The 144,179-nt window shown below is 45.7% G+C and overlaps 3 protein-coding genes and 1 pseudogene across 4 annotated transcripts; all 4 read right to left on the bottom strand.

Annotated features, from left to right (window-relative positions):
• Positions 1–6,536: 6,536 nt before the first annotated feature.
• Positions 6,537–20,343, bottom strand: LOC126537398 (acid-sensing ion channel 2-like). Its single transcript, XM_055074234.1, has 4 exons — positions 19,945–20,343; positions 18,373–18,527; positions 9,863–9,966; positions 6,537–6,634 (listed from the first exon to the last, which is right to left on the bottom strand). Exons 1-4 carry the CDS (start codon positions 20,341–20,343, stop codon positions 6,537–6,539), a joined length of 756 nt encoding a protein of 251 aa, XP_054930209.1.
• A 10,316-nt stretch (positions 20,344–30,659) lies between these two features.
• LOC126537472 (ubiquitin-like modifier-activating enzyme 1) lies at positions 30,660–77,106 on the bottom strand. Its single transcript, XM_055074288.1, has 24 exons — positions 76,916–77,106; positions 71,628–71,701; positions 70,881–71,049; positions 70,545–70,679; positions 69,958–70,064; positions 69,768–69,858; positions 67,688–67,820; positions 67,458–67,555; positions 66,914–67,060; positions 64,900–65,070; positions 64,514–64,618; positions 63,301–63,381; positions 61,472–61,624; positions 60,496–60,661; positions 50,011–50,207; positions 48,182–48,246; positions 46,556–46,607; positions 44,030–44,329; positions 41,113–41,311; positions 38,590–38,858; positions 34,840–34,944; positions 33,199–33,282; positions 32,203–32,297; positions 30,660–30,817 (listed from the first exon to the last, which is right to left on the bottom strand). Exons 1-24 carry the CDS (start codon positions 77,012–77,014, stop codon positions 30,679–30,681), a joined length of 3,234 nt encoding a protein of 1,077 aa, XP_054930263.1. The 5' UTR covers positions 77,015–77,106; the 3' UTR covers positions 30,660–30,678.
• A 7,297-nt stretch (positions 77,107–84,403) lies between these two features.
• On the bottom strand, positions 84,404–129,053 carry LOC126537486 (ubiquitin-like modifier-activating enzyme 1). 2 transcript variants are annotated; one of them, XM_055074287.2, is made up of 26 exons: positions 128,634–129,050; positions 127,157–127,230; positions 126,170–126,338; positions 121,913–122,047; positions 118,464–118,570; positions 118,266–118,356; positions 117,152–117,284; positions 116,939–117,036; positions 116,594–116,740; positions 114,698–114,868; positions 113,041–113,145; positions 112,813–112,893; positions 111,354–111,506; positions 108,918–109,083; positions 108,151–108,347; positions 105,179–105,243; positions 103,741–103,792; positions 101,244–101,390; positions 100,601–100,675; positions 100,181–100,391; positions 96,079–96,347; positions 93,346–93,450; positions 91,736–91,819; positions 90,189–90,283; positions 86,754–86,925; positions 84,404–84,598 (listed from the first exon to the last, which is right to left on the bottom strand). In XM_055074287.2, the coding sequence occupies exons 1-25, from the start codon at positions 128,745–128,747 to the stop codon at positions 86,757–86,759; spliced, it is 3,213 nt and encodes a 1,070-aa protein (XP_054930262.1). In that variant the 5' UTR covers positions 128,748–129,050; the 3' UTR covers positions 84,404–84,598; positions 86,754–86,756. The 2 variants fall into 2 exon arrangements, 1 of the variants encoding a protein (XP_054930262.1); XR_008613788.2 differs by lacking the exons at positions 84,404–84,598; positions 86,754–86,925 and adding an exon at positions 91,417–91,542 and having other exon boundaries at positions 90,195–90,283; positions 128,634–129,053.
• Positions 129,054–129,251: 198 nt separating this feature from the next.
• Positions 129,252–131,930, bottom strand: LOC126537397 (uncharacterized; annotated as a pseudogene).
• Positions 131,931–144,179: the final 12,249 nt, after the last annotated feature.

The raw sequence follows: 144,179 nt of genomic DNA, 5'->3' as shown, positions 1-144,179 counted from the left end.
AGGGAGGTAAGTGTGCCAAACAGAAAGATGAGAGAGAGAGAGAGAGAGAGAGAGTCAATCTGCTCTCTCGACGGTCAATAATTCATCATCTTCACTCCTTGATTTAGCACTTGTTAGCAGCTCACTTCAAGGCTGTACGGTTAGCGTTGAAGACGGCATATCTGACCATAAGTTGCTGGCTCTGTCATGTCCGGTTGCAGGAAGACGTTCTTTTACTAAGCCTGCTGATACTTTCGTCAGAGATTACACACACGCCGACGATATCGCTGTTTTAAGCTATTTGGAATCACGCTTGGCTAACTTCAAGAAAATCAGCGATGTTAATAAAATGCGGTCATACTTTAGAGAATCTCTTCTCTTTTGCGAGCAAGAATATGTACCGTTAAAAAAGAAACGCACAAATAGGGAATACCCGTGGTTCACGCAAGAAATGATTCATTTAAAACGTAAAATTAAGCGACGACGTAAACGCGGCAATACAAATGACCTTTCAAGCCTTATTTTTAACCTGCGGGAGCAAACAAGATCGGCGAAAGAACGTTTTTTTTCAGTCACTTTGCAGTCATTTATGAACAAAGAACCCCAGAAGTTCTGGCGCTATCTATCAAAGGATAAACGGTGTATATCAGAGATAAAAGTTTCAGGTGAAAGTATTGTTGACTCGAATGTCATTTCGAACAAATTTAATGCATTTTTCCAATCCGTGTTCACGCATACAGTTTCGCATGCACTGTTACCATCATATGGCTATGATAGTCCTATGCCCGAGGTAGAGATAACAGAGGACGGGGTTCTTGCCCTCTTGTATAGGCTAGATGTGAAGAAATCGCCTGGTCTTGACCAACTATCCAATACCTTCTTGAGTAGATATGCTGTATGGGTGGCCAAATATTTACATCATATTTTCGTTATATCTTTAAGCACTGCAGTCATTCCTGATGATTGGCGCTCGGCAAAAATCATTCCGGTGCATAAATCTGGCTCTCCTCTTGAAATTAACAACTACAGGCCCGTGTATTTAACTAGCACCTGTTGTAAAATGTTCGAACACATTATCTTTAAGGCCATTATTACTTAGTTAGAAAATAATGAATTGCTTTATCCGCAACAGTATGGCTTTAGATCTGGTTTATCTACTGTAACCCAACTTGCTGAAATACCTGATGAATTAATTGGTACACTCAATATAAAAGGCCAAACAGACGCTATTTTTTTTATTTTTCAAAGGCGTTTGATATTGTTCCTCATAAAGATTTATTAACAAAACTAAAGGGAATTTGCATTGAACAGAAAGTAGTGGCATGGATTGAATCTTACTTAAGAGATAGAAAGCAGTGTGTTGCCATAAATGGGAGTGTCTCCGAAGATTTGGATGCGTACTCGGGTGTTCCGCAGGGCTCGGTCCTCGGGCCTCTCCTTTTCTTAATGATATTCACCTTTGCGCCGAACCACCAATCCAGATTAGACTATTTGCAGACGACTGTGTTGTATACACAGCCATAAATAACCGAGACGACCAGATTAAATTGAACAATTCATTACGCTCCATTGATGCGTGGTGCGCAAGATGGGGCTTAAGAATAAACACTTCCAAAACAGCTTCCATTACGTTTAGCAACAAAAAGAAGCCCCTTGACTTTACTTACTGTTTAGGTAACGTTACCATCACAAGAACTGACAAAGTTAAATATTTAGGCATCACACTTACCAATAATTTCAATTGGGAACCGCATGTTGAAAATGTCTGTCGGGGTGCACTACAGAAATTGTCGTTATTGAAAAGGAAACTGCGAAATACGCCTCCTTCAGTAAAACTAAATGCATACAAAGCGCTAATACGACCAAAATTGGAGTATGCATCGGTTATTTGGAGCCCTTGCCAACAATACTTGATTAACAAGATCGAAAAAGTACAGAATTTAGCTTTGCGTTTTATTTATTCTGTTTACTCCCGTCTCTCTAGTGTCAGCAACTTGCGTAATAGGGCCAACCTAGAAAAACTTGAGCAGCGCAGGATAATACCTAGATTAACATTTATTTACCAACTGTATCACGAGAACTTCAAGCTATCACGGGAACGATATCTTCAGGATCCTTTCAAACGTTCAGAGAGAACGCACCACAGTAAATCTATTAGACAGCCAGTCAGCCACATCAATGCTCACAAGTTCTCTTTATTTCCTCGCGCAATTTATTATTGGAATACATTATCTGAGGAGGCAGTGAACTCCGCCTCGTTGGAATCATTTGTTCAATGCATTAGTAATATCAACTTTTGTTGAAATTCGAGTCCAAGTGGTGTACACTCTGAGTTGATAATATTGCCTTGTTCGAGTATTCATTTGTCATCTATGTCCAGTATATTGCCATGTTTTTTTTCACTTTTATATGTATTATATCTTTGCAATTATCTCAAGTAATTAGTTTAAGTTTACTTCTCTTGTTTGTATTCTTAGTATCCACTCCTGCATGGGCCCGAGGAGGGCCTGCAGTATCTGTAAATAAATAAATAAAAAAAAGACTCACTACTTCTCTGCACAGCACACGTCTCAGCGATATATGTAAAAGAGAGGCCGACGTTTACAGCCCACCTAAAAGAACAAAGTTCACTAATTAAGCAGGATCAAAGACGGGAATGCAGGGAGATGGGATGTGAGACAAGGATCACGCGTCCAGACGCGCGCAGCCCCATGCTTGCGAGCGCTGTGGTGGACCCGCCACACGCTTTCCGCCACTGTCTCCACCATAGCGCTTAAACGTGTGACGCATATGACTTGCCTGCGTCACACGTTATACGCCGCAGGACTAACTTTAGAACTAAAAAAAAAAGTAGGGGCGCGAGGGCAACCATGGCTGTGCGGGTGTGGCACGTAAACCTCGTCTCGTAGCCACCTCTCTGCCTCCCTGCGTATGACCCTATTGAATTTTGTTTTCTTAGGTGGGTTGTAAATGCCAACCGGAGCGGCAATAATGTAAACGTCTCGGTTAAAAAAAGAAAGAGACGCTGAGGATTCTAACCCTCAAGCCTAAAGCAAGCGTATCGGAAAAATTAGTCTGCGTTAGTTTGCCTCGCTCACCGAAACGAAAACAGCCTGTAGGAATGTACTATCGGCCATCGATATCTTTTCGCTCCACGATTTTCTAGTGAGAAGTAAAGGGTATATAATATCTAGCGTCAAGAGGCCCATACTTTTAAAATCTGCTGAACTTATCGCTTGCTCAAGTTAAGTGAAACTGCACGATTGTGAGCGAAGTCTGCCCTGCAGTCAGCCAATCGGAGCCCTCATGCGATGTCAAGCATAAGGGGGTTGAGATGACCGAGCATCGTTAAACACGACGAAGCAGACGATAAAGTGAATGAAGCTACAAGATCGAAAAGGACGCATTTTGAGCCAGGAGGTGCGGGATTACTACGTCCACGTGCTTACCTCTCGGGTGTAGGCGCCGTACATGCTGTCCATGTGGACCAACAGGGGATGGGGCCAAGAAGAGCGACAGGGGTTGGCGTACGGTTCCGGTAGCCCCGTTTGCGCCAGCTGCGACCGCGCAGGCCTCATTTGAGAAACAAACAGTTCTTAATGCAGTTTCTGCATTTGACGTTTCCCTAGTCAGGTGCTGACCAATAAGGCAGTGGAAAACAAGCGGTTAGTGGACGTCCCTCGGATGTATGAGAACGATGTCTGAACAATTTCTGAGGACGCCCCTCAGACATCGTTCTTTTATCTCGTTCGGATATTTTTGTCACCAAACTCACCTCCCTAACTTACTGCTTTGATTTGGGTCTGCGTAGCGTGTGAAAGTGAAAATTTGGATATTGTGATTAAAAAAAAAAAGAAAAGACCTGACTGCCACGGTGCGCGACGCCCACCAGCATACGAACACTCTTGCATGTGTGCTTACAACTCACCGCGAGACGGGCATTCACTGCAACGAGGGAAGAGTGGGACATTCATACGCCTGTAAGGCGCGTCGTAGTTAAATGGACAAATGGATCTCGGAGGCATTGAAGATGGCGTTTAATTGGCCGCCGACTCCGCTAGCGCAAAACACTTCCACAGAAAAAACAAATCCTACGGTAAAGAAATTGGCGCAAAGATATTTGCAAAGAAAAAACGGCATTGTTAAACGTAAGATGTTCTCCGGGCCTCCTAGATAAATGATGTGGCTTTGGATCTCTTCCCCTTCAGACGTGTCTTTAAATTGCTGGCAGCATAACAGCCAGGATGTATAGTTACGGTTGCTGCCCATGTGGCGCCTTTCTCACGGCGCTAAGAGTGACGCCAAACACGCTTTTCAATAATACTTTTCAATAATGTCATAACTCTGCTGGTTCATGAAGTGGAAGGTATTGAACAAGCGTGCCCGTACATAACCACTGCAACGTCCACTATTTCTCCTTAGCGTTCATGGGCGTAATATGTTATGTATCAGAAAATACCCTTCATGTTACACCGAGAGAAGTACTGTATGTCATCTACAAAGGAGTAAGAACATTACTTTTCTAGTAGCATCTAGCTTGAGCATCGCGCGTTAACAGTGTAGGTGCGTTTCTGCCGCACAACGTGTCAGCTGCGAGTTTTTTTCACCCGTCTTGTGCTGTGGCCGTCGGAGTTGAGGCGTCGTAACAAGAAGGCGACAGAACACACCACATCGATCTACGGATTCACTCCGCGTTCCACTAATGAATTAAGCGCTGCTTTCAGATACAGAGATTTGACGGAGCTCCAAGCTCCGGGTTCTAATCTTGTGTGCAGCAGCTTACGTGGTACGCGTGGGATGTCAAGCTTTTTCTTCTCTTAGTGCCCGTGGTGCGTGCTTCGTGCTTGTGGAACCAAGTAAGAATATTTTCCGCGACTTGCAAGCTAAGCGTAAAAGGAAACAAATGCGAGTTGTGGAGGCGACGTTACCAAATTGAGGCCGACGTACGTAGTGTAGCCCGGAGAAAGGTAGACGCCATCGCTGCACACTGAGAACCTGCATCAAGAGTGTTAAGTGCAGTGCATGCATCTGTGTCGATGCTCACTGGCCGTCAACTAAACTAGACTTATATCCTTAAGATTTGCACACAGTAGGCCGCATGCACGAACTGAAAAATTTATCCAAAAATATTTATTGTTCTGCGCTCTTCCCGTGGTCTAAGTTATCGCCTTCAGTATATTGTTCTGTACTATATAACCTTCGTGCTGTCAGCGCATTTTTTAAAACCGAAAGGCAGCATCTCTCAGTTTAATTTACTGCGCAAAAATAATATATGTTGTTTTGGCAAACAAAGTATGTTACGATACTGTGTTTTATAACAACAATAGAATAAGTTTAGTGCCTATTACCACAGAGCGGAAAGCATTAGGCCTGACGTTGCATATGCTTTGTGACGCTTCACCTCAGAGCGCGTGTTACTTGTGTGGAATAGAGGAGACATCTAAAAAAAAAAAAGAAGTGAAAATGAACCGCTGATAATAATCGGTGTTTAGGGATGTAGTAGGCGATATGGACAAATTCATACCAAAGACAACCATGACATATCGTTATCCCAACACTTCATGTTAAAGTACGCGGTCTGTTTCCAGTTCCTGAACGTTGTAGCTATTCTATTGGTTAGCCGACGAATACCGTGTTTATTTTTTTATTATTGCGATTATTTACATCAGTGCTTTCTCGTATACACGCCGTTTTGGCACTGAAAAAGCTCTCGAAATTTACAAGATTGAGTATTCGGTTCATCTTAGAATGCAAAGTTTGCCTTTCTGTACCGATAAACGATTAGCTAGGCCCGAGGGAGCGCAATCAAAATTCGCGACCTTATAAAGAGCTGGTAAGAGGGGTCCAAGCTGCTGACGCCATCCCTTTTTGGTAATGGTGGTGGTAACAACTTTATTGAAGATCCGGCTAATTCGTGGCCTGGGCCTAAGCCACCCCGAGGAGTACCGGAGATCCTGGCTCCTCGCCGCCTCACGGGCTTGCTGGATGGACCGTAGTTGATCTTGGAGGCTTGAGCTGCGCGGCGTGATCATCCACCATGCCGCAGCCTCATATGGGGAGACTGCATTTTCTCTGCATATAACCTCACATTCCCAGAGAGTGTGCCTAAGAGATGCGTGAGCCCTGCTGCATAGTTTGCAGTTACCGTCTGAATCGATGTCTGGACGACATGGACGGGGTTGGGGAAGGTCTTGGTTTGTAACTGCCTCCAGTCTACCGCCTGGGCCCTGCCGAGTTTGGGGTTAGGGGGTGGATAAACACGCCTGGAGTTTTGACAAAAATTTGTAATGTCACAGCACCTTGTCATTCTGTCTCTCTCTGTCTATGCCTCCGTTGGATTTCCAACCCCCAGAGAGGATCCTTCTACGCGAGCGCGGAATGTGAGACCTCGCGCTACGCGGTGGACCTCCTCGTTAAGTTAATAGTGTTCTTTTTTTTTGCTTAACAAATTTTCTCTCGCTACCTCTTACGCAGGCGTACTTTACTAATAGTTCCCATTTAAACTATGCGTAATCGGTGCTCCCACACTGACGCATTCGATGTCGCCCCCATCACGCTCATCTGGTGCCGTGTGCGTGGACCATAACGATGTAGCCCGCCTGGTAGGAAGTGGGCAGGTACTCATCCAGTTCCGGATTAAGCGTCAGCACTAACCCTGCGTGAAACCGGAAAGTGGCACTGTAAAAAAAAAAAAAAAAGAGGAATTTCATCGTGGCAGTAAGCCCCGTTAGCGCTGTAGTGACGAAAACGATTACATAATGGGCAACAAGATTTGAGACCGCGCTAGTCGGTGTGCAAAGTGGACTGCCAAGCCATTTGCTGTACATATGTTGGCAACATGCTCACGGTCTGGTCAGTTCACTTCGGGACAGCCTTCCTCCTCCTAGGTGAATGATTCCAAAGGGCGACGTTAAAACTATATCACCGCGCACATACGTTCAAAAGAACAGACTGGTGAGCTGGTTGGCACTGCATACCTTGAGGTAGAGCGCCAAAAGGGCTCGCAGAAGAACAGAGGAGACGAAGACACCGCGCTAATTTGCACATGGTCACTATATATATATATATATATATATATATATATATATATATATATATATATATATATGCCGTTGTACAACAGGAAGAAAATGAAGTTACCAAACCACGGTCGCAATATGGATTACTTTTTTCGCCATCATCATCACTCATAGGCTGCTATCGCGATAGGGACTAGATTTCTTTTCTCGACAGTGAAATTGATGGGCAGCATACAGAATTATTGCTTCAATTCATTTCGAACGCCTCGACAATCTCCCTAGTAACTTGAACCGTGTTTCTGGATATCACTTTCACGCTGTCAAATAAGCGCACACTGTGTGCGGCCAAATGGCCAGTCGTTGCCAGTTTGCTAACATTGTTAGAATGTTCCCGCAAGCGATCACTGAGGCATCTGCCCGTCTGTCCAATATACTCCATGCATGGCACAAGCTGTTCGTGGTGTTTTTTTTTTTCTATTGCAGCCACATGGCGCTGCTGTGCGTACTGTATTGTTTACTTTCGCGCACAAACCAGTAAGTTGCAAAGGGCCGGAGGAAACGACGTCAACGCCAGCTCATTTCGCAGTTTTCTCCAGATTACGTCTGGCCTGGTGCAAATACGACAAGACGATTACTTTTTTGCCTCTGCACGGGTGCGCAGCGGAATTGGTCAAACATTGTCCCGTTTTCTTAGCATGCTCTTAGCCGCAGCCGTGAACAACTGCAAGGGGTAGCCAGTTGCGCTAAGGCGTGAGAAGTGGCTTTCGAAGCTTCTGTGCACAAAATACTGACAGTACTTAACGAGAGTGTTATTAAAACAAAGCTTAATTATGCCTCACTTAACTAGTTTAGAATGGACTGATGCGAATGGTAGGCTGGACTTCTTTTCTTGGGAATCGTAGCACCAACACAGATGATTGTTTAAGAAATGAAGTGTGAGATCTAGAAACCTAATGAATTCGTCAACAGGCTTTTCGTATATCAAAATAAGTGGTTGGAGGCGCCCTCAAAAAAAAAAAAAAAAAAAGAAAGAGAAACTGCAGACGTGTCAGAAGCCAAGCATTCATTGTCATATTGTTGAGCCCCCAAATAATCATAAACATGTATATTTAAATAAATTCCGGACCATTGAGTCCTTCCAAGCGAGTGCGCATACACCTATCATAATGAGCGAAAGGGAGAGGTCGCTTACAAAACGTACGTGGCATGAAGCTGTGTTTTCGTCTCCTCAGTCGTCGTGCATGCCCCTTTGTTCTATACCTCAAGTCAAGCCTATGTTTAGTATATTTATATTAATTTGTCCATACTGTGCACCCTTCGCGGACTTTTAGAGGGCGGGGAATATCATCTCATAAGAAAATCATGAGTTGCGCATGAATAGTTATTCGTAAGTACAGTACAAGCAGTTTGTTAAGCAGTTAGTATAAGACGTATATTTACCGTAATATGCTCAGACTACACTTGCAATTTTCTTTCATAAGAATAAACAAGATCAGCAATTGCAAGCACCTCCGAATTAGGTTTGCTGCAGTCGACAATTGTTTTTAAGAAGAAAGAAAATGTTTAAAGGCACAACCAACCTGTGGAGGAATTAGGCGCAAAAGCGTAATTATTATCTATCCGGAGAGATAGATACCTTGCCAGGTCAAGTCAACGGCAGGACGAATTTCTCTCCCAGCGATCTACATTTCCCCTGTCTTGCGTTGACAGACTTCATTCAGGCGCTTCGTTATAGAGTAACATCCCGATTGAAGTATCACTCTCTCTCTCCTTCCTATACGTGCAAATGCCTCAATATTATTCAACTACTTAATCCCCTGCCCCGCTGAACAGCATTTGCCTTCCCTTGGCATAGAATTCCGTGCGTGTAATGAAATAAGCGCGTATCAGCGATTTAAAAAAAAATTATTATTGGTGACAATTAGTGACAGAATTCGTTTCTTTATTGCCAGCAACACATCTACAATGTAGTTTGCCAGCCCTCGCTATCTTTAGCGTCCCATAGACTTGCTTCACTCTATATGACTTGGCCTACGTCATTTCTGTAGAATAAAATAAAATATTAGCTACATCTGTTTGTTCACTGAAATGTGCTTCCATTCTCATGTCTCTTACATGCTAAGTCGTTCAGGAGGTTTCCTTTTGTTCTTGGGAGTTCATCGGGCTAGTAAACCATTACGTACTGGCACGATGCTCCTTTTGTGCATGGTCGGTGTGTATGCGCGTGTTCGATCGAAAATGTGGGCTCGATTACGAAAGAAAGTGTGACTATACAGATAAAGCTTGCCTCGGATGTACACAATGACGTTATCGCTTCGCACGGTCGGCTCTACCTGATTATGGAATGAGGTTGTTCTTCAGGGGGGCAGTGGCTGAACGATTCATCTGTTCCTATTTATCTTTTATTAATGACATAAAATTCGTGGTTTACTGCCGCCAACATAATTAAAGTGGGCTTTGTCAGCCCCCGCAGTTTATGATATCCCAAGAGGTATTCTCGTTTTGTCAGCCGCCGTAGTTTAGTATATCCCAAGCGGTGTTATAGCGCACCTCGTGCTCTGCATGGAGGATTCCCAGCTCCTCTTCACAGTAAAACTGATCCGTACACAGGAGGGTAGTATACCGGACAAACCTGAATTTACGTGGTCCCGTGTTACTCCTTTGATACGATTACCTTTAGCCAACAATCGGAACTAAGAGTTTTAAAAAATTTCCGTACAATTTAATTTTGCCTAAACTTGCAACAAGTGTAACCGCAGCTTAGGCGCCATTTGCGCGCCAAAACAGATATCGCGCCTGCAGTAAGTGCGAAACAGTGGCACCGGGCAACTGCCGGCTCTCTCTGGACGAACCCGTTTCATTACCGTCATAAGGTGACGACAGGGCGTTGTACTCTAACCGCTCAGCGTGGCCACAACGGAAGCAGAAGCAGTTGCCGTACCAGACGTTGCTGATGTTGCGGAAGAGCCTGCGAAACCCAAGCATCAGACACCACACGCCTCGATTTAGGCCCAGGTGTGCGCAAGATATACAATGTGTGTTCTTTTGACTTCTTAACACACACGCAAAACAGAGCCTGCAAAAGTTACTCGAGTTATGTCATGGATGAATTATCTGTCCGGGCACACATCATATGCAAAGAAAAAAAAAAAGGCAACCTATTTACTAATTGGACTAATTGCATTCCTTAGCTTACTATTTGCCAACTGGCTTTACGGCATATGTTTATGAAGGGAATAATCACAAAAGTCCAGTTCTCTGTTTTTACATTTCAATATGGCCGTGCAGATCGAAACAACTGGCGTCAAATGATTCGTTCAATTTAACTGTTTATGCAAGCGGCAGCGCCGGTACACTAAACCCTTTGTGTCACAAAAGCGTTGTGTTGCAAAAGCCGTGCGTTGCAGTTTCCTCTTGGCACAATCTTATCCGACTGGGGCTGTGTGCAACTCCCGATTGGATGCATTGCAACTTCAGCAGCAGGGCCGAGGCGAACCGCCTTACTGCGCGGTATAGCCAAGCTTCACTTTACGCCATATACTATACGTCACAGAAGGGTAATACTACGAACCGCGCTTCGCGTGGATGCGTGCGTAACCAGGTAAATTGAACGCAAAAGTTGAGGTCAGTTATTTCGATTTCCATGTACATTTAGAAATTTAAAGAACAAGGAGCCAGGGGCCCTATAACGTAAAACTATTCCAATCTGTTTCTATTCCAATCGCCTCACGTCAAATTTGCGTAACCGTTGAACGCAAGCATCGGGAGATGACCCGCAGCGTTGTTCGAACGGCCCAATCAAACGCTCTCCTCGTTTTAGGAGGTCATTTTTGCTTGCTTTCAAAGCTAATGGCATTGCCTACCTTGACTGTCTTTTCTTTTCTTATCTGTTTGCCAACCCATCTTGGAACAGGCGAAGTGGGTTGGCTCGAAAAATGTTTGTCCAATCGCGGAGAATTGATTGCAGAAATGAAATAGCAATAATTACGAATAGATTTAAGTTATAGCGTCCCAGATTGCTACGGCTATTTTCTTCAACTTCCCGTCATATATGTGTTCCGTAGGATGTGTTGCTAGGAAGTTGATCAATTCAATTAGTTTCATAATTGAATGAACTGAATTGTTCTTTATTTGGCCAATGATGTCCACCTGAGCATATAATTAATCTTTAGTGAAGTAATTCCAGTAATTTCTTGTGGACTTTTTTTTTAATTTTCGAAGTAAAAAAAAGAGGCACTGTATACGTGCGTTGCGACTTCATTATTTGCACTCGCCCCCCCCCCCCCCCCCCCCAAGAAAAACCAACAAAGAACTAGACAAAGACATTTATGAAGCCACAATGTGTGAATGCACACATTTTATCCAGACAGACTGTGTCGTTCAATGCCACAGGCTTATAAGAGGTACCTCAAACACAAAAGTGTGTAATGCTTATAGTGCGCGTAACAGTTTCTACCTCCTGGACATTCTGAAGATTCAGTATTCTGTATTTGGCGCGATATTGCTCTTCCTGCGTGTAGTTGTAGTTAACGTGTAGTTGTAGTGTAGTTAACGCCGTTCTAGTCCCAGAAATAGAATTGACCTCAACTTTGAGAAGTATTACGCCTCTGCTCCTGCTCCCGATAATAACATGAACACTATTTGAAGAACAAAGCCATAAAAATGCAAAGCACTCAAGAACGAGTTCCCGTGAATGCTTCACAAGTCGTGACAGAAAAACTACAAGTTCACAATTCAAGTTCGCAAGCTATAGCTCAAACCCAATAGAGACCAGGTGAGCAGGAAAGCAAGAAAAGAAAAAGCACAGACACCACTACAATATGCCGCACGCCATAATATAAGAACATACAATGAACAATTACGTATAGTGTCGCGTCTTTGGAATCTATGTCACCACAAGTGTAGCATACGCCGATGCGCATGTCTCAATAAGTGTACGTAAGAGTCATAAAACGTCCTACATCTTTCAAACTATTTTAAAATCTCAGCGCTGTTGTCTGTTCCTTTCTCACGTCCTGGTTAATTTTATAAAGTAATATCTCCAACAATTTTCCGTGATTCCCGTTTCCTCAATGAACACTTCAAATGCACGCACTACGCGTGCTTGAGGTGCTTCAAGTTGGCTATGCGCCCAAGTATTTCTCCAATGACAGTGGTCGTCTACCAAGAGTATGCAGTTTTATTGACCGATTTTTACGAGAGGCTTAGTAGCTGCTACAGCGTAATGTCCTATATATTCATCGGATTCTTCACGGGAACAAATTGAGATATTAGCCTTTCCCAAACTATATAAGAAGTACGTCATGTAGGCTGTGCCAGGTCGTATTTTATGTAATATTGATTCTATAGCGCGGCGGAATTGTGCGGTACAAGGAACTTCATAGGGGGGATCTTTGCTGAAAAACCTTGAACATTGAGCCCCATTACTAAACTATGTCTCTCTTCTAATTCGGGTGCGAATGTTGTTAACAGCGAAAGGAGCATTCCTCTTTCACGCAGAAAAGAAGCGAAATTTAATCTTTTTTACGCGCTCTGCATGCTAAGCATCTACAGCATAATAATTCCACTAGGACTTAGTGCCCACTGGTGTATAATGTTATACTGTTTCGCTTTTGCAATCGTGTATGCCATTTATTGAATTAGCAGTGAGAAAGGTGGAAACTCAGTATACTGATCTCATGGGCGACTTCAATGCAAAAGTAGAAGAAAAGCAGGCTAAGGAGCAAACATTTGGCAAATACGGCGTTGATTCTAGAAATATCAGAGAAGCGATGTTGGTAGAATTTGCGGAAAAGGAATAGACTCCGAATAGTGAATAACTTCATCAGGAAACGCAGTAACAAAAAGTGGACCTGGAAAAATCCTAATGGAGAAACAAGAAATGAAATAGATTGCATACTCTCTGCCATTACCAACATAGTGAAGGATGTAGAAGTGTTAGCTAGGGTAAAGAGTAAGGACCATCGGATAGTTAAGTCTAGCATGTCTCTCAACCTGAAGAGAGTAAGAGCAAAATTGGTCGAGAAGAAACTACAGGCCAATCTAGATGCAGTAAACATCAATGCAGACGAATTGAGGCTGGCGCTGACAAACAAATATGCAGCTTTAGAGCAGTAAGATGAAGATAACACAAAGGTAATGAATGAAACCGTAACTAGGCTGATTTCATAAGCAGCGATTGAAGTAGGAGGTAACGCACCGAGGCAACCAGTAGGTAAGCTTTCCCAAGTAACAAAGGACCTAATAAAGAAACGACAATGCATGAAAGAGTAACTCAAGAGGTCAGATAGAATTCGCTGAACGGTCAAAGCTGATAAACAAGAAGAAAATAAGCGATATTCGTAATTATAACGTCGGAACGATTGAGAAAGCAGTAAAAGATGACCGTAGCATGAAATCAGCGAGAAGAAAACTTGGCATAGAACAGGGCAAGATGTACGCAGTGAAAGATAATCAGGGTAATGTCATCGGCAATTTCGATGGTATAGTAAAAACAGCAGAGTAATTCTATACTGATCTCTACTGTATCCAGAGCAGCCACGCAACCTTCACTGGAAATAGTGACGAACAGCATACAGAGGCTCCTTCTATAACTATCTGTGAAGTTAGAAGGGCTTTGCAAGATATGAGCCGGGGAAAAGTGGCAGGAGAAGATGGAGTAACAGTCGATTTACTCAAACATGGAGGACGTATAATGCTTCAATAACTTGGAGCCCTTCATATACAACGCCTCACGACTTCAAGTATATCAGAGAGTTGGAGGAATGCCAACATTATACTAATTCATAAGAAGTAGGCATTAATGAATTGAAGACTAGTAGGCCCATTAGCTTGCTTTCAACAATGTACAAAATGTTCACCAAGAAAATTTCCAATAAGATCAGGGGAACACCATCAACCAATAGAAAAAAGCTGGCTTCAGGCAGGGATGTTGACATGTGGACTTGTTTATCAGTTTCGGGTGAGCGCTTTTCACCGTCTAACAAATGTTATTGCTCAACTTTCTGGAAGAGACGCGGGCACTACCAATTACCGTATAACCTTCGATGACTCGTGTATAAAAGCCGACGCGCTTGGCCATTCTCTATAGCTTGTTCGGCCGATCAAATTTTCGCCGATCGACGACTGTGTTCGTCGCTGTCGCCGTTCTTTGAGTGCAGCCTACAAGTTCGCCCAATAAAACGCTAGTTTCATCATTCCCAGCTTTGCTGCTTCACCATCACTGCTACGTGACAATATTCCACAATGGATCACGTCCATGTCATCAGTCAGGTAATCGAGGAATCTGCGGAGTACAATCAAACTCTTTATATGGCTTTCATAGATTATGAAAAAGCATTTGATTCAGTAGAGCTACCAGCAGTCACAGAGGAATTGCGTAATCAAAGATTACGGGAGGCATGCATGAATATCTGGGGAGACATCTTCAAAGATACCACAGCTACCTTGGTTCTCCACAAGAAATGTAGAAAATTACTTATCAAGAATGGGGTCAGGCAAGGAAGCACAATCTCTCCAATGATAGTGACTGCATGCTTAGAGGAAGTATTCAAGCTGTTAGACTGGGAAGGTTTAGGAGTGAGGATCAACGGCGAATATCTCAACAACCTTCGGTTTGCAGATGACATTGTCCTGTTCGGCAACAGTGGGAACGAATTACAACAAACGACTGAGAACCTAGTTAGAAAGTATAAGTCTGGGGTTGAGGATTGATATGCAGAAGACAAAGATAACGTTCAAGAGCCTCACAAGTGAAGAAGAATTCATGATTGCCCGTCAGCCCCCAGAGTCTGTACCGGAGTACGTTTATCTAGGTCAATTACTCACAGAAGACCCTGGTCACAGGACGGAAATTTACAGGATAAAAATTAGTTAGAGTGAATATGGCAGGCATTACCAAATCCTGACTGAGATTTTACGAGTTTCGTTGAAAAGAAAAGTGTACAATGATCGCAATCTACCTGTGCTAACATATGGGGCAGATACTTAAAGGCTAAAAAAAAAAAAAAAAAAAAAACAACAACTCGAGAATAAGTTAAGGACCGCGCAAAGAGCGATGGAGCGAAAATTGCTAAGCGTAACGTTAAGAGACAGGAAGAGAGCGGCGTCGATCAGAGAGCAAACGGGGATAGGCCGACATTATAGTTGACATTAAAGAAAAAAAAATGAAGCTGGGCGGGCCATTTATAGTGTATAGGGCAGAAAACCGGTGGACCATTAGAACTGCAACATTTGTGCCAAGGGAAAGGAAGCGCAGCCGAGCATAGCACAAAATTAAGTGCGGTGATGAAATGAGGAAATTTGCAGGCGCAAGTCGGAATTGGCTAGCGCTACACAGGGATAATATTAGATCTCTGGAAAAGACTTTCCTCCTAAGTGCACATAAAAATAGGTCGATGATGATGAAGCCTCTTATATTTCATGTACCAAAACATAATTAGCTGCACAAAAGTGGATGTCTCTTGTGAAGAGTAATGATGCTTGAGAACCAGCTAAATCTACTCATTGGCGGCGTTGTGCTGTGAACCCATAAATTTCATTGCAAGGAGGATTGCGTAAAGTTCTGCAGGGGTTCATGGAATACTGCGAAATAATTTGTACGTATGCTACTGTTCGCCGTAAGGTGGAATGAAAAACGCTGGGGTAGATTTTTGATAAATACATTGTCTGTCTGTGTATACCGAAAGGCGGTCTTGCTGCTCAGTGTAAACATGTGACGGTGTTAGATATCTCCCTTCTATTACCGGCAACTTGAATTTAAAAGCAATTCCTGGTACTGAAGAGAAAACATTTTGAATTTAGAGAACTCGAGGAGTACGCCAGAAGTGTACCTGCCGTTACTGCTGTGCGGGAATAACGTTTCTACATTCTGCTATAATTTCGTGCACCTTCGCCTCACCTTGGTTGTTAAGCGCGTCGTAATAGGGATTGGTTGGCGTGCTGAATGGTTATTTTACGAAAATATCGAAAGTACATCTGCGCAAAGTCAGTGCCTGGGAAGAAGGCTAGCGAAACTCAGCAACAACCACAGGATGGACGGATTTTGTAATCCGTAATCTAAATCCGCAATCCAAATACGTAATTGACGGACTTTGTAATCCGTAATGTAATCAGGAATTTTTCTGATAACTTAATCTTATTAAACGACTCTTTTAGTCAGATCGTTTCTTAAATTGACTCTGTAACTAACCTAAACAAAGATTTTGTCAGAAAAAATTTAGGGAGCTTTTAATGAGCTACTTCCTAAGTTACATAACTGAGATTATCCAGTTATATTTCCAGTGATGGTCGATATATCTTAGGTTACTAAACTTGTCGGCAAACTCTATTACCATTAACACTGACTTCTTGAACAGCACTTCCACCGACAATTGTATTACACCGACCAAATTTTTCAGCAGTCACTTACTGACGTTCTGTATAATCAATGGAAGGTTGGAAAGGTGGTAACCCTTCGCAAATCTCGTATAACAAAAATTTATCATCTAACTACTGCCTCATTTCGCTTCCAAGCACATATCGCAAACCGTTAGAACACATTGTATCCAAAAGCCTTGTCCATTTTCTTGAAGATAATTCATTTTTTCCGCTTGCACAACATGGCTTCAGGAAATCATACTCATGTGGCATTGAACACTTATCCTTTAATGATAACTTGCATCGCACTCTTGATAGTTCATCATGCAATGACTGTATTTTTTTAGGTTTCTTAAAAGCATTCGATAAAGTGTATCACATACTTTCAATTCACAAACTAAGCCAGTCTGATATTGACACCAACCTTTAAATTGAATCGAATGGTTCCGGAATAATCACTCGCAATACGTTACTGTTAACGGCTACAATTCCCCGATGTGCACTGTGGACTCAGGTGTGCCCCAAGGGTCAGTTCTGTACCCTTATGAGCGACCTTCTCTCACAAGTACCTTGTGTGAACATTAATCTATCTGCTGATGATTGTGTTATCCTAGGAGAAATTACTAGCCACTTTTGCACTAGTTGTCTTCAACCTAGACTAGATATGATATTTAAGTGGTGCAGCCTATGAATAATGGAATTAAATATTGACCAAATATAAAGTTATATGCGTATTTAGGACACCTAGCACCGCCCACGTGTACTATATCTAAACAACATTTCCCTTCAAACAGGTTAACTTGTACACGTACTTAGGAATTCATATCACAATCAGCGTTACCTGGGCAACCCACACTAACAATATAGCGAGTAATGCTAACCGCGCTCTTGGTCACATAAGGTAAAACTTTTTAATGCTCCAGACTCTTTAAAGCTGTTGCTTTATAAAACATTAGTACGCCCGAAATTAGAAAATGCTGCATCATGACTCTGCTCGTTTTGTTCTCACAAGTTATGACAGAAGTGCCAGCGTAACAGCTACGAAGCTGTTACGCTTTCTCTTCCATCCCTCGCCACTCATTGTAAAGTGACCCGTTTTAGCATGATTTCGTATACTTTTTCATCATGCTGCATTGCATGATGCATATTAGCTGCGAAAGACGACAGCAGACGACACAATCGTAGTGTCGCTTGTGTCGTGTGCTGTCTATAGTGTCGCTTTGCGCTTGTGTCGTATGTTGTTTCGTAGTCCCTGTTTAGTTGCGCAGCTAATATGAATCAATACCAACTCGACCAGCTGTCAGTAATACTGCGTGATGTAATTTTTGTAGTGCATGCTACGTATCCCAACGCAGCGATCACCCTTATAATGCTCATGTCCCTTCTCCCAGCAAAAATATACTTTACCAGCCAGTCATACCTCGGACGTCACTAGAGTGGGACCACCTTCCCGCAAACTTTGTTTCCAACAGCGATAATTACTCTTTTTGTGATGCCTTAGCCATCATTATTTACCTGAAAGTGGTTTCATGCATTGGTATATGTCATATTTTACGAGTACTTTCCTTTGTTCTTCTACCCATCGCGTTTCAGCCAAATTATTATGTATATCAACGGGCAGCCCTTATTTTGTATGTTTTTTTGTAATTTCTGTGATCTGCTCTGTAACCCACTCCCCACTGTAACATATTTAAGGAACCTGACGGTATGATATAATAAATAAGTAAATAAATAAATAAATAAATAAATAAATAAATAAATAAGTAAATTTGTAAGAGACGTAAACCTAAAGCTCGAGGAACAGAAGGGCCTCCTGGATCAAGCTCGGCAGGTCGCGGGAGCCACTGGAGTCTTGGAATAGGGACTCACCCTGCACCGCTCCCTTCGGCCATTTTTTCCCTCATCAATAAAATGTTCATTCCTACTCCTCCTCATAAAGCTATCGACAATGCGCAATGCATGCTATTGCAGTATTGTGGAATAGAAAGCCAGTCTTTTCTTTCCATGGTAGGCTCACGTCTCGTCTCTGCAGTCCTGGTCGTGGTAGGTGCAATCCATGAAGACGTCGCCAAACAGGTGACCGAGGGTCCTTAGCCACGTGCGGTTTGACGCCTTGCGCTGCGCAATCCAGTCCGATATGTAGTGCTGCAGCCGCAGGTCGTCTGCATTGGCCTGCACAGAGACGAAGGAAACATTGGTACGGTTCGCCTTTGCGATGCCCGTTCGAGCCGCCCGGCCGAAAACGGTGCCCAGTTGTTCAAGCTGTCGCTAGGATAACGATGACATTTGGGCCATCAGAGACGCCGAGAAGCCCAGCCAACGCAAAAGGTGAAATAGCTTGGCCGCTCGCATCGCCTCCGTTTGTGCCTCCCACATGCGACACCATCTCCCCATCTCTCGGGCTCACGCTGACGGCGCTAGGGGTGACGCGCCTGGCAAAGTCTACCAAGCACTGACAATCTATTCCCTCCCTCAAGAGTTTCTTTCCGGGGCTCCTCGCTAGGAGGCCCTGCCTTCGTTCTTCGTTACGAGCAGCTTGTCGAGCTGGCGGCTCATGACGTACAGCAGTGTAGTTAAACGCCTTGTTTGTTACGCCGCCTCATCTCTGCCTGGGCCCTCTCCGCTGTTCGACGTGGTCAAGCTCCCGATAGTTGAACCAGCGACACCCTTGGTGATTCGAGGTTCCGTTTGCAACAACATGCTACCTCGTAACTTACTTCTGGTTCGTGGCATCATGCTATCGTTCGGCAGCTTACCTCTTCCGAAGCGACATGCAGCCAAACCTCGATTTAAGGAAGCCAATCGGAGCCGTAAGTTATTTAGTTAAATAGAAAGCAGTACCTAAACTTAAAACATTTACGCGAATTGCGTTGTGTTTATTCAAGAGCGAGAAAATAAAAGTTATTATTGTCTGCGTAGCACTTATCGTAGACAGCGAGCGCCAGTTCAGCGCGTATTCTCGCAACAAACCTTCTTAGCAGGTCAATAGGGTCCCTCAGAAGAGCTGAAACTCAGCACACACACACACACACACACACACACACACACACACACACACACACACACACACACACACACACACACACACACACACACACACACACACACACACATATATATATATATATATATATATATATATATATATATATATATATATATATATATATATATATATATATATATATATATATATATATATATATATATATATATATATATATTGACGTGTCTATATTCCTCCCGGAACTTAGTTCGGGTGATACGTTGAGTTCACTTCGTTGCCTCCTCGAGGTTTTCAATGCACCAGACTTGATCAATATGTGTTAAGGAAAAGCAATTCGAGATATCTGGCTTTTAGAATCAAAATTTGACTGTATGCGTGACTTCCACTTTAAATACAAGCTAGTGCCCAATCGCTACCCTCTGGTGGTCTTCTGATGTTGCTGCATTGAAAATATTGGGTTTAGTTGGTTGGCTGGCTCAAAGTGATGTGGCGCAACCGACCTACCGACCAACCAACTGACCGATCGAGCAAGCAACGGTCCAAATAGTCAATCAACCAATTAGTTTGGTTTCTCATGCCTACTTCTTGAAAACTCTGTGTTTTGCCGCAGAGACGCTCCTCCAGCTCCGAGTTCATCCCTCGCTCCGTGGCATCGAGGGCGCACAGCTTGGACCTTCGCAGCGGGTTGACGTTGCACACGGTGACGTCGGGCATCTCGAAGGACTCGTTGGTGTTGTACTCGAAGGCGACGGCCACGCTGTACGTGAAGTACTCGCGCAGGATGGCGGACGTCTCGGTGGTGCTGTAGTACACCAGCGTCAGGAGCGCGACAGTCCAGAGCAGGCGGCGCACGCCTCCTCCCTCCACGAGCGCTTGTGAGCCGGGCAGGCCGGAGTCCAGCGCCAGCTGACCGTAGACTTGCCCGCACGTGCTCCACACGTTGTTGCGGCTGGCGTCACCACCGCGTGCAAGTGAGGTCATTTCGTCTGCAGTCAAGTGCAAAAGGCGCCGTGGCAAGTGACAGACGCACACCTACTGGCTCGTTATTCGCGAACTGCCTCCGAATGAGGGACTAGGGGGGGAGTGGCTGCTGTGGCAAAGACCCAAGTACGTTCCGGCATAAAACAGTGTGTTCAGCGCCTTAAACAATAAATCGACCGGGACGAAGAAACAACGAAGGCAACACGATGCCAACGTTTTCATTACTATCGTTGGTGTGCAGCTCTCTTGTTTTTCCGTATATTCATACCAGAACTATTACAGAGTATCTACCAACAGGGAAAACCGAGAATTCTCAGGGATATTGAATAGTCTGGAAATGCTCAGGGAAAACTCAGGAAATTTGTGCTTGTATCAGGAAAAATTAGCTGTAATTTTATTGAAAGGGAACGAAAGTCGCGCTAGTGCTGGCTCGAGTAACAGAGATAAGTCGTAGCCAATCGTATTTGAAGCCGTGTCGTTGGCTGGAGGAGTTGCCAGTGCACAGTCAACGACCTATTTTCCGGAAGCCGAATTTTTGGGACGTGCCCGATAATTCGGACGGCTTCGCTGCACTACCGCGATGCCGCGGCACACGCATATCCGCTGGCAGCTGTAGCCACCACCGCTGCAATGCTAGGCCTAGCTGCTTAAGCTTGTTGCCGTTCGGTGCCGTGTTTTTCATTGAAAGAATGCGCCGCTGTCAGCAATGGCACCCACTTTGTAATCCTCGCGATTGGCTTCGAGGCTCGGAAAGCACGCCGCGTTGCTTAATGCCTGTTTTCAACAGTCAGCTTCGCCTCAATACGCGATGTATCGCGGTGAAGCTTAGCAAATGCGGGAAGGGGCGATTTGTCACGGGAACCAGTATGCATTCCTTAAATGTACAAGCGTGCACCCGCCGTCTCCTGTTACAGTACGAGCACCGATATGCCTAATAAGTGTAGTGGCAGACCTACAGCGGTTTTTCGGACGTGCCTGTGGCAATTTCAGCCCTTAATAGCAGTAAAAGACATAAATTCTTTGTTCTCGGACTATCAGGTTTTTTGGACGTTTTCGCGGCCCCTAGGAAGTCCGAAAAATTGGACGTTGACTGTACAATTGACCAAGAGGATGCTTCAAATGATCCGCGGGGCGAACGCGCGATGGAAGGAGGACGAGAACAGAAACGACCGACGCATTGAGTAATGAACGGGAAAGTAAATGTGCCGCCGCTTGTTTGAAGGAGCTTAAGCTCAAAATACAAAGTGCTGGCTGACGCCGAGATGCCGGTGTCTCTCATCCAAACCAAAATAAACTACTGGAAGTAGTGAAACGCAACATTGAGGCGTTGTGCGCCGGCTTAGATTATGTCAGGACAGTTGAGGTTGACTTTACAGCTGCTGAGAGAGAATCCCACTCGTGACAAAGTTCGGGCGTCATGCCAATGCGCTTGCTATAAGTTGATAGAAATAGCTCATATTTGAAAACATTTGCTTCTGTAGTCATCTCTTTTTAGTGGTATGTTAAAACGTTCGACTCGATTTGCAATGGGCTTTACCATTTTTTTCGAAGATATTCGCGGTCTATTTAACTAACCCCTCCCTCCTGTATTATTTTTGAACAAAATAAACGCTACTCGATCCTCACTATTCAAACTGGATTAAGTCGTTTTTTTATTTTTCAACATGCTTACTAGAGAGTGACGGCATCGGGAGACATGGTGTCAGCCCGACTTGACATAAAACAAAGTGCTGTGTCTCTTAGGGAATTTTGCAAGGACACTCAGGGAAAGCCTGGAAAACTCAGAGAATTTGGAAATGTCAACTTGGTAGACACTCTGTATTAAACCGAGCTAGTCCGGGAGCTGTAATTTTCAAGGTGTCTCGTGCTTGAATTCTATTGCACCGAACAGCCCATCACGGCTAACCAAGGTGGGTGATGGGGAGATGACGACGGTACTTTGACGTATTTTGATGAACACAGCAAAAGTTAAACGGGTACATTTCCATGAAGCTCCCTGTCCATGTAAATCCAGGCGCGGTAACCACAAACGCACAGCAATGTTGCGGTGTGGGGATCAAAAGTACCTGGACCAATTAAATATAAGTACATGCACAGATCAAAGTTTCCCAATTGCAGGTTATCTTACTGCGTGTTCAGTGAAGGGGCAGCTGTAGGCGTTTGAAAGCAGAATTCAATCGTCGCTCTAGACACAAGTTGCATTGGATCGATACAACATGGCTCTAGAGAACGTAACAGACTAGAAAGAAATGAATATACACACCAACTCCTTGCTGGTGCTGGGCAATACAGACAGATGTTTGCAGTTGGGTACGAGATCACGCTTTGTGGGCAACGTCACGGCCGAAACAAACCTGCCAAAGCGTTAAAGGTGACCCCGGACACCAGAACACTGCCCGATACCGCGTAAAACTGCACGTAGAGAATAACTACATCGCGTAGGAAAAAATAAGCTGGCCTCAAAGCGTGCTAACACCTGTTTTTCGAAGTCTTTCGCATGCTTTCTTATTCTCTCGATAGCTATCACCGTGACGTCAAATATATCGACCTGTTCAAAGAGGCTTCGATTAACTGAATGGTTTCTGCAGACTTTTGTTCCCCGTGCAATCGACGACTCGCTTTGGTCTCAGTGTTCGCTGCAAATAACAAAAAGCGAGCAATATTGACCACGCGCGCTCTTTCCTGTCCGTGTCGGTGGCTTCGCAGCTGAATGCAGGAAGTGGCCCAATTTACTACCGGAACTTGTGAACGGATTCGAGGCCATGCAGTCCCTTCTATAAGCTGTCCTGGTCACGACCTCCTGCACTGGATATTAACGAGGGCTTTATAAATTGCTTTATTCTTTTTATTATTTTTGACGCGCTGTTTGCCGGCAACATTTGCCGTGCCAAGCTGCAGAACGGTCTTGATGCACGGTGAACGCCCACTATTGACCGCGAAACAATATGTAGCCCAGATTTGAACGGGAAGTCATTCAGCGAGGCACCAAGGGCGAGCGATATTCTTCCGGCGACCACTTCGTGACTGCCGAGAAGCATTTATGCCCACCACTAGCGTATAACGCGCTGTGTTCTTTAGGAGCCATCTAACGGCCCTGGCGACAGTAATTTCTTGCCTACTTTGCTTTTTAATTCTTTATGTTCTTTTCTATAGGAGAATGCGGAAATAAAAACCGTAAGAACGGCTTGGCATAAGGCCGCATTCCCTTCGTTTCGGCATACACAGCAGGTGACACCGAGCTTTAAGAGCAGCATGCAAGTCCTTGCTCCTTTCTTTTAGATTAAAAAATATATATTAAGAGCACATAGCGTATCAAAGTGTTCAGATAGCTTACTTGAAGAGGAGGGCATTACTTGAACGGCAAATCGCAATACTTGAACGGCAGCTAATCAAATATAGAATCAATAATGACGATTTCACACTTTGACGTCTTTCACACTTTGTACACGTGTTGTTATTGCAAAATCAAAGTCACGCAATGGAGAAGAAGTCATGTCTGCTGAACTAAAGTTCGACTAGCACCACTTTCGACATATCCATCCCTACAGCCTGCTGGAGTATGCATTGGCGTTCCAGTTAAGATCGCTTGGAAGCTATTAACTGTTAAACCAATACACATCGTAGCACATTTTAAGGACGCGTACCTAAACACAATTTGTGGTAATTTACGATTCCTGCTAAGGTAGCATGACTTCTGAGCGGGCACAACGCTTGAATTTCGCATGCAACATTCGATAGAGAGAGAGAGAGAGAATCAACTTTTACTGAGCCCTTAGTAAAGGTTGGTGCGCGCTGGCACCAGACGGGGTGGAACCTTCTTCTCAGGTCCCATATGCGTCCAGCAGTTCCTGGCCGCTAGCCGCCAGCGCGAGCTGGGTCGGTAGGTCGGGGCTGGACAACAAGGTCTCCCATCGCTCGGGGGGGAAGGGGATGGCTGGGGAGGGTGAGGGGTAGGGCTGGTGGGGGGTTCTCGAGCTTAGTGCACTCTGCAAGGATGTGTGCTAGAGTGCCTTCTGGTCGTCTGCAAAACGGGCATGAAGTGTCATGCTCTATTGGGAACATCTTGTGCAAGAGCACGGGATGCGCTAGCGAGCGCGCTTGCGTGCGTCGCAGGATCGTTTGCTGCCTTCGGCAGCAAAATGTACAGAAGCGGCAGATGTAGCCTGCAGCATTCGAAGGCAATTTAAGAAATATTCAGCGAATATGCATATTGATACTAGAGCGAAGCATCATTGATTTTTTCCAGCAGTAGATTGTTTGTCGTAGATACAGTGGCGTGTGGGCAACAAACAAACAAACAAACAAACAAACAAACAAACAAACAAACAAACAAACAAACAAACAAACAAATAAAACAAAGAAAGAACGCATAGTGAAATTTCGTTGCAGTTCTTCGGGGCTAAGTTAACGAAGTTTTCCGTTCGTAAGTGTGCTTTGCTATTGACCAGCACTTTTGATAATATTTCCAGTCATTATTGGATGGTATTTCCCCTTAAAGGGCCCCCTCACAAGGCCCCGTAGAAAATTTTGGTTACGCGCTGGAAGTTGTTACGTGCCCCCCAAGGAGCGTTCTACCGCAACAATTTTTAAAGTTTCTTCACTAATAGCAGAGATAAAAGTATTTGAAGTGGCGCGAACCCATGATTTCAGGAGGCGAGCGTCACCGCCAACATAGACACTCTCTCCACTTGCTCCGTCTAGCCGCCGCAAGCGAAATTCCTTCCCTACGTTCTCCTATGCCGGAGCCGGAGGATAGCACGAACAATACGTCAAGGGCTCCGCCTTCTCTCTCTCTCTCTTTGTCGCGCGCGCGTTTTTGCTGAGTAGCGCACTTCCGGTGGCGGTCTTGCGCGCGAGCTGTTGCGTTTTTCTCGTTTCGCACACCGGACGATTTTTCGCGATCTGCACGATAACACCTGATCAGTGCTACAATCCCGAGCAACGAGGCAGGTGGGAGAGGATGAAATAGCATGATCGCGGCGCCAGAACACGATAGAAAATGACATAGTTTCGTTTTCTGCGCGCGCACCTGTACGATGCGGGAACAAGCGGGCGAAACGGAAGTGCATCTTTCTCACTACGGTCCGAAGTATAACACGCAGACATTCAGTTCGTATGTTTTATTATTTCTTCTAAACTTTAATTCGTCTACTGCAGCAACAAATTAAACAAATAACTGTTGTTATTTGTTTCACGTGTCACTCACGGTCACGTGTCACTATGAGCGACGTCACAGCACTGCCATGTATGTATAGGCGCACTTGCTCGGTATACGTTGGCTCTCCGGCTTGGAGCGCGGCGTCCGCGAGGAGAGGAGCAAGTGGCGTCTGGTCTGAAATTTAAGCTCTTTTCGCGGCGTGTAGGGATGTAGTACTTAGCAAACACGATCGTTAGCGCGCATTGTATGCTCTGCGCTTGTCATATCGGCCAGACCTGGTGGGGGGCCCTTTAAGGACGTTTATATGGTAAGTTCTTTCTGGGAATATGGACCCCGTTCGTTTTTGTAGTTTGACGCAGTAATAGTACAAATGTCATTTTGCACAGCGTTTATGCGTCGTATGCGCCGTGCGCACCACGACCAGAGCCGTGTCACGTTTACACACTATAGAACCGCCAACGTTTAGGCCTAAGTCGCAACTACGAGGACGACAGAAAAGTCGCCTTAAAATAAAATGTACTGATTCACTTGACATTAGTATTTCGAACTACGAGAATTCAACATTTTTCACTCGCTATCGCTTCCGCCATTCATAGCCGTTTAGAGTAGTGTCGTACAACTTAAAATTAGCAAGAAACAACCGACCGAACGAGCGAGTGAGCATTCAAACATTCAATCACGAACGGCTTGGTTTCTCTGGGAAACATTACATGGTGTTGAATAAAGGGAAAATCAAACATCCACCCGTTCGTAGCAGTTGCTACAAAGGAAACCCATACGGGTTCCTCGAAAGAAAAGCCTCATAGTTGAAGAAAAATTCGTCCTGGTCCGGGACTAGAACCCGGGACCACCACCTTTCCGGGGCAGCCGCTCTACCATCTGGGCTAACCAGGCGGCTAGCAGATGGCAGGGCGAAGTCGAATTTGTCGACAACACGAAGCAAAGGCAAGGACGTAGTAGTTCTGCGGAAACCCGCAAGGTGGAGAGAAGTAAATGAATAAAGGGAAAATCAGACATCCACCCGTTCGTAGCAATTGCTACAAAGGAAACCCATACGGTTTCCTCGAAAGAAAAGCCTCATAGTTGAAGAAAAATTCGACATTCATTTACTTCTCTCCACCTTGCGGGTTTCCGCAGAACTACTACGTCATTACATGGTGTTGTGCCACACTGCGTGCCTACATCGAGGCAACGGGTGCTTCCCCCTCTCCACCTCGCTCTTCTGAAGTGGCTGCCCTTGGTGACAACCTGCAAAGTTCCAGGAAAGTTCCGAACCCTTTTCGTGGCTCGAACTGAGGACTCCGCGGGGACGAGTCCACTGGCCGCCATCAGAATTCCACAGAACTGGTGACCCCTGCCGAGGAGACCGGTTTTACGCAGCTTGAACTTATTTTTTGGCATGCTAGAAATGAGTTCACTCTCGATAGTTGATAGAACAGGCTCACGCACACAGTGGAGCATCAGGTGAATACGGCTGTGTCCCGTGGACGAGTGCCGTATGGGCAAGGCTGACGTGAAGACGGTTAGGTCACAATGTTTGATGGGTGGCGCAGGGCCAATAGACCTGTACCCCTGCTCCTACGCTATACTGCAACGGTGAACTAGCAAGTTCTAGCTCATTGTGTATAGCACTGGCAAATAAAGCGCATGAGTACGTTAATTTTCGTGCCAGACCGGCCGCTCGTGTGTATACGATTGTGACCATCTGAGCGACGCGCAACCGAGAGCGCCTGCTACGTCTTAGGAGGGTAGAAGCAAACACGAAAATAACATGGTCGAGGAAGTACGCTGGACGCACACATGAAGTGCACGGTCATCGTATTTTTGTGCTCGTTTTTACGGTCAGAATATGCACTAACTCACGACAGCGCTAAGACAACCCACGAAAACTCACAATAACAAACACGAAGATCGTATTACGTCACTCGAAAGTTTCGTTGCGGTCTCATAACACGTCGTTAGAATACCAAAAAGCGCCGCGGCTGCATATTGTCACGCGTCGTTTTTTTACCGGCATTCGTTTTCAACGAATTGGGCCTATTATTGTCGCTCGGCGCAAGATGCGCCTACACTATACGGAATTTGTGGAACAATGTCGCGAATTGTTAGAAAAGAAGGCGTGTCTGATCAGAGTGTGCGCGCGTCGCGAATAGTTCTACTATGTACGCGAGCACCAACAGTCATTTAGAAATGATAGACAAGTCACGTATATGCATAGATGTCCTGCTTGATCTGGAAATTCAGATTCGAAGACCCACGACTGCTTATGCTCGCCGCTATCGTTCTAATTAGATTGTTGCTTGTTTTTCTGGACATAAGTTGGTGCAAAAAGCAGTTAGGTTCTTAACTTAGTGTCTTGATTCCATTATCGTCACTGTATAACAAGAAAAATACGTGCCCTTTTGGCTTTATTATGGTTCACAGAACATAAAAAAATGTCTTTATTTCGCCGGGTCCACTTGCAGTCATGAGTCAGAAGCCAAAGCAAGCAGAGCTTTGCAGAATGCGAACTAAGCACACACAGAAAGCGGGGCACCAAACAACCTGCAGCGAAGAGATTCGGGCGTGAAAGGAAGAGAAAGCGCACCATTATCAAAAACCACCTGGTGTTGGATCGTGGTCGTCTGGCTTTGGCAAATACAGGAAGTATTCAAGCTGCGGCGCGAATGATAAGACATGGCCTAAGAGCTTCGAAAGGTAAAAGGCAGCTTCTGATGGCACAAAACACCAATATGAGATTGTTGCCGTCGTATCGGGAGCTGATAGGCCTATGTTTTGTGATATCAAAGACACTGTGCTAGTCTGGTGTTTGCTGGTAGTTTATTATGAAATGGAACACAAAGAAAATATCATACGCAGCTGTATGCTTGTAGATTAAACAATTGGAACAATTTGATAGCCCCTCGAGCTGAGATATCGTTAAAAGGTTCTAGCTTGTCAATTTCGCTCCAGAAATGCGGACACAAAATATTTTCTACAGCACTTTTTTGCTTTTTTTTGGTCGCTCTTTTTTGATTGGTCTTTTCCCCTAGTCTCACAGACAACTACGATGCATTGAAAGCTTTGAAAGCTGGTAGGAGAATGTGTAATTGATATTGAAATCATACTAAAGGTTTGGGCACGCCTTGCGAAGCGAACAGCAGACAGCCGGCGGATACAATAATCATGCGCATATTCGTAATTCTTATCCCTGACTCTTTTATCAGCATCATTCACGGCGACCGGAATGAACATGCAACACCCCTTGGATCCACTCTGGACCCAAACTATGTGATCTTAAGCAGAAGAAACTGACTATAGTACTACGTTTCATGTACTATTTTTATGTTTCTCATTTCACCGTGTCTGACCGTATGTACCCATTACGTAAATAGCTGGTTGAAGGCTATCGCTGTACAACATAGCTGAGCTTATTTTCCCTCAACGTATCCGAACTCGCATAAACTACAGCGTCCCAACACGAACTTCGTGGAAAAACATGAACACACGCATAAATATAGCTGGCATCACTTGTTGAACAGTGATCCAGTAAGCCTTAAGGTTTCACAGGTTTAAGTCGCATCAATTTAAACGAGAAGTTCCTAATCGAGAGGGAAATTGCTGGGCGCAGGCGTGAGATCGCAGGGGGCGTTGTCGCTGGCGCTGGCTACCATGCAGGCAGCGACACCAGCTGCGCAGTGATGAGACAGAAGCAGCCCGGCATGCCCTACAGCCTGGTTCTGAAAAACAAGGTGAGAACGCTTACAGCTTTAGTTGACACAAAGCAGCAGCAAGACATGCGTGCGACATTTCAAAATGTTACCCTAACTGACCCGCTTCAGTTTAGTAAGCGGCGAGGTAACTTATAAGGCGTCATTCACTTTGGAAGCGACTCTGGATTCTCGCTGCTCATTTCTCACACGAAATCAACCAAGTGCTGTGAGTAACGCACTTCTTCATGAGAGTTTTCAAGGTGCTTATTTTTTTCGCAATTCGAGTTGTTTCACTGAAGCCTATTTGTAGTTTATTTGCTCACGCATAGGGAGCAGGTCTGGCCCATTCACCGCTAATTACTGGTGCTGCTTATGACGCAAGTCAGGACAACCTGGAGGTTATTGGAGCGTAAGATTCAGATAGGCAGAAAGAGAAGGCTGCATTTCCCGAGACCCGTGTTTGCAACGCGGCACCTTTAGGAACTATGGGTCACGAGCAAAATTACGCAACGCAACGCTCTAAGGTACTGCCCGACGTTTTTTACGAAGAACGCTCGACCTTTGCGCCGGGCGAAGTGTCTGTAGTGCTTACCAAGCTCGGCCACCGTAGAGGTAGTTACGAAGGCATGCTATCGCTGTTAACTTGAAGCTTGAATTTCCCTGGTGCCTCCGAGATTTCCGGGAGGCCTCCGAGACGCTATACACTGCGCGTGTGAGCTACCGTTCACGCCTCGTCTGCGCATGCTCAGTGGCGTATCTCCCGTGCCGGTTACTTTACCGGTGCGGGAAACAGCCGGTCTGCTATAACTAATTCAGGGACATATATATTGCCTTTGGGCGGCGACGACGCTGCTGCTGGCATGTATATCTTGTACCTCCTTGCGCGACGCCAAAAATGAGCGCAAGTATTAGACGCGTGCCTTTTGAGTTAAGGCTATTTCTCATCGTCTCAAACATGAAATTCCCAATCACATCGTCACTTTCTTTTTATTATGTGAACGAAGAAAGAAGTGTGGGTGTGGCGATGAAAACAGGCTGTTTCTTTGGAAAGAAAAAGGAAACGCACAGAGAAATAAGAGCAAACATTGTCATCGATTGACCCGCCGTGGCGGCTTAAGCGGCTATGGTGTTGCGCTGCTACGCACAAGGTCGCGGGATCGAATCCCGGCCGCAGCGGCCACATGGGGACAAAATGCAAAAAACGCCCGTGTCTCGTGCATCGGGGGCACGTTAATCTAATCCGGACTACGGTGTGCTTCAAATAATCAAATCGTGGTTGCGGCACGTAAAACCACGGAATTCAATTATAATCAATGTTTATTGATTTCTTTTTCGGAGAAGCAGTAATAATTTATTCACTTTACTTGCTCACTCACTTTTTCATAGTATATGCACCCCTCCTGCAGTTCTATGTAGGACATTGATGTATTATATAGCGCTTGCTTAAAATAGAAGCATACCTTTCCGCACAAACGGCGGGGGCGGTCATCTGGGCAGCACGTATCGCACTCGTGGAAGCTCTACGTCCTGACCGTTCACGTTCTTGCACGTAAGCTCAAAAATCAGGGCGCGCTTGTCCGGGTCGATCTTTTGCTTGGACACCTCCTCAACCACTTCACTCATGCTGCGGATAGAAAACGGCAAGGGCTCAAAACAGTACGGATCACATTTAAGGTAACTGGTATAAGTGGTAACTCGGCAAGGCACGTCAGTTCAACGTACTATTACAAAGGCAGCCGTCATGAATACTTGCTGGAGGACTAGCCGGGTCATCATTACGGATCAAGGATAGTTTTTTGACCACAAACCAGGCAGACGCGAGGAAGTTGGACGGGACCGGAGCACACTCGAGGAAAGTATCCGGACACGGACGCAATACAAATACAGCTTGTTCTCTCCTTCTGATCGCTAACCTTATCTTTCATTAAAATAAAGGGCCAGGTGCAAAGCGCAGAACACGTGCAACCCTTACCATCCACCTCAAATCAAACTTGTGCCATGTCAAGCATATATATATATTACCATATCAATGTTGGCTTTCGAGATTTTTGTCCTCCGTCTATGTATGCGCTGTAAGTGACGATTGATACCATGGAATACCAACTAGCCCGTACTCAAACCTGGCTTTCGAGATACTTGATATTCGATGACAATAGTCATGCGGGTGAGTGATTGTACTATAAAGCGAGGGATCAAGAGAAGGAAATGTTTATGCGTAGGCGGTATATCGGTCTACTTATAATATGCATCTCGGACGAAGTTCTGAACATTATAAGGCAATACATACGCTTGGTATTAGACGGGTTTGATTTGACTAATCTGCTGCTACGTTAGGTGCTTTGGAGCTGGTCTCGTCACAAAATTCGCGCGTGCGTGCGTACATGCGCGCGTGTGTGTACGTGCGTGTCAGCGTGTGTGTATATCTTTGTGGTTTCTACGAAGACTACAGTGTCCACAAAAATTTGGGCAGAACTTATATATGATATGACTACCGAAGTAGGAGAATAGCCGAAGAGCGTCATGTCTGAGGCATGTACAGCGGTCGGATTCATCTCTCACGCTGCCGTCCGGACATGCTGCGCCTTCTGGCGGCGCCGCCCTGAAGTCCGCGCAATACCCCAATAACCCACGTTGGCGTCAAAGAGGTTCACTGAAAAGCGGCACTTTCCGAGTGGCGCATGCTCAGTGGCACATAGCCACGTGAACGGTCCACGTACATTTCAGACTGCACTTACGTTCGGGATCGGCCCACATTTTTGGCGGGATGGCAAGACAGCTAGATAGCCGGATAGAAAACTGGCTCGACAATGCCACGAATGCTGTTCAAATTAAAAACCACTTTTGTCAGCCAAATAAATTGACTTTGCCCAACCACGCCTTATTTCAATAAAAATGCGTCGAGGCGCGTGTAGCGGCTTCTTTAGTACACACGCATTGCGCAATTGAGAAAGAAACAGCTCTCAACCCACATCTGTGTACCACTTGGTCAGTAAAGGTTACTGTACTCACGATAGTTCGAGACGACTCTTGGAGGACGGCTGGAAGGTGGCGTACAGCACTCGCTCCCCTTCAGATACTGCGATGATTTTGATGTTGTTCTCGTTCTGGGTGAATTAAGGTGGTAGGCGAACATTAGGCACTCTGTGCGGAACGACGAAACTTATCGCAAGTGCGTATACAAGAAAAAAAAATACGATAACAGACTTTCTTATTTTAAGGAGGGCTTTTGCTCTGCAGCCCTTCGACGGTATACTGCAATTTGTTCTAAGTGTCACTGGAAATTTATGTATTAAGTATAGCGCAATCAGCGGAGGCCTTTGCCTACGGCTGTCATAAAACCACCAAGCCGCAGCGGATGAACCAATCGTAGAGCTTCAGTTTGGACTAGAATGTGTATGTCAGCAGTTAGAGCGATAATAACTGAATGGTTTTAAACGAAGCTTCCAAAAGCTTTACGAAAGCTTTCTCTTTCTCTCTCTCTCTCTCGCTTCTTTTTTGCTTCAAGTGACTATTTCTGGACACTAGAACGTATATACAATCTACACGTCAGAATATGAGAAATGTTTCTAATACAAAATCTTTTTTTCGAGGCGGAGGGGCCACGTGACAAGGCGCCAGGGAATGGGCGGTCCGCTCCGGAACTGCGGCGTGGGGAAAACGAATGTGGTACAGTGAAAAATGTTTTAGTTATGATAGTCTCTTTGTCTCTCAGACTTTATTCGGTGCTCAACCAGCTGAAATGCTTCCGTATGCACGCTCATATTGGAAGAAGGCACCGTACCCTATCCCTTGCTTTTGACAGGGACTATATAGTCCTCTCCCTCCACGGATTCTCTGCATTACTTTCAGGAATAGGATAATTTGTGCTCGAACGATAAAAAAAAAAAAAAATGTTTACATCACAGTCTGCTAGTCATAGCACAACGCAAGACATATTCTGTAGCGTAGACGTATAAAGGAATATTGGGCAGACGTATCCGGTGACATCAAATGAACACCACCTACCTCTAAATGCTCGAGAAAATGCGAGAGCGTGATCTCGCCTTCAACTTCGAGGCAGTCCCAAAGTGTGAATTCCTGGTCGTTAAACTGTTGAAAAGCGGAAAACACCGAGTGTGATGAGCATACCCCAGAATGGCCCAGAACAACACTACATGAGGCCTAAGTTACGCGTGTCGCGCTTACGCATGAGGCCGTCTTGCAGTATAAGTACGTTCGTGACTATGCGCGGCTGCCAGAACTATTTTGCGCAACCGGTGGGCGCTGCGAACACTATTATTCACATTGTTCCTATCGCATGAAAGCGGGTGCCTTTGTGATGATGGATTGTGACTGCATTCAGACCCCTCAGCTATCAGCCAGCGCTGACCGGTCGTGCAAAAAAAAAAAAAGGGGGGGGGGGGGAGGGGGAGTCACCATGCAGTCCGATTATCGCTGTTCAGTTGCTGAGCACTCCACCTAGTCTGTAAAAAGTGCAATTGTCGCCCGTCGTGTGAGCTCGACCATGCACTGCGGGCTACTGGCGCTAGAGTGCTCTAGATTGACGTTAACCGTTTCACTTTATTACCTTAAAGACTTAGTATTACATACGGAGTAAATATTGGGCAGGGAGTCACCAATAATGCGTTAGCGGCGGCTGTTCGTGTACTTTTTTGGGCAACTTCTAATTGCAACACGTTGCCTTTTATTCCGTGTTATTGACCACATGAAGCACTACCAACGCAATCTGAACGTAAAAGTATAGTTCCAGCTTGGGTGAGAAGGATTGCCGTCCCTCTTTGTGCAACCAGTGATGTCAGCAAACTTGGGAATAACAACGTTACTTCTTTTACAGTGAAGGTACGTGCACACTGACAGGAAAAAAAAAAAAAAAAGAACGCGCGCGCCATGCCGCTCGCCGCCGATTGACGAGACCAACGAGGAGCCGCCGACTCATTCTGCTGGGCAAAAGGCGGGGGAAACTACTCCCCTCTCTCAGCGTCGCTGATAACAGTTGCACTGTTGCCAGCTGAACGCTAGTCTATCACGCGCTAGCCGCGGTGGAAATGACGCCCGCAAGTGCGACCATGCCAGTGTTAATGAACACTGATCAACAGTGGTCGAATAAGTGGTCGAAGCAGTTGCTGACGAATACAAGTACCCTTGTCGAAACGTTGACTCCAGCGACGTTTCTCGTTTGGCTGCTGCTCATCATCTGAAGCATTCATCTTTTTTGTTAGTCATCTGGGCTTGAATCGTTTATTTATTGCTTTCTTTTGTCTTCTCAGCCTCTTGTATTCTTTTCCTTTTCGTGTCATCTTGAACACCTCATCTCAACTGACAAGCTCTGCATATAGCAGGGCTGACACATTCACTTTTCATGAAACTCTCTCTTTCTCTTTCTCAAGCCTCCATCTTCATGTGAACCTCTTTCTTGTTAGGGTTAGTGTGACACTGTTACTACTGCTGGTGTAACTGACAAACTGACTAAAGTGACGAGGTACCATCCGGCAAAGTAGAAAACACATGTGGAATAAAAGAGAGCTAGCCCACTTATGAGACTAGAGTTTTCCGACCCTTAAAGAAGAAGAAGAAAGAAAGAAAGAAAGAAAGAAAGAAAGAAAGAAAGAAAGAAAGAAAGAAAGATGGAAAGAAACAATGGCATACCTTTTTCTTTCTGGGAGCAATGGGTTCCGCAAAGCAGAATAAAGGCAATGCTAAGTTCACAAACCCGTTCTTGTACAGCTTAAGATCGTCGTGCCTTTGAGCCAGCTGCAAATATACAAAAAGGTAATTTGCAAAGAGCCATAGCATTCATCACCATGATTACAGACACATAAGAGTCGTATAATTGCATATGAAAAGCTAATGGTGTAGACAACAAATACAAGTAAAAGAAACATACATGAAAGAACACCATGGTCGAGCCCCCCCGCTATAGCAACAGCACCGTTCAAATTCGCCAGCACATTTCCAGCAGGCCCCTATAGGATTGCACTTGAATGGACTACGATGTAAAAGACAGCACGTCATGTGGACAAGTATTTTTCTTTGTGCTGACACCTCAGTTTCCTTTACTGTTATGAAATGACCTCGAAGCCCACGAGTGAATGGGTGGACACTGACAACAGAACAGTCCAAACCGGTCCTGCCGATGAAAGCGAGGAACGTGCACTATTACGGTAGTCATGTCAGCACATCGTTCCGATCTTGAATGGTGGCATTGGCTTGGGGGTCATGACGACGTCTAAAATTTTTTGTAACCATACATTTCCACAATAGGTGTAATGAGAGTATGAGATCAGCGTCTTCTGTAGGCACTTATTCGTACTTGCAAAATCAAGTTTACTTAGCCTTTGCACTGGTTCGCGAAGACTATCGTTTGAAGCCTCTCGTGTATAACATGTGCTTCTGAGATGGGCAATAACTCAAAATTTTAACTGCAATATCAAGATACACATTGGTGTTTGCAATAATTCCGTGTCATCTTGAATGTAGGCTCCTGTTAGCCGTACGCTTAGTTGCTCAGCGGAAACAGACGCAACGTTGTGCGCAGATGTCTCGTAGGAAACAGCAGTAATTCGTTCAAATGTGCTATAGATGGCGCCATAACACTGTGCCGCAGCAAGCCCAGACGCTCTACTAAAGCGCGTAGTGGATACCTGCGAATTGATATCGCAAGTGACTCGTCAACGCACTGGCGGATCCAAGAAGGAGCACTCCCCTATTCCACCGAGACACGCCGACACTGACAGTACTGGGTGTGCCGCGGCAAGACTGACCAAGGGTGGATACACTGTTATTGCCATCTCCCACTGTTAGCTAAAACAGTCGTAAAACTTTTTTTGGGCATTTGTGTTTGCGCGTACCTTGTTACAACCTGTAGGTGAACATTACTGGGGTCTCGCAGAAATAGTTTATGTTTTAATATACGCAGGGCGTAGGAGTACGACATTGTTGGTGAGCCTTGTAGTAGAGGACAGAAACAAAGCAACTGGACAGACACAATCGTTTTGTTCAACATATATGCATACAATCGTTAAGCAGACGTGTGGAAGTGCTAATTGTCGGCTTTTCTAATGTTTTTATTTGTTCCTCAGTCAATGCCACAGAGCAACTATTTAGCGCTTTTTAATAGTGATGTTACGCTCAGCTTTTTTAAAATGTAATTTGAATTCGCCTAAACCGAACGGCTATATATGTCGCGAAACATTACGAAACTATTGTGTTGCTGGACGTGTAATGTCCTCACTTTGTGTGACACTGCCTACGAAACGTCCCCCCCCCCCCCAAAAAAAAAAAAAAAAATATTGCTCAGAACCTCATTCATTTCAGCTTTCCGAGTTTTTAATTGCAGCGCTTGAATGGCACAAAGAAGGCGCGATCAAACACGCCGTCAAAGGAACAAAAACACAGTAGCGAGAGAAGAGAAAAAATAAAGAATGATGTGATATTTTAATTTTCTGCGCTGAAATTAAGAATTTAACCCCCAACATATTACGAAATTGCCTATTTTAGATCTAACTTACCTAAATATTGCAATTTTCTGCCAACAGAGACATGTGAGGGCGTAGCCCTTATTTCGGTCAGATTTCCCTTTTCTTCCTATCAAGGAAGCTTTCTATCGCATTTAGCTGGCTTTTCTTGACTATTACTAGCCCGGCTAGTAGGTGACTCGATGATTACTAAGTAATTCTTATTTTATACTGTAATATTTTGCAGATATAGGTATTTCTGCGTATTTTGTTCAGTAATTTAGCAAAGTCAGTTCAAATGCCAAATGAACGCGGCTCATAGTCCGGCAGCACACATCACGAGCTTCTGCGGCAGTTCAACATGGTGCAGTTGACGATTTCAGTGCTTTTGAAGAGGATCAGGGTCATGGTAATGGGGAGGGGCGAAGTTTTCCCGCGATCCAGAAGATCATATGTTTTATGTTTTGGTAGGTTGCTCTGTTTCGAGGAGGATTCACAGTGCTGCCTTACTAACTCTGCCTTGTATGTAGTTCCTGCATGTTGCTTTGGAGTCTGTTAGAATTATCAGAGATTTGTTCCTGCGGTAACCTTCAGCCGCCGCTAGAGCTACGTGACTTCTTCCCCCTCCGTTACCGTGCAGTTTCTCAGGGACGCGCAGCTAATTGTTTCTCCCGTGTGGTCTACCACTGCTGCCGCGACTCTAAACATTCTAGTCTTGCGGTCCCTGGAATAGGGGCGGCGACCTTGTGAAGCGGCCAGGACTCAAGACATGAAGACACCGGCCCACCGCCAATCTCTATGAGATATAGAGCAATAAAGTTTTTCCATTCCATTCCATTCACGCGATCTTTACCTGGACTACCAAGATCTACATCTGCTGCGGCTAACAGAGCCATGCTCAGGAGAGCAAGAAGATTCCTCGTTGCGGTCGACAATCCGTAGAATTTTCTCTGGTATCCGTTTCCAGCCTGGCCCCAAGGACTGTTAAACTTCGCTTACAATTCGCTGGATTAAATGCCACGGAGCTATAAAAAAAGACCCGCTCATCAGTAAAAAGAACCGGGACGCCAGAGTAAGGTAGGCAAAATAGCAATTCAACTGTATACGTGGGAAGGCAAATGGGTGATCTGGTTGGACGAATGCAAGTTCTTGTTGTTCGGGTCAGATGGCGTTCAATATGTGCCAATAACAGATTCCTACTGCAACGCATGATAGAGGAAACGTCATGGTGCGGTGCTGCTTGTCCGCTCGTGGAGTTGGCCCGTTACACAGAATTCAAGGTTCCATGACAAAAGAGGTGAACGAGAAAACCCTTGAGAGCGTGATGCTTCCACAGGCACGCAGAAACTTTGTCGTGGACATGCCTTCCAACAGGACAACGGGCCGAAACATTCCTCGAATCTGGTCAGCAATTTGCTTAAAAGGATAAGCCTGACCGTCATTCAGGCCGAGCCAGTTACTCAGCCTAAATCCCATGGAACATCTGTGGGAAATGTTGGGGCGTCACCTGATACCATGAAGGCCAGCAGCGCCGAAGAGAAGTCCAACCAGCTGCTGCATTGAGTGGACGAACATCGACTACACGACCATTTACAGCTTGTTGGACTCAATACATCGTCGCTGCCAAGCCGTGATTGATACCCGTGGGTTTCCAACGGAATATCGACTTCATTTTTGCTGTGTATAGAGACACATTCATTTTGCGTGCTTTACTTTTTGACAGAAGTCACTTCCTTTCCCACATCCTGAAGAACCGCTTAAACAAGCGTACATTTAAAAAAGCTTGTGAGCACATAAATGTTGGCCGGTACTCTCTATAATTTAGTTTGCTACTTTTTGCTAGAAATAATTTACACATGTTTAAGTGCGGTAGCACAAATTAAGGGCGAAAAACTAAAATATCGCATCTTTTCGTTCGCTACTGTAAGTAAAGTGGCGCCACCTTGTAGAGCTCGAGGGATGCGAGGCCCGCGACGAGGGACGCGGTGGTGGCGATGGCCGGGATGATCTTGCCGGCGATGAGCTTGCTCTTGAGCCTGTCGGCCGGCTCAATGCTGTAGTTGGCGGCGCGTAGGTTCGAGGCCGCCACGATGAAGTCCATATGGAAGTTGGTGTCATCATCTGTTTCGAACTCCAGCGTCTTGAGCGACACGTAATCGAGATCATCCGGCTCGGGCAGCTCCTCCAGCAGTTTTGCCAGCAGTTCCTCGTCTGAGAAAACGTGCAAAAAACGGAGCGAGAATACATTTTATCGAAAATGATGGCACAATGGCCTCACCCTCACCCCTAAGCAGGGGTGAGGGTCAATGATAGGGATCATAAAATAAATAAACATAAAAAATAAAGAAGGAACTACACGTTAATAACCTGCTGGTCAAGCCAGCCTCGCGCACAAGCTCACACAAACACATTTTAGTACAGCGGGCATCGGCCAAACTAAAAGAAAAACAACAATAAAGGTGCTGGTGAAGTTGCGCTTTCATGTCGACAATTATTTGTGTTTTTATAGGTGCGTGCACTACAAATGAGCGGCCAACTTGAGTCAAGTTCGAAGACAAAAGCCCCCTCAGTGCTGCTCAGTGATCTCCCTAACAAGAGAGATACAGAAACTTTAGCTATTTACTGGATATGTTAGCATGGCTGATTGCCTGGCATGCTACTTCAGGTGTTCGATGATAATCACGATCTACAAGGTGACTAACTAAACACACACACTGCACATACAGTCATTGACACACGCGTACACAACAAAAATATTGTCAAAGCTTCGTTAAGACCCGTGGACCTCAAGAAACACCAGCAGCGCTTTCGTGGCGTGGCGCGTAACGCGCAGGTGTTTTTCTTTTTTTTTTTAACGGGCCGAGAGTAAGCCGCAGCTCCCACCTCGAGTCGTGCTACAGGTGTAGTGCCACCCTCAACGACGTTCTCCTCTCTAATAGCGGCAGCAGTCACATTATAACATGTTGCCATTCCTGAGGAGCGTAAGTGAACAACAAAAATGCCTACATCCGGAGAAGACTGGGTACCTAGAGTGGGAGTACTGCTCCGCGAGCGTAAATTTCATTTAGACTTTGTCAGCCCAGTAGTGCTGATGGCTTTAGGATTAGATTCATGTATTGTGTGCGGATTTATCCTGTATAGCCACTGGGCGCTGGCCAGATGGCTTTGCGGGTGTTTCAGCTTCCTAAGGTACTGTTCACGCCAACCGCTTGAGTTACGACTGGTTGCGACGGAGACGAGACGACTTTCTGAGCAGCAACAGGCGCGCGACTGTTTAGTGCCTTGCTTGAACTCTGTGGTGGCTCAAATGCGATAAGCGAAACATTCCCCGATCCACGTCAGAGTTCCAACGTATACAGCCGCAGCCGTTCTGAAGCACGCAAATGCCCAGACGCCAGAGGCGAGATCCAGATTGACCATGACGTGGCATGCACAGTTGCACGTAAAGCGTGCAAACGCTTGCACCGAGAAAAACGCTGGCTATAGGGCGTCGTGAACGTGCAACGTCTCTTACAAGACGTGATTCTCCCATTCACTAGGCTGTGTGATCTGTTGTCAGTATAGAGAATTAAAAGCTCGTGCGTCCGGTGCCTTTGGTACCGCCTGCATGACAGGCAATACGAAAAAAAAAAAAGAAAACGACTGTGGTTTAATAGTTAGAGCTTATAGGGATGATGCGTTGGGATAACAAACTTCGACCCTAACGTCAGACACCTGAAAATTTGTTGTTGTTGTTGTTGTTGAACAGCCCTCGATACGAGACGGGAACCGATCTAACGCAATGTGCCTGGGCTTCGCCAGGGAACGCCTCGTATTAAAAACAGAATTGACATTGTTGTGAGTAATTTCAGTCTGTGTGTCACTTAGTGAGCAAATGCAGTTGAAAACGCAACATGTGATCACCGTGGCCACACCATTATTAGTGGTGTGGCCTCTCGCATTATTAGCGGTAGGTCGGTTCATGACAGATTAACAATGACTGTCATATACATTATCATGGTATTGTCACGTGGCTGTAACGGCGCGCAGGCAGGCCGAGACGGAATACACTGCAAACAGTTTACTGGGTGAACGTGTGCCCTCTCAACAAAGATAGAACTCGGTGGCGCGATAGCTACAAGCGCGGTCGACGGTTCACGAGTTGAATGACGGCCGCTTGCGTCTCGTTTCTTGCCTACACCCATGTTTAGTCTGTCTTGCACTGTAAGCACATTTAGGTGGAAGTGGTAGTTGAGAGAGCCGAGGTGCAATCGATGTTCTGCACTATTTGCACTATTTTGGTGTGCTGCAGCAGTACCGTAAGAGATATACACCGCGACCAAAACCACCGATGCTATTCGCCCTACATTCTTGAACTACATTCGCGTGCAGCTGAATTATCTTCGGACGTCATCTGCTTATACGAGCCAGCTGTAGATGATGAGATAAATTCACGCGTAGCAATGCGTTTGAGGTAAATCTATACCATCGGTTTGTGGGACGTCGGGCTGCGGTGGGTTCGCTTCGTTTGCGGCAACTTGCACGTCTTCTTGTTGAGTATCAAATGCTGGTACGTCGACTTCTTCGAGCATATCAGCGATCTCTTCGCGGTCGGTACAGTGCGGAATGCCGAACATTGTTGCCCGAAGGTTCGCCGCAGCCACGATGTAGTCCATGTGCAGCGTCTACGACGGGATGGAAAAGCATGGGCTCAGACATGCGACACGAATCAATCAATCAATCAATCAATCAATCAATCAATCAATCAATCAATAAATCAATCAATCAATCAATCAATCAATGAACTGTTACCTTTTGCACATGGTCGAGCATACAAGAGGTATCATAGCTCAAGGCGGCAAGCGGACCTCCAATATTGGCAGCACTAGACAAAATTTGAACGAAGCATGATTTACGCTACTTAAACGCAGCTATGAACCTAGTTGGAAGGCAATATAACACACGGCATGTGACGAAAAAAAAAATAAAGCTGTAGCTTACTTGACTAATGGTACATTTGAGTGGTCGCTTTCGATTACTCTTTTTGGTACACCTTTACATTCGGTCTGTAGAAATCCGGATCAGGCTTTCAAACCGAACCCGAATCGACAACCGTATCAGAACCTATATCGGAAACCAGAACCCGAACCAAACCTGAATCGAAAAAAAAAAATATTAACGGTCACCGGTTCGGCACGAAACGGTATAAGCATTCAATATCATATATGGGAGCTTATTAGATGAGCGACTCTTTGAAATATTTACTTCTTCAGTCGACACACCCTCCTAGCAGATTGTTACGACTCGCGAGTTGCGTCGTGTGCGAGAATGCGGAGAGACCTAGGCAGAGACGCTTACACTTCTGAACTCGGCCATGCCAATTTTGTCCTACGGCCGGAACTTTGTTTCATGGGCTCCGCAGAATCACCGTTTCTATCGAAGCTCCAAATTCAGCCGTTATAGGTGAGTTTTCTGCTATTACTGTATAGATAAACCGTAAAGCGCCCACGCAAGGACACACCGAAAGCAAGAATGACGGGGTTCTCGAGAAGGGAAAATAAGAAATCCAACGAGTTGAACAGGACGGCTTTTTGTAATAACACCATATGGACGCTAATATGAATGTCGTAACTGTCTCAGCGTGTAGAAACTGCTTGTTTGCTCCTAATGCTCCATTTGCGCTTTTGATAAGCATCGTTTCATAATTTACTATGCAATGACAGAAAATCTGCCAACTTTAAGAATAATGGTATGTGAACATCGTTTTATATTACTTGTGATAACGGCTATTAATTATTCGATAAGTATTCGAAAAGTATTCGACATATTATTCGATCCTATTCGCGTCTCGCAATATTCGATTCGTATTCCATTAGGCCTCAAAAATGACTATTCGTACACCCTTAAAAAAGACTCATGCAAATGGAGCCTCGTCTTAATAATACTGGTTTGCAGGACCGCAGTTGCTGCGCAGCCGATCGAGTTTCTAAGCAAACACACGGAGCGGGTTACTCATGCACAATAGCTACCAGGCCATCGAGTAAGCATGTTTCGTCTCAGGCAGCCTACGAATTCGCTGTTTGGATATGGACAAAGCAATTTGTAATTTGGGCCATCTGAACAAGTTTGGATTCCTTCAAAAAGATGCGCGGTGTTGTAGTATTACCTTTGGCTCATTCAACGAGCACCGCGTTCTACTAAATGCATCTGGGACGTGCCCTTCCTCTTTTTCACCAGTTTTATTGTCAACGTGCACCAGATGTGATCCCGTTGTATAACACCTTGTGTACATCTATCAAAAAACGCAAGCAAGCCCTTTGTTGCCGAGCAGACTTCACAAAACATTTAATTTCATTTTTTTGTCAGGAATTGTGAGCATTCGACATTCGAATCGATATTCGACGGTCTTTTTCTGCTCGAATATTTGTATTCGATTCAATTAGACAAGTTCGCTATTTGAACGCCCGAATATATATATATATATATATATATATATATATATATATATATATATATATATATATATATATATATATATATATATGAGCTGGGGAGATGCCGTGACCAGTTCTAGTCACGCGGTTGCTGCAACTATTGTTGTTGGCATGACGCCATGGAGGAAGGAAAGCGTAGGAGAGGCCCGGCCAGCACGGGCGCGTTGGAGAAAGTGCGGCGGAAGTCACGTGCTGTTTTTCACAAAGGAGCGCTGGGTCTGTCACCCCAAACGTCAACCTTGCCATAGCAACTACACTCCTGAAGCTCTCGCTGCTGCTCTCGGCCTCTGAAAAGTGAGATAAGTATTTTTGGCCCGTGTCCTTCTCACCGCACATTCGCTTCACGAGAAGAGCTGACATCGGAGCACGGTGTGTAAGCTTGTAAGTTGTCTTTACGATCTATGAGTGTGAGTGTCAGCCAGCAACAGGGACACTCAAGTAATTACGGCGCGGGTCTTCGTCGTCTTCTTCAACGTGCCACGGAAAAGCACAGCAGCACGTCTTCTTCACTGAAACTGATACAGAAGTTTCGTAGGCTTTGTTCTGACGCGTGTCGGCAGCACACACTTCCGGCGGCTCGCAGCAATGCAAGGTCAAAGCTCGTGGCTACCTGCTCCGGCGAGCTGATTGAAGGAGCAAAGGTAGATGGCACACCAGCATGGCTACATTTCCGGCTTCAAAAACGTGACGTCAGGGCCTCTCCTATTTTATTTCTTTCCTCCATGTATGACGCCTATTGCGGCCATTAAATGAATGAATGATCAACGCGAGGCTCAGTAGCGTTTAACCTGACTTCATTGCCATGACCAAGGTTCGGTGATGCCGGTGATTTCGTGTTACTTCGTCAGCCTACGCGAAGAACTGAGGGCCTCCGGCTAAACGTCTCCACACATTGCTTTCGGTGCTTACCTTGTTGGGGTCAAACTCAATCGGCCTGGGACAGTGTTTATGGCCAGACCAGAATGGGGCGCCCGAAGCTGTGATCTGCGAGTAGGCAAGTGTGGTGCCAGGCTCTCGTCTGAACAGTTTCGTCACCACTAACCCTAGAAGCCAAAGACTCACGTGATTCTCGGGATAGACGCGGAGAAGCTGTCGTATCTGGTCGCTGTACTGCTCCTGGAAGCGTAGCCTGGCGAAAGCGACGCAGTCTTCGAAATAAATCGCCTGCTCGTCCACCAGAATCTTCGTGATTTCCTTCAGCAGGGCCACCTGTAATTGGAGCGCGTAGGCGGCGAAGCTCCACGTGGACATGTACGGGGAGGGCATTGCGTGTGTACGGCGCACAACGTCTGGTTTTTAAGCACGACGATGTCTTTTAATCGGAAACTTTTATGGCAACTGCGAATATGAAACCATTACCTGCTTTCGAAATTATTACCTTCTGAAAGCGCAGCTACAAACAGAGAAGTGTGACTCGTGGGGGCAATTTTCAGCGACGGCTTAGGCGAAGTACGCCCACAATAGTTTGCGCACGTCTATGTGTTACGCACACAAATATGACGGTCAGAACAACGGGCATGTAGCAAGATCTTCATTTTAATTTTTCTGTTGCGGAGAGTGAATATAAAGAAAGCAGGAAACCAAGATGGGGTACTGCATCTTACCGATGAGCTGGTTCGGCATTTTAACTCATCCATTTGAACTACAGAAACTTTAATGCTCAAGAAAACTGCTAAACGGGTTATTTACAGATGACAGGCCCGTAATATTTCACCATAATAGGCCCCTCATCTGCTACTAGTTACAGAGTGCGGGTAATGATCATGCAGAATCTTCAACCGCTCCTCCTTAATATTTAAATATATACCAATAGCATAGATAGTTTTCTTAATCACGAAAGTGCTCGGATATCGGCTAACTATGCAGCGTGAAACACATCGCATAAACACTGAAGTCCCGAAAGAACCAAGTACCATCCGCGTTTGTTGTAAGTTGCCCACATTAACCGCACATTATTCCACACTAGATGAGCGTAGTCATGTTACGGCATCCATCACTGACATTAATATATTATTTACCTGCACGCCTCTTTGAGGTGGACGCATGCTACAGGGACCCAGTTACGGATACATTCGGATTCAATGGAGACTTCGACAAACTGTCACCAAGTTCGAGCTCGTTTAATACTAAACACCGAGAAAATTATGTCTAAACTTCACATGAACATCTTCAACGCCACTGGACTAATGCTCAGCCGCAAATAATAATACATGAAGGGATGGCAGAATAATAATTAAAAAGAAGCACTACACGACAACACCATGATACAAGGGTCCGTCCGCGACACGCATTATAGGAGCATAAAGTTTTTTTTTTTACCCGCCGTGGTTGCTCAGTGGCTATGGTGTTGGGCTGCTGAGCACGAGGTCGCGGGATCGAATCCCGGCGACGACGGCCGCATTTCGATGGGGGCGAAATGCGAAAACGTCCATGCACTTAGATTTAGGTGCACGTTAAAGAACCCCAGGTGGCCGAAATTTCCGGAGTCCTCCACTACGGCCTCATGATCAGAAAGTGGTTCTGGCACGTAAAACTCCACAATTCAATTTTTTTTTAGCATAAAGTTTCTACTTATTGGACTGCGCGACGTATAAATGAACTTTGGAGAAAGAAAGAGCGAAAAAACTTTATACAGAACAGCACGCGAGCGAATCGAGCGTGGGCTATAGCTCCTGCGCTCTGCAGCGGGTGGTCCCCTGAGTCCAGGAGCTCAGCGTTTGAGGATTTCGAGCTGCTCCGTCTTGTCGGAGCTGGACAGCCCGGCGTGCCATTGCCGTGTGGTGGGGGGTGTTATAGGTGTGAGCTCTGGCGTGCCTACGCGTGTCTATAGCATGACCTTTAGATGCGTTGTTCCTTGAGTGCGGCTGAAGCCTATTCTGAAGCACGCACATACACAAAAATGATGGTTTACCGATAACACGCAATTAAATAAACTATTGTTTGCATTACTATTGTAAACAAAAGAACCTATGAAAAGGCGGCTCATATTATTGCTATGGACTCCGTTAAAACATTCCTGAATTATGCTGCGGCAATCACATATGTACCGTGTGTCGCCATATATGCATAATATTCTTTCTATCTTCTTTATTTTTTTGTAAAATGTACTATACAAGACCAGCAGCGTCACAGAAAACAAATCTGCGCTAGCCGCCCTGAACAAGCAGGCATTCGAGTTTTCTTTCTTTCTTCTTTTTTTTCTTTTGTTTTGGCCTGTTGCTCACTAACTGAAAATTCCGACAACTCGTGCCTTACAGATGTTAATGTAGACCCTTGGGATATACTGGCGCATACCCAGTGATAGTCTCCACTGTTGCTGCGTCGCTGAAGCTATATTCATCATCCGCAGTGGCATGATTGTTTCGTTACACATGCTTGAAGAGAACCCGCTGAGAAACGTAGAGTAAGGCAGAACACTTCATCACTAAAATTTACCTTTTGAGTAAATTGTAGAGTTTCCAGTGTCTTCGGCAGAAAATCAGGATCTCTGCAGTAATTAGCGAACGAAGGTGTCAGGTCCCACATGCTTGTTTTTCAAGGAACAGCTAGAGTGAAGACAAAAAACTTCGAGAGATCGAAGAAAACTGCACCAAAATTCGCGCATTATATCACTAAAACACGAGGATCAAACGACCAAAAAGTGCCAGTTTTGCCAGAAAGGCGAAGCATTGATAGCAATAGCAAAGCGTCGGAAAACTACGCGAAGCAAAGTTCGTAGTTTTTCTCAGCCTTATAAATTGCAGTAAACATTCGCTTACTAAATAAATCAACAAGCATGGTTTCACGCGCCCGTACAGGAAAACATGAACAGATCTCACTCGATGAGCGCGAACACTCATTGTCACAATGCTGGAGCGATGAACTGATTGCAAACAGAGGAGAGCTAACCTTTCTTCCCCTTCTTGCTTACACGCGTGTCAGAAACTGGAGATTACGCAGCCTCCAGGGCACTACAGGCGCGCGCGAAGCTAGCGCACATGCAAACCTGCCGCCCCCCCCCCCCCCCCCCCCCCCCCCCACTCCCCTGCCCTGCGTGTGCTTTATCACGAGACCTCCACCATTAGGCACAAATCAAGCTTCAATTCACCATCCGTCTTGGCTCACCTTCGTAAGCTTTCCCTCGCACACACATCATACGGTGCGCGGAGCGTGATAGGATCGTATCGCACCTGGATATTATGCGGAACCTCTCGGCGAAGGCGACCATGATGGCTAAAATTCGCCTCGAGGGTCAATATAGTTCCTATCGTAAGTAATAAAAAGGACTGTTTTCGAAGGCAGTTCGCCGCGGTATTTAGCACATGACGCAAAGCAGCCTATATGATTACTTTGAATGTAATTGCGTAAAATTACGATCAGATGCAGGGAAAAATTGCTGTTAGTTAAGCAATTGTGTATCAGCGTACTACTGGCGGCTCCTACTGCCTTTCTCGCCGGCTTAGTCCAGTGAGTTAGCTAAATAGCCGAGAATGGAGTATTCCCGAGGCCTGTTTATAAAGAGTGAGAAACGCTCTATATTGAAAACAAGTTTCCACGACAACGCTGCCAGTATCATCGTGAGCAAGCGTTTCAGAAGATTTTCTAGCGTAAACAAAGGCTTATTTCATAGTTAAAGTATATCAATAATTATGAAAGCCAGCACCTTGCTAAAAAAAGAGACGGGAGAAGGTACCTTAATGAGACTCTTGGACACTCTCATGAAAGGGGAAAATATCACTGTTTAATATTTATCCCTATAATATTTTAACAGGCGCAACAGCTCGCGCGAGCTGTTGATTCTTGGTAACAGGGAAAGCACGGCCCATACGTAGAAGAGATAGGGAATGGAATAACCACTGCATTTCTTTCTCGGTGCCTCATCGCCGTAATGAATGTCTGCTTTTCTCCGAAACCCTTAAACAGTCTCTCAGTTGTCAGTCCATCACAGGCGAGAAGACGCTCCTACCAGGAGCAAAGTGTTGTGCATGCGTTCTGTGCTAGTGCAGGTATATTTACTCTGAGTTCTATTTCGCGAGGGTAAGAGTCGGGCTCGGATCGCAGGCACCGCGGCGCTGTACTCACGTTAAATACTGGACAGCATTCGTGGCACTCTGCTTGAACAGGCCTTCGAATTCTCCGCGTGCCCACTGTAAAGAATAATGGAGAGTATTAGCGTGTCCGGTATTCCGGAAAACACAAGCACACTGGGCGTTTTGCCGGACGAGTGGAGGTGCAAATGTGAATGGCCTACACGGAGCAGCCACGTGGTGGCGCAGAGCTCAACGAGACAAGCACAGCCAATATTGCAGTAACCAAGTGTTTTTTGCTTTGCTGCTGGTTTATATTCTTGTCAGGAACACGAATACGTCGCTGCCGAAAAATGCAACAAATTCCGAGGATGGTCATAGTCATCATCATCATCAGCATATTTTATGTCCACTACAGGACGAAGGCCTCTCCCTGCGATCTCCAATTACCGCTGTCCTGCGCCAAGCGATTCCAACTAGCGCCCGCGAATTTCCTAATTTCATTGCCCCACTTAGTATTCTGCCGTCCTCGACTGCGCTTCCCTACTCTTGACACTCATTCCGTAACACTAATGGTCCACCGATTATCTAACCTACTCATTACATGACCTGCCGAGCTCAATTTTTTTCTTTTAATATGTCAAACCAAGGATGGTGCCGTTTTCCGTATATCCGCTGAGAAACTTGTGGTAACAATTTCACTTGTTCCACTTACTTTTTGTCAATAACCACCGTTTTATGCATTGAAACACAGGAAAACTGCAATGCGAATGTAACTCTTCCTACAGTTTGGGAATATCTCGAAACTAGTGTCATCCTGAGAATCCGTTACAAGTGCAAAGGGCATTCAAACCGACCGGCTACAATTCGTAAATTGCAATATTTGCCATAATGTATTTACTTAGAAACCCAATTACCGAAATATTGTTCTTTATTCGATTACGCTTTTCGATTTCTCGTGCATGTAAGTTTCGCCTCTTCGAGTTATCCGGCTCATGGGTCATAACTATCTGTCGGTCACTGTAAATATTTTTAAAAAGTTACGTACGATCTAAAAATTGCGAACACTCGGTATATTTTAATTTTACTCTTCATCGAAGCGACTTGTAATAATATTTATCGTTAAAAAATCCTGCCGTAATTCGCATCCAGCAAAAAAGAAAAAAAAAATGTCGGTTTCACCCGAAAGGCGAAGCATCAGTTGCGATAGAACATTAGCGGACATGTATACGAAGTAAGAATAGTAGCTTTATAGGCCGTATAAACTTGTAAACATAGGCATACAAACTAAATTCACAAGCATGGTGTCACGCGCGCACAAGCAATCATGAACACATCTCACTCGATGAACGCGGAAACTCGCTTTCAAAACGCTGCAGTGAGGAAGCGCGGCGGCAGCAGCAGCAAGCGAATTGACCTTGGTGCTGCCTCTCGCGTCAACGCGAACTAAGCCGCGAAAACACAGCGCAAGGCGTACTCTGTCCCCGTTACAGATGGCTTTCACGATACAGCAGCCCGGGTGGGCGTGCGCGGCTGTCCAGGCCGCCCGGAATAGAACGCCTCCGCCTTCCTACTCTCCCCCCCAGAAGCTTGCGCGCGACGGAAGACGGCGCGCTTCCTCCCCGCTTTCCTTCGTTGCGTGCGCGAGATTGAGCCGCGATCGCCGGCTCACCCTCGCACGCTTTCACTCGCACATACAACATACGACGCGCGGCGACGATTTTATCGCCCTTGGACTTTGTACGGAAGCTCACGGCGGCGGCAGAAATGCGCTGGAGTATCCGTGTAATTGCTATCGCAATAAAATCTACAGCGCATGTAGCAGCGAAATGACGGTACGCGTAGAGGAATGGATACGAGACAAATGCAAACAAACAGACAGACCTGCAGGATGTGCTCGATGTTGTTGGGAAAGTGCCTGATAGTGTAGGTGGGCGTCGGCTTCTCGAGCGAGTCCTGGGAGGACGAGTAGGACTCGGTCACGTGTGGCACCACCACCTGCACACTTCCTTTGGTACCCATGGTGCCGGACTCGAGCAGCGGCTTCCCGTAGAGCACGCAGCGCCCGTCCACGTAGCGACCTGCACGTTACACGGTCCCCAGACGAGAGCATTGGCGCGGGATACCTGATACTTATCGGAGTCAAAACAGCACGAAAGACCGGGACAAAGCAAGAACACAAGCAACGCTTTGTCGTTTCTTTTTTTGCACTGTCCCGTTGTTTCACTATGTTTCTCAGACAAGCTCCCACAATCAAGTTATCAACAACACGGTGTTGCTTAACGTTGCATCGATACCTACCGAAAAGTGCAGCAGGCTTCCGATTTGGGCCAACTCCGGCGCAAGGTTTTTTAAAGTTGCACTGCAATTTATTTGTGCTCTATGAGACTAGAGCCGTAGAGTCACTCTGTAACCTTACGGAATATAGGTAAGGCCATGGAACCTAATTTCTATCCTGTCCTAATGTTAACGTACGCGGTGACATCTGCGGTTCAAAAAAAATTTTCCACATCCGCTGCCATGGCCGCGAGTGACGCTGGGTAATATTCCAAAGGCTAGATCTAGTGCACATACACAAATACTCAAAAAAGTGTAAGGGAGTACGAGCGCTTTGGTAGCCTAATTGGCAGAACACCACACGCGAAAATGCGAAAGTTGTGGGTTTGATCCTCTGCTATGTTTCCATAGTTGTGGGTTTGATCCTCTGCTATAAGTTTCCCCTTTTCTTGACTCCATTTCAATGAAAAAGTACGCTTAACTTCACCTATGCTGACCCTGCCTCCATTGTAAGCTAGTGTTTAAGTAGTTGCAACTCACACATACTAAGGAATTTTCGGACATTACCCCTGCGGTCATCTGTTGAACTTCACCGCAGGGCACCAGCGTAACTCAATTGGCAGCATTCTTTAAAGTGCTACTTCGAAAGGCCGCGCGAATTTCGACAGATTTCAGTTAGCAACGTGAACAGTGTAGTGCGTCCGTTAATAACATGCGTATTTATGGCACTTATTCTTAACTTTCCTGCTGCCTTATAGCAGTGTTTTAGTAGCACTGACCAAAACACTGCTACAACGCAGCAAAGACGTTACGACTACGTGCCGTACATACGCCTGTTAACAAAAGAGCGTGACCAATACACTCTTAGCACGGTAACGTTTATTAAAGGGGTATATTCTCACAGATTTGTGCACCTTTAGCTTATAAGTTACACAGCAACCTTTACAAGTTTAACTTCTATTAAAGGTAAGAAAGCGTGCACCTCAACTAGAGGTTACAACACTTTAACCTCTAGTATAGGCATACAATATTGAGTCCCTTTGCCTAAATATAAAGGTTACTTTTACAATATACCGGTTGAACGATTAAAATGTTCACACAATGCGGCTTGCAGGAGGTCCCAGATGGACACCGCGCTGCGCATGCTCCGTATATAGAGTCGGTGTCGCCTAGCAACGGGGACGCGGCTCTTCCTTCTTTCGGGCTTCTTTCTGCGGTATGTTTCATAAAAGCCCGTAGCTCTGCGCATGCTCCGCCCAGGCAGTTGTCGCCTAGCAACAAAGGTGCGGCTCTTCCTTCTTTCGCGCTTCTTTCTGCTTGCGCCTCTTCTTTCTTGCGCGCTTCTTTCCGCGGCCGGATTAAGCAGACTACAACCGTGCGCGGAGAAATGTGAGCCTTCGCGGAGGAAGCCCCTCGGCCAGTCCTTTCCGGACGCTGCCTTTACATGCGCTTGCGCTTCGAAATAGTTCACGTGTCCACCTCGTGCGGTTTTCGGGACAAAGTGTGTCCCTGTGTCTCTGTCAACCTAAGTAAAAAAAAAAAAAAGAAACATTGCGTTTTGCAGGCAACCTAGACCTTACGCATACCGCAACATCTCTTGTTTGACCTAAACAATACGAAGACAAAATGCAGCCTACTACCCCAAAAAGTACATCAAAGGTGAGCGCGGGAGCCAGAGAAATTTCTTTACTTTCGAATAGTATATTGTAAGTGACAGACTCATATTCTTTTGGGCTACAGTTCTGTAGCTGCTAATCAATAAATGAGGCAAATTTTCGCTTTGCCAACGACAAGCGTTTAGACCTTTGGCTCGCGCTGTTGCGGTTTTTATCCTCCTGCACATACGTTTGTGTTTACTCGGTGGATTGTTCCTAAGGTATCATTTAGCATGCGAAAATGAAAAAAAAAAATGAATTTCAGCTGACTGATTTTCCTTTTTAATTTCTGCATGCTGAATGATACCCTTGGTACAATCCACAGTAAACGTAAATGCATGCGCAGGAGAAAAACAGCAACAGCACGGGTAAAGGGCCTGAACACTTGCCGTTGTTCATAAGCAAAGCAAAAATTTGCTTCATTTATTGCTAAACAGCTACACAATTGTACCCAAAAACAGTATGCGTCTGTCACTTGCTATGCCATTCGTAAGTGGAGATCTGTACTCCCGCGCTCTTCCTTGTTGTGCTTTGTGATAGCTAGAGAATTTTTTGACTAGATATTATTGCAGTCGAAGAGATGTTACGGCTTGCGTAAATTGCCAGCAAAACGCAGTTTTTTCTTTTTTTTTTCGCTTAGGCTGAGAGAGACACAGGGACACCCTTTCCTGTGGAAACCACACGAGGTGTACAGGTGAACTATTTCGAAGCGCAACCGCGTGTAAAGACAGTGTCCAAAAAAGACTGGCCGAGTGGCGTCCTCCGCGAGGGCTCACGTTTCTCCGGGCATGGTTGTCGGCTGCTTAATCCGACCGCGAAAAGAAGCGCGCAAAAAGAAGAGGCGCAAGCAGAGAGAACCGCAAAAGAAGGAAATGACGCACCTCTGTTGTTTGGCGGCAGCCGGCTCGGTGTACCATGCGGAGATTTGGCCTTTCTGGAACAAAACCCTAAGGTGGCGCCTCCCCGTTGCTAGGCCGCACCGGGTTTGTCGGATGATGTAAAGAATGGGGCCCACATGAAATTCTCTGAAAAAAAAAAAAAAGGAACGCTCAACTGAATGTGGTATCAAAAGCTTACTTTCATTTAAATCGCTTAAATCGTTGTATTTCAGCCAACAAAGGGCTACTATGATACTAGTATACTAGTATCCCTTGGGATTTCTGACGAAATGAAACTCCCCGTGCGGCACCTTTGAGCAAATATGTAACGGTAATGTTCCCAAAAATGCAGATCAAAACACAATTTGAACGCCTGAGGAGGAGGCACCGTTAGCTTGTATAAATAATTTGAGTATAAATTGACAGTTCCACAGGCAGTATAAGGTTAACTTCAGAATGCAACATCTTTATTTGAAAATACAACATAGAATACACCACAAGTACAGCAAGCCTTGTTGGCACATGACTAGATCTGAAAATTCAAGAGAATACTATCACTTGCATCATATCACAGGAATTTTTAAAAGCATATCACCGTGTTTCAGCCATGCATGTCGTCAATAAATTCGTGTTAACTGTCCATGTAAAAACTTGTACTGCTGTCAGAAAGCAAGAAAACATGGCAAAGATTAGTATATGGGATTGCAGGAACAAGAACTGGACACTGGTGTTCAGATTCACATTGGACACTACATAAAAAAAGCTTTACACATCCTGTGCAGCATTAGAGCAGGTCAATAGAGACGTTGCCAATGCAATGTAGCCAATGCAAAAAATATACAAAGTATTGGCTATAGGTGAACCTAATAAGAAGACTAGACCACAAGGCCATGCATGCATGCAGCCCATCTATACCTGAGCAACGTTTCCTTAGTGTTAGCATTGACCACCACTGGCATCAAAAGACCACTTGTTGCTCTTACAAACATCAGACAAAGCTTAACCAGGAGATGTGCAAAGTGCTGGCTTGTAGGGCCAAATGACAAAAGGTTGGAAGTGGTGATGCTTACAGCATAGTGAACTCTCAGTTCAGATCCTTGTGACAATACAAACATGAACATTTTTTTTATTAAAATTACTACAAGACACATTTTACTGTCTAGCTAACAATGTCAAGGATGGGATTCAAACTTCTTGAATGCACTACCTATTTAAAATCAATATTGAAAAAGGTCATTTGGACACTACTATGCATAGTACTGCACAATTACTCTATCATCTAGAGGCTAGCAGTTAGAATAACTCAGTGACAAAGTAAGGCCGCCATAATTCACATTGCACGAATTTAAGAATTTTGAGCAGCTAAATAAAATACTTGTGCACAATACTAAGTGCCACTTGCATGAATGGTTGTATTACCTCAGTAATTTTGAACAGTTATAAAAAGGCATGCAAATGTAATGCACAAAATGATGCATCTGTTCACCACCTCCTGGCAACAAGTGAACATTAATGCAAGGTGAAAATTGTTAACTAGACTTTGAGTCAAATCACATTCTTTTTCTTCAGAAGAGCAAAGAAACACTTCAATCTGTCATTTATGAGCCCTCTAGGCACAACATTGCTGGGAAGCACAAGTTTCTGCATCAGCGCCAGGAATGGTGCAAATGCATATGGATAATCGAGGTTCTTGATGTAGTAGGTTAATATACAATAAATTACAGCTAGCGCCAGGCTGCCGTTCGAGACCCAAATTATTTCTTGCCTGCTGCCAGCATAAACACACGTGTGCTCGCTGCATGTGTAGACGTGGGGAGCTGCAATCTGGATATCACCACTGGGCAGTGGAGCCTACAAAGACAGTTAGAGCCTATAAACATTCGCCTATCAAACATTAAATATGCACAGTATAATGTGAACTGATGAAGTAAAATTTACCAATAACGTGCAGTACTGCAGAGCACAACACAACCCCAAAGAGCCCAACCATTCTACATCAAGCAAAATTAGAACTGGCTCACCTTTAGCTCTCATTATAGTAAGCATGCAGGAAAAAGCAATGAAATGTTATTTTACTGAAAGTAATCAGTATAATACTAATTTTCGTTTGTTTGCTGAACTATATACAACTGAAATCTCACTAAAGGATACTACCGTTTAGCGCGTAATTATGCCCTGTTCCCACAAGATACGCATTAACGAGATTTCACCATGTAAATTGGTGCAGCATCGCACACTTCATGAGCTGGCTGTGTGCACGTTCTGTCCGGCAGGATGTCTCTTACGGTTTTTGCTTACCTCACCTTTATTATCTTTCAAATGCAGTAGATCACATTTAAATTAAATTGTGAAATGTAATTTTGACAATTTCATCTAATTTCATTAATTTGTTCCTTCTCTACATTCTGTGCCTTCATGTGTTAATTATCGTGCAGTCTAGTTAAACGGAAGGAGTGAATAAAAAATAGCACCAATATACTACCATTCCTCAATTTAAGCGCATATAAAGTATGAGCAATGCCTCCATCCTTAGTATTATTTCAGGGGAAGAAAATCTAAGCCGACAACATTAAATCGTGTAGTGATGCTCCGCTCGACTCGCACCACTGACCAATACAAATGATAATGCTACAATATAAGTACTGAACAGGAACACAGATGTGAGTACAAGTAATCACAAGGTGAATGCAGAGAGCTTTCTGGACGATATGTGAAAAGTTTACAAGTGAACGTAATATTTAGCATCGTTACATTTGAGATGTTTTCCTTATGAACTAGTAAATTATCTTTCACATCACATACCTTGGCCGCATTCCGTATCGCGGATCTGTTTGTCCATGGCAACCACTGGGCTGTCAAGTGGGGGCTCTTCGACATGGGGCCACGGTGCGGAGTCTGAAACAAACAAGTGATAACAAAGCACCCAATGAAACCAATTCTTTCCTGTATGCGCTATGCATTTACCTTTAGAGCAGCCAGGCTGTTATTCTTGCACAGGCATGCAGGCCGATTCATTTTCTATGGAGGCACCTACTGGGACAGTCTTCCCTAAAGCAAAAAAAGAAAAAGAATATATATAGATCCCACGCACTGTGGGAATGGATGTAAGCAAAGCTTTCTGTGCTGTTTGCGTTCAGTGGCAATATTTGGCGGTGATGTTGATGGCCTACGACAGTCGTGATACGATGTTAAATGTTACCTTACGTGCACCACTCGTGTTTGCCTACGTAGTACACCAAACAGCGAGGCGTGTTTGCTCGAGGCATTGTTGTGCGCCATTGTTCGTATGCTGCAAGGAATTTAGCACTGCCATTCTTCAGACGGGCGCATGGCATCGTGGCTGAAATGTTTATTTGCTCGACAGCCGCTTGCGTGTTGTCGTCTTGACGCTGCGGTACTGAGTGCAGCTTTGCGTCTGCACGCCTGCATCAGTTGTCATCATGAACAAACTTGCAGGGTGTTTATTTTTCAGAAATAGCAGAAACAGGCCGTTTCATTCTTAAGCTAACATTTTTTACAGTTTCTCCTCAACTGTTGCCATGTCTAGTAGCGACGTCTCTTTTATTTAAGCGACCCCAAATGAAGCATGCTTTCTGGTGGCGTCTTTCCCTTCTTCCGCGATCATACTATGTATGCAAGGCGCCACGAGCGAATATCAGCTATTATTCATCCGTTTGGTCCGGGCGTTGGCATTACGCATTCTCTGTATTATCTTTCCATTGACTATCTCCCCTCTGGAAATTTGCACGTGAGTACAAAAGCGCTGCAGCTTCTACAATGCTTATACCGCAGGCTAACGCGTAATTACAGCGCTCCAGAGGCAATTGTGTCGATGACCGAGGAGTTCCAGAGGACATTGTGACGACTAAAGAGCTTCAGAGGGCATTGTGGCGACGCCCGCGCCGCTCTTGCTGGAAAGGGCTCACAGACGCCACTCCCGCGTCCCTACTATGTACACGTACAATGTAATTTCTCGTACATTGCGTACATTATATACATTACGTACTCAACCACTCCCCGACGCCGCGTGCAGGTCAGCGACAGCAGCAGCAGTGGAAAAGCCGAGGGAAGTGGCAAAGAAAGCTTCGCTTTAAAATATTTGATACACTAGGCAATAAAAAAAGCTTTGGCTAACATTCCACTTTATACTAACCATATTGTACTGAGGAGAGACTAGATGTGCAAGCTTCCACGGTTTCATCTGACACTGAGGCCTCGGACACGGTGCCTGGCACATTGCATTGCGCCTTTGCCTCGGCTGCACTTTTCATTTCTGAAATTATAGACGCAACGAAAGAACATCATTAGTGTTCACAAAGTAATGCAGAGCGCATTGCAGAGCTCTAGGCGAAAAAAAAAAGAAACGCGTACGTAAGCAAAATTCGTGCGACAGCTATACAACATGTATTCTCCGGAACAACGCTGCATATAATTATACATCATTGTGCGAAATTTCAATGCAAGTTGTAAGATAAGGGGTGACGTTGCGGTAAAAAGAGAATTGTGTATTCTTCGCAGTTAGTCAATGCTAACCACCGATTCCCATGTTAAATTATTGGCCCGTTTGACTAAAAGAAAATAGAAAAAACACGCATTTTCACCCAAAACGCGAAGCACTAATAGCGATAGCAAAGCATTAGACCACTACTCAAACTAAGGTACGTAGTTTTACCTGCCGTAACAGTAATAATTAGCTTACTAATAACCACGGTGTCACGCGAGCACAGGCATAAATGAACATATCTCATTTGACGACCGCGAACAATCGCTATCAAGTTGGCTTGAAGAACGCAGAGGGGAGCGAACGTTTGTTTTGTTGCTCCCTTCAACGTGTCTCCGAACTTTTGAGATTACGCGACCTCCAGCACTACGCGCACCGAAAGAAAGCGGAAATGCAACCACGAGCCGCCTCTTGCCCGACTTCTGCACACACCGGAGATTACCTCCAGGCCAGGGCGCGGGCAGTCACGCACCACCACAGCATGGCTAACGGAGGGTGCGCGAGGCGAGTTGTACAATACTGAACGATTTCTGTCAACTACATCAGCCCAAAGCACGGTTCCAGTACAAGAAACGTATTGTTGAGGTCATTTAGTTGCCCTGACACAACTCATCCCGCCGACTATCTCAATATTTTAGAAAGGTCTAATCTAATATTTGCACAAAATGACAACATGACAACATCGAATTTAGCTTAATGTAAATCGAAGAGCTTAAAGAAGCAAATATATCACAATAACTTTTTTCAGAAACACTTACGCGCAGCGAGAGCATGCACTATGTCAAATGTTGAATTGCGAACTATAAAGAATTCACGTACTATCCACCTAAAAATAATTAAAAGCAAAAGTTCTGCTTACCGAGATCACATAATTTTCCGTGTGCATTTGGGACGTGGTCACAATAGTCACACCTCACCAGGTTGTCACTTTCCGACAGGCGCAGAATAGTGTATCGCTTGCACTCACAACCCGGCTCGTTGCAGCGACCGCGCAACACACCGAAAAGGTCTCTGCTGCACAAAGGCATGAGGGTGCAGCGGATGGCGCAAGTTCCCAGTAGAAGTGGTAATAACTACTGCAGGCTACAAGTGGTGGCGGCACACAATGGTGATCGGATGGTATCCAAACAAGTCAAATATAATGGCCGTCTCAGAACGACAACTACAACAACGACAGGACGACAGCGCGCTAACCACTCCCGCCGGCTCCGAGCCTCCCGCTCCCGCTTAAAATCTTCCCAGCGTGCAACTCGAGCTATCTCGATTGGACCGAGGAGGAGAGATGATAGCACCGTGGATGGCCGCACTCCAGTGTGGCTGATGCCTGCTCGCTTCCGCCATGTTAGAAAGAGGCACTTAGAGGCACAATCAAAAATGAAAAAAAGAATGAAAACAAGCAATGAATTACAGAAATAAATGTCAGAGGTGCCAGTGATGTTATTGGTGTGATGGTGGAAGCATTTCGTGTTTGGACAGCGATAAAGATTTCATTTCTCAGTTGGCGGCTTCACACATTTAACGCTCTTTTCATCTGTCTATGTCTCCTAAAAAGACAACGGAGCGGACGGCGCTCGCTTTTATGTGAGTGTAGCGGCATCCTGTTGATTTCACTGAACGTTTGGCGCGTTTCGTGTCTGCTGTAACTAAATTTGCTGTCGTTGTAGTGTCAATCTTCGGCACAGCTTAATATGCCCAAAGAACGCTGGCAGTGGAATCAGTTGCTACAAGTTTTATTAGAAAACATCCTAAGTGCAATGCAGAATGGTTCGCCGACATGTAGGTTGTTGTCCATTTCAAAGCAGTTACGCCGGTCGCCTAGCGCGTACCGCATACCCAGCTCCCTCGCCGCGCGTTTATACTTATGTACGCACGCTGCCTAGCTGGTACCGCGTGTCGGCATGGTTTTCTTAGGCACGCGCTTCTTGCACACTAACTATTAACCTCATCTTAAGCGCTTATGGTTGAGGCATGGAAAATTTTTGGTTGACAGCATCAAGGCAGTGCAGGGAATGAAACGAACCCGGTTAAAGGCAGAAAATGTATGCAGACAACTGAAAGCTTCTGTACAGGGACATTTTAGAAGACAAGTTGAATTATATTGATATGTGATAGAACCATCCAATGTTTTCAACAACCTTTTACTGAAAGACCCAACGCGTTCGTGTGCTTTTCTTCTACTGTTCTTTCTCGCCTCGTACATGAAATTTGTTAAAAATGTTCATTTTTCTAAAGAAACTCGCCCGCTTTTGTTTCTCGTGTTGAAATACCGATGTTCCATGCCTGTCTCATGGTGGCTAGAATGCGTGCGAGAGCAGGGGGCTTCCGTCACGTTCGACCGCTGGGTTTCGGCAGGCAGTGCACGCCACATCATTCGATGACACAGTCTTCGTTGCTGATATTTCAAATATGGCTGTGCGCCATGTATGGAGGGTCGTCAAAAAACAGCGCGCAGATGAACTTGCAAGTGCAATCGTGCTAGATTTAGATTTTGGTTTTAAATCGTGAAAAATGTAACTGCTTGGCTGACAGAAATTAAGACCGAATACAGCCCGAACTGCCGAAGTCCTACGTTTGTAATAACTAGATCATAAATTCAGAATACAAACACATTAGGATACATTTATCAGCAAACGTCCAATCCATGATGTAGGTCTCCTCACTGATGCGCTGCAGTGTTCTTTAGAGGTTAAAATCTGAAGGTTACAAGGCGCTTTGCGCTGAATTAACCTTTAAATCCGTCAATTTTGACTCTTGTAACCTATAGATATATATATACGTAACAACATTTAATTAAAACATCAACATATTTCGCATGTAACCTTTATTTTATAAGTTACTCGAGATTACAAGTTACCATAAAAGGTACCGTGCTAAGAGTGTAGGCATTGCTACTTGAAAGTTGCTGAACTTCGGGAGTTCTTCTGAAATATTTTTTTTTTAAATACTGCCCATTGAGTTACACTGGTGCACTGCGGTGAAGTTCGACAGACAGCCGAATGGGCAATGTCCAAAATTCCTCGACATGCTGCGTGTGAACGACTAGGAGGCGGACACTTACGCGTGTCGACGTTGTCCACCGCGATGGCCACGCCGTCCAAAGATTCGAAGAAATCGTCGTTGTATATGTGCTCCGTGTCCGGACCCACTGCATCCACCCGGACGTGAATGTTGATTTCGGGATTCATTTCGACCAGGCTTTGCGCGGCCATGATAGACTTCATGGTCTGCGCGTGTAAGGTCGAAAGAAGAGACAAAATGTCAGAAACAAACTAGAGACCGTCTGTTGCACAACGTAGGGCTCAGAATCGACAGCGGCGTCATGTCGATTATAAGCCGTTACTAGCTGGAATGCAGTGTTGGAAAACCAAGTCACCTTATCATTGTTGAGGTCACACAAGTACCACCACCTCCCCCCCGCACACATACACACGCTCGTTTTATGGAGACCAACTTGAGTATGTCCATGTCAACGGTCTTGAATCCAGTAAGTTAACCACGCTAGTTCAACACGGCCGCCGCATCAATGCACCAACCATTAGCAAGCGTTGCGTATTGCACAATGCTTGGAAGACGTGACACCAGCTTGTATGTGTCTGTAAGGCGAACAGGTGCGCATTCACCAACTTTGTCGCGCAAACTCATGAAAATTGGTCGGCACATCTCTATACACATGCCATATTTACATTCGTATACCACATAACCTTCATGTCCAATATTCTCGTATGAGTATGTACTCCCCTTCCCTCGTAGTTCTTTCTTCCTCCCCGGGTTTCTTTGTAGGGACTCGCAGGCTCCTATAAATCATATGCGGTTATTGGGTATGGTAGCAAGCGGGCTTATGTGGTTTTAAAACAGGGATATATTTAAAAAACAGCAGTTGAAAAAATAAAGTCTGGAAATAAGTGAGGAAGAACCTGAAATTTTGACACACACACAATGAAAGTTGCATACCAACATAGGACATTTTTTTTTTCACAACTAGATCGTTCTATTAAATGCAATCAATCGACAGAAAACATTCAGGGAACACTCACGCCCACGTCGTGGGACCGCAAGAGGAAGTGCCTGTTGAGGTTGGACCGCTCTATGATGTCCATGTCTGTGACATGTATGCAGCCATTGTCCACTCCAATGCCCATCATGGCGAAGTTCTTCAGAAGTTCGCCGCCCACGGCTCCAGCTCCCACCTATGCGCAGGGCAACAAACGCACCATTGCCCTGATAAGTGCTTTTAAATCACGCCTAAAGGAGCTCCCCCCATACGGACGAGGCAAATCACCAAATTCACCCTGTCATGGCAGTAACCTAACCAACATACAAGGTGCAAATGGCGGAGAAGCATGTGCTGAATTCTTAATATATATATCGCCAGTTGTGTTTTAGTCCACTTCGACTTTCATTTATTCATAATTCGTCATTTCTGTTATATAAAGAAATAATGTGCTCTATACTTTCCTTGCTTAAGACTTATTGGTGGACTAGTTGGTTAGTCATGATGGAATATGGCAGTGCACTTCGAAACAACGACGTCACTCAAAAAAAAAATTAAATTATGGGGTTTTACGTGCCAAAACCACTTTCTGATTATGAGGCACGCCGTAGTGGGGGACTCCGGAAATTTCGACCACCTGGGGTTCTTTAACGTGCACCTAAATCTAAGTACACGGGTGTTTTCGCATTTCGCCCCCATCGAAATGCGACCGCCGTAGCCGGGATTCGATCCCGCGACCTCGTGCTCAGCAGCCTAACACCATAGCCACTGAGCAACCACGGCGGGTGACGTCACTCAAGATGAACACGAGAGCTATGTGTCGACTTTGTGTCATTGTTGGCGTCCTACGGTGTATATATATATATATATATATATATATATATATATATATATATATGTATATATATATATATATATATATATATATATATATATATATATATATATATATATATATATATATATATATATATATATATGTATCATCACTTCACCTGTCCCTTTGACCCTTCTAGCAGGAGACATTAGGACTGTTTCGTAATGACGATTTTAGGCGCTATTACTGCGTCAGTAATTAAACAGTCTCGATCAACTGTACTGCAAAAGTCACCGTAGCAGAACATTGCTGATATTTGTGAGCATCATTGTGATGTGCCAAAAGTGAGATTTGCTTAATTTAGAACTCGTATTTATAACGTAGTCTGTAGTAAACCGAACGCCTCTCCCGGCTATCCAAGCGGGAACACCAGCGCGAAATTCAAGCTGACACGCCGTACTGCAATCGCCAGGATGGGCATGGTATGTACCGTTTCTTTTTGTGGTCAAGAAAAAAGTGGGATACTTGTGCAAACTTGCAGACTCGGAGTCTGATTTTCAGTGAAACTGGGGAGCAATTACTGCCTCGAGCGGCCAGCCTCACTGAAATTTTGCGTGTATTCGCGAGCTTCTTTCACGCTCCGAAATACACTTTTATGTAGCACGTATTGAGTGACAGAAAGCTGTATCGGGAGCTTTTCAATGTTGCTCTACAGTTTTGTCATTGACGCTTTTCCTCTAATCATAATATTCGAGAAGCACCTTAATTAATTAAGACTAGTTATGTAATTAGGAGGAATGCAAAAAATAATCTGAATATCCACAAGCGACGGCAAGCATTACCTTGGCTCTGTCCAGCTACGTGGCATTTGTATATATTTATTTGCACCTTTCTATCTTTGATGTTTATTTGAACATAACCATATGGGAATGCAATGATGTCAAAGGTCGGGGACTGAAAGTCACTGAAATGCCTTGACGGGGTCCATATTTTCCCTCAAAACATACGCGAGAAAAGTGTTTTCATGAATCAATCCTGCGTCAAGCAGCGCTCACCACAAAGTATCGCTGAGTCATCAGCAGGCGCTGGACGTTAGCGCCGAAGACGCGGGCTTGACCTGCGTACCGTGAGTGCTCCTGAAAAATCACACACTTGGCGTCAGTATAATAAAAGAATTCACTCGCTCAAACCAGTTTCTCTGCATTTTCGTATGCAGAGCAGCAAGTAAGGTGGGACGTTATTTTGCATGCAAGAGCAAAATGGACGTCAGCGCGCGTCATCGAAGCACACAAGACATGCGCGGCCTGTACTTCAGGGCAGGCTATTCCGAAGTTCTTAATGCTATGCAGGGAACTAGAAAAGGGCGAAAACAAGAATAATGTACTAAACGCGACACACGCTATAACACAAGTCGCAAGTACAAAAGTAGTGTCAACACGGGCATCAGCGCCGGAAGCACGGTCTAGTTATTTGGTGCAGTTCGCACGTCACATTGAAAGATCTCCACGCAAGTCTAATTAGATGTGGCGTAAACACTTGCTCTTCAATTTGATAAATGTGCCTGTCCTGTACGATATTATTTCGTGTGCTGCACGTCACCTATTCCTGAGCTGCAAGTAAAATCAATGTCAACAAACTCGGCGAACTGTCCACCTGGCTGAAAGTAGGTCTTGGCCATAGTGTGCGGTATTTTTTCGACGCCAGCCCAGTGATGCCCAAACCGGCTGTCACTGAGAGGGCGCCACTTTCCAAGTATTGAGTAACAGTTCGTGGGACATGGTTAGGGTCACGCCAACTATTCTGCGGTTTGCGCAATAAAATTCAATTATGAGGTTTTACGTGCCAAAACCGCAATCTGATTATGAGGCACGCAGTTGTGGGGGACCACCTGGGGTTCTTTAACGTGCAACTAAATCTAAGTACCCCGCGGGTGTTTTTGCATTCCACCCCTATTGAAATCCGGCCGCCGTGGCCGGGATTCGATCCCGTGACCTCGTGCCTATCAGCCCAACACTGTAACCACAAAGCAACAGTGGCGGGTCATGCGCTATGCGATGCCATAACGCCTATCCATGTCCTCCGGAAGTTGTCCATGATCTAACAACAGTTGGCATAAATTTACTACGAATACGATGCCACCGTACTGCTTCCATCCATTACAGAGCCACTGGGCAGTCATTAAAACGACAGAAGGCTATTGTCTGGCTGCTGCGCAAGTGCGATGGAAGGCTCCTCCATCATTAAAGTATGTTGTTCAAAAGGGCTCACCATGGCGTTGGCGTCTGGTTCCGAAACGTCGCTTTCCTGTGGGAGGCACTCGAAAGCGTCAAAGTAGAACCACTGTTGGATAGGGCTGAACTTTCCACTGCACGCCTGTCAAAGGGCAACAGGGCAACGAATCATAAAAAGGCAGATTCGAATAAACACTACGCGCGTTAAATGTTGAATAACAGTGCTGGAAGAGAGAATGGTCGCTAAAGGGAACGTCTCTACAAGAGGACTTGTCTTAGCCAGAGCAGGAAGTGCTTGGGCAGTTGCTGCCTGGTGCACTTGAGTATCGGAGGCTACTAATTCCGAAAAAAAAAATGACTTGGACAGAAGTGAAAGAAAATTCAGACAGAAAGTAAAAGCCGAACGACGTGCCAAAAGTCTACCTTTATAACCTCTTGCGCTGCGACGCTTCCGATAACCGCCTGCATAGGACACAAGGAGCCGGCAGACACGCAGGACAGCGCCGTTATTAGCTCCTGGTCCACTTTCTCCAGCGGTGTGGCCAGCGCCTTGTTCCTTTCCATGGCCAGTTGGACCACCACTGCGGCGTCCTCCTGCGACGGCCAGTGCTTTCAAAATTTTGCGCTCACGTACACCTGCCTCTGTGATTTCGCACATGAGGTCGAGAATCTGAAAAAATTCTCGTGTGGTCGGGAAGAAAACATAACAGACGCTGACCGAAATAACGAAATTATTGACAAATTGAAGCTCGGCCCCAAGCACGGGAGCATCGTGCCCTATGAGGGAGAAACAGGTTATATGAGGATATACGAAGTTATATTTGGTTATATACGAGGTTATTATCAGTTGAGCCCATACATAGGGTGCGTGCGTAGATCGGCTTAAGCATTCCGTCTTTCGCATCCCCTTCAGTCACTGTGCGCACATATGTGCACGCAACTTCCTTTTGCCATTCCTGCGCGGTGGTGGAATCTCCAGTGAAGGAATAAACCACGGACAATGAGCTTAGAGCAAATCGAACACTCTGCTGGCCTTAAGTGGCTCTGTTTAATTTCTGAGCGCAATGTATCGCTACAGACGACCCCTTCGCTGAAGCAACTGTACCACGTTTGACGGGGCGTGTGATGCTCCGCGTTCCGTCAGCAACTATATGTATACGAGAGAGTAATCTCTTCTGCCTCGTAATGCCTGCAACCAGTAAATATCTTTTGTATGGGCTTTGAGCTGTGGATTTAATTCTTTTTGTGAAGAAACGCAGCGTGACTAACTGCAGGATATATATATCTAATTATTTTCTAACTGTGATGACTCACTCGACAGTGTGAAAGGCATCATCCTATCCATCTTTACTTGCTCTCAAATATGTCTCCAGTACCTCGACATGAAATTATCTGTTTCACTCATTTGTCGCCAGTTCATCATAATTCGTGACTGAAGGGGCCATTCAAAGTTCGTGCAGTTGTCAGGACATGTAATATGACTCGAGGCAAAGGCGTTGATCGAAACATTATTAAGAAAGAAGGCTCCATGTCGGAGCCTTAACGTCAAGTTTTTAATAATTGTTTCATTATGGTCGGCGTTTGTCTTACTTTCTTCATGATTACGTACATGTACATGTAACGTAAAGAACGCGTTGATTTTCGTCGAAATAGAAAATATATGATAATAAGGATATTTAGCCGCGAGTGCCTTTCTTCACAGCGGCGTGCATCATAAGAAGAGAAGATCGAGGTAGTAATCATGCAAACAACTATGCAAATGAAAAGAATTAACATTACACGCGCAAGAACCAGACAATTCGCGTAATGCAGAAATTGAAGAACGTTATGCGGGGAGTTCATAGCAGTTTCCAGACACACAAAAGTTGACGCTGCTCATTCTTGCAGCGTAGTGATTTCCGTCCAAATTCAACGAGAAAAGCGAGGCTGAACTGCAAAAGGAGCAACTGTCCCCCGTTTCGCCGGCAACCATCAGTGACGTGATTGGTGCATGCCTCATCGTATGCACAGTCTGCAATTAGCCGCCGCGGTTGCTTAGCGGCTTTGGTGTTGCGCTGCAGGTCGAGGGATCAAACCTGGCCATGGCGGCCTCATTTCAATGATGGCGAAATGTTAAAAAAAAAAAAAACCATGTACTTAGATTTAAGTGCACGTTGAAGAACCCCCAGGTGGTCAAAATTAATCCCAACTCCTACCCACTACGTCGTGTCTAATATCAGATCGAGGTTTTGGCACGTAAAACCACATAATTCTTTAAAATTTATAAGTCTGTAATTCTCTATAGTCCAAAACAACCAGCCGGTATAGGTCACTGAAGTTACTGTATTATGACAAGGATTTACTGTTAGGGTTCACCTGTCGTGGACGTGCTAGACGCAACGACACTTAAAACTTTAGTGTACAGTGCGTTTCCAGGCTTTAATGCTTGCACACGTACCTTGTTCCAAGGCCGTGGCAGGCGTGAGTGTAACTTTTCGAAAGCATGAAGAGCTTGAAAACCCAAGTGAAGATGCGCAGGGCGGTTCATCTTGGCGAAGTCTGACACGACGAAGTCCGGGTTCACCAAGGACTCCTTGAAAGATTTCTGCAAGTGTGCAAAGTAGATGCACGCGGCAATTTGGTGGCGCCGTCTGATGAACACTTGGGCGAGGCGAATGACCCCGTCGGCGATAGCAACCCATGCCAAGCCAGAAAACCTGCTACCCGCCGTGGTTGCTTAGCGGCTGTGGTGTTGGGCAGCTAAGCACGAGGTCGCGGGATTGAATCCCGGCCACGGCGGCCGCATTTCGACGGGGACTAAATGTGAAAACACCCGTGTATTTAGATTTAGGTGCAGGTTAAAGGACCCCCAGGTAGTCCAAATTATTTCGGAGTCCCCCACTACGGCGTGTCTCATAATCAGATCGTGGTTTTGGCAGGTAAAACCCCACAATTTAATTTTTTTTTGAAATCTGCTGACTGCGACAGTAAAAGCTACTCACGAACTTTACGTCCGTCGGCACTTTCACTTGCGTTGCAAGGCCACCTAAGGTGTAATCACCGAACTGCGTTGTATCACCCACGGAGAATGTGCTCGGACCTCGATGAATGCGAAGCAAACCAGAAAAAGACAAAACCCTCGGTAATGTAAACGTAACTAAAGCACATGCTAAGCGATTCTGCTGACGTTGCAAGCAACAGTGCTTTTGAAACATGAGGAGGCACCACTCACTTAGAACCTTGACTTTCATCGGTGGACACTTGTTGATCTCGGTCATGCCTTCGACTTCGGAGAAGGTGACGTAATCATTATCTTCGAAACCATGCCGCATTTCGTCCAGGCAAGTCACCACGCCTTCGTTTGCCTAGGGACACACGGAGCAAAGTAGGTATACGATGAGCGCAAGCGCAAGAAACTAGCACATTGAGCCGCTGTGCCCAGGATAAGTTTGGCACCTAACCATACGAGCAACTGAGCGGCGTTGTGTGATTTTATAGCCAACGTCTGTGATCTTATAGTTAAGCGCAAATACAGGGAGGTTGGTACAATTTCATGGGTGGCGGCATGCAATGGAAATAAAACCGGCTATGATTGACTACCTAAGAAATAAAAACAAAATCAGAAAAAAAAGAGAAGTTACGATAACTCAAACGGAAGCTCTTTACTTTTAGAAGCGAGATCAGGATGCCTTAAAACGCATGGTTATAAAGAGAAGTATACCAAGGAAGAACAAGCATGTCCTTGCTGCGGTAAAGCTAGAGAAACGATGGAACAGGTTTATTTTTTCTTTACGTGAATATATCTACCCAGTTGTCGGTTTAGGTTCCGCTGGCCTTCTTGAAGCCCTCGGACTCAAGGATAGCAGGGGGAAACGAAATATGTGCGGAACATAAACTAGTAAAAGGCGATTGGAACTTTGGTGGTAGAAAGCGAGGAAGACCACAGAAAACGGAGGCGCACAAAAACAAGGTTCCCAGCAACGGCTGGAAATGCTTGATGGCGGGAATTTTTTGTCGGTTCAAAAAAAGAAAGAAAGGTAAGTAAGGCATTAGGCAAAATAAGAAAAAGCTTGGTGAAGCAACCCGCCGCCCTTTATTAAAGGGGACGCCCATAACACACATCCAACGTATTCCATATCTCCCAAACTCTCTCCCTAACATATCTCCCAAACTCTGCTTTCACCCCTACCACCAGGCCACCACTGCAACAACTTCTTATCCTAAGAGTATAAAGGTAATACGTGCGAAATCAGTTGACTAATCTTGACTAATTATGCATGTAGGTCGAATAGAAAGAAATAGTGTGATTTTCTCCATACAGTTGCCAACAAGATGCTTTTGATCGAGTCCTCCTAGAGTACTTCGGCATATTTTTAAAGCTTAGCCGAATTTAGCCTGGACTCTCTTATTTATGCATCAAATGCCTACCGTGGATCCTCCCTTCCTTCGTGAAGGTTACTATCCCACGTGATTTGCTTTGCTTCCGGCACCCTGCTGCCTGCATTTAGACACCCTCTCTTCTGCATTTAAAATTTAAGAAATTTCTGCATTTAAAATAGAAATAACATGAACATTCTAGTACAATTCAAAGTGTGCCGTGAGATGCGAAAATATTCAGCTTTGAGTAATGTCCAACATGTCTTTCTGTCAAGTACACTGCTAAATGAGGCACGAAGAAAACCCTAAATACCTCTATACGCTATATCTCTATACGTTTTGCGAAAGGCACCGAAACATCAATGAATGCACCTTCTGGCCTCCTCCACAAGAACCACCTCAGCATTCAGTTGCGGCATGAGCCTCGACACTGAATTGATTTCCCTCTATGTAGCAGCATATAATATTCGTAGAGAGTCACAAATCAGCCACATGTCCTATATAAGTAAGATGTTGCGAAAACCCCCAGTTCGATAATAGAATTTGATACAATGCGACAGAATTCCTGTGTCAGAAAGTAGAAGTAGCACTCGCGCTGTGAAAAAGCAGAGTGAATACGAAAGTGAGCGATTACATCAAGAATATCAGCTTTTGGGCGCACGGGTGACCAAAGCAATACGTGACTGGAAGTAAAAAAGAAAAAATACTATTTTGAAAGCCTCCCGTTGGAAAAACGCTGGACAACGTTCAGTTTGGCCAACAACAATCAGACGAAGAAAAACGTCGAATGTTCAATAATTTAACGGGAACAAATATGAATAACGTAACAGTCATCACCGAATCACGCATTAACGATAGCGCAAAACGCAAATCGTCAACCGTATCTAAGGAAAGTGGATTTGAGTGTACTCCGCGAATTCGGCCCACTAGAATACCTTGGTGATGGAGCCAATCAGCACAGAAATCGGCTGCTCTCCGTTCGCGTCGGTCACGTGGAAGTTGTCACCGAAGTCGCAGAAGATCTGCCTGCGAGATGGCAAAGGCGCATGCACATCGTTCGCATAATGCACGCTTTCAGAGGCGGCGTTTAGTCGTGCGATAAACAACCCGGCTGCGGTTACGCACCCAGCGAGTCCTCGGGTGTCGGCCACGATGAGAGCGATGTTGCTGTCGCGGGTGACGTCAGAGATGTATTCCTGCTCATCCAGCGGCGTCTCTGTCAACACCACCACCTGGGAGGCAGCAGGCGCATTTTTAAGAGGACACGAGAAATAGGACAGGTAAATTATATATGCACATTTTGAAAACTCTCCCTGGGATTCTTTTTTTTTTCGTGAAACTAGGGTTGTACACGCGCATCAGTATGTACAGGAAAATGTACATTTGGGCGAATTGGTCAACGTCCATTTTCCGCGCACTTGTATGCTTCTACCCGTGTCTTTCGTCTCTTTTGCGCCGTTTCAAAAATGACGAAGTTCAGGATCACGGAAACCTCTTAAAGGGTCGTACCAAGCTCAAGCCCTCGTTTTTAAACGCGTAACATGACGAAGCTTTCGGCATGACTTCGCTTACTATACGCAACAGAAGTAGAAAAATTAGAGAGCTTTAAATAAGAGGAAGGGAGCGGTTTGCGTAAGCAAGAACTGAGCAAGCGCAGACCCAGATGTCTGGGTCTGCGCTCTAAAGCTCTCCATTAGATCAAGATTACTCACGTCGAATCGCTTCAAGAATTCTTCCGTCAGTGGCTTAGTGTGGGTCGTGACCCGCACGTGCTTGTTGAGTCGTGCCAGAGGGGCCTCGCAAGCCTCGGCTCGATTCTGGCCCAAGGTGTCCTTGTTCAAGTAGTACTGGAAGAAGACACAGACCAAGATGAGCACGGTCGAAGCCACCCGCAAAGGAGGTATAGCAGGAGTGTTGAAAATAACCAGTTTCTTGCGCGAAACAGACGGCGACGAAAGGAATGCACACGTAAATGGGACACTGTCTGGTGTTTGGACACATATTTGGAACGAGTGACTTAGAACGTGCTAATTCGCAAATTTTCTAACCTGCGAGGAGAGATCGTCTCGTGTGCACGCCATCTCATCGTGGAGAGTGACTGACCCGACGCCAGCTAGAACGATGTTCTTGGCCACCTCCACTCCTAGGCCACCCAGGCCCGAAACGAGCACGCCCGATTGGGCCATCCGCACCATGGCGTCGCGCCCGAGCACGTAGCTGCAAAGGAAAGTGGATTTCGTTTCAGTTAATATTTTGAGTGCCTTAGCTTAGACAGAAACATGGTAATTCATGCGCATAAAAATGATTTTACAGAGCTCCGCAATTTTTGTGTCCGACGTATCTTTAATCATGATTGCTAGTCCATGCTTCTCTGAGTGGTAATGCTTGCTAGATGCTTTTGTATAACTTGTGCAGTTTCGTTCACTATGTTCATTTTTTCGCTCCGCCCCCAGTTAGTCTTCGGAATGCAGTAGGTACCAAATTAAAAAAAAAAACATATTTGTCGCTTCTATGACGCTGTCAGATGCCGTTTTCAGGGAAGAATAACTTTGTTGAAAACGGGCATAACGATGTCCCGTTAAAGTCTTGGTGAGTACGCTCGTAGTCAGCTTGGAATATATCCGGATCGGTCTATCCACGCCTTTGATCCCACAGCCGCAAAGGTCGGCTCGTTTTGCTCTGTCCGTCGGCACGTGCCGTCGCATATTGTAGATTGCTTCAAAGACTCATTCGGACTAATTAACGTCACAGACGCATGGGCTGTACGTATATATAGTGGCGGCGAGTTGACTCACAGTTGTCTGGAATACAGGCTCTCGTCGATAACGGGCAGGTTCTGTCCTGAGGAGCACGACTTGTCTCCATGTTCCTACACAGAAGAAAAGCGCCGAGGTTAGCCATATTCGACATCACAGAAGAAAATCAACATTGTGAAGACAGCAAAAGAAAGTGGAGACAATTAATTGTGATCCAATAAACTACAGAGAAAGAGAGAGAGAGAGAGAAGGGAACACGGAAAGGCAGGGAGGTTAACCAGACTGAGTCCAGTTTGCTACCCTACACGTGGGGAGGGCAATGGGGAGTGAAAGAGAGAGAGAGAACTTAGGTGTAGGATGTCTATAGTCGGGCACTCAAGTCTGTTGCCCTCAGGTAGCGAAAAAGCGCGCGAACTGCTTTTTGGGCTAATGAACTGTGAGGCCAGGCTCCCAAGATCTTCGCTTCCGTAAATGGCCTGTCATCCAGTCTATTATCCAATAAACTACAGATTACGTTTCAACACAGGGAAATATTCATACTGGGGTAAAGACAGGTGCACTCATGCAAGTGATAAGGTTTGTCTGTTTCAGCTTCATCAAGTTTCTGCTTCAGATATCGCCCTTGCTCTGTTTTCCTTTGAAAATGACGTTACGGGAATTCTGTTGTGTTTCTGTATATTTCTGTTGTGTTTCTGTGACAGTATATTTTGTATTGAGATACAATTGAATATCATGTATCAATCTTGCAAGCGTTCTGTCGAATTTGATTTTTTTTTAATTAGGGCCAGGTGCTACGTACAATTTACACGTCTTGAAGAAAAAAAGGAAGGCTGGAGGTGATGTTAGCTGGAGTGACACCTGATTACGCTCTGACTACAACCATTGTACGCTCAATACTACAGCCTTCTATAATTTTTGCAAGCCCGCTCGATGGTGTCGCGGAGGCCTTACGTCACCTTCTCCTCTCCTCGTCGATTCACGCCTCGGCGCTCCGCGTGGGTGCTCGCACCTAATACCCGAGCGCATCATCGGCGAGGTAGACTGCGGTGAAAGCTTCCGTAAAGGAACCACGAATGAGCTGGCGCTGGCCCGCTCGCTTCGTTGCTTCGTCCTCAACAACCTTTCACGTTCCTTCAAAATACCCGTGGGCTATCGTTTCGTGAGAAATTGCACTCGCCGCGAACTGCACATGGTCGTGCCACGCGCCGTGATGGAAGATAGACATTACATTTTTAGTCGTGCGCGCACTGTCGCCGACAACCACAACATCAGTGTCTCGGCGTTCCTACTTCTATGCAACGAAAGCCTCCGGCACTGCATAGAACACTCTGGATAGCCTATAATGGAGGCGTTTTTCTAGCAATCCATTAGTGTCGCTTGGAAAAAAAAAATAGGTCTGGTAATCAGTGTCGACGCGAAATAAGACAAGGTTGATGTGCATGGTGTATGTATCTATAAATACTCAAATTGAGACATTACAGGCTGTGCAATTTTGCATAATTACATGTTTTCGGATTATTTTCTTCGCCCCACTGCGCAGACCATACTTTTCATTTTTCGCGAAGGGGCTAGGCGCGCCGATTTTAGAGACAGTGCAGTGTATTTTCGACTGTACTGGCGATAATTACGCCCGTACCGTTATGTTTACCTCCTCTGCGACTAATTCCCGCTTCTCGTCTCGTTGACATATCCATTTTGATACTGTTTACGACTTGCAATAAGAGGCCCGCTATAGATACGTAGATCACAGGTACGCCGAATCCACGTTAAGACGCTACGGAAGACCTTGTCTTGAAAAAAATTGCGCATCACAATTTTTTCAGGGCGAGGTTTTTCAAGACAGGTTTCTTGTCGCGCGACAAACGGAAAAGGCAGTAAAATAACTCCAAATCATTAGAAAACTGAATACTCCAATAAATAAATAACTCCAATCGCGCGCGCAAGCGCGCGCTCCCTCCCACGCACGTAGGCACGCACGCACGTAGGCACGCACGCACGCACGCACGCACGCACGCACGCACGCACGCACACACACACACTGAATGCAGAAACCGTCATTAAAGTTTTTGTTTCCTGCCATGACAGCTGCACTGAAGCTCCTACAAGAACAAGCGGGCCACACGTGCGACGCAAGCATCGCAGGTGTCGCATCGATGGTTGAATTTATAAACACCGGCCACACGTAGCCGCACTGGTTCGCGCTGAGTACTCGGAGCAGCGAAGTGCTCCGCAAGCGCGAAGCTTTGATGCTTTTGACGCAAGGAAATTACGATAACTTGTTACAGCTGTTCCTGACACAGTTGCTTTCTCGCGATAGGAAGGATGGGTGGGTTACTTGGTATAGCATCCTCTAAAAAAGAAGAATAAAACAAAGGAGCGCTTATGTTTCGCGTCACCGTCTTCGCTTCTCGTTGTTCATGCGCTCTAGGTATTTTACGAGGAGTTTTCTTTCCCAATATTTACAAACCTTGCAATGAGGGCGACATAGAAACATATATTGCCAAAGTGTTTGAAATAAAACCGTTATCAGGAAAGCTCGTGCTGTGAGCTTGACATCTTAGTTTGGCGCCTTAGAGTGAAAGCCCTGCTTGTTCACATCTTGTAGTGTGTTGCTTACATCCATTCCTCATCGCATACAAACGTCAATTTAAATTCCTAACTTAATTAATAGTTTAAAATTCAATATGAATGTCAAACGTATCACAACGAGCGCGCGCACAGGCAGCGTCGTCGTGTCGTCTGCTCCGGTATTGATGATGATAATGTTTACTGGTATCCCCTCTTTGATATGTAGTGGGGACGAATATAGTCCCCAGGGAGCGTGGGCTCTGAGACCATAGCGAAACAACGGTGGTCTGCACTCGCGGAGGCTATATGCTCTGGACAATTGCGCCCAGGGCACGCAGGTTTCATATTGTGATCACAAAATGCAAGTTATTTTTTTGTTTTTGTTTTCGTTGTTTATGAAGCCAGATCGATTGGGTCTTAACACTGCGGATGCTGTATTTTCAATAAGTAGGCCCAATTGATGGGCGTTCGCAAGCGTATCAGTAAATTAAATGAACAAATCTTGCAGCAATAAATTTGATGGCGAGGTTTAGAACACAACAGATGAATAATAGGACCGATAAGCTTTACAAACACGTAGATATCGCAGCGGCTAGGCCCGTTCACGCAAATATGAATGCACCATTTTCGTTGCTTACGGCTTTCGAACAAATCAATACTATATGAAGAGTTCAGGTAGATCAAGGCCCGGGCCGGAAGGGCAGTATTTGACCAGCATAAAGCTCGCATAATTGTCATTGCCGTGTTAACGACATGACCAAGATCGTGTCTCATAATTTAGTTCTCCTCACGTGCGCAGCAAACTACAGAAAGTTTGCAGGCCTAACATGGACTAGGTGCGTCTTTGTAATATGACCATCAGGTGACTCGTGCTCCTTGGAACCACGCTGGATTTGTAATCATAAATTCTAAAGATAAACGCAGGATTCCAGCTGTAATTATGCACTGCTATTTTATTACGTTCGTAAAGTAAAAGTCCGTTACAATCTGCTGGAGAAGGGACTGTGTACTCCTCCCCTGCACGTACACTAGACACATTTTACGCGCTTCAGTACATTTGTTACTCCATGCTAAGGAAAATTACTGTGTTCCAAAAATGCCTATATTGTAGTATAAAGTTCACTAAACAACGTTAGCGACAATTTTAGCGACTCTGAAGCAAATATTTGTGAAAATTTAGCGACTTCTATGACTTGGTTTAGCGACACACTCAAACAAAAAGAAAAAGAAAAAAGAAGTTGGAAACACTGGAGCCATACTCTCTCAGAAATTAGCGCCCCTTCCTCTCCACAATCCCTCACTCCCTCCTTCTTGCCTTCTTTCCACTCTCCCAGTAGCTGAGGGGTTTTCGCCGAGAACATCATTGGAGTAACCTCGTCGTGCTCCTCTCCTCCCCCTTCCTGAATAACTTGTTCGCGTTTAAACTCTACCTGCAGGTTCGCTTCCCTGCCTCCCTGAAAGCGCACAGTCACACATAAGTGACGATATTTCCGATAATAATGTGCGGGTGCCAGCGACTATACACTACCATGGATCGGCGTGATCCTCTAGCGAAGATGCCGCGGAGTTCTGCCCCGAACGTACCAGCCTGGACGCTCACCCTAAAGTATAAACCCCATGCAAGCGATCTTGCGCTCGACAGCGACAAGCGACGCGATGGAGATGGCTGTCGCGTTCGCTCGTCGCCTACAAGTCGCACCTCATGCGAGCGATGACTTCGAGCGACGCCTTCCCAGTGTTGCCGATATGAGGGCAGCAATATAGGCGCCGAAACTAGCGTGACGCGTGCTTTATTAACTTAAGTTGATGTGTTTTACTGTAAAATGCAGCATAAAATATATCTGAAAGTCTTGCAGTAGATTCTTATCCTTGCACGTATAAAAATTCAATCGTTTGCTCGTTCCGTGCGACAATCGGAAGTACTTGAGTTATGTACATCCAGTTCCGGCTTCGCGCTATAGGCCAGTCGCTCATAGCACTTCCGGGCGACGAGCGACGAATTCTAGATTTGCAGAACCGAGTGATCGCGTGACAAGACCAAGCGATCTGTTCACGCGACGGCCCGATCCGTCGCTCGAAGCCGTCGCTCGTCGCTGTCGCGCACAAAATCGCGCTCATGGGGTTTAGCCTTAAGGTATAAACCCCATGCAAGCGACTTCTTGAGCGACAGCGACAAGCGACGCGATGGAGATGTCTGTCGCGTTCGCTCGTCGCCTAGAAGTCAAACTCCAAGCGAGCGACCGCTTCGCGGACAGCTCTCCAGTGTTGCCGGTATTAGGGAATCGAGTTAGCGCCAAACCTGGCGTGGCACTTGCTATAATTGTTTAAATTAATTTTTTTGGCTGTACAAAGCAATATAAAGTCTTCTGAAGGTCTTGCAATAGGTTTATTTTGTTTAGATATCAAGATTTGGCAGTTTGCTCGTTCCGTTTGTATACTGAGAAGCGCGCACGTGCGCAAACCGGTAGTACGTCACTAATGTACATCCTGTTCCGGCTGCCTACTATTGGCTAGTCGCTCATAGCACTACCGGGCGACGAGCGACGGATTCTAGATTTGCAAAACCGAGCGATCGCGCGACAAGACCGAGCGATCTGTTCAAGCGACGGCCCGATCCGTCGCGCGAAGCCGTCGCTCGTCGCTGTCGCGCACAAAATCGCGCTCATAGGGTTTAGCCTTAATGCTTCGCACAGGTTTACCGAGCCCGAAGAGTTGCGCCCGAGCCACGCCTATAGTGAAGATTAATGGCACGCACTCACATTGGCCTTTTCAGAGTCGTCGATGCGAGAATGATCGTCGCTCCTGCGCCGTTTTGTGGGAGGGGTGGGGTCCTCTTCCTCGTCAATGGCAGCCGCCATAAAACTCGGCCTGGCGGCTTGTACACTCGCCCGCGCTGCTTTCCGCCTCCCCTGGACCTGTGCCCGCTTCGTCCACGCCAGGATCCCCGCCTGCGAACTTGTTTGGTTGTTTCTTTGCTTCTGAGAGTGGCTCATACCCACTATGTGGGGGATTGGCCAAGAATCGAGCGACCTAATAAAACAGATTAAACGAATCTAAAAAGCTTCACTGTTGAAAATTTTTGAATAGCTGAAAGGATGAAGTCAGATCAAATTTGAGAATTTAGCAAGGGAATCGTCCTGATTCAATTATGTATCTCACAAGAGCTGAACCAACATCCCCATGATAGCGTCTCAGAGAAGAGGCTCCGAAAGATAGAATACCAGGAATCGTTGTGTTCAATCCAGCACATCGAAATCGTATTTCTAAGGTATGTTTTCTGAATGATGAACTAATGCGACATGGCAGTAAGAAGTGTTCCGTTCTCTTATGCTCACCGCGGTAACAGCACAAGGAGGAGAGCGCCAGGCCAGATCGATACATTTAATAGTTTAATGTAGGTATTCGACATCTAAACTTTGTAAAGAGGACTTCAATTTTTCTATCACGGCAGATGTTTCTGCTCCAAGGAAATAGGAGGTGTCGGTAATCAGCGAAATTTGTTAATGATAGGTTCAAAGGGTCTTGCATGGCTGCACGTCTCCTGTACCTAGCAGCAGTTATGAAAGCTGATACAGGAAGGATCGGAATAAGTGGACCACTGTAAGAGGGCCGATCTCGCCAAGGTGTCCGCTAATTCATTAATAACTAATCCTTTGTGACCAAGTACCGATACCAGTCTAATTAGTTTTAAGTGAGAGTCTATTAGACAATGAAATGTACGTGGTGTGCCACGATGTGCAGTGACACCTGGACATAAAGATAAAGAATATGTTACTACTACAACTTCCGAGATTGAGGAGTTCACTTTTCGTAAAGCCAATGCAACTGCCAGAAACTCAGCTAAAAACACCGGTATTCAGTTAGGAAGTCTTAAAGAGAACGGCCAGTCTAAAACGAAAGAGGCAATTCCAATTCCCGATATTTCTTCTGACTGCGATGCGTCTGTCACTACGACGGCATTTATTTTTAGCTCCAGTAAGTGATTTTGTAACAGCCCATATAATATATTGTAAGAAAGGTGTCTCGCGTCGTTTGGATATATGTAGTCAAATATAATCTGGAGATTCTTTCTCTGTCACTGCCAAGAGGAGGACCTCACATAATCGTACATCTAAGGGGCCAACAATTGCCTGTACGAAGACTACCTGAGGAGCGTGGAACCGAGGCCAGGAACTTGTTGTTACCTTTTACGTATGGCACTTACCCACTAGGGGAGATTGGCCAAGATGACAATGGGAATAATATGTAATATCATTTATGCCACAAACTTATTGTCATGTAGTAACAATAATTTAAAAATTCGGGACAAATTATTGAAAAGTGAAAATGCCGATTTTCGATGGAAGAGTCCGAGAGAGAGAGAGAGAGAGAGAAGTTTAATGATACGAGATGCAGAGAGGTCGGCCTGAGGTATATTCCTCTAGCCAGCTACTCGGCGTTGGGGGAAGGGGAAGAAGGAAAGAAAGAGGGAAGAAAGAGGCGCATGATGAGTGACGATGACAAGAGAAGGAGGATGTAAAACATATGGCAAGCGATTTGGCATGCTCAAAGCGTACAGTCCAGGCCCGTACTCTTTAAAAAGTATGGGCCGTCCGATATTTTAAAATTTCACCGATGATTACGATACTTCCTAATGCGAAATTTGAGCTTTGAGCTAACGCGAATTTGAGTTTTCATTTCGTGACATATTGGCAGGCGCGGACAATCTGTCTCGTGCGGCATGTTGCAAACGGAGCGAAGTATGACGCGACTGCCTCGCTAATCTGGGGATCGCGTGGACGCGATTCACAGCAGCCGCCACGGACCAATCTCCCAGACGACGCGCGCTACTCTGGCGCCATCTCGTAGCCATCGTCACCGCACTACACTTCACGCGCTTTCGCCATACCCTCCCCTTCCGCTTTCTTTCTCGCGTCTTTAGACCTCGCTGCGCTCCGCGTTCGCTCTTTCATCTTTCGCTGTGCTCGTTCACTCGGTTACGCCTACGCCGACGCTCGCCGCAGGAACGGGCGCCTTAGAGCTGCACTCTAAAGAATACAAATAAAATGTACGTGAATAATACGGCAATATGTGCTTAACATGGTAGCTATAATGCAGCTTTTATAAAGCACAGCTTTAACAGAACACCACTTTTGCTGACAAAAGGAACATTTTCCCTGCAACCGCTGTACTTTCCGAATAATCTTTTGTGACGTGTTCCTTAATGCTTGTGACACCTACTGTCACCTACTGAAGGAAATGTATTGCCACCAGAACTTCGTTTTTTATTAACAGCTATGCATAAGAAAATGGCTTAAAATGTGAGTATTCGGCACGTAAACTTTTTTTACTGCGTAATGGTCAAAGCTACAATAATTACCTTTGTCCACATCAAAGCCCAATTCGTATAATACCATTAGAAAAGTTTGGATGTTGTTGCCAACATAAAAATTTTCATACAGGTAGCTTGAAGAAACAAAAAGAATATTGAATTGTATGTTAATATTTTCAAGAGTATTCCTTACTTTTGTACCAAATTTACCACATTATTAATTTCATTTATTACAAACATTCTGAAAATTTTCAGCGGTACTGCTTAAACATAGGCAAGGTTACGGGCAGTTGTAGCTGAATACCGAGGTCCGCTTAGTGTATATACTTAATCGAGAATTCAGGGAGGGTGACGTACAAAACGCAGATAAGGTAGAGTTGATGCCAACAGTTCGCAAATACTCGCGTTCGATAAACAAGTCGCAACACAGCTGCCACAACAGAGCACAATTCAGTTCAGCCTTGTTCAACCATATTCTCCGCACATCAAATGACCACACTGGGGTCATTTCTGATGAGTCATATCTAAATATTTTTTCCATGCAGATGTCAACCTAAACTATGTAGTCTGGCAAGCCTTGCTCATTCGCAGCTGCTGAAGTAGATTCCGCCGATGACTTTCATCTGTTCAGGGCGCTCTGTACGACGCAAAAAAGAATGTTAGTGTGATTCAACGTTGGGCTTGGTAATAGATCATACTGAAGACCTTAGCTGCACCAGACACAGGACAAAAAGAGCGATATGCACACGCACCAAACGCACTATAACGACCAATGGGACATGCAGTCAAAATGCACACGTCTCAGCAACGATTACTTCAAGCTTCGTTGTATTTAGCGTAGTCAGCGCTTCATTCGCGCAACGATATGTAGTCACTTCTGGGTATACCCAGAAGTGACTGCGCCGCTTTCAGAGGCTGCGCTACCAAGGTTTGGCGCGGCGAGGGCATCGGAGAAAATATGCACGTATGCAGCCCACGAACACAGGGGTCTGCACATTTGCGTTTCAGCACCTTGTTTCGATTCTTGTTGAGCGCAAGCTGATACAAGTTCTGCGATCTATAGGCACGGTCGCTGTTTTTGATTTTTTTTTTGTTCAGCGACCAATCTTCCGGAAACGCCCGGAACGACGACGATCGCCAACTTGCCCTTGTCGGCGCCGTCATCCCGAAAGCCTGCCAAGCAGCGGCTACATCCGCTATAGGTCGGTTGGTCTTGGCAGAGCGGGGTAAATTGTAGTTTGCCAGCGACGCTTTTGTAATACCGATGACTCGGCAGGCTAATCGTTCGCGTGCAGGCGCCGCGTCGTGCTCGCGTAGCGTGGGTGGTGTTCACACAAGACAAACGTGACCCTGCTTGGCACCCTGCTGCTGGGGAGACACGACAACACTGCTGTTGTTGTTGTAGCCTGTCACATGTGTGGCTCCTACCACCATGGGGGATTGGCCAAGAAATGGGTGGATTATTCCGAATTAATCTGGAGCATAAATTTCCTAATATCCATGGAATTAGCATTGAATAAAAATAAAATTGAATAAAATAAAATCAGGAAGGTCATACGTAATGAGTAATAATAAATTTTAAAATAAGAAAATGAATTTAGCAGAGCATTCGTTTAGATTCTGTAAGGAATGATCGGACAGCGAAGCAAGCATCCCTGTGGCTGAATCCCAAGGTGGACGCCCCGAACGAAAGAATAGCAGGTTCTGTCAAGTCCAGGCCAATTCTTCGAAAAGGTATTTCCAACAATCTTTTCCTTGCCACAGTAAAGCGGCGACGAGATAGAAGAAAAAGCTGTATCGTCTCCTCTTCATTAGAAATTGTGAATACCGTTCACGTGCAGTGTCAGCACGTTCTCGACGCCGTACACTGCATGTCAGCACGCCAGTAACTGCCGAGTTAAGGAGTTTCAAGTTGATAATTTTATTTTTTCTGGATTATAGTTAGAGCTGCTCTTAAACTTAAACTACGGGACTTTGTAGGTGAACGAGCTCCTATCCTCTTTTGATTGTAGTGTAAAACTCCGTGCATGTCGGTCGATCACATCAGGGCCCCCATAAGCAAGGCGGGGCGGCATCGCGATAAAACTCAGCTACTTCCTCCATGCGCTATAGACGGCAAAAAAATGAAAAAGGAGTCTTCCCAATTGGCCTCGACGTGCGGAGCGCTGTATTCTGTTAGTTGACGATTTTACGTTTTCAAATAAAAAAAAAAAGTAGATCATGCCTCAAGTATACTATACATAGTTTGTCGGGCAAACTGCGGAAAACGTCTTTGTCAAATTGTGATCAGCTGTGGAAGACAAGTGCTAAAGGATCTGCGGAATTGCATTTTGGCAAGCTATTACAGCTCGCCATTGTCTTTTTTCCCCGCTAAATCTAGCTTGTTCTTTTTTTCGAAGGGGGGGGGGGCATTTAGCAAATTCAGCAATACCGAAAGCCTTTCCAGGGCAGCGAAATTCATCCTGGATCGCTCAGCGGCCAACTAGGGTGACGAGAACTGTCTACCTGTACTGTCCCGAAAGAACTCCAAGTCACACTGGGTCAACACTTTTTGAAAATGAAGAGGGGAGGGGGGGATGTTAAGCGTAATGCGTCGCAACCGTCTGCCTCGAATTCGAGTTTTGCAAGTAACTCTACCAAGTTTCCTTTTATGTTTTACTTTGTTTTTCCTACGTTAACAGAGATGAAACAGCGCGATTTTCAGGATGCCAAGTGGAAATGTATCGCTTAGTGCCTTCTTTTGCACCGGGCGATGCTTACGTTTGTATCCCGGAAACATTCGCACTACGACCTTGATTTCGTGGCCCAATTTTAAACCCAGGGTATCATGTCCCTATTTGCAACGTACCCTGTTCTCAAAGAGACATTGTAAACGATGAAATGAATTCAACGTGGGGGTAGCTTGGGCAGTTTAATTGGAAGAAAACGGGGTCAATTGTGTGTCCCTAACTGTCAGTCAAGTGTCCCCTAACTATGAAATGCTGTTGATGAGCTGGTAAATTCCGAACTATAGTAAATCACCACCCTCTAATACTCACCATAATGAAACAATCGTCTTCTTGCTTTTTGGAAGCACCCGAGATCCTCCTTTCACATCTGCTCTTAGGTTAGCTTTGTTGTTACAGCTGATCTAAATAAATCAAATTCGCATTCGTGTCCTTGGGATGTTCTCGTTTTTTCGCCGATTTATTCGTTGCGATATCTGCATTGCATTTTTGTCCTTCCATCGTAAACAAAAACATAAGTTAGCCACGTTTTGTGGAACCTAATGTTTCATACACATTTATGGCTTTCTTGCGATAGTGTAATAGTGTATCGTTGCTGCTCCATACATGCTGCAGGTCTGCAGGCAGCGGGCCTTGTAGCGTAGCCCTGTAGCCTTGTAGCGTAGGTCTTGTAGCCGTTCGTGGCACTCACATCGTCACACTGGTTGCTCCGAGAGACGTAGCTGTGTTGTAGTACCTTCGAGAAAGTACTTCGGCAAGGCTTCGCAAAAAAAGTTTGATGTTCGAAGTCATTTTGATTCCTGCCATCGCCAGCATCGAGTTTTCCCTCTTAGATAAATTTAACTAGCTGCAGGTTTCGTGGTCGTCTAACGAGTATTTGTGCGTTTCACGTGTATTGGAATAGGGAAATTGGAGCTGGAGCTTCATCTGGTCGTTCACTTCATAAACGTTGCCTTAGAGTGCATGCATTTGAATAGAAGGATCAGAATTGGCCGCGTTGACTTCATCTTGGCACTTGCATAACCTTGGAAACGTCGAATTGCAGTGCTATAATGCGTCATAAAACATTTGGAGGAACGCGATAGCGTTCAAGGACCACTTACTGCTTTTCATGCTTCCCGGCAACTGCAGCTTATGTAACCATAACATTTACCGGGAAGCGTTGGCTGCGAACGCTATGCACGAAGGCGAGCTTTCTGGTAGAAACGCGGGCCTCTGGCGTGGGTCAATCTCCTGCAATGTTTTCGCACCATGCGTTGTCGGCGCTTCTGTCCATTACATTTGTTTGTGGGCTGCCGTTTTGAAAATTCTGAGGGATAACTTTGTAAAGAGTGAAAGACAAGGCATGAGCAACTCTGGTGGTCCAGAACTGGTTGGGTATGCGTGATTCGTAATTTGGGTCGAAATCATGTTTTGCTGAGGCGACGTCCGACGTCGAATTTTCTGCGACACGGGCTCCTTAACGCTATCGCGTTAAAATGCGAGCGTCAATGGCTGGCGATGCCACGTCCGCCATTGGAGGCAGCCTTACCTTCCCCCTTTTGCAATAACACCCCTCCCCTTTCCACCGCAGCGTGTTCGGCGCATTTTAATGCGGAATAAACGTGGTTTCATTCATTCTTTCTACACGCACTGATGACGATGATGATGATGATGATTGAAGTTATTGGCGCAAGGGCATCTAAGGCCAAAGAGCGCCAGCACATGTGTTTTGGTTTAGTAAAAGTGCGAGTTTAGGACTATGACTTAAAATGACTCCCACTGGCGCCGATACTTCGACAGCACCAGTTTTGTAGCACAGTAGTTTATTCAGACATTTACAAACATGCCCACGGGCACGGAGACTAAAGGCGCACAGCATTGTCTGATGACGGTATTTTTATGCTGCAAGCGACGCCTATTGAACTTGCAGTTCGGTTCGCTTTATTTCATGTTCGATCGACATATCGTAAGCGCCAAGGCAATGAAGGCCTTTTCACAAGCGAAAAGCGCTTCAGCAAAATTTATAGTTTTTAGTTCAAATGCCGAAGGCTCCAGACGATTCGTGGGGCGGCATTCGTGTATGCGCGAGCTAAAAATTTCTATAAGCGCTGTTTTGGGGGCCTTCGGCTCCCGCTTTATCAGCGTCAGTTGCAGCAGCAGCAAATAAAAAAGTAATCAAGTGTGCACGCGTTAATAGAAGCAGACGCACAACAAAGCGAACCACATGCTCGGATTTCACTGCTGTAATTTGTGTGAATTTAAATATGAAGGGGCGGGGCCTTAGTGGAGACCTTCCAATTCCAGGTGACGTGGACGTCGATGAGATAAAAAGGGCTTGTCGATCGCTTCGGCTTTCGAGAAGGCATCGACGCGGGCTGTGAAGTGGCGTGGTAGAAATGGCGTCGACAGTGGTTTTTTTTCGCCTGGAACGAAATGTTTTAAATTGCAAAAGTACGAACAAAGGCTTGCCAAGTATCCGTAGTGGCGGAAAGAATATTGTCACTTTTTTCATTCTAAAATGTTTCTCTGCCCCACACTTCCCGTCGACTCAACACAGGGAATGGCAGCTCCTGTATTGGCTGTGGTTACACTGTATAGCATCACTGGGCTTCAATAATGCACCACGGCAATCATTCATCAAGAACTTCGTAGCAGATAAAGAACTTCGTAGCCAGATGATTGTGACCATAGCACTAATTCACTGTTTAAAGGTGCGTTTCTCAAACAATTCCTTGTGTAGCAATTGCAAAGCATCGTTTTTGTGCTGAAGTACCTCCTTAAGCCGGGGAGGGACAGCGTTTTGCTCCATTCAGCGAACAGTGCAGGGGTCATAGGTATAGGTTGCATAGGTAGCTTTACAAAACTACACTGCAGTAGACATGCAAAACCGCGTTAGGTCACGCAGACAAACTGACTATTTGTCACCAAACCGTTTTGGTGGAGATACCATCAAAGAACATCACCGTAAACATAAAGAAATCAAGGAATAGCTTTTAGTAGAGACTTCTTTAAAAACAAGGGTCTTTGTTACGTAATAATGAGAAACTTGAACAGTGGTCTTTAGCCCTGATCCTTACCTTTACACTAACGCAGATTCATCATCAACATAATTTATGTGCGCCGCAGGATGAAAGCCTCTCCGAGAGATCTCCAATTAACCCCTCCCTTGCGATTGCATCCTCTATCTGCAAAATCCCTTAATGTTATCGCAAAACATAATGCTCACAACCACATGAAGCCAACAAGCCATGAATTCAAAATAAGCATAGGGGAAATCCATTGTTTCACTTAAGACTTAGAAATGATAAAATAAAGAAAATTCCAAGTGAACGCCAGAAAATAAAACTACTTGCCGCAGGTGCGAATGGAACACACATTTTTTTTCGCATTACGGGTGCGATGTTCGACCAACTGAATACCCTCCACCCACTGGCTTGGGTATTTATGTATACGTGGACATTGCACATACCTAAATACCCCAAAGAAGTGGTAAGTGTGTGTGTCGGGGGGGGGGGGGGGGGGTAGGGGGCTCTCGTAATGCAGTCTGAGAACCACGCCTTCCAAGCAAAGCGTGAAGTTATAATTTCTCATGGGGCAGCGCGAAAATGCCCGACCAATGTACTATATACCTAGCTCAGTATATATACCCAGCTTCTTAAAGCGAAGAAGCTGTGTCTTGCTTCCTGTTTCAACCACTGGAGCGAAGTTTCATGAAGTTCAGTGGTACCCACGGCTCACAAACTGCTGCAGAAAGTTTTCATGCAGTTTCATGAACTAGTCAAATACGCAGAGTCAAGTCACGAGAAGGAGTTTGTGGTGAACCAGGTTGCATCGGGATAACTCTCGGACATCCTGCTAAGACTTACTGCAGGACAAAAGTTGTTCGAGCGTTCCGAAATTGCGGCTTCTCCGCGTCACCCCGACAGCCTTCATGCAAACAGCAGAATTTCGAACAGCGTGACACAGGACACGATAAGTCACGGACAAAACGCTATGTCCTTTGTCTCTTTTCTACGTCCTGCTGTTGTCGCACTGTTCAGATTTCTGCTCTAACTAATCACGAGTGAACACGTTGTTTGCATTTATGCAGATATGACTGCACACAGCTCAGTTAAATTCCCCGTGTCCTAACTTTTTCCCACCGTTCCTCTGTGTCCGCCCATCTTTTTTTTGTCATCATCATTCTGTGGGCTCTGCATATTAAGTTCCTTGCCCAATTGCGTACTCCTTTTCAACAGGAAAGCTCTACTATTATCCTTGCTTATTTGTTCTCTAATGTTCGTTGCTGTTTTGCATCACTGCGTGCGTAGCCTTTTGTACAGTTTCGCTGAATCTGTTTTAAGGACCACCATAATTAGGCGACGAATTTTTCGGTCTTATAGACAGGTTTTAGATACTGATTTTTATATGTTCGAGTGTCCTTTCAATGTTTAATGAGCAGTACTAATTATAGGATCATTTTTATCACTTTCGTCTCTTGTCTGAAATATTAAATTTCTCCCGGACGCAAAACGTCTCTTATCCTAACGTAATAAGTTCCCGGCAAGGCATGCAAGAATTTGCATTAGGCGAGCATACCGTTCAGACTGGAGGGTCGACAGTTTCTTGCTCTTGCGTGGGCAGCAAGTAGCGTACCATGGGCGCCTCTATTTCATTACCGTCAGAATCGGCGCACATCACTTGAAGCATCAGGGCGCGCTTTCCCGGATCGATCTTTTTCTTGGACACCTCCTCCACCACTTCGCTCAGGCTGCCAAAAGGAAAAAAAAAAGAAAGGCAATGAGTCAAAAATGCAGGGTACGGTGGCAACACGTCAAGACAGTGCTGCGAAATGCACTAAGTTCGGAACAGCTAGCACACTGGCATTCCGCATGGCTCGAATGGGACCTTTTCATTCCCAAAGTGTGTTCTTTGTTGGCGTGCCAGTCGATGACATTAGGAAGCTTTACAAAGAGCGCGCACATAGTTAGCAAACGCTGCCAATCCTGCACACACAAGAATATAGACTCCTCGCTGGAGCAACGTCATCGACATGATATTACGAGAGACGCACCACCGTCCCTGTATCGTACGCAAACGCTTGGATTTTCCATTCCTAAAAGCTCTTCAAGTTCGCTATCATGACGGATCTGCCCTTGTTCTTACGGACCTTTTCAGGAGAAGTACTTCTTTACGAATACGGGCTTCGATTTCTTTTTAGTGGGCACGCTCAGTGAAAAGAAACTTCAACTTCATTATAGTTTACAAAGGACATTGAATGACGATTTATAGAGATTTATAGACTGGTTGATGATGCATCATTTTGATTTGAGTTACGCTGCTATATGTTCGGACGTATAAGTATGCGTTTTCAAAGCGCGTATATATACACTCCGTGGCTAATTTATTATTATATGCTTGGCTTTGAAAAAGATGCACATTCCTTGAACGCATTTATATAAGGCATCTCGTCATGTATTATGTCTATATACAATCCATACTGACTCCTGCCTTAGATTGTATGTAGATTCTTTACAAGCGCTTCAGGTTATTTGCTTTTATTCGCAGTCTACAGACCTCCACACATTGCACTTTGTGACTCAACACACTATATCGAATAGTTAAATCAAGAAACTATTGGTCCGTATATGTGGCCGTGTATTTTAATCAGTCATTGTTTGTGGGCCTACCGACTGTGCCGGAGAATTCCAGCTTTTTGGACTCTCGCAGCCGCGTGCTTAAGCCTCGTACCGGCTTTACCAGCAGCTCACTTCAATAACAGCCAGCGGGTGCTTAACACGCTAGTCCTAAGCATGGCGGCAACCCAATGAAATTTTTCTGAAGAGGTCTATTTGACGCCATTAAAGTACCCGCAAGGTTCTGTAGACTACGCTTATACATTTACGGCCGTGCGCTTTTTTTTTTTTAGACATTGCACAATTTATGACATTTCAACGACTACAGTCTATTGGGTCACAAGTCCTACAGCCTAGCACTTTCCATCATTCACTGGGTATTATACAGCGTCCCCACATTATAAAAAAAGATTGACGTATGGACGCCTGGAAGCCCGTATTATACCTGCGCAGTCTTTACACATGTCCTATTCTATTTGAATGGTAGGATCTTTAATACAGGCAGCCGTAGCAGTGCTGCTGGAGGTCTTTCCGCTGTTCTAATGCCTCAGCCTTGCGACGTTCAGACTGACCGTCCATATAATTCTTTGTACCGTTGGTGTTTTGTAGCTGCAACAAGAGCACCAACAATACGTTGCACGACGTCGAACCTGTATGTACGGAATGAACCTGTAGGTACGGGACGAAATGCGCTAGAGCACCACTAGTAATAAACAGTATGCAATTGTCCTATAAATGCATGCGAATTGTATACGCGCCATTGAACTTTTAGATTCAGTTGTCCGTGCATGTGAATACTGAAAGGCGGCAAGCAGATACACGAGACACAGGCTCTGGTGTTTTGTTGAGCCTTCAGAAAGCAAGTGTTCAAGCGCGCCCTTTTAAGTGAGGAATATACAAAAGAGTTATCGTATGGGAGATGCAAGTAAGGACCTGTACTCGCTAGAGTGTACTGGTATTCTTTTAGATTCATACAGTGACCGTTAGCACTTCTAACACAAAAAATTGCTGGCTCTTCCTTAATCGAGAGTACATTTAAGCATGAAATGGCAACCGCCAAAGCAGATTGGTTGGAGATGATACGAGCCGCAATCTTAATTAAAATGAGTGTAGTGCATGTTCGCAACGTACGGCACACCACACCACACCACGTCATACTGTGCACTGGTCCTTATGGACGCTGCCCAGCTAGAAGAAGAAAACCGGCTGAAGGCGGCACGACAGGCAGGGAAAGACGTCAGTGGACACCGAGAGCGCTGTCCAGCTAGGAGTAGTAAAGCGCCTGAAAGAGGCGCGACCAAACGTCTCAGCAAGTCTCGATTCTTGCTCCGTGGTCTCGACGCAAGAGGTCACGTGTTGTGCCGCCGAGGCTGGCTTCGTGACGTAATGCTCTCTCCTAACTTTTTTCCCTCCTCCATGAAGGCAAAGCGGCGCATCAGACGCTTCCGGCGCCATGCCATGCCATGCCATGCCATGCCATGCCATGCCATGCCATGCCTCGTCGAGCGCAGTAGATCCGCAGCAAATTCCATTTCCCAGAATTGAAGTGTATGGTGCTATGGGTATCTGCCTTTTGAAAGTCGCTATTGGAAATGACAAATAAAGTTTCAGCGTAATAAAAGTTACAGCTTTAGTGATATTGTGAACAAACATTAGGAAGCAAAACATGGAAGCAATATTTTTTTTGCAACTCCTTTGGGAGTAACTAGCGTACGTAATGCCGTCCTGTACGAAGGGTGGGAGGATCTCATTTTGTCCTCGTTTGAGTTCTCGGATAACGCTTCTGGCTTATGGCTTAAGGTCACTTGAATGTAGCTGACAACGGGAGCTAAAAGCATTTCACGTTTAAGACATTAGGAATCACCCTATACGTTCTCAGTTTGTCATAGCTGGCATCTACAATTGGAGCCTCACGAGTAGCTTCTACGGAAAACCAAAGCCGACATCAATCAACAAAAGTTCAAGCAAGCGAACATCAAAGAAGTCCTCATTATGCAGCAAGAAATAAGATTTATCGCAAGTTTCCCTATCCCTGTAAGGGACCTTAATGGACAAAGCAGAAAAGCAATAAATCATCACTGTAGGGGAAGAAGCAAAGAATATATGGCAAATCAAATGAAGCTTGTGCTCTGGCTCGAACTTTCTTTTTTTGCCACATCGCGGTTCATTCCCGTCAGAGCCATGGCAAACACGGTTTATCGAGGCGCTAACTCCTATTGAAGCAACTGACTGCATAGCAGAAATAAGCAAGCTATCAGCATAGTTATTAAAAAAAGCCAAAATAACGTGACGTCGTCTCTGTGATGGAACGCCACTTGACTGTCCGAAAGCAGCGTCACCAATCTCGCCGGGAAAAACTACATTAACAAAAAAAATTTAAAAATAACGCTTTACTCACGTCATCTTAAGACGTCTCGCCGGCGGGGGCATGAAGTTGGCATACAGCATCACGACTCCCTCAGCCAGTATGATGATTTCGACTTTATACTCGTTCTGGGAAGAATGAAACAGAACGCGTTCATTGCGCCACCGTTCGCTGGCCAAAAGCATGCAGGAAAGCTGCGACAAATAGAAATAAAGTTATAGACCCTGGAACATCTCTCAATGGTGCTGCTGTCACTATGCCTTCCCCCTCCCCAAACTGAAGGTATACAAGTGTAAAAAAGTAACTGCAATCTACATAGGTAGAATTGACGCTGAATAAATCATTTCTAGTACAAAGGCATATACTGCACGTACAACAACAATTTAAAGCACGCTAACCAAATCCCCATTGCTACGTAATTGACGGCAGAAGCGGTGATAGGACAATGAGGGAGGGAAGTCATAAGGCAGAGGTCGTATGAAACACGCAGCATTTGCTACGATATCTGCTTGATTCTTCTAACCGATCGAGAGTTGGTATGTATAAACGTAAGTGCCCCTGAACGTAATTACATGAGCAAGAATGTGGTTCTTTTCAAAGGTTAATTTTGCCTCCAATAATGTAACACTCGCACTATGCTTTTTTTTTTCAGCAAGAGAAAGAAATCGGCGCTGTGCACTTAACCTGAGCCCCCTCCCCCCTCCCCCCTTTTTTTTGCAGGGTCCATTTTCTTGCATAACATTCATAACTTTAATCAGCGAACTCGCCATAACTTACAGCCTGATCCAATTCCACCGGAGACAGAATGCAAAACAACCCAAGATGTTTTGCGTACACCGAGATCCCTTGCACTTCAAATGTTCGAAATAGATCTGGATTACTACAGGATCCCACAGTGCACTGGTGTAGCAGTGGACTGATAGCTCTTATCTATTCTTTCCTATGATGCTAGCACACTGAAAGTCTGCAACACTTATTGGCACTTGCCTAGTGGTTATAGCGCGCTGTCGTCAGGACGGTTATACGTAAACGTTAATAATTTTGGACACGAAAAACTATTTTGGGTGTCTTCGTATAAGCTACAGCAAACAGCAGCTTTAAAAAGCCCGCGTCGAAAAAGCTATGCGTTGGCATTGCTTCTTCGTACAGGCATTGTTCTTTGCCTTGTCGTTATTCATACCTTTCTTCGTCGCCTATTCTCTGCGCTTAAGGTCCGTGGTTCTTGCAAACGAACTATCGTGCCTCAAAAGTACTCTCATACCTTAGAAAGTTATGCTCCTCTTATGTGCTCCTGTCCCTTCACACCACCTCTCTTCCAGATGTATCTGATACGTCTTCAAAGCGGAATGATTGCCATTTTGTTTACTATCCTTCAAACATGTAGATTCTGGAATGGTAATCGTGCTTTTATTATCTCCCATAAAGAAATTTCCGGTCTCAGTCGCAGAATCAATCAATCAATCAATCAATCAATCAATCAATCAATCAATCAATCAATCAATCAATCAATCAATCAATCAATCAATCAATCAATCAATCAATCAATCAATCAATCAATCAATCAATCAATCCGCACGTACCTGGAAATTATCGATGAAGTTTTGAAGGGTGAGCTCGCCTTGAATGTCAAGCGTTGTCCACAGGGAGAACTCAAGGTCTCGAAACTGTTGCAGGAGAATCGAAAAGGACAGTGCGTGAGCCTAAGCTCAGCGCGTTGAATTCACTCGATTCTTCCATTACGCAGGCATGCTATGCACCAACACATAACTAAAGTGGTCTTTGAAAAAAAATAGGGTTGTGTTTTGCTTGCCGAAATCACGATCTGATTAAGAGGCACACTGCTATGGGGGGCTTCGGTATTAAGTTTGACCACCTGGGGGGCTCTTTAACGTGCACCTAATACACGAGCTTTTTCTCATTTGGCCCGCATCGAAATGCGGCTGCCGTGGTCGGGATTGAACCCCCGACCTCGAACTCAGCTGCGCAGCTCCATCGCAACTGGGCATCCGCGACAGGCCTAAAGTAGCCTCTTGGCCAAACGTAATACGCACCCCACTTGTGACATGGGAGAGCTTTGAGCAATCATTACACGAAATCATTTGCAGTGTTCGCGATTTAGCAATCTTGTTTCTAGATTTAACGACATTTCTGAACATTCAGCCAAAATATTTTCCAATAACCGACTGGCGACTTCCTTTAGTGACTTGAAAGAAGAATTGGATTCATTTCGGATTCATTTCGGCTACAAGTGACAACCAACTGCCGCTTTCAACCAATGAGAATCGTATTACCCGTGTTCTTTTGAATCCTGCCACACTTGTAAATTAATTTGAGGATAAACGCAGAATTTCAGCTGTCAATATAGGTTGTCCTATTAGTAAACTGTAAGCTCCCTATACCTTTCCTGGTAAATTCAGTGTTTTTTTTCTCGCCCGCATGGAACGAAGACAAACCTGAAACATTTCGGTACATTGTTAACGCCACGTAAGTTGTTACATTTAGTATTTCAAAACGTCTACGACACCTAAAATTCTTTCAAAATATTTACCGACAATTATACTGACTTTGCAGCAATATATAGCGGAAATTAAGTGACATCTTTGTCTCACTTCGGTGACAGGCTTCAATTTCTTTTCTTTTTTTTTAAATGCTGCTTAGGTATTTGCAGTAAAGGAACAAATCATCCATTAAACTAACTGCACTTAGCGGTACTTTGATTTTGGTGCAGTCTCCCTTTCTACAAAGATTGTGCCTACAGTACCTTCATGTTTATCTATATGGAATAGCGCATTTTGGTTTCTGGAAGCATGAAAGAGGGGCGTAGGGAAGTTCGACCAAGGGGCAGAATGCACGAACCTTTTGTGCGTGATCGCCGTTTACCATTGGCAGGCCATCTTCAATAATATGTCCAACATCCCAATTGGCTGGCACAAACACTTACTAACAGTTATAACATAAGAACTTCTATTGGGAAAACAGGCCCATATGTATAACTGTATCCTGCACAACTACAACGACGAGTTGTGTGGAGCACACAAAGCGATTCCATATCAGAAAAGGAGTATCACGCTGGTATCCTAATAAAACTCGGCGACCAGCGGCAACTCAGCAACAGATATGAGCAGAAAAAAAGATACTTTGTTTTTCAGCCCGAATTTTTAATAACGACGCAAGAAAGTAAACCACTCACCTTTTTCTTCACGGGAGTGATAGGTTCCGAAAAGCCGAAGAAAGGCAACGCCAGGTTGACGAAACCGTTCTTGTACAACTCCAGCTCGTTGTGATCCTGAGCCAACTGCTCAAAAGACGAGATGAGAGAAAGCAAAAAAAAAAATGTATAAGGCTCCATCAGTGCTATCGTAAGCATATCGCGGTCACTTTACTCGGAACAAGTACAGCTACGGAAACAAAGAAAAAAAAATTACCACATCGATCTGCACAATAAGCTATTCGTTCACAATAGTTCGATTATTAAAAAGGCATGAAAGAGCAGCACCAAATCATAGAACGATGAAGTATTCTTTCAGAGCTACTTGCATTTATTTTCGGGGGAAGATGGTTCATTGGGGGGGGGGGGGGGTAAGGTGAAGACCAAAGATTTTCCTTTTGAATTGCCTGCCCTATTGAATGCAGAATGCAGTGCCCCCACGTCAACGTGACGTCAGGGATTTCAATGTAGATTTGCTTGTGATTGTTAAGAGCGTCTTTGCGCAGAAAGAAATCATAAACTTGTTATGTTGTACTTCTGCTTCTTGCAAAATGCGATGTTCTCCTAAAACACGAACCGAAAAGAGGTCTCTTTCCTGTTCCATCTTCTATATGCTTCTTGTTGTACCGCTTTAGAGTTCTGCTTTGCACAAAATGTTTTAATTACTATCTCCTCTTCATTGCGTGCGCTCCTTTGCGTGCCCACAAAGCATAGATCAGTACGATACGGTGTGTGCGCATACCTTAGGAGATGTGCAGCAAGAGGGTACTTGCTACCGAGCATGTAAAAAAAAAAATTATTACCTAGACGCCTTCAGGAGATAATGAGCATCGGAACCAGTTGAAGAAGCGACACTCTGAAAGCGCCTAGAACTGAAGACACCACTAGGAGCCACGTTCCTCGACCGCACATCTCAGCTTATATGATCCGGATGGCCACGGCGCATGGGTGCATCGTCTTCACCCGAACTCGTTAATCTCTTGCATCGTGAAGTCTGGCCTGAATTAGATGTTGTAGGAGATGGAGCCGTAACAGGTGCTGAGGCCCAATATCTGATTAGTTTTGTATACCACCACCGACCCCTCACTAAGAAACAACGCTGTCTCTCTGTATCTGTTCCTTTCTAGGTCCTCGTTCAGTCGCGCTTACACATTCTATCGGATTAAAACCAGCTAGTCCGCCAACGTGTCTCAACCAGGCACTGCTGGCATCTTTAGATCGTAGCGCTCCTATCAGGTGCTGCCGCGGTGTTATTCGCGTTCACATGTCCGAAGTGTGTGGCTGATTCGTTTTGGATTCGTTTTGTTGTAGGTGCTAGCTAACGCTGCATTCGGGCAGTGAAAAGTCATTACTAAGTTAGAGCGACATTAATAGAGCATTCATTCGCTACTTAGGTGGGGTGCGTCGGGGTATTCGGCAAGCTGACTACCTGGGACGCCAACAAGGTGACACGCGGTCTGAACGCAGTAAAGGTTCTTGCACCCTCAAGCGTGCTGTTTTGTGTGACATGTCTAACACCTTTTCCCTTTAAGGCTAATGAAATTTTACTGTACACGACAGCGAAGTGAAACTACACCTGTGATCAGATAAGCCGTAGTTGACAAATGTGTAATAATTGTGACCACCTGGTGCGCACCGACAGTTTGACAGTGACAACTACTGAAGTTTGTTTTCGCATCGTTCGTTTACTGTTTCATGCAATTCTTGTGTCGTCCTGTTTACTTGTCACAAAAGGTCGCTCAGGGAAAGCACCGGTGGCGATGCTCCCGTTTTGAAGTTGACGCACCATCCCGCCATGACGTGACATTTTGGTAGCGTATAACTTGGGTCTAGTGAATTATTTATCCGTTGAAACATATAACGCTGTTTTCTAGAAGAGCTAAAGACTGAACTTGGTAAGCTCTAACAAAAAAAAAAGCATTTCCTGAGTCACAGCTGTACAAAACTGAAAAAAAAAAAGATACATTGAAATCCATGACGTGACGCTTATGTAACGGCACTGGAGTTCCTGTGCAAAATTCAAAATTGGAACTTTGACCTGTATATATATATATATATATATATATATATATATATATATATACACACACACACACATGGGTGAGGTTCGGAAAGCTGGTCGAGCCCCAGCCCTTCCCCCCACCCCCCCTCCCTGGAGAAGTGACAACTTTCCGCCTATGGAAGAAATTGTCCGATCATGCTTCGTTCCTTGCGCTATACTTCCAGCGGGGCAGAACGTGTCGTAAAAGCGTCCGACCTGTGATCGAACCAGAAATTTTGTGTCTTCAAGCCTACCATTACACTACCGTGATACGTCCGCGTTTTTTTATTGCCTGGAGTGTGCTAAAGAAAAATTATTTTCAAGCGCCCAACATTCCAAAGTACAACAGAATGAATGATCCATAAGCACCACTCAACTCGAGAACACGTAACTCGAAAAAAAAAAAAAGCTGATTTAGTGTTTCTATTTGGTGTGCCTTTAATTTTCGCAACACCCTATACAGTTTTCACCCCCCGAGGCGTGCGCTCTCGAACACTTTCAACGCGTGCTGGCTCGAATGGTTCCCTCGTGCAGGTGCTCCTCCTCGCTTTTGAATGTGCGCTTCCTTGGCCATCTGGGACTGGCCACGGTCGACGGTCACGTGGCCCGAGCCTCTGACTAAAACCTTAAGATGTCTAGGCGTTAAGTATAGGCCTCGAGACGGGTGGCCTCACCTTGTACAGCTCGAGGCAGGCGAGACCCGCCACGAGCGAAGTGGTGGTGGCGATGGCCGGGATGATCTTGCCCGCGATGAGCTTGCTCTGGAGCCGATCGGCCGGCTCGATGTCGTAGTTGGCGGCACGCAGGTTCGAGGCCGCGACGATGAAGTCCATGTGGAAGTTGGTGTCGTCGTCCTTTTCGAACTCCAGCGTCGTCAGCGTCACATCCTGGAGTTTCTCCGGAACGGGCAACTCTTCCAACAGTTGCACCAAGCGATCCTCGTCTAAAGCAGACAGGATAAAAAAAAAAAAAGATGTCGCAGGACGTCATGGTTCACGTAAGGTATCATGCCAAGCTAGAAAAAAAATTGGGGGAGAAGAATAAAAATTCCGATCATCAGTCTGGCTTATGGAGCACATTTTTCAAAGCAAACTGAAGTCATATGAAGCGTAGTGAGTTTTGATAATTGATGACAACTAACAAGATGCGCGAAATCTTGAAAGCGTAATGATACAATAACAAAAAAAAAGAATGTGCGGTCCTGATAGGTATGCCTTGGTATAAAGTTCAGCCGTATCAAAACTTGTCGTACAAGTTCATGTCTGTAGATTCATTGCACAGTCATCTATATAAAAAACCCGTGTGGAAAGTACCGTTAAAGATCTATTAGAAATATAGTTATCTTTGTTGGCATGTGGGTTGAGAAAATCAAAAAAGGAGTGAAACATATTCAGTGCCCAAACAAAACAAAACAAAAATTTAGGGTAGTTAAAGTTCCCCAAATTCGTAGTTTGCCTACTCCTCTTTCTTGTTTTTGTTTAATTCTGCCCACTGCCCACAGGGCCCCTCACGTTTATATTTATGACTTGTTTTGAAGCACCAGCGCTACAGCGGAGGCCTTCACATGGACTGGCCGGTGAATTGCACGACATGTTTATGCTACCTAAAGACCGTGTTCTATTTGAAATGGTTTCAAAATATCAAGTGTGCCTCTCTTGACACTGCTGAAATGACTGAGGGCGTCGGTTACAGCAAGCTTGAAACTCTGAAGGTTCACATAGGTGTCCTTGGTTATTTTTTGCCACATAGTGTGATTGACGCATTCATTCGAGGCAAGACAACGTTTTACAGGGTGCACAAATCTATACTGGTTTTCTTACAGTGTACAGCTTTATTGAAGAATATTGCAGCCACCTTTCACATTAATTACCAAGTTTCAACGCACTTCTAGAAACAGATTCTCGACAATCTTTCCTTTACATTGCCTTCTCACTCTGATCTTCGCCATACTGTAGCCACTAATCTAAATGAGAAAACTGGCGTGTATAAGCGCAACAAAGAAAGGCAATTTGCTATTTATTTATCGCACAAACATCAAGGATAGCTTAAAAAACGCATTTTAGACGCAATACGACCCCTTATGAGAGTTTATGTTTATACAAATAGAAACATTCTGTCAATGTTTTACAGTGGAGCCGTATATGGTAAGGGTACCTAGGAATTTTCGTAGACGCAAACCAAAACTATCATCATCAATGGTTCATACCCCTGTAAGCACTCGTACCCCCTTAAGTAAGCAAAATGTGCAATGACTCATTGCCCCGCAAGGCAGAGGCTACAGGCACTCAACAAAGTGAAGGGAACGGTGCTTACATCCTTTCAAATCACGCATACAACATACAGAACAGCATGTCGAAAAGTGTCATCGTCAGTGGCTCATACACCCGTAAGCAATGGCTCATACCCAGGTATGCAAGCAAAAATGCAATGGCTCATAGCCCCGTAAGGTTCACAGCTACTCACTTTGCGTGGGTTCATTGCAATGACACTACCCCTGTGGTCGTTGTCGGTGATTTCAACGTGGACGTATGGGGACCGAAAAGAGAGTGGCTTACTGTCGTGTTGCATCACTGTCGCGTTGCATCACTGTCACTGGTGTTGCAGACATGTCGCTTGAGATGCCACACCAGTCCGGCCCAACCGGCTACCCAGCGGCGTACGTGCATCGATTTGACGTTATCAAAGAATGTGTTTGCAGTTGCGAGTATGCCGAATGTCATAGCGACCCCAAAACCAATGTGACCATCGTTACTATGTGACAATGAGTGATGCCAATAAAGTCTTTGCCACAAGTTTTCTCAACACGATGCTTACAGCTCCGTTGGTCATCCACCTCCGCAGGGCGGAATGGCCTTAATTTTTTTACCTATATCACTTTACTGAACATAATAGTAAAGTTAAAGAGAAGAAATTCGAGCATTTTTATGTTGAAAATGAAACCGGTTATACCAGTTTTGCCTTCACAGACACTTGGTCGGTTCACAAATCTCGCTATATTTTTTGAAAAAAAAAAGGCGATCGCCTGACACCCTTTTTGCTGCTAATTGTTCTCCAACGAACCACACATCTATTTGGCAAAAAACCTTCCCGTAAGTTTTCAACTTGACTTCATCATTAAGCTACACTGTAATGTGCTAGCATTGACCCTTCCCTATCATTAGACAAGAAGATATCCGTCAAATGATCGCGACTATCGGTGAATATCGGCCGATCTTTGCATGTAACTCTGCCTTTTCTATCGGGACAACGAAAAAATAAAAAAAAAAATAATGCTCTTTCTTTTTTCTGTACCACAGCGACGTCATAAACAGCTCTGAATGGCTGTCAGTGTAGTTATTATGGGTCTCGTCTCTCGTACTGCGACCGGATGCGCCACAGGCATAATCAGGAAACACGTGCTATGTCCAATGGCAGTGCCCCCGTTCCACTCTTAATATTCTTCACCGCATGACATAGCTGTACAGCGGCCAATATGACTTAACGAAACCACCCATTATACATCGCAAATTAAACCTTTGCCTCACGCGCACTGAACGCACTGAACTGAGACTCACGCTGCCTACACACGATTTGGATTTAAATCCAACTTCATCTAGCTACCTAGCTCAAAATGACAATTACGGTGTTGCTGTGCTGCATATTATTCGTTTGCTTGCTTTCTTGCTTGCCTTTGCTGGTTGGCTTGTTTGTTTGCTTGCTTTTCGCAGTGAGATCGCAGCAGTCTTTCGGGATAATTATAACCACGTCCGCACATTCTGGCGGGCTGGTCAGAATTTCGGCGTCTCCGGACAAATCGGGAGAATTCGCAGGTACCTATTCCTTTTCATGCTTTTCACGCTTCGTCAGAGCGACGCTCCACCAGCGTTATCAGTGTGATGAGCCGGCCTTGAACGGCGAATGATAAGAGTGGCATAAAATCGCGGGAAAGGCATCGCTGCAAAATTGCCGCGCGGGTAGCCGAAATATTTTTATTGCGATAACAATTACAAGGACACTCCAGGCGCATTTCCGACGTCGTCGCCTCCGTCTGCGTCACCATGATAACGTCACCGTGATAAGTGCGATAACATCGTGGCCGCGCGCCGTATGCTGTGTGCGAGTGAAAGCGCGCGGTCTCGCGCGCGTAAGGGAGGAAGGGGGAGAGAAAGCGCGCCGTCTTCCATCGCGGGCAAGACACCGGGCAGCCTTCTACTCCGGCGGCGGCTGAGTATGGTGCGGCGGAGCGCGGGCCCCATCTTGAAAGCGATCTGCGACGGGGACAGAGTGCGCCAAGTGCTGATAGCTTTGTGTGCGCTGTGTCCTCCCCACTTTGTCCGCGTTGAAACGAGAGGCAGCACGAAGGTCAATTCGCTCGCTGATGCTGCCGCGCTTCCTCACGCCAGCGTTTTGTCAGCGAGGGTCCGCGGTCATCGAGTAAGATGTGTTCATGTTTGCTTCTGCGCGCGTGACAGCAAGCTTGTTAAATAAGTTAGTAAGCGAATGTTTACAACTATATACGGCCGGTTAAACTACTATCTTCATTTCGTATAGCCGTCTACCAATTTGCTATCGCAATCGATGCTTCGAGTTTCGGACGAAACTACGATTTTTTTCAACCATTTTCATTTCCATTTTTTCCTGTACTGCTTCTGCATTTCATTTGAAACCAATGTTAACTTTCCCTATGCTTTCCTTGCCTTCGATCCCCGTGTGCATCATATGGTTGCGGTATATCATTGCAATACAAACATTCGAAGGAAAAAGAGAAGGCGATTTAACAGCTCACGAAGCACGCACCGTTCAGTGGCGATTCGACCTGCTGCGCTACAGGCTGTGCGTTTGCATCGTTGACGTTCACGGCTGTGTGCGCGTTTGGTTGTGGATTGAATGCTGGGACTTCAACCTCCTTGAGCATGGCGGCGATCGCCTGACGGTCCGTGATGCACGGAATGCCAAACATAGTTGCCCGCAGGTTCGCTGCAGCCACGATGTAGTCCATGTGCAGCGCCTGCGATACGACGGAAGTGAAAAGTGCGAGTCAGAATGGCGAGACGAGCGTTGCGTTGTAATAGAAGCAAAAGCCGTAACTGCAGTAGAGACCTGAATGCTTCGGACGCACCTTACATATGGACAACCATATATACGCTTATAAGCACATGTAGAAGCATGCATACAAACAGTAAAACACACAAACGCACAAGCAGCATGTACTCTTACGTTGTCGGGGTCAAATTCGATGGGATGAGGACATCGTTTGTGGCCAGACCAGAAAAGAGTACCAGAGGTTGTAGTCTGTGAGAAAAAAAAAACAAAGTTGCGCAAGTTAGACCCACCAGTTTAGTTCATAACTCGCTAAAGTCAGTGTTAGATTAACAGAAAATGTACAATGTCATGGTGATGACCAAATGTGTTTTATTCGAAAAATTCCTGCCAGTCTGTGCTATTCCCAACGTCTTTTCTGTTCCTCCGAAACCAATGCAACTGAGGCACCAACAACGTCATTGTGGCGCCATTTACTTCACAGCGTTTTATCTCATTTCGGTCGTTTGTGTCCTAGTAGTTGCCAGGTTGAGTCATTCCTTAGCTTTGAATGCAATTGAACCCTCATATATTCGAATAATGTTGTCCAGCGCCGAGCAGACGATTCCAGAATTATTGTGTCGTTGCCATTTTGTGTTCCGTATTCGCCTTCTTGACGTTCCAGACATCAGCTAACGGCGAAAACTCTATGATCGCCATTGCAGAAGTTTTATGCATCATTCTCGGCTAAATTGCACAGTCTTCCCTCAAGCTAGCAGTATACGGTAGCACCCTTCCCACCTCTACTTCGCTAGCAAAGCCCGAGAAGGCGAACTCGTACGTGGTTCTCGGGAAAGTTGCGGAGCAGCTGTCGTATCTGGTTGCTGTACTGCTCCTGGAACCGCAGCCTGGCGAACGCGACACAGTCGTCGAAAACAATCGCTCGCTCGTCGACCAGAATCTTCTTCATTTCTTCCATTAGCACCACCTGTAATGGGAAGGCGGTGATACACTCATTCCTGCCTTGCTCCGAATACTTGCGTTGTTTCCGAAGTATTTGTTTATTTATTTGTTTACGTCAGGAAAATACGGGATTGCCCAGGCAATAAGCGAAAAATTCACTTGAAGGAAACCCTCTTGTACTTGAAGGACACCCTCTTGTACATGGCATAGAGCAAACGTTCAAATTTACCTATACAACGAACAATGAGTGCGCAACTAAGCATACAGAAGAAGTTGTACAAAAAAATGAAATATCATTTGCACGCGCTACCAAGCCTTTTAGCTGAAAGAAAATGGACTAACACTCGGACGGTTTCCTCAGATAATGTTCTACAGGTTAACAAAATCTATCCGCTCTTAATGATATGATTCGGTCTACTGAATAATATACTTGCTTGTTCGTTTTTCTTTTCCCTGCTTGAATTTCTGGCATAGTTTCACTGGTTCCATCATGTCAGGTTTTCTTCTGGATTCTCACGACACAAAAGAAACCTCTGGATGATTTCGTACACGGAACAACAAAATGGCGCACTCTCAAGTGAATATTCTATAAACCATTCCTTTGAACAAAGCTCATTATAGTATTGTTTCGCCAGAGCTTTGGAGGGCGCAGCAAGCACTCGCCTACACGCTATGCTTATGCATCTTTACAAATGCTGTCTTATAGAAATCATGCACTATTTTGCCTTCATATTGATCATTCACATCATTGATTTTTTGTACCACGAACATCATATGAGGAAAACTCATATAGAAAAGTATTTATGAACATTCAGAAACACTCTATATAGCGCGCGCGGACTTTCCGTTGATTGGACGAACAAGCTTTCGTAATGCCGGTGAGCTGACTATGCCGTGGGGGACGCAGAGCACAGCCTCAAGTTAACAATAACGCAGCTGTGGGTGCACTCGTCGCATTAGATAAGTGTCCCCCCCCCCCCCCCCCCCCCCCCCCCCCGAGCGCAGACATTTACCTTCTCCGAAGAGATGAAAAACACCCTGCTGCTACACCAGATTGAAGAAATATCGTGGATGTTGTTTATCTCTCTCAGGTGATCAAGTAAGATCTAAGATATACTTAATATTCATCTGCATTTATTGCTTTAGCTGCGCAGTGCTATCTTCGCCACGTCACTGTGGCAAATTATTCTTACTTGTTCCACACCTCACCAAACACTCCTTCAACATTCCTCTACAAAGTTTTCTTATACGAATCCCGCTAGAGAACCCTCAGCTCTGTTTATTTACGGTGCATCCTCTTGTCGGTGGAAAAAATAGGCGAAGTACAACATAATACAGCGTGGTGTGTTCATTAACGATGAAGCATACGAGGACTTGGGCGTATGCGCCCGCAGATCCGTCCTGTAAAATGTGAGCGGCGATAGAAGACGAACAACCTTCATACAAGAAAACAGTATTTACGACGAAAGGTCCTTCGGGTTTTCAACGAGAGTTCGCCAGTAAAATCGTTTCTTCGAATTGCTTGCTTGCCTCGTGATGAAATACTGAAATACGATGGTAATCACTATATAACGTTGAATGAGCTCAAAACATGTATTGCGAAAACAAATTCACGACGGACAGTTCACTTTCTTACGGGCAGCGCACAATCTGTTGTATTCGCACTAGCCTTTCGGTTCTCTCTAGTCAAACTGGAATGAAACCAAACTTTTGAAGGGAGTCTGCCGAGTTCCCATGCGCCGCTTACTTTACATTGCTACACATGGAGCCAGTCGTTTTTGTATATGCTACGTTGCATGTATTACCGCATGGTTGTTCCACTGTAACCATGAATACCGCCTTTCAAACGTGAACTGGGCACGTCTTGGAGAACACTCCGCCGTATCTGTCATCGTGATTGCGCTCATAAATGTGCCATGCATTACTGCTTGCGAAGCATTGGGCTGAATGGAAAGCCGATATTGGTGATTGAGCCTTATTGTAATCTAATGCCACCGAAGCAAATACAACTGATAGCTAGCCGCACCGTCGGTCACACAAAACGAGACGACAATCACAATGAGGACTGGCATCAACTCATGCGGGAATTCGTAGACAGTTATTTTTGCTATAACCAGCAGCCATTTTCTTTTTCCTATATCAAACGCTATCTTGGTAGTCATTTGAAATCACAGCCAAATTTTCCTCTTTGTACAGTCAGTATAACCATAGTTCATTTACAGTGTCTCGAAAAGCAAAGTTGGCTTTCAAAAGAAGCTCGCCAGTTGGAAGGGCTGCAAAGAAAAAACTTTACAGGAGACACAGGACGCGGCAGCAATGTCATAACCTTTAAAACATTCGGAGGCTGCCATAAAAACGAAGAAAAAGATGCTTACTTTCTGGTTCAGTGGCAGCGTTTGTAGGACCTTCAGCCGAAAATGAGGGTCACTGTAAAGATCAGTGAATGAAAACAAGAAAGGCATCAGCGACTTTGTTGTGTTTGACACACCAAGATCACGGCACCAAGATGCCCCCCTCTCCCACTGCAAGGCTGAGATAAAACCAAAATCTAAATGTTGCATCTTCATATCGCTTCTAACAACTTTACCAGAGACTGGCGGGCCGACTTCTTGACATACTGTTAGCCCGCGTCATAATATAGAAATTCGAATGGAGTCAGAGCCACTTCTCACCCATTCTAACGTCGAAAGACACAACGTTTTTGTCCATCATATTCTTGGAAATTGGAACTGTGATGACATTTTTCATTCTTCATTATTACTAGTATAGTATGTCATTTCTAAATTCAAGATAGATTGCTTATACAAATGGAGCAGCAAGTGCAACACTGAATCTTCAGAACATTTTTATATATAATACGTCGTCAAAAGTCATTCGAAGATAAAAAAAGATACAGCTACCATCCGTTCCGCCACTATTTCTCTCTGATGCTGGAAGAGTGACTCTGCAGTGCAGCTAAATCTCTTCGACCTGCACTGAAGCTACGACGCGAGCAGGCGTCTCTTTGGTCTTACGAGAACCTCGATGGCGAACAAATATGAAAACGCGTATAACAAACGCCGTGAAGCCAATTTCTGTGAACAATAACGCTGCTTTTATGAGCGCGAACGAGAACAGCCTTCTCTCTTCGATGACCACCATGGCATTACGAGACTTTCTCAAGGCTGCAAATAGTGCGATGAAATCAAATCAAACAGATTGCATTTACGCAAGCAAAACATGCAACGTTTCTCCCTAAAGCTAAGCCCGTTATGCCTTCCCAAGAAGTTGTACGTGGCCTTTGCTGTTATTTTTTAATTGTGCAGCCCTGATTTAAGGATTTCTATGACGTGTCGGGAATTGTTTCGCAATTCGCGCCACCTCATCAAGGTTCCTCAATCTCGAGATGTTTCAGGCAAAGGTCGTACGCCGATTAAAAACGTATTTTCTGCAGGAAAGCACGCGTAAGAAAGCGAGAGATTTACGTGACTAATGAACGACCGTCGGCTTCTTGCATTATCGGACAAATGTGGAGACAAACACGACGGGGAAATGCGCGCTTTTGATTCAAATGGACGGCTTACTTTATTTCCAGAGACAGAGACGAGACAAAAGGTGGCAGAAATGCAAGAGGAGCGTAAATGTTTAACAAGAGTAATCTTTTTTAGGTAATATCCATAAAACGGGTAGCAAAATAAGGCACGGTGTTCAATTGTTGTGTTTTAGCGTCTATTAATTTAGATTTTCTTAACATAACCAAACTGATTGTGTACAAGAGAGGTCAGATCGTAGAAATGCGCGTACATCCGCTTTTGCGGTGCACTGTATACTCGCCTTAAGTACTGGACAGCACTTGCTGCAGACTGCTTGAACAGACCTTCGAATTCATCTCGTGCCCACTGGAAAGACAAAATGTTCCGTCCTTTTTTCAGCACAGTATCATTTCGACGTCATCACACACACCAGTAGTGGAACGGGGCTTTGCATAAGCGAGACATTCCTTGGGTCTGAAAACAAAAATATTGCGGACACTCGATTTGCTCAGGTAGAAGCTTGGCCAGAATTCACAAAGCTTTTACATTGTAAAAGCTGCTTGCAATTCACCAGCCGCCTTCAGTAATATATTTTTATAACATCACTATTGGCCGATACTGGTTATCATGAACACTTCTACTGCGAATACAAGCTGTTGTGATTGCCTTTTCTCCTAAAGGTGCCGCCACGTGTCTCAAAGAACGGCCACCGCATGTATGCTACATGCACAGCTATACCTCCGACTAGAGACGCCTACTTCTGACTAGACGTGCCACCAGAAAAAACAAGCCTCAGCCCAGTAAGTACATTTACGAGAATCAAGTCTCAAGCTACACGAGATAATGAGAGGCAGAATGAAAGTCTGACGGCACATACATGTCGCCGGTTGGACGACCGGCCAAACTAAAATCAATAAAGTTGATATATCAGTGCTCCTGGGGTGCGATCGATCGGAGATCTTTGTTCGATACGCGTTTTGTTCGGTTGCTGCAACGCCACAAAGTGGCAGTGGGAAAAATTTGTGAGAACGGGGCGGAGAGTGCAGCCAATCGGCAAGCGGTGAACTCCCCGAAAGTTTACTTCCTTCGTTTGTCGTCTGCTTGGAGACAGTATACTACAGAACGAAATGCTTCTCGTCTTCCAATGAGTGAAATCTTTATCTGAAAGATGCATTTTTTCTCAAGCTTAAACACGTTTTCAAATAGTAATACGTGTGACTACTACAATTTATAACCATTAGTTTCTCAGCGTCGTCCCTAGCTGGTGTCGCGCAAAGCGAGGAAAGAAAAAAAAAACGACGGGAACAGTGGCGCACTTTTCAAGAGGCAACAACAACATTCTAGTGGCTCGCTGGCACCCGATGATGGGGTCGAGTTCGCCGTACAACCAACGCATCATTTGTTTCGAGAAACGAAAGCGACGCTGGAATTCGCATTCTGAAATTTCTTAGAACGCGTTTCGCACCTCCACTGCTCTCGTTCCTCCTCACGCAACGCCAATGCAACAAAAGAAGTTCCTATCGCAAGCGTCATTTTCTATAATTAAACAATGGATTGGATCGGAACGTGCCATTCCGCGACTGAAGCAGCCGTTGAGATCCAAGCCAATTCACCAAACGCGCCATGCGAAACCGGTATCATACGAGCGTATGATCGCTCCAAACTTCCCAACTCCCATCGCGTTCGGCGCCTAGCGTGTCGTCACTTTGACGTCACCAAAAACGTGGCCGCGCTCCGCAGCTGATGACGTCGGCGCGGAGTAGGCCAATCTCGCGCCGGTAACCAAACGAACGCGCCGAACAACGATCTCCGATCGCACCCCTGTTACGTAAAACCCATACTGTTCCTAACGAACTGGCCGTAAAAGAGTCTACGGTTGTAAAGATTGCAGTTGCAAAGTTTCAACAAAACATTCCGACAGAACCCGTCTCACAATGAATATCGACGTTATTGCGATTAGCATTGCAGCAATGCAGCGATACCTTATTGCCAACGTCGAAACATCTAATGCAGCTGGGTTCCTCGCGCTTCCCTCCGCACACGCTGCACCATGTAGCGGCGCCGCCGCTACATGGCGCGGGTGCGATTCCGCTGAGCACTGGAGAAAATTCTTAAGAATGTTTTCTTTAGCTTTTTTTTTTGTCATTGAAGAGCGGCACATACGCAATCTGACATGCCCAGTTACCCAAGTTGGCGTCAAATAGGCTTGCTGAAAAGCGAAACATGCCTATGTGGCATGTTCCGCAGTGATCCGATGTTGGCATCAGGTTCATTGAAAAGCTGCACAGGTAAGTTGACGCATTTCAAGTGATCCAAGTTGGCATCAAAGAAGGTCATTGAACAACGGCACAAGCCCTGTGCCACATACCGAGTGACTCAAGTTGGTTTGACAGGTGGTTTCGAGCCCTGTTCCCTCAACTCAGCAGCGCGATGCGCTACCCATCAGACCATAGATTACCCACTCCTAGTGACGCAAGTTACAAGGGAAACAGATAGTTGCTCCGACATAAACCAGCACTCCAAGCAACAGCTTCATCAGTGATTTGAAATTCTAATAGCTCGACGACAGCGGTGAAACTTGCATGTCTATGCTTTTTCAACGTAGCCATTACAGCACAACGCCTCCATCCGCATGAAATTATGCGGGCTATTACAAAACCAATAAGGTATATATTGTGTAAGAAAAAACGCTTGAAGAACCAACTCACATATTCGAATCAATGTGAAAAGATTTAGTGAAGCGGTCAACTAAACTTTACGCTGTTGTTCACATTCTCCAACGTGTTTTGCCGCAGAGCTAGCACGTGCCTTCCCGCAGACCGAGAATTACACAGTCTTGGGGATCGTCCCGATTCGCTAAGACATTGTCTCCCGATCGGCCCATTTTACTTGTCCGGAATCGGCCTACTTTACAACAAGACGAAAAAGACCAAGAGACGTGCTAAACATTGGGAAAGAAGGTACAGAACGCCTCGCTATAATAAAAGAATTAACCCCTTTGAAGGCATACATTCGTTGCGGTACCGTTTTTTTTTGTTTCATTGTGTAATTCCGAGGAGAGCAGAACCAGTCCCTGGCACATCTGTAGCCAGAAAGGGGCTACATATAAGCCGCTTTCTTTTACGAGTGTTGTCTGTCCTGCGTATGAGCTATTCGGCCAGACACAAGCAGCCGCAGCAGCCCACGATGACCAAAAGTCCGCGACGGTTCGCTAAAACTCTCCGCTTTAAAAAACAAAAAGAGCGCTCGGGATAGGAAAGGCACAATACGGACCTGCAGGGTGTGCTCGATGTTATTTGGAAAATGCTTGATTGTGCAGACGGGTACCGACTTCTCGGGCGGATCGTGGGAGGACGAGTAGGATTCGGTCAAGTCCGGCTTCACCACCTGGACATTTCCCTTAGTTCCCATGGTGCCGGACTCGAGCAGCGGCTTGCGGTAGTACACGCAGCGCTTATCCATGTACTGGCCTGCACGACGTTAGTTAATGTGATAATAGTGTTAGTTATTGTGCGTGACAAAAAAATTCTCGATGCCCCCATGTATAGGAGGCTCATTCAAAGCTTTAGCGACGGCTTTCGGGAGCGAGCGGTTAAAGTCACAGTTGTAGCTAGGAGAACACTTCATAATAAACACGAAGAAAACGTGTGCCCTACACACACACAAAAAAAAAGAACGTTCATTACTGCTAACGAGGCTAAAGGCACTGGCTTTCGTAATCTTGCTGTGTTCTGAGATTTTAAGGTGACACGCAATGTACCCACGTCAATACTGCGAATACGGTTGACCTAGTCTGTTGACAGGCAGCAGCATCCAGGCAGCAGCATTCTGTTAATGGACACGCAAGCATGCAATGCAGCAGTGCGAATTATAGAGTCCAAAAACTCCAGCAAGCATTTACGCCTTCGTAAAGAGGAAGGCACGACAATAATACAGCTCCTACCCCCCCCCCCCCCCCCCCATACCACAACCACTACTCCCGCAATGCGTTCCCGAGCTGTGACGGCAACCCAGAATTTCCAAGATGGCTGCACACTCACGCGCGTCCACGTTGTCCAGTGCATTGGCCACGCCGTGGAGAGAATCGAAGAAGTCGTCGTTGTATACGTTCTCCGTTTCTGGACCCACTCTGTCCTCGTGGACTGCGATGTTCACGTCGGGGTTCATTTCAACGACAGCTTTCGCGGCTGTGGCCGACTTCATGCGCTGCGCGCGGCGACAAACCATAAGAACACGCTTGAAAAAAGCGCAATCGCCGTAACATAGGTCGAAGAAGGTGAATTTTATGCAAAATAATTTTGAGTCTACCATGTGCCAAATGCGCAATTATGCAGTACCACGTAGGGTTCGCTGACAGGAACTGGGGCCGAATCCACGAAGGCCCGCACTGAGGAAAAGCTCGCTAGAAGTGCTCGTAAGAGCAGATTCCGGACAATCATGTTGCGCTGGACGTATCATGGTAGGCCTTTAGCCAATGGCAAAGTAATTAAGAACGAAAATCCTGAATTCGGCCCAAAGGTTTTCGTTGGTAAGTGCTTTATATCACTGACTGGCCACTCTCTTAATATGTCCAGTGTCGGAAATGGCTTGAAGTTTCCCTTAAAAGCAATTCTAGTGCAAGAGCTTTTTTGTAAATACGGCTGAGCCGAATTCACAAAGCTTTCCATTCTTAAGTGATCGTTTCCATTGGCCGGTCGCTTTCTTTAATAATTATTAGAGGTGGGTGAATATCAATATTCTCGAATACAGATCGAACACGAGTAGTAAGCTTCGAATAGCGAATCGACCATGGAATAGTCCAACGCAGACGCATACATTTACAGAAGGAATATGTAGTTCGGTATAATTAGACAGTACGTTTGTACTCACAAGTGAGAAATAGGAAGACAGACAACTATTAGGGACAATTAGGATCGGCTTTAAACACAGCTTCACTAATTGTCACTTCAAAAATTGCACAAATAGCCTCAGATCTTTAGCGCCCGGTTCTAAACAAGCTTTTCAAGAATGAATGGCTGCTGTATGACTAGCTTTCCTAAAATGCTACATAAGAGGTCGCCAGAAAAGCAAAATCAGAAGGCGAGGAAAAAGAAAACAAGCAGCTGCTGAAAGTCTTGTGAACCGTAAACACATATAGAAATGGGAAGAAATCACTGGTTGTAAAACTGCTACATTACTGGACTAATAAAACATTTAATGACAGAACACAAGCAAAAATCATGCGTTGTCACGTAGGCTTCCGCCAAGACACCAAAAACAAAGCTTACATTACCTATTTTGTGACTGAATTGCTTCTAAACTTTTGTCGTTGTTCCGCTTTTGATGGTTTGTGATCTTTTGTTTGGCATATGAAGCACAAGACTTTAACAGTCGGTTGTTGCACAATATTTGAAGTATTCTAACATACCGAAGAGGCAACTCTCGAATACGAATAAGTATAGGGTGTTACATTCGAGTCGTATTCGAAACTTCGATTATTCTCCCACCCTAAATAATATTATGTCCAGCATCGGGATTGGGTTGACTTTGTTTTCACTAAAACCTTCGGCGTAATTTTTGTGTGTGTGTGTGTGTGTGTGCGTGCGTGCGTGCGTGCGTGCGTGTGCGTGTGCGTGTGCGTGTGCGTGTGCGTGTGTGTGTGTGTGTGTGTGTGTGTGTGAGAGAATACGGGACTTGAATACGACTCCCACACGACCTGGTCGACTCAGAAGCCGACGCCAAACCTAACCACATTCGCACAAACTTGTTTCTGGTACAAGTCGAAGTGTAGCAGTCACCTACAACGTCGAGGCAAGGCAACCGGCAGCGAGCGGATTGGCGGTTGCCTGCTGTTGGCTATTTATTTTCCGCCCGCACTACGCTTCTCACATGCAACAGGCCCCAACTGGTCGGGTTGAATCAATGTAACGAGTAAAGGTCTTGCTAACTAATGCGTCCGAATCTAAGTGGTGGCGCGTTAAGACTTATTTTTATTCGTTGCAGAAAAATGGTGAAGCCGTGGCCTCGTACGGCGAAGGAACAGACGGACACCGCGAGCCGATCTTATCGCCAGGTTGCAGCATGGTCGTGCAGACCAGTTTGCTTGTATCCCAGACGTGGCGTGCACATTAATTGGGCCTGATCGAGCGCTCATGCGATGACCGAAAGGGAGACGATGAGGGCACGGGTCTATTTCGCACAAGCACCCGGGAGAACAAGGTGTCGTGAACCAGCGTTCGGTCAAAGCACAGAGCCGTGACGCTTTAGTATACCCCCTATCCTGAAAACGGGGAAGTCATACGCTCCTACCTACTAGCGAAAATAATTCGTAGGGTTCCGATTAAAGAGCCACAACCGCAGGAGGAGAAAACGACTATACTCTGCTCTTTTTGCGCCCAACCAGATACAGACATTAAAGTGCACATTACGCTTCCCGCAACATTTTTACAGGCAAGAAACGGGCACCGCAAAACGGATGAAGCTAATAAATGACTCACGCCGACGTCTTCTGGTCGGAACAGGAACTGCCTGTTGAGATTGGACCGCTCGATGACGTCCATGTCTGTCACGTGAATGAGGCCGTCACTTGCCCCAATGCCCATCATGGCGAAGTTCTTGAGAAGCTCGCAGCCAATGGCTCCAGCGCCAACCTTCACGTGGGGTATAATACGCAACCATTGCTCCAATTAGGGCATCAAAATCGCAAGGAACCGCTACATGTTAGCAAAAGAAGAAAGTCAATTTTTGTTGCCCGCTTCCACACAGTTCCACGTCAAGAGAAAGTGGAAAAAACTGTATAATTTGGATATGCAGCGTACATATGTAAAAAAAAAATCAAATGTATAGTAACTGGTTAGCTGAACTGTCCATAACTCAACAAACGCTCCAGCACATAAAAAAGCTACTAAAAAGAGAGAAGTAGAATTTACTCAATATCTAGTGCGCAACAAGGAATTTTAGAAACTACACAAAAGAGGAAATTCAGATGTGAAATTGCTGTAATGGGACCTCTCATATTTGCAGCATAAAGGGTAGGGGGGAAAGTGCGGTAATGCGCAAACATTAAACTAAGTAAAAACAAACTAAACTCATAGTAAATCAATGCTGATACAAGACGAACGAATAAGTGGCAATAATGGGTAGTCCAAAACATGTTTTTAGTAAAAACAAACTGCTAACAATCAGATCACGTGCTGATTATAAACGCGTAACCAAAACATCACTACACCGATTATTTAGATTACAGTATGGAACGTAAGCACAAACCGAAGTCCTAAAACGATGTGAGGTATGTGATGCTCACTACAACTTAACTGCTGAGGAAAAAAATGCATGACCTCAGAGTTGGTTAAAATGATTAAAGCGATGATTTAGACCTAACCTTAAAAGATAAATATTCGGTAGCTTATTTACTGAAAACCAGTCGCTTGAGTGCGTAATGAAATCGAACGTTTTGCAGAAGTAGGTTATTTCGTAATCAAAATCTTGTTAAATCTCATTCTTACGAATGCACTGAAGAATAATGTGGTTGCTAATGATGCGATAGGCAAGTATTGACGCATTGTAATGAACTGTAAGTGATCAATCCTAAGTATATTGAGATAATGAAAACGTGGAGAGACATCAGAATCGCGAGGACTGAAAGGTAATCGCACGGATAGCTTGATATTGAATTCGTTGAAGCGGAACCAAATTGGTTACGTAAGCTAGTCCCCAAGAAGCAATAAGAGCGTTAAGAACGTTATTTTCAACGCCCCTAAATCAGTATCCCGAGGAATTAAGACAGCGTCGAATGTAGATGTGATAGGTTGGGCATTACAGGGCTAAGCACAACATACGCAATTCTTAATAGCTCAAAAAAAAAAAACCTTAAGACAGCCGACCAGGCAAAATTCGCCCAAGAAAGCAGTTGCAAACAAAAAGTGGGTAACGAGAGCGTAAGATTAAATTCCTCACGACAAAGTAGTTTTGAGCCATCAGCTGGTCCTGCACACCGACTCCGAAAACCCGGGTCTGTGCAGCGTAACGGGTGCGCTCCTGCACAGTGAAGACAAGAGGATGACGAAAGCCGCACACTTCTGAACAAAGAAATCTGCAGCGACGGCGAAAATTCTGGCGAATTCCTGCCCAACGCAACGAATCATTCCGAAACTACTGAGAGTCTTTACTCTGCAGAAAGCTCACCATTGCGTTGGCAGCCGCTTCCAAAACGTCTCCGCCCTTTGGGAGGCACTCGAAAGCGTCGAAATAGAGCCATTGCTGGATCGGCATGAACTTCCCACTGCACGCCTGTGAGGTAATAAATAAACTGAACGGCGTGAAAGCATAGTCGAGGGAGAAAAATACGTGCAAACAGCAAATATTGCGTTATGCGGCTGCCTATAAGTAAAAGCACTTGCCAATTCTATCAGTCAATTCGCGGTTTGAGAAAGCAGCTTATGTTCCCTACTAAACAGGACACACAAGATTCATTCGAGGACGACGTATGGTATTATGGTCTGATATCCTGCGTGCGTGAGAATCTTAAAAAGCTAATGCCTGCTTTTCTGTCACATTTGACTGTTTTACAAGGCATTTACACCTACCAATAAGCGAATGGGCGAACTCGTTTTGGTTTTGTCCAAAACTACGGTCGAGAGACTTAGAAATCAAAATACAAAGAGTACCAAAGTTGTCATAATGCCATCGTTTGCGGTTATAGTGACGGAACGTCGCCTTCGTGTTCGTTTTTCTTTTTTCTCTATTTCTTTTTGCGTGTGTGGGGGGGGGGGGGGGTGTTGTTTGGAGGGGTGGAAGATTCGCTGCTTAGCTTCAACGGCTAAACTGTGTCCGGCAGCTCAAGGTTTTTCCTCACTATGTGGTCCTTTCGAAACGCTTCCGTATGGAGTTCAATAAGTTTGTTAGTTTTCCACACAATCCTTAAGAAAATGTTTGCGCGGCCGATAATAACATTCTCCATCACAGCGTGTTCATTTTGATTTGACATCATGTTCATATGAGTAGCAAGGAAAGCATGCACGATTTTTAAACCTTATTTTAAACACCCGTTTATATTCAAGAAGGCAGCGGCAGCAAGTCTTTTGGTTCTACTAAGTGTCTGCTATAAGTACGCAGCCCATGTAAGAACGAAGTATCTACTAAGTACGTAGCCCATTCCACGACACTTCTCGTAGAAAGCTTACAAAGCTGAGCTTTAGAAGCTGACTCTGCGCAGCACAGCCACCTGAATGTAAACCCTTAAAGGGCCCCTCACCACATTCGGCCATTTTTAACAAACGAACGTAGCGTATACATGATGCGGAGACAATCATGTCTGCAAAACGTTACGGCGCTGTGCGCCGCGAGATCAGCTGAAATTTCAAAGGAAACGCCGCGCTCCCTCGCTCTCGTTTACAGCGCCCTGCCAGCCGCAGAGCCACGGTCATACGCACGCACATTCCTCATTGGCGTGCGCGTTTCGTCACTGACCATGACCAATCAACCAGTCATGACCATGACCAACCAAAGCGGGAGGCGCAACGCTGCAAGAAAGGAGGTGGTGCTTACGCCGCGGTACATTGCTCGACTCCGGTATGGGAGAAGGCCGGGAAAAAAAGCACCGCTCGGAAACGCTACAAGATGCAGAGGGAGAGAGCGTCTCCGTTGGCAATAACTCTCGCCTCCTGGCGGCATGATAGCAGGGTAGTTAATTTCTTCAATTTCTTCCAAAACTGATCCTATTAGAAACATTGTTTTCGTAACACGCTTATTAGACGGCGCTTTACAGCTTCCAATGTATAACCGAAATTTGCAATGGGGCCTCGTGAGCTCAGGCCAAACGGGCAACGAGCGAGGAACCCACCTTCATCACTTCCTGGGCGGCGATGCTTCCGATCACCGCCTGCATGGGACACAGGGAGCCCGCCGATACGCATGACAGGGTCGTTATCAGCTTCTCGTCTACGCTTTCCAGTGGTGTGGCCTTAGCAGCGTTCTTTTTCTTGGCTAGTTGGACAACCTCCGCTGCATCGTCCTGCAATGACCACGGTCGCTTAGCGGACGGATCTCATGGACAAGGTGATGAAGCAAGATGCCAACCTCATGTATCAAGTCAGCTAATGCCTATGTGAAGACATTCCGCTTCGGACAGCATGCCTTAGGTCCCGATGCGTACTATGTACAAGTTTCACTTTCTGAAATTCGCTATTTATAAACGAAACTACGAACTACGCTTTGGGTTATATGGAAAGCGCTACTTCGTATAACTTTAATCGATTTGTGGGCCGACTATGAAAACGTAGGTGCGGACTTTCCTCTCAAATATATTTCATTTTTATTTAGTATCAGTATATGGAACGATAACTGAAAAGAGGTTGAAAGCGTTCCGTTCCTAACACCAGAAGTTTCACACTCGTTGGTTCGAAAGTGGTATACGTAGATTAAAGGTTTCGCAAATATGTTTTATTGCGATAGCAGTTATATAGATAATAAAGGCGCATTTCTACCGCCGCTGGCGTCGGCGTTGCCGTGATGTTCTGTATAACGTCCAAGTGCGATAACATCGTGGCCGCGTGCCGTATGCTGTAGGGGCGAATGAAAACCTACGTGGGTGAGCCGCGGGGACGGTGGCTCGATCTCGCACTCGTAAGACAGGAAGGCGGAGAGAAAGTGCAGCGTCTTTCATCGATCGCAAGGCAACGGGTGGAAGCGCGGCTGAGCGCGGCAGCGTGGACCCTATCTTGAAAGCGATCTACGATGCGTACAGAGTCGAGACGCGCCGAGAGCTCACAGCTTCGTGTGCGCTGTGTTCTTGCCGTTTAGGTCACGTTGAAGCAAAAGGCAGCACGAAGGTCGATTCGCTCGCTGCTGCTGCCGCTCTTCCTCCTGCCAGCGTTGAGATGTATTCATGCTTGGGTGTGTGCGCACGACACCAGGATTCTTAATTTAGTTTATGAGTATGTTCGGAAGTTTTTATGGCCTATATATCTATTATTTGTACTTCGTACAACTGTCTAATAATTTTCTATTGCAATCGCTGCTTTGCCTTTCGGGCGAAATTGCGACTTTCCTTTAGTAGAAGGACATGCCAAAACGTACACTGTCGCTTTTGTTTCTTCTAAGCAATCAAGCTCCTATTAGTGAAAACTATCGATTAGTTATCGTATGAGGGCGTTATTTGACAAGCATCGTTATGATAACGAGACAATCACGGCTACGATAGCCAATAACGGACGACACTTAGGCAGGAATGTTGCCGATATACGTCCTGATTTAGAGTGAAGGTAAACTACCAAAATATTGAAAGCAACTGAACCACACTTGCAATCGAGTGGCCACTTTTTATTCTTGTCAACAAATAAGCGAAAATCGGCTCCCATTCCGTAAAACTTTATCGCCGCGTGGCAATAAATACGGTCGCGCTCACTGCAATCCTAGGAAGTACGTGGTCACGTGGTGAGAGCGATTAGAAAAGACCTGTCAACACAAAAGACGTGGAAAGAAAGCGTTGCGATGCCAGCACTAGAAATGAAAAACACAGATTGACCAATACCTCGCGTTGCAAATTTCGAGTGCAAAAGGCATGCATGTAGCGTTTTATGCTGCTCAGCCGTGCGTCTTATTGCCTGCTCAATCTTTATAAATAGATACTCTACTACTGAATTTGTCATCGCGCTCACTTCTACAACACATTCCAGTTCCATGTAGACTTCTTGGCCGACGTTGCACTATACAGGTCTAGCCCAATGTGATGACGTACCTTGTTCCATGGCCGAGGAAGGCGTGAGTGAAACTCGTGAAATTCGTGAAGAGCCTGGAAACCCAGGTGAAGTTGCGGCGCACGGTTCACTTTGGCGAAGTCCGAAATGACGAAGTCCGGCTCAGCCATGGACTCCCTTAAAGATTTCTGCACATGCACAGAACAGGCAGACCATCAACGCTCGCTTCCTGTGAAGAAATAACCACAAAAAGGCAAGGCCGCACATACGATAGATGCTCACAGCGATTTCAATCAGCTTGAATACCCTACACTTGATAAAATAACCTAAAGGCAACTGACAAACAGTATACCCTACACTCGAAAAAATAACGTAAAAGAACTCACAAACTTGATGTCCTTTGGCATCTTTACTTGGGTTGCGACGCCGCCTAGGGTGTATTCACCGAACTGCGTTGTGTCGCCGATGGAGAATGTGTAGGGACCTGGATGAGCGTAAAACGCACCAGGACAGGCAAGGAGTCTATAGCGTCGTACTAAGGCGAAGACTTTACATTCTAAGCGATGCTTCCGCTGCCACTAGAAGAACAGCTCACTCACCGAGCACCTTGATTTTCATCGGTGGGCAGTTGTTTATCTCGGTCATGCCCTTGACTTCAGAGAAGGTGACGTAGTCTCCGTCTTCGAAGCCGTGCCGCATTCTGTCCAGGCAGGTCACCACGCCCTCCTCGCCCTGTGCAGGTGCGCAGAGATATGACGTAACCACGGTGTAAGAGTTTATCTTATTCCGTGACCGAACGAAAGCGAAAATCCATGCCTGTTTTCGCACTGATACTATCCACCTTATATAAGGTGCTTTTCAGTAACTTTTCTATCCACTTTTCTAAAACGCTCGGGGGCTAAAGTCAAGGTTCCGCTCCCATCAATCGATGTGTTTTAACCTTTCATTTTATGAGCGAAGAATGGACCTATTCAGCGATTTCTTCGCCGCATTATGCGTTAATAATGTGTATGGACGATAAAACAGGAAGTGTCCCGGGCTACCGGTTAGGTAGAGTATTGTCGAATAGGTGGGCTGGAGAGAATGTAAGACTAAATGAGAATCAGGTAGTTCTCGCTTATTATCGTAAAAATTATCGGAACTTCTCGCAATTCATTCTCTTTTCGTTCAAAACCACTTGAAGAAGCTAACAACGGAATAAAGACCTATACAACGGTAGACGTGCTCGAACAAAACACAAATACCATGTAGCGCGAGTAAAGCGAATAATGCAAAATATTTTTTTTTTTTTACAAAGCCTCAACATTTCAGCAACACGCGATGGACAAGCGCGCCCTAACTTGTCGTATCTATATTCCTTCATTATTCAGTACGTTAACCGGCACATATTTCAAGAAACGTGAGCTCTCGACAACCAATCAGAGTCAACATGGCGGATAATGGCGTCCGTGCAGTCGCCATGAGTGTCGAGAATAGAGAGCCTCCATTTGGATCTATCTTGCATCGACTGTGCACAGTTGCTGGGCCAGTTTAAATTGATGTTATGTCTAAGGTACACCAAGTTAACAATGCGCGAGACCAGACAAAGCGAAACGGGTAAAAGTGGCTTCCTGAATAAAAAAAAAAAACTCATCTAAATTTTTTGTTTCCCGTTAGGCCCTCTAGTAATGCGTTCTCAAAATTATAGGCGAGCCAACGTGCTTTTTTACGTACCTTGGTGATGGAATCGATCAATATAGACAGCGGCTGCTCTCCGTTCGTGTCCAGCACTCGGAAGTTTTCGCCGAAGTCGCAGAATATCTGCCTGCAGTGCAAGAAGGCGAGAACGCGTTGAAACAAACGCCGGTTTGTTGAAGCGTTTGAGAAACGGCGTTTCGCTACGTGAAAACGGCGCTCGGCTGCGGGACCCACCCAGCAAGGCCCCGGGTGTCGGCCACAATTAGAGAAATGTTGTTGCCGTGGGTGAAGTCCGAAACGAGCTGCTGCTGTTCCAGCGGAGTCTCGGTCAGTACCACCACCTAGAAGGACACAATCTGGTTATAAGAGAAGCTTGGGCTTGGTGGCGATATGCTGAACAGTAAGGGAGCAGCGTTACTAAAATATTCCGTCTTTTCTTTTTTCTCTCTTTGATATAGCTGCCAACTCTGTAGTTACAACAAGGTGCCTCAATTTATCGAGAGTGCGACGTGTAGTTAATCACATGACATTTCAATACAGGCTGTTGAAAACGCGCGTCTGCCTTAGCTAAATTACGTGTCCAGCATCAAGATTGGCCGAAATTTTCATTTACGAACAGTTCTAGGGTAAGAGCTTTTTGCGATTACGGGCCTGGGGTGCTATGCAAGGAAGGCCTGAGTTTGGCAAAGTTCAGGATCTCCACGAGCTCTGCCGACGCCCTTAGACGAATGGGCTAACTGTATCAAGGCATAAAATGCAACCCTCGACACGGCTCCAATTTCATAGGTTTATCCAGATTCACTCTTGGGTTATCATTGGGTCGCTACCTCACGGGTGGCTGAAAAAAAAAAAAAAAAAGGAGGAGTAACGTGGTCAGACCGTCTGTTCCTTCTCTTATTGTTCCACCCAGTGCATTACCTCTGCAAGTAAGTTATTAAAATATTGCCTTTTAACGCATTCGAAAGAAAGAAAAGGGTTGGTGTGGGAGTGCGCCAAGTGTGCATTCTTCGCATGCTTGCGTCGGTGGATAGGTAGATAACGTCCGCAAGAGGAGACACGCCCGCTACAGTCATGGTATCGCAATATTGCGCTTATCACATTAAGCGGCGCTGGCGCGTAGCATTGCCCACTCTTCTGCCTTTGAAATGAGGAAGTGGCGGACACAGGGTGAGCTCGTGTTTTCATAGGTGGCTTCATCTCGCCATTTTGTCGTCTGCTGCTTTCGCGCGCTCCACGCTATCTTTGTTCGCTGTCTGTCGTCCAGCAAACTCAGGCGAGCGAGAAACTCGGGGCACCCTGCATAGCACCCCTGGAGCCGAAAGCGCAAAGCATTTAGTTCGTAAGTGCTGCGCCTCATTGGCCGGCCGCCTTTGGTAATGATACGTCCGTTGTCCCGATTGGCTGCTTCGTGCTCTTGCGAACAGTTCTAGCGTAAGTAAACTTTTTTTTTAAATGTCGCCCCTATTCCTATTGGCCTCGTGGACATACCGTGGCGCCACCTGCTGCAATCTCTCCGTGACTTGGAAGGCGACATCACGTGACACCGGCTGCCAAGTGTTCGGCATCGCCAACGGTTCCGTCATTGTTAATTCCGAGTGTTTGTAAGTTTTATGCGTCGTATGTGTGGCATCTTGGCTGCAAAACAACCTAGCATGTACATCCCGGTCTAGTGCGTAGGACAGCAAAGAGTTGTGGCGAGTGAGCGACCCAATGCTTTCACATTGGTTATTCAGCTCGCATGGTCTTTCATAAAAGTAGATATACGAACTGCTGCCGCAATAAGAGCACTATTCAGAGAATTCGTCGTGGAAAGTGTAGCTTGTCACTTTCGCCAAAATTATCGTGGGACGATGATTTATCACCGGTATATTATACGTGGAACTTCAACAGTTTATATTTTTGTCACCTCAATCCAATGCTTCCCCTATGTGCGCGCACGCTGGAGACATACTCTCGGACGATCGATTTCGGCGATATCACTTTCAGTGCGCGCTTATTGGCTGGTTGAGCGAAATCGGATGATCTGATTGGCTGGTTGAGCACTGCGTGATCGTCCGAGAATACGTCCCCAAGTCGCATGCGTCTCCGCACCGGGTATTTCGACTGATGTCATATCAAGTGATCAGGCTACAAGACCTGTGTGCATCGCTTACTCGACTCTTTGGCAGACCATATTTTTTTTTTCGTTTTCAGTGACGTTTATCAGCCAAGCATCTCGCTTCCGCTTCATTTTTTTTTTTTTTTGGGGGGGGGGGGGGTCGAATTCGTCCGGCACTGCGGCACCGAGCAGTAAACCATGCTGTAAAAGGGGCCTTCTAAATTGCCAAGTTGGCAATGGAACACGTTATCTACAACCCTATAATAAAGGCTTCAGTCGCCCAGCCAGCGAGCTGCGTTGGCTGCGGCAGAGGCGTGAACGCGAGTCCCGTGACGTCACTTTCTACGTCAAAGCGATAGCAGCGCCGGTCTCTCTAGTGGTGGCCCTCGAGGCCAGCACATGTTTCTCTCGGCGCTTTCCACGGACTGCTCCGAGTGTGCTTGCAAAGAAAGTTTACGATTGTGACTTTCCGTAGCCTTGCTAAAGCGGCCATTGTTAACACGCGGCAGCAGCCGCAGCGTGGACTGTGGAATGAAGGCATCGAACAGCACATCGAAAGGGCTGTCTTGAGTGGGGCACGAAAGTGAGAAAACAGCCTGCAAATGGGTGTCGAAATCCGCGCCTTTAAGTGCCCAGCTTGATGCCGCATGTAATTGGGAACACGAAGCCAAGTGTCGGAGAGCGACACAGTCTAGGCTCTAAAGCCAGCAATGAAGGCAGCCACGCAAGACTAAACAAAGTAGCAGCTTATTGCTAGCAAGCTTATAGAAAAACAGCCGCTACGTGCCAGCACTTATAATAGTGACAATTCACCGTTTCTTTTCGTTTATGGAATATAGACGTTAGTTCACGATCATGCCTCGCAAACATAACTTTCATGCTGTGGAACTACTGAATCTGATTTCAATAAAAAATTGGCGCTATTCTTTCGGTGTACTTCCTTTCTGAATTACAAAGAAACTTTGACAAAGCCCAGGGACATAAGCATGTGCTTAACGGACCTTATGCAAATGAAAGCCCCGGTCACTACATAAATATGAGGCTGAATTCACAAATATATTGGTGCGTAAAGCTTGTTTGAATCATTAGTAGGCCACATTGGCTTAACTATGTTCATCAAACGATTGCCTGGCTCATATTATTGGTAACAGCTATCGAACTGACTACCCACAATACTTTTCGTTCGCAAAAAGTTCTTACGCTTTAATTGTTCGTAAGAGCACTTTTCAGCTAATTCTGGCAGCGGACTTATATTTAGCATAGGCGGACAGCCAACGGCAAAGATCACTCACAAGCGCAAAGCTTTTGAGAATTCGGCCCTGTACATCTCGCCCTCCGCTTTGTGATCATTCGGTTTCAGCTTTTGCTAATGTCACCTCTTCCGACCAATCCGAGCCGAGTATAACAATTAGAGAATGCAGATTAATGACGGGTAACTCTCAATCCCGAAAATAAGCTTTGTGCACTCTCACCGTGGTCGGCAGGTGATTTTCGGAATTCCAGTGACGTTAGCTACGATGCCATAGGAACCAATGCAAGCTACAGAATCTCACTCGTGCGTTAGCTCCAGAGCATTGCCACTTACACTGAACTTCTGCACAAAGTCCGGGGACAGTGGCTTCGTATAGGTATTCACACACACGTATTGGTTAAGTCGCGTCAGCCATGGCTCGGAAGCGGAGGCTCTGTTCTCGCCCAGGTTCTCCTCGCTTAGGTAGTACTGGAAAACATACAAGCATCACAGTGTAGGCGGCAAACACTGTTCGTGGTGCAATACGTCATCCTATCAGGACATGCAGCAATATTCCCAAACACATATCAATTGCTGAGGTCAGTATAAAGAGCCAAATCTTCTTCTTCACTCTGACTACACTTGAGCCTCTAGGTTGAACGCGCCCTCTTTTTTTATTGCGAAACTGAAGCGTGCTGATACTAAACCTTAAGCAAATATGGTCTTGACCCCACCACAACCATTGTAAAAAATATTCTGCTGTATCGCCCAGCAAGGAAGCTAGTGCCGCATGGCAATAGACGTGAAACAATATCGTCAGATGTCAACTTTATAATATCTAAAGTGGGTCCAAAGAAAATGCGTATTGTCGTGCAGCGCGAGCGTTCTTACAAAAAAAAAAAACTGTAGCATTTGTAGGTTCGTCAGGCCTTGAGGCGGTATCGAGTTTTGAAATCGCTCCTTGGAAAGGGAGGCCATATATTTTTTTCCGCTATTGCGGCAACAAGCGCTATTTGACCGAAGCGAAGTTGTCTTCGAAGTATAGCCGCTAGCTCACAGCCTACTGGTAACTAAAAGCCCTGGCTCAAAAATCACTGTGGCGTCGGTATGCTGCACGTTTACAGAATTGTTCTTTAAATCACGGTGGCCTAAGAGTATGTTTGTACACAAGCTCGCATCAGCTGAGCAAACTACAGCGCCGCGTGTTTAACGCATAGGGTTGGACAATCGATACATTAATTTTCGCATTGCTCTTTTATTTTCCTTTTATTTGATCATCAGAAAAGGTCAAAGAGCAGTATGTGGCTAAAGGCAGTGATTTGCATGACTTGCCCAGATCGCCTTTAACAATGCATATGACGTCGAAACATATTCTGTTTATCAGTTCACGCAGCAGTGGACGCACTGGTCAAATTCAAAAATAAGAACACGAAGTATCACATTGAAATAACATGTAACAAAGCTAATGCACATCAGTTTACAAGTACAAAATATCACTTGTAATAAGTAATAAATGACCAAGATGTGCTCAAATTTCAGGTATACACATCGGATAGACTACATTACGAAATGATATTTCTCTCGAAAAGAAACAGCGGCGCAATAAGGAGATCATGCAGTGTGACAATGAGAAAGAAAAATGGTATCTGAGCTGCAAGAAAAAGCAGAAAAAAAGTTGTATGCTCAAAAAGCGTTTACTGAATATATTATTTTATGATAACAACACACTGTGATGCCTAGTGGTGATGCTGTCATGCATGAAAATTACATGCCAATGGTAATCAAAAACTGCTCGCATTTATTCTTTAAACTATAAGCTTTTTCCCGAAATCAACTTACAATGTTAAGCAAATTTGTCACCTGATACTGCAATGTTTACCGCCCATAGTTTGTGTTGCCGGCGTTCGTCTACACTGTCAGATCGTGTGCGTGGCTGAACTGTAATTGGATTTGTTATACAGGGAATGTTCGTAAATCCACTGTAATAACTTAACAGTAAACCAGACCTGCTTTTACCATCTTGTATTTTGAAAAGTGCGGATGCTCTTCTAAGTCCCGCGGATTTGCAGTGCAATTTTCAAATAGGCACAATATTTTCTTTCGAAGAAGAATTAGCTTCCCACAGTTATTGCACGCAGTTGTTCCCCATACAAGGGTTGCGTAGCTAATTATGGAATAAAAGAGTGAGTTATATAGCACTTGCTTCAGTCATACAGGTAATAATTTGTGTATTTTGTATACATTTTCTGCAATGCGAGCTAGTTCAGATGACGACCTAATGGCATGTGCCTTCCATGAGAGGTTTTCTCTAAACCATACGCCCAAAATTTCCATTTTGCCGACTTGTTCCAACAAGCAGTCTTCAAATGATAACGTAATACATAGCTTCGCGATTTTTCCTGCCTGTTAGTTCTAAAGTGACGAATTTAGTGTTCTTTGTATTCATGCTTAGGCCATTCACCTCTAAACATTCTCGCAGATTTTGGAGGCAAGCACTGGCACCATTCTCTAAGCATTTTCTATGCGCATTCCCATTATCCGCGTACATCACTATATCGAAGCAACCGGGTATATTTGTATCATCCGCATACGTTAAAAACAGCAAGGGCCCCAAAATAAGAGCCTAATGCATCAACATTTCACCAGACGATAAATAATTAATAAACACACACTGGTAGCGATTTGACATTTAAGTGCTGAGCACTTTTAGAGCTACTCCTCGTACACCACACATTCCGGGCTTTTTGAGTAAAATATCGTGTTGAACAGCATCGAATGCCTTATTATTGCAATAGCATTATATCGACACTCCAGGCGCATTTTTGCCGTCGTCGGCGTCTGCGCCGTCGCCATGATGTTCTGTATAAATCCCAACGGCGATATCACCGTCGCCGTGCGCCGTATATGCGAGGAAAAGCGTGCGAGGGGAGCCAGTGATGCTGGCTCAATTGCGCGTGCAAGGGAGCAAGGCGGGGAGGAAGCGCGCCGTCTTCCGTGCGCGCGAGGCACCAGGGAGAGGGGAGGGATGGAGGGCGGCGTTCTACTCTGCCAGCAACTGCGTATGCGCGGCCGTACGCAGTCGCCCTGGCCGTATCTTGAAAGTGACCTGTTTTGAGGGCTGGGTCTAGATGCGCAGACGGCTCATACCTTTGGGCGTGGTGCGTTCTCGCAGTTCAGTTTGCGTTGAAGCGATAGACAGCACGAAGGTCACTTCGCTCGCTGCTGCTGCCGCGCTTGCTCACGCCAGCGTTTTGGTAGCGAGTGTCCGCGGTCGTCGAGTATGATGTGTTCATGTTTGCCTGTGCGCGTTGACACCATGCTTGATAATTTAGTTAATTAGCGAATGCTTTGAAGTTTATACGGATGATAAGACTACTAACGTTACTTTGTATAGCTGTTCACTAATTTGCTATCGCAATCGATGCTTCACCTTTCGGGCAAAACTGCGACTATTTTTCTCTGAGAATAAACCAACTGTTAGTATTTTTTCTTTTATTGTTCCTACTATTTTATGTTTAATGGGGATTCGTGCCTATCCCAGGGACTTGCTTTTCTGGAAACCGTACTGTGATTCTGTTATAAGGTGACGAATTTTGAAATAAAGGAGGAGCACTGAAATTGTCCTGCAATTGTTAAGATCACTAGCATCATCTCCCTTATGAACTGCAGTAATCTTGGTTATATAAATTCATTCAGACATTCAGCAATCATTTTATTAGTTACGTCTGCAAATAATGGACAGATTCTTTCCGCAACATGCTTATGTCGTCAGTTGCAGCAGCCACATCGTTGTTTGATGCAACTACTCCTCGCACACCAGCCTCGTCGTGAGCCTGCGCCACCTGGATGGGTGTAGTCGGGCTGAGCATTATTGATCTTGGCACTAATTTCTGTTCATGTGTTTGCTCGTCTAAACTATTCGACCCGCCGTGGTTGCTCAGTGGCTATGGTGTTGGGCTGCTGAGCACGAGGTCGCGGGATCGAATCCCGGTCACGGCGGCCGCATTTCGATGGGGGCGAAATGCAAAAACACCCGTGTGCTTAGATTTAGGTGCACGTTAAAGAACCCCAGGTGGTCAAAATTTCCGGAGTCCTCCCCTACGGCGTGCCTCATAACCAGAAAGTGGTTTTGGCACGTAAAACCCCATAATTTAATTTTTTTTTCTAATCTATTCATTTAAGGCACCTATCCAATTTCGCACTTATGCTTGCGCAGTGACAGTTGTGCGCTCAAGTAATCCGCCCATCTAAATCACTCGAATACCAATAGCTGCTGCTTTCACCACGATAACACGATGCAACAATGAAAGCCGCAAGCAAGTAGCAGTAGACAAAGGCAAGAAGCGACACTTATCTCTCCTGTGTACTGACAACGTCGTCTAAACTGCAGCAGTCGACAAGCTGGGAGTCAATGAAAACAACTAATACGAAATGTGCGACCTACTATTAGCTACTGCACGTGAAGTGCACGAAAATCTAATCATATTAACAACTATTTGATCAAACGCTGGAGATTGGCGCGGCTTAAACACTATTTGGTGCCCGCTCCTATGACGACACATGAGTGAATACGGCACGAATGAAAAAGAAAAAAAAAAGAAACATCCTCACCTGCGATGAAAGATCGTCTCGTGTGCAAACAGCCGTGTCGTGAATGGTGACCGACTTGACGCCCCCCAGAACGACGTTCTTGGCGATCTCCACGCCCAGTCCCCCCATACCGGATATCAGCACGTCCGATTGTGCCATGCGTAACATGGCGTCGCGCCCGAGCACGTAGCTGTGAAAAAGGAGCCACGTGGGTTTTTTCTTTTTTTGCTCATCTTTCTTGCGAGCGCCTACGCGTTGTAAGTGACCACCCCCCACTCCCCCCCCCCCCCCCCACCCCGCCGCTGTTACACCACTGCTTAACGGGTAAAGGCCGGCATTCACAAGTATAAAAACAAAAACTGAAAAAAGCACGATACGTTACAAAAGCACCAACGACGCAACCAAGCAGTTATATAATGATATTTGGTCTCAAAACGAAAGTATGTGACCCGCGAGGATACAGGTTCTCCGTGAACGTTCCGTTTCCAGGAAACCCTGTGTGCTAAGTGAATTGTCAGCCTAAGCTAATATTACGTGTTAGATGTGCGCCAGTCATCATGCACGTCTTATTTCTGCAGGAATGCAGTGAAACAACACGATAGAAACGAAACCAAAAATAAAAAGAGCTTCTCGTTTGGGCATATAAACTGGGGAAAGAGTCCTGCCATAAATAAAAGATAAACAAAAATTAGAATAAGGCAGGTTTTAGAGAGATGGCGGAAATAAAGAAACGCGAACCCCGACGAGCGAGTGGCAATACGGAATTTCGCTTAGCCGCAATGTTGCAAACAAGATATTTTAGTTCGGCCACTCAGAATGAGGCCGATAACTTCTCTCGTCCACGAAAATAAAAATAATATGCCAATGCAGGCCCAAGTTGATTAGAAGTTGATGCGAAATTTGCGAAAAGAATCGCTTGCGCGTTGAAATGAAAAAAAAAACGCGATGCGATAGGTATCAGGCTTATTTCGGTAAGCACCCCAGGCATCACGTCACAGGTGAACTTACAGTTGTCTAGAGTAGAGGCTCTCATCAATCTCTGGCGGGTTCTGTGCTGACGAGTTAGCCGGGGCCTGCAGTCCCTGCGCGTGCAAATGTAGACGGCACGGTCAGTGTAAGAGAGAAAGCAACTGCCCAACCAACCCGAGGCAACAACCTACTAAGCCACTGAAACAGAGAAGAGGCAAACTCTCACAATCAAAGAAACAGACGCTCAAATTTCAAGTCACGGGTAGTCCTTGCGTTTGAAATCCGGCAATTTATCCCCAGGCACGACAGTGATCGGCTTGCATTGTATATAGGCAGCTATATAACTTTCGTTTTCCTGGGCTTTCCGTTTTGTGTAACTGTCGCTAACGCCTTTCACTCGCAGTCTTAACTTTTCAGTACCGGTTCAACGGCATCTGTGAAACCTTTTGAAAGAAGCAGAGTCTTGGTTTGAACTAGTAGGTGTGTCATACTCCGAGAAATCGACGGCGCATCATAGACGCGGACAGAGAACACACATCGACTAGACGGGCTTCCCTCCTATCGTGTGTGCTCTCTGACTGCGCCTATTTCGCGCCGCGGATTTCCTGGATTATTACATTTGAGATATGTACCGCTTAGACTATAGAGCCGCGCTGTAGGCGCCACGCGCGACTCAGACGTCAGTGTGGCTCCTTTATCAAGCCTGTGTCGCCATAGCTAAAACAAGGCGTTAGGGCAGCGAAGTAAACAGCGTTCCAAACGCCAGGAGTAATGCTTCATATGTTGAAAGCATGTCATCAGAAGCAAGGTACGTTAACAGTATTGGTGAGAAAAAAAAAACAGATTGCTAGAGCCGGGGTCGTTATAGGCATATGCAACTGTACAACAAAAATACAGGGCGCCCAACGTAACTTGTGCCACAGTATAAACATATGCGAGTGCCACGTAGCAGAACCGAACCATGGCCATGTCTGCCCTTACTTGGAGCAAGTCAGACATGTTTTTTTTTTTTTATTTCACGTAACAATGTCAAATCAGAATACTGTAGGCCACTACGAAAAATTCCCGATCCATCTTTCTGTTACTCTGTACAAGCTGCATGAAAGTTTTTTCTAAGCCTTACTGAAAGCCCGCAACATACAAAAAAGGGCCGCGAGACCAGACGCGCGGCACTGTTCACGTGCTTTTACGCGTGCTTGCAACAATACCTTGATTTGGGCGAGTTGGTTCATCTCGACAGTTTTCATAAAAAAGCGCTAAAGACGAAGTCGAAGGAGCACATACGACAGGACTGGCGAAGACATACGAACACACATACGTCCTGTCAAACACATACGACAGGACTGGCGCCAGTCCTGTCGTATGTGTTCCTTCGACTTCGTATTTAGCGCTTTTTTTATGAAAACTGTTTACGGACTTCATCAGACTTAGGGAAAAAAACTTTTAGCAACAGAAAGGTGGATCGGGAAGCAGGAAGCGTGCACTCAAGCCTATACAAGGGAACGCGTGCACTCACATTCGCCTTGTCTGACGCGTCGTTGCCGGAACTGTCGTCGGTCCTTCGTTTTTTTGCCGGAGGGGTGATGTCCTCCTCCTCCTCCACGGTAAAGGGGGGCAAAGTCCTGGACATGCCGGCGGATCGGAGGACCACGCGTGGCCCAGCTGCTTGTCTCGTTGCGCCGTGCGTGCCCCCGCCGACAGTCCTGCGGGTCTCCCGACCGCCACGACACCGGGAGCTGCGACGGCGGCGCACGGCAGGGCCCTGGCACTGCGGGCGCGGCTAGCGGCGAACACCCGACTTCGGCGTCCCCCGTTCGCTTCTTCGCGTGCTGGGCGCGGCGCGCGTGACCCTCGTTCACGTTGACGTTTTCTTCACTGCCAAGTGGCCCGTCCCTTAGGTCATTTCTTTTTTTGCTTCGAATCTGAAAATATTCATGATTTCTTGTTATTCTGCCGTTCATTCTCGATAACAAGAAAAGGACGTCTCGAAGCTTCCTTTTTGAAAGCTTAGACTTTCCCGAACTCGATCAATTTTTATTATTTATTTGTTATGCCTCAAGGGGCCCCCTGGTGGGGCATTACATGATCGTCGGGAGTTGAAATCGGCGTTGCATAGTACGTGCGTTAAGGAAGGTCAAACAGGGATGTGGACTTTGAACGGAGAGTGGTCACTAACTGCAGGGCAGTCTGGGCAGGGAGATTGTTCTAGTATTTGTCTATGCACGGAACAAGAACAACAACAACAACTGAAATGCGTTTCGTATGAGTTCTTCGGGGATAAACAGCGTTGGGGCGGCAGTGGAGGCAAACACTGAACGGATTTGGTTGGTGTATGCTGGGGAGCCATAAAGAACGTACGGTAAAAACAGAGCCATGCGATCATACGGAGGGAAGCGAGTATAGGAAGTTCAGGCTGTGTTTCTGAAGCCGAGATGGCTCTGTTATAAAAGTATTCGTTAAGAATGTGAACGCAGTCTCGTGGTTTTGTAGGGATTCCAGAGAGTTGGATTAGCTTCGTTTAGATAAAATGCAGCGCTGGCATATTATATTTTAGGAAGTGTGAATGTTTTATAAGCAAGGAGTTCAACCACTAATTCTTTCTCTCGGGGCCCCTACTGTGTGCTTTAGCCACAGGTGCATATTTGCCTTACCATGTGCGATTTATTTTCCAACACTGAAAATCCGGCAGGACCCCTCCCACGACAAATGTGTTAATGCAATTAGCATTGAAGCAATTATGTAGCGACACACCGTACTGCCGCCACCAAAACGCGTCATGTATGAGGCGTGTGTGCAGCTGAGCTACTCTCTCGCACTTCCCACCGTTCGTGCTGTGCCATCTGTCGGCGCCGCCATGAGGTACGCGCGTGGCGCGTGCTTAAATGAAGTCGTAAAAGTGAAGGAACTCATCACTTGTAATTTTGTTCGGACTCTATTCACCCAGGTATCTAGCCAAACACGATCCAGGTTCGACCCAGGTCGGCAGGAAAATGGTTAGATATAACCATACATAGATACATATATACGAAGCTCCCGGAAAGTGCGTTAAGTACCCGAAAAACGCTAATGACATTAAAGGTTATGGCGAGTCTGTTTAGCAACACTGATAAAGCTGCGCCACACATTCTAATGTGTTAGCATTCTTAGGGTACTTCACGCCCTTTGCGTGAGCTATCTATGGTAACTGTCTGGACATGGTCGTGTTAGGAATTTGTTCGCAGACACACGTGTTTTTAAGAAGGGCGCTCTTTAATAGATAAATAAAAGAAAAAAAGAGTTCACAACAGCGTGACAACTGCCTTCCTTCGCGGCCGCCATCTCTCTCCTATGTTGCCAGCCTTCGCTTCCGATTCCGCTAACACTCGGCCATTCTGACAGCGAACTGTCCTCAGTCCACACGGTATAGTCCCGAAGGGACAAAGGTCTTTTGGGCACACGCGTGCTACGTCCCGGCACGCTGTCTATCTCGTCGGTGCTTGATTGGTCGGGCAGCTCTTGTCATCTTCCACCCCATCTCTTCAGTTGGCTGATGTGGGCGGTAGTCGCATAGACCCTTTTCTTTCCGTTCATCTCGGTCACTCTGTATGTGTCCGCTGCGAGTATTTCAATCACAGTCAGTGGACTTCTGAATTTCTTCAGGGTTTTTGTTGGGGTGCTGGTGCTCTGGAACGCAGCGCATGACCACTACGTCTCCAACACTCAGCTTGTCCGCTGTGAAGTGAGGCTTGTCGAAGTACTGCTTAGACTTTTCTTGCTGGCTCACTATTCCATTTTGAGCCATCTCTTGAAGTTGCTCCGGATATACCCACTCGTTATTATCTGTGTTTAGCTATCTGAGGACACCATCCTGCGTCCTTTGTTGATATTCATGCAGAAGCCTGAAAGGGCTAGTGCCTGTTGAGGCATTGTATGCAGTGTTTAGGCTCTAACTCCTTGATGTTCTGATCCCAGTCCTTGTGAGTCGGATCCTTGATTGTTGCCATAATACACGGTATCATAGTTCGATTCACACGCTCTACCTGACCGTTAGCCCTTCGATGGCGAGCAGAGTTCAGTATGTGAACCACACCATTTTCCTGACAGGAGGCTTCGAGGCCGTGGGACGTAAAACAGGAACCACGGTCTGAGATGGTGCGCTCCGGTAGTACGAACTCGGTTATAAAATTTTGCATGCATCGCAGTACATTTCTCGCTGAGATGTCTCGCATGGGGTAGAGACGCACAAACTTGGTCAGATTGTCCACCAACACGAAGATCCACTAGTTTTTCTTGGAACTTCTCCCAAACGGACCAACATGGTCCATGTGTACAACTTTAAATCGTCTCTTCCCAGGTGGTATCGGGTGCAGAAGTCCAGGTTTCTTCCCTCCTGGAATCTTTGTGAGCAGACACTCTAACGCTTATGGATGTGCTGGTCCACGTAGCGCGCCCATCCGAGGAAACCAATAAAGTTCCTTGATTTTCGTCACTGTTCGGTCTGTACTGAAATGTCCCTGTAAGTCATGAAACTTGACACACAGTGTTTTACGCATGCTCTTGGGCATTACGAAAAGAAGTCGTCCGTGTAAAACAGCCTTCCTTCCTTCAGTCGTAGGTTTTTGACCTTGACACTTTCTTCCTTGGTCCTTTCCTTGATTGGCTTCTTGAGAATTCGTGCGAGGTTAGCCAAGTCCGCATCATATCGCTGGATGATGCCAACTTTGTCCTCCAAACTCAAGGCAAGGCACACTACGATCCTTGTCTCGACAACCTCATTGAGCGTTTCCTGCGGCGCTTCTATGGGTTCACGACTCAAATAGTCCACGTGTGCCATTTTCTAACCTGCTCGGTGCTTCACCTCGAAGTCGTACTCTCCAAGTAAGTCGAACCACCTTGCTATCTGTGGTTTAAGAGTCTTATGCTCATTCAGATAGACAATTGCTTGGCAATCTGTTACCAGCGTGAACGGAATGACTTTGAAGGTCGTACAGGCCTACGCGCCTACATCCAGTCATGATGACCAGCAAGTCGAAAGCTTCTATGAAGACGTGGAATCGGCAATGGGTAAAGTCAAAACAAAATACACTATACTGATGGGCCACTTCAATGCCAGGGTAGGCAAGAAGCAGGCTGGAGACAAGTCAGTGGGGGAATATGGCATAGGTTATAGGAATAGCAGGGGAGAGTTATTAGTAGAGCTTGCAGAACAGAATAATATGCGGATAATGAATACCTTCTTCCGCAAGCGGGATAAACGAAAGTGGACGTGGAGGAGCCCGAATGGCGAGACTAGAAATGAAATAGACCTGCTACTTTGCGCTAACCCTGGCATCATACAAGATGTGGACGTGCTCGGCAAGGTGCGCTGCAGTGACCATAGTATGGTAAGGACTCGAATTAGCCTAGACTTGAGGTGGGAACGGAAGAAACTGGTACGTAAGAAGCCGATCAATGTGTTAGCGGGAAGAGGGAAAAGAGAGGAATTCCGGATCAAGCTACAGAACAGGTATTCGGCCTTAACTCAGGAAGAGGAACTTAGTGTTGAAGCAACGAACGACAACCTTATGGGCATCATTAAGGAGTGCGCAATAGAAGTCGGTGGTAACTCCGTTAGACAGGATACCAGTAAGCTATCGCAGGAGACGAAAGATCTGATCAAGAAACGCCAATGTATGAAAGCCTCTAACCCTACAGCTAGAATAGAACTGGCAGAACTAAGTTAATCAACAAGCGTAAAAAAGCTGGCATAAGGAAGCCTAATATGGATAGAATAGAGCATGCTCTCAGGAAATTAGGAATAGGAAGAAATTAGAAATAGGCAAGAATGAGATGCATGCGTTAAGAGGCAAAGCCGGCAATATCATTACTAATATGGATAAGATAGTCCAAGTGGCAGAGGAGTTCTATAGTGATTTAAACAGTACCAGTGGCACGCACTACGATAATGGAAGAGGGAATAATCTAGATGAATTTAACATCTGACAAGTAATCGCAAATAGGATTAGGAACACCTTAGACTTCTCTAAACCAAAGGACCAGGCAGGATTTCGAAAAGGCTACTCAACAATAGACCATATTCGCACCATCAATCAGGTGATAGAGGAATGCGCGGAATATAACCAACCCTTATATATAGCTTTCATTGATTACGAGAAAGCGTTTGATTCAGCCGAAACTTTAACAGTCATGCAGGCATTACGGAACCAGGGTGTAGACGAGCCGTATGTGAACATACTGAAAGATATCTGTAGAAGCTCCACAGCCACCGTAGTCCTCCATAAAGAAAGTAACAAATCCCAATAAAGAAGGGCGTCAGACAGGGAGATACGATCTCTCCAATACTATTCACAGCGTGTTTACAGGAGGTATTCAGAGGCCTGGATTGTGAAGAATTGTGGATAAGAGTTAATGGAGAATACCTTAGTAACTTGCGATTCGCTGATGATATTGCCTTGCTTAGTAACTCAGGGGACCAAGTGCAATGCATGCTCACTGACCTGGACAGGCAAAGCAGTAGGGCGGGTCTAAAAATTAATCTGCAGAAAACTAAAGTAATGTTCAACAGTCTCGGGAGATAACAGCTGTTTACGATAGGTAGCGAGGCACTGGAAGTGGTAAGGGGATACATCTACTTTGGGCAGGTAGTGACCGCGGATGCGGATCATGATACTGAAATAATCAGAAGGAATACGAATGAGCTGGGCTGCATTTGGCAGACATTCTCAGATCATGAACAGCAGATTGCCATTATCCCTCAAGAGAAAAGTGTATAACAGCTGTGTCTTACCAGTACTCACCTATGGGACAGAAACCTGGAGGCTTACGAAAAGGGTTCTGCTTAAATTGAGGACGACGCAACGAGCTATGGAAAGAAGAATGATGGGGGTAACTTTAAAGGGATAGAAAGAGAGCAGATTGGGTGAGGGAACAAACGCGAGTTACTGACACTTTAGTTGAAACCAAGAAAAAGAAATGGGCATGGGCTGGGCATGTAATGAGGAGGGAAGATAACCGATGGTCACTAAGGGTTACGGACTGGATACCAAGAGAAGAGAAGCGTAGCAGGGGCGGCAGAAAGTTAGGTGAATGGATGAGACTAAGAAGTTTGCAGGGACAACAGGGCCACAATTAGCACATGACCGGGGTAGTTGGAGAAGTATGGGAGAGGCCTTTGCCCTGATGTGGGCGTGGCCAGGCTGATGATAATGATGATGTAGGTAGGTTTCTTCCTCTCTATGTATGTTTGTTTCTGCCTATGTATATATCTAGCCATTTTCCGCCTACCTGGGCCACTGGGTGACTCTTGGTTGAATGGGTAGCGCATCGGGCTGCTTTGATGAGGTAACAGGGTTGAAGCCAACTGTCGGACCAACTTGGGCCACTGAGTATGAGGCATTGTGTGCATACGTGCCACTCTTCCACAGACCTCTTTCACGCTGACATGGGTCACTGTAACATGCGGGACTGGATAGGTACCGCTGTTCGAAAAGCACTTTGAAGCAAACTTGAAGCAATGTGTACGTGCCACTGAGTCTGTGTTGGTCTTTAAGGAACTTATTTCATGCCAACTTGGGTCGGGCGAAAAAGATCCCTTAAATTTCTTCGATGCTGAGTGGAATCGAGCCCACATCGCAAGGGTCCCTCAACGACAGCAAGCTGACACGTTAGCGAGCTGCGCCGTGAATGCACTGGGAATGTGCCGCTTTTCAATGACCTCTCGCCAACTTGAGTTACTGAGTACGTTCCACTGAGTGCAAGGTAAGTATACCTGGTAGTGAAGCTTCCATAGGAGCCCATACGTTCGAAACATGGTGGCTCATCAGCGGTTCATGGGGCTTAGCGCCATATGTATATGGAGGGAACACTTCCGGTGGAAGAAAAAATAATGTGACGCCATATCCGTTAAAAACAGAAGTGACGCCATTGTTTTCGTAGGCGCGAAATTTGTTTTGTTGGCCTGCCTTTAAAGCTGTATATTCAAATGCCCCGCCAATCGACTTGATGGGCGTTTCGAGCTTTCAGCGCGGACAGCGATGCAGGAAAAAGCCAGCCGTACGGTTGTCGAAATCGCACCCCTGCAGAAAACATACTTTGTTTGGAGGCCGACGATAGCTTTAGGTGTAGAGTGCTGTTCCTATCGTAGGACGCCAAGCCCGTCGGCCAGCGCAGTCGCACGAGAACAGCTACACAATTATCTGGCGGTTGTAACTCACTACTTTTGACTGAACAGTTAAGAAGCGATGAAGCTAACCGCGTCACGAAATTTAGACAAACGTCGACGAGCAAAAAACCACTACGCGGGAGGGGGGCGTATTTCAACAAGTGAACTTCACTAGCGCGCCTTTCCGAACATTTCAAGAGGTGCATTGGATTGCGAATGATAGCGGCGTCAACGCCCCCTGTAACGATGGGCGCTGAAAAGAAATGTATTTATTAATAATAATAAAATTAAATAACCTTGTATTTCTGAACTCGTCTCGAATATATAAAATTGACCAGGAATTTTATTTTCGTTTAATCAATCGTACTGTGTCTCGCTTGAATTGAAAAACGCTTTTTTTTCTTTCTCAATGTTTGTTCCCTCCAAACGTAGTCGCGCTTCAATCACTGCTCCCATAACCACCCTTGCTGATGTCGGTGACAGTTTGTACTGAACCGCTTTTCGCCCGAAGCTCCGCGACCTATTTGGATCGACCTTGCTGAGTGTACGATGTGGGGTGCTGACAGACGCTAGCCGCGTCTACACAAGTGACTCGGCGCCGCCTTGACCGAACGAATGCTCACACCTTTATTCCACAACCACATATATAGAACGCATGGCGCGTAGCGCCCTCTACACCTAGTGTGCGGCAAAGGAGCTAGGGAGCCATTCTCAGCGTTCGCAGGCACAGGCGCGCCACGCTACTCGTCTCGGATGCCACGCGCGGACTGCTTGGCGGTGCCACCAGATGGCGCAACATGTCCAGAAAGGAGAGCGAGAGAGGAGCCCGCATGACGCGTTTCTCAGCGCACTGGCGCGCCACGTATTTCGCAGGCTTCACGTTGGCGGCGCTAGGTGACACCCAGTGTTCTTAGGGAAGCGCGAAAGAGGAGTCCCGCTGCAGTACACGTCTCATGCATAACTCGTTTCGACCGTGGCAATGCGATGTGTCGCTATATTGATTCAATGCTGACGCATTATACAGTCCCCAGTCATCATGATATGGCTGACCGAGATATGTCTTCAATATCAAGACCGTGGGGCTGCAGCCAGCAATAACGTCGGAGCCTTATTCACTAGTAATAATTGAAAATATCATCATTAATTCGAGTGAATCAAGTGGATTCGTAGGATGCTTAAGGTGCCTTCTGTATGAGGCGGGTATACGTGACAGCGCTTTGTGGACTAACGAAGCAAATAGTTGTCAGTTCGTATACTTAAACCATGGAGGTTCGTGACATCGTGCTGCACAATATATTTTAGTTTTCCTTTTCAAGGAAGCATAAGCTGCACTCTACTGCTTCCATTACACTGTAGGTGTGGTTTCAGTTTGAAATCATTGCGAATGGGTTGGTTTCGCAAGTGATACGTACCTCGCCATAACGAAAGTCGATTGGTGCTGTTGCGGGAGGGGTGTGGCATATCGTTGAATGAAGGCTGCTGCCAGGCCACTATATAAGACATCCATTGCTTTTAATATTTTGACTTTCGTCCTTAATCAGATGACTGTTGTTCACGCATGCGTGAAGTTTACTAAATGTGACGCCGCCGCCGTCTTAATAACCACGAACAGGCTTTTTCTGAGTGCCTGTTCCGGATAACGCGAAAGCAGTAGCAAATTAATTCATACAAAATACACGCCTATTTCTTCTTCTGACACATTATCACAGTGCCAGCATTTGACTAGACCAACTCACCAGCGCACAGAAAAAAATAATAAGGCTTAATGGTGACACCTAGCACCCAAATTGTTGCTCGGTATAAAATGCAGTGTCTGCCATGAATAATCAAAAAGAATGTTTGTGTTTTGAGCGAAACATTATACGTAATTTTAGAGGCTGAATTTCCAGACTTTTCTTTCGACGAAATTTATGGACGGACACGACGCACCTCTGCATCGCAAGACCAGCAGACCCGTTCAACTCTATATGACTTGCCATATCGAAGCCGCCAATTTTCACGAGTCACGAAGATTAGAAAAACTTAGATGACATTTAAGCTTCGCCTTTAAGAATGAATTACGCGATAGCATTCAAAGATTCCCGGGAACTGCAGCTTATGTAACCGTAATGTTTACCGGGAAACGCTGACGGCTAACGCTATGCACGAAGGCGAGCTTTCTGGTAGAAACGCGGCCTCTTGCATGGGCCGATCTCCTGTTATTAGACAGTTTTAGCGCTGCGTACGTTACGCACGCAACGGCGTTGCGCACGTAAGGTCTCTACGTTCTGCAAAGTGCGCATGTGCAGAACGCAACACGAACGGTACGTGATGCGTACGCGTGCATCCGATTCTTGCGTGCGTATGTGAGCAGCCTTGCATGTTTGCTCTCGTGGCTCTCGTTAGTTCGGGAGAGCGCGAGACAAAAGAGCTTCGCGAAATGGCAGCGTCAAAGGCGACCAGCGGAGGGCTGTACTTTTCAATGGCCTACGATTTGGCTTTGCTGCGAGAAGTGAACGCGCAGAAGCCATTCCCAGGTCCTGCACGGTGGGAATGCGCAGCAAAAAACAGGAACTTTGTTTTTGAGAAAGTGTTCAGTGTGCGCTGTTTGCGCGAAAGGCTCGACATCCTGTTCGCGCAGTTCGTCGAAGATGACCGTGCCGGCCCCAGAAAGCGAGTTCTCGGTTTCCATTTTTCTCGATATGATTCGTGTATTGCATCCGTATTAAAAGCAGAGACTTTTAAAGGCACGTAGCGTGAACGCGCCCACACGTTACATCACGTTGGCGGGCACAACGGAGTCTATAGTTGTACCGATGGTTCGACGTACGGGCGGACGCGGCCAACGCGTTCCGACGTGCCCGGCGTCAACACTCGCCCGCTTACGTATGTACGTATGCATATTTCGCAGTACTAAAGGCCCTGACGTGACACGCGCTTCTACGTTCCGCAAAGCACTTGCGTGCTGTGTACGTGTCGTCATGACTCAGTACTGAAACTGTCTATTAACGCGAAAGCGTTAAGGGCCCCGCGTCGCAGAAAATCGGGCGTCCCGCGTCGACCATCTTCTCGCGAAAAATCATTCCTAACCACGTATATTATATACTGCACTGAAGTTGCTCAAACCTTGTCTTACGTTCTTTACAAATTTTCTCTTCGGAATTTTCAGAATGGCAGCTCACAAATAAACGTCATGAAACGAAACACCGACGGCGCATGCCTTTTATATGTTAAATCTTCTCAGACGGAAATGTCAAAAGTGCAACATCAAAATATATTCAGGAAGCACGGCAGCCAGGACATCACGAAGCCAATGAGCATGCGTGGCAGCCGGGGTTGAGTGAAAGAGGTTCAGGGAAAGATGGTCGCGAAAAGTGGCACATACCACCCAAGACCAGAACATACCCAGAGACACATTCTCAGTGGCACATGCCCATAGACCCAAATTGGCATTATAAAGATGTTCACTGAAATGCGGCACATACACCTAGTTTCACATATACCCGGTGATGTCCAAGTTGGGTTGCACGAGGTTCATTGAAAAGCGGCGCATAAGCAGTGGCACATACCATATAACACAAGTTGACGCGAAATGGGTTAATTGATGAGCGACACATACGCAATGCCACGTGCCCGTGGCCCAAATTGGCCCGACGATTGGTTTCGAACTCGGTTCCCTCGTCACAACCAGCGCGATGCTCTGTACACTAGATCATGGTCTACCCGGTGACACAAATTGGCAGGAAAACGGTCAGAGACACAGCCAGCCAGCCAGTCAGCCAGCTCCCTGGAAGTGCGCGAAGTACCGCAAAAATTACAATCGCATTGAAAATCTGCCACTTGAAACTTGCTCCTAAAGGCGATAACATCTAGTCAGGTTCGCAATTTTGTTTCTTGTAGGAAGAGTACGTCGGCATGATTGCCGCATGTTAAGTCGACTGGTGCCTGTTGGTTTTCAGTGTTTCGCGGAAGCCTCTAACATTGAATGGCATTGAACACCATTGAAAAGTTAGTTGATTCATTTTGCACGATCTATTTTGCACTGCTATTTAATGTAGATATGAGAAAGCTAGCCCTGGAGCTAGATAAACACCCGAATCTCGGCTGTGCGATATATGCCGATGACCTCACGTTCTGGGCTCACCAAGGGTCCTACGGGGACAAGCAAGAAACTCTTCAAAAGGCCATAGACGCAGTCGTGGAATACGCGAGGGCGGCGGACATGGCATGCGCACCCGAAAAATCGGAATTCATTCGGGTGCGTGCGAAATACGCAAGAAAGAAGGACTGGGTGCCACTCACTCTGACTCTCGACGGGGCGCCAATTCGTGAAGTGGAGCCAATCAGAATATTGGGGATTTGGATACAGCAGAACGCTGGAACATCCCACACCCTTCAAAGAATAAAGGCGGTCACAGGAAACGTGGCCAGAATGATACGGAGAGTGGCAAGAAGCAGAGACAGCCTAACTGAGGGAAAGACCATCAGCCTGGTCGACGCATTCGTAATTAGCCGAATCACATACGCCCTCCCGTATCAGGCCTTCACAAACAAGAAAATATACAGGCAAACACAATAATAAGACAAGCCTTTAAAGCCGCCCTTGGTCTTCCCGAATGCGCTAGCACAGAGAGATTCGAGGGACTGGGTCTGCACAATACTTTTGACGAGTACGCAGTCGCGACGTTATACGCTCAGAAAGAACAACTTTGTTCTTCAACTCAGGGCAGGGAAGTATTGGCGAGGTTAGGCTGAGACCCCAGTATTGCGGAGAGGAAACGGCACAGATAGATCGCACATCGCGGTGGCCCCAATTCCCAAAAACATGCACCCCAAGTGCCATCCCGGACGACGCAGAGCAAGGGTAAATACTCTTCACAAACATTTTGGCGTGGGACCGGGGGTGCATTATACGGATGCCAGTCGAGCCAGCTCAAACACTTTCTCCACAGTCTCTACATGCAACAACAACATAACAACGGCATCCTTCAAAACCGCCTCGGCATGCGTGGCAGAGGCTGCAGCCATCGCCTTGGCCATTCAGGACGCCGAGCGCCAAACCAATTCGGCTGTCATATTATCCGACTCACAAGTGGCTTGTCGCCTGTTTCTACGTTGAACGGCACCCGAATCAATAATCAAAATTTTAGGCACTCAACTAGAGGGGCACCACACTATCGTATGGTGTCCTGCACACAAGCGACTGGAAGGAAACGCGAGGGCAGACCGTATTGCTCGAGGATTAAACGTCCGAGCAACGGCATGGCCTAGCGACGCTCTTCCGCCGAATTCTCGTGACATCCTCCTACAGCAATGGCAGGAGCGGAGACGTTTTGGACATCCTCACTCCGATTTAAACAAAGAGGAGAGGGACTGGCGTCGTATTAAGACGAATACATACCCCAACCTGCACCACCTACATAGAATACACCCCATGAGGTTCACTGACGAGTGCCCCTGGTGCACAGACACACCCACACTAAAACACATCACATGGCAGTGCTTCAGGAGGCCTCCACACATAGACAGCCCCATATTACACCAACATCCACTAATGAGGAATAGGCAGTGGGAGGCATGGCTTGCGGACGAGGGTCGGGAGAGCCAGTTGGCTCTTCTGGACCAAGCCCAGCGAGCCGCTCGTGTCAGTGGGGCCTTGGAATAGGGGCTCCAACCATCGTGCCTTATTTTATTTATATTGAATAAAGTTTTTTTCTCTCTCTCTCTCTCTCTCTCTCATTTTGCACAATAACAAAAATGAACAAAATGAACGCAAATGAAAGTAATAATACAGAATGGCAGCGCTTGTTGTCTTTCTACTATGGCTAGAACTGGCTAGAAATAACTTAAAGCCAGCCGAAACGCAACTCTACGGTGTCTATTTGCGCCTATATCAAGTTGGCGCAAATCCATAATGGTAAAATTTTACCATGACACTTCGCATTGGCATTCATGCACTGATCATAACTAATAGCGCTACGTCGCATTAGATGCAATTCCCCCACATTACGACACCCTTGAAAAGCAAGTACACGGCACTGCAAGACACTAATACCACAATGACGAAAATGAGGCAACACGCACGAGCGTTCGTTGAGTTCTGGCTTAACAGTCTGTCACCTCTGAGAATGTCTGATAGTGAAGAGGAAGAGGACGGCGCCTAAAGTTTGTTTGCACAGGAAAGAAGGTCATTGCAGAAGATAGGGGAAGGGAACATCTTGCAAGGGGGAAGAGATGTGGCTAAAAGGTGCCGTCGTCACTCACTTGTTTGGCATCGGGCGGGAGACGATCTTTACAGAGCGGGCCACCTGAGCGCACTCTGTGTGTGCCCTGCCCGGACGCAAATATGAACTTCAGTATATATAACCTACAAATTGATATCTTACACTAAAACGAGTTCGCAGTATCAACGTGTCATTATTCATTAGTCGGCGGCCTCTAAAGCGACATCTAACTTGCTGCAGCCAGCAGGAACTGGGGCCTCGACGCTGACGAGACGCCTGTGAGACGCCAGCGCGACGCGCTTTTCGCGTCTGCCCACGATCACTGAAAGACGCCACCAAACAATAACTACGCTCTAACTTGCAGCACCGCCGAAGGTATGAGGTACACACAGGCGCAGCGGGATATAGTTCCAGGCGCAACTGTTTGGTTATTGGCGGAATAAGATTAGTTTTGATCGGTAGATGATACGTTACTGCGATACGTCACATATTAGTCACTTTGCGCACGTAAGTCCTATATATACCGGGAATTACTGACTGTAAGAAATAGTAAAACGTGTCATTGCTTTGTCTCATCTCACGCTGAGGGCAAATCATCAGGTACGCATATTTTGTCATTATTATTGAGATCAGCTGTTTGTTTTTACGCTGCAAAGGACTACACACTCTTAAATGTAGATCCCTTTGGGTCATATCTTGCCACACTACGATAATCGTCATTTGTTGCTTGCTTTTCCTTTCTTGAAAACGCTGCGCTCGCTACTTTCCTGTCGAGAATGCTCTGTCACGCTTATAACGTGTATGCCGTTCGTGGCTTGGAGCTACCGGGCTCGCAGCGTTAAAGACATGCGGACAAGACAGATTCCGATTATTGTTGTGTAGCAAGATACGAACCAAAGGGTGTAATTTTGCTTAAGATTGCAGAGGCGGCGCCGTGTTGTAAAAGTTGTTCGATTTCCTGTTATGAGATGCCGTCACAGCATTATCACTGCTAATGCGTTGACGATGCGGAACGCTGTAAAGGCCTAATTGTTCACTGAATCGCTAATTTACTACCACGACTCAGTATGACGCGATGACGGTGGCGAGCAAACGTCAAATTAGAGGCCTAGCAGACGACGCGGCACCGGTGAACATTTATAACGGCTTTCGCCCGTGTACTTCTGGCTGAGGAAGCTGCAATGAACTGCTGATAAATTGTATATATGAAGCGAAGCCCCGCTGTCGCATTCATGTGAACGCAGTTTATGGTTAGAACGCCAAAACATTTGTTGCCTCAATCCACCAACCGTGGGACATGTATCGGCAAGATAAGCTAGCAGACGCTGAGCAGATGACGTGGCGTGGATGAACAAATCTCGAAGGGCATTCCGCCTTCCTATTGCTTAAAGAGTGCTTCAGGTTCCACAGTGCTGCAGGAAACTACTGAGATAGAGTATAGGTGGTGTGATGGGTTCTTGCACCTTGAACGCCGTCGCCAGTAAGGACCGGCTGAGTTGGAGCTGCTAGACGGCTGGATGCTTCCAAGCACTACCATAGTTGAAATTTCTTTCTCTATGGCACTACCATTTTTACTGCCTTTAAAGGTCTCCAGGCTGCCGGCCATATTTTACACAGAATTACTGTGATAAAACAAATTATACCTAACTGTCCTAAATGCAACAAGTATACGTCATCAAGAGCACAGTTTATTTAATAAAGCAAACATTTCTAACTATTCAATGCGTATACTATTCTAAGCTTTAGGATAGGCCATCTCTCGGACTTGCGTGACGATAGCCGCGTGACGTGCGTACATGGAACACATTTTTGCTGGAATCGGGAATAAAACACTTTCGTGTTAAAAAGAGCACTATTCTTGCATCGTGGAGGGCACACTAAAAAATTGGCTGCTGTTTAGCTCAGCTAACCCTGGAAGTGCAAAGCGAAAGCTTGGTTTAGCCTGGTTATGTCCTGGTTTCACTTTGTTAACCTTTGATTTAGCCGTAATTATTATACTTACGTATACAATCACTGTTAAGCCGGGTATGACGGCTGTGCCTAGGTGGCTAGACATGACTGTAATTAGGCTTGGTCAGACACGCATCGTTCGACGGTGCGAGGCCTGTTGTGCCACAGGGAAAGCGCAAGAGCTAGACGTGCAAAGAGACGCCGCGAACATACGCAGCGTTGAAGCACAAACGGACAAGGCGCGAACGCGGTCGCTAAATTAAACTCGACGGTGCGACGCCTGTTGCATGCAGGACCCTCTCCAGTGAAGCAGCTCGCCGGGCGATATTCGCGAGGTGGTCAGACGCCGCTTGGCGACGACGGTTCAAAGCCTCCCGCTCCCGCACAACACTCACCCCCGTATTCAGAAATAGATCTTAACTTAAAACCAATCCTTGACTTGATTTAAATGACGCCTGTCGTGCATGAACCAAAAGAAACGCAATGAGCGTCTTGGGCGCGTTCGCACCATGCAGGCGTCATTTATGTCAAGTCAAGCATGAGCTTCAAGATGTATTTGTGAATACGGGGGTCAGGGAAGACGACCGGGTCTCGCTCTCATCTATGGCCAAGCTCGCACTAACTAGGTGAGCACGGCACTCCTCTTAGCCAGGCGCGCGGCGAGTCGCATGGTCAGGCGGCGACCCGGCCGCGGAGGTCTGCGCGGCGAGTCAAGTGATGCGTTGCCAAGGCTACGGCGCTGCTGCGGTCAAATGAAGGTCAAATTGCT

Source organism: Dermacentor andersoni, chromosome 4, assembly GCF_023375885.2.
Source record: "Dermacentor andersoni chromosome 4, qqDerAnde1_hic_scaffold, whole genome shotgun sequence".
NCBI classification, from domain to species: domain Eukaryota; kingdom Metazoa; phylum Arthropoda; class Arachnida; order Ixodida; family Ixodidae; genus Dermacentor; species Dermacentor andersoni.
The sequence above is the reverse complement of the archived record's forward strand: the minus strand, read 5'-3'. Positions and strand labels throughout refer to the sequence as shown.

What these genes read in the sequence shown, in the direction of transcription:
- LOC126537398 (XM_055074234.1), bottom strand. Translation starts at nt 20,343, where the DNA reads ATGACCTCACTTGCACGCGGTGGTGACGCCAGCCGCAACAACGTGTGG. An exon ending in AAACACAGAGTTTTCAAGAA is followed by an intron (nt 18,528 to 19,944) that starts GTAGGCATGAGA and finishes GTCTCTGTGCAG; the next exon opens with GCCAATGCAGACGACCTGCG. An exon ending in CAGGACTGCAGAGACGAGAC is followed by an intron (nt 9,967 to 18,372) that starts GTGAGCCTACCA and finishes TGGGTTTCGCAG; the next exon opens with GCTCTTCCGCAACATCAGCA.
- LOC126537472 (XM_055074288.1), bottom strand. Translation starts at nt 77,014, where the DNA reads ATGGCGGCTGCCATTGACGAGGAAGAGGACCCCACCCCTCCCACAAAA. An exon ending in GATGAAAGTCAAGGTTCTAA is followed by an intron (nt 67,556 to 67,687) that starts GTGAGTGGTGCC and finishes GCATTCATCGAG; the next exon opens with GTCCGAGCACATTCTCCGTG. An exon ending in TTGAGTTTGACCCCAACAAG is followed by an intron (nt 41,312 to 44,029) that starts GTAAGCACCGAA and finishes ATCCCGTCGTAG; the next exon opens with ACGCTGCACATGGACTACAT.
- LOC126537486 (XM_055074287.2), bottom strand. Translation starts at nt 128,747, where the DNA reads ATGTCCAGGACTTTGCCCCCCTTTACCGTGGAGGAGGAGGAGGACATC. An exon ending in TGGCTCAAAACTACTTTGTC is followed by an intron (nt 111,507 to 112,812) that starts GTGAGGAATTTA and finishes CCCCACGTGAAG; the next exon opens with GTTGGCGCTGGAGCCATTGG. An exon ending in CGCTGCCACTGAACCAGAAA is followed by an intron (nt 101,391 to 103,740) that starts GTAAGCATCTTT and finishes TTCCCATTACAG; the next exon opens with GTGGTGCTAATGGAAGAAAT.